Below are 144,179 nucleotides of genomic sequence, written 5' to 3' on the forward strand. Positions count from 1 at the left end.
GGTCGTTTATGATTCCATATAAATTTTTGAAGTGTTTGTTCTATGTCTGTGAAATATGCCATTGGTACTTTAATAGGAATTGCATTGAATGTGTAAATTGCTTTGGGTAGTATGGACATTTTGATGATATTAATTCTTCCAATCCATGAACACGGTATATGTTTCCATTTGTTTGTGTCTTCCTTGATTTCTCTCCTGAGTGTTATGTAGTTTTCTGAATACAGGTCTTTTACCTCTTTGGTTAGGTTTATTCCTAGGTATTTTATTTTTCTTTTTGCTATTTCAAATGGGATTTTTTCCTTGATCTCTGCTTCTGCTGTTTCATTGTTGGTGTACAGAAATGCCTTTGATTTCTGGATATTGACTTTGTATCCCGCTGTTTTGCCAAATTCGTTTACTAGGTCAAGCAGTTTTTTGGTGGAGTCTATAGGATGTTCTATGTACACTATCATGTCATCTGCAAACAGTGACAGTTCTGTTTCCTCCTTTCCGATTTGGATGCCTTTTATTTCTTTTTCTTGTCTGATTGCTGTGGCTAAAACTTCCAGTACTATATTGAACAGAAGTGGTGAAAGTGGACATCCTTGTCTTCTTCCTGATCTTAGTGGAAAAGATTTTAATTTTTGCCCATTGAGTATGATGTTGGCTGTAGGTCTCTCATATATGGCCTTTATTATGTTGAGGAATGCTCCCTCTATTCCCACTTTGCCGAGTGTTTTTATCATGAATGGGTGCTGTACCTTATCAAATGCTTTTTCTGCATCTGTTAATATGATCATGTGGTTTTTGTCTTTGCTTTTGTTTATGTGATGTATTACATTTACTGATTTGCGAATATTGTACCATCCTTGCATCCCTGGAATGAATCCCACTTGGTCATGGTGTATGATCTTCTTAATGTATTGTTGGATGCGGTTTGCCAGTATTTTGTTGAGGATTTTAGCGTCAATGTTCATCAGTGATATTGGCCTGAAGTTTTCTTTCTTTGTTGTGTCTTTATCTGGTTTTGGAATTAGGATGATGTTGGCCTCATAAAAAGAGTTTGGGAGTCTCCCATGTTTTTGGATTTTTTGGAATAGCCTGTGAAGGATAGGGGTTAGCTCTTCCTTAAACGCTTTGTAGAATTCTCCTGTGAAACCATCTGGTCCAGGGCTTTTGTGTGTTGGGAGTTTTTTGATTACTGCTTCCATTTCTTTTGTTGTTATTGGTTTGTTCAGGCTTTCTGCTTCTTTTTCATTGAGTTTTGGAAGATTATATTTTTCTAGAAATTTGTCCATTTCACCTAGGTTTTCAAATTTCTTGGCATACAGTTCTTTGTAGTAATTTCTTACAATCCTTTGTATTTCTGTGGTATCTGTTGTAATCTCTCCTCCTTCATTTCTGATTGTGTTTATTTGGGTCTTCTCTCTTTTTTCTTGATGAGTCTGCTTAAAGGCTTGTCGATTTTGTTTATCTTTTCAAAGAACCGGCTCTTGGATTCATTGATCCTTAGAATTGTGCTTTTAGTCTCTATGTCATTTAATTCTGCTCTGATCTTGGTTATTTCCTTCCTTCTGCTTGCTCTGGGCTGTCTTTGTTGTTGTTCCTAGAGTTCTTGTAGACGTAGGGTTAGGTTGTTTGTTTGGAATGTTTCTAACTTTTTTAGGTGGGCCTGTATCGCTATGAACTTCCCTCTCAGGACTGCCTTGGCTGTGTCCCATAAGTTTTGGGTTGTTGTGAGTTCGTTTTCATTTGTTTCCAGAAACCTTTTGATTTCTTCCCTAATATCATTCTTGACCCATTCATTGTTTAATAGCATGCTATTTAATCTCCATGATTTTGAGTGTTTTGGGTTTTTTTTCCTTCGGGTTGGTTTCGAGCTTCAGTCCCTCGTGGTCCGAGAAAATGCTTGGTATGATTTCAATTTTCTTGAAATTCTTGAGGCTTGTTTTGTGTCCTATCATGTGGTCTATCTTTGAAAATGTTCCGTGTACATTTGAAAAGAATTTATATTTAGCTTCTTTGGATGGAGGGCTCTGTGTATATCAGTAAAGTCCATTTCATCAAGGGTACTGTTCAATGCCACAATATCTTTGTTGATGTTTTGTTTGGAAGATATGTCCATTTTTGATAGTGGGGTGTTAAAATCCCCCACTATAATTGTGTTGCTGTCCACATCTTTCTTGAAGTCCTCTAAGATTTTCTTTATGTATTTGGGTGCTCCTATGTTGGGTGCATATATATTTACAATATTTATGTCTTCTTGGTGGATTCTTCCCTTGAGTATTATGAAGTGACCTTCTGGGTCTCTCTTTATGGACCTTTTTTGGAAGTCTATTTTGTCTGATATGAGTATTGCTACCCTGGCTTTTCTTTTTCCCTGTCCATTTGCTTGGAAGATTTGTCTCCAGCCCTTCACTTTCAGCCCGTGCAGGTCTTTTATCCTGAGGTGGGTCTCTTGTAGACAGCATATATGTGGGTCATTTTTTTCTTATCCATTCAGCCATTCTATGTCTTTTAATTGGAGCATTTAATCCATTTATGTTTAAGGTTATTATTGATAGGTCCTTATTCATTGTGTTTTATGTACGTGTGTTCCTCTCTCTCTCTCTCTTTTCCTTCCCTTCCTTAAAGCAGTCCCTTTAGAATCTCTTGCAGAGCTGGTTTGGTGGAGGTGTATTCTTTTAGACTTCTTTTGTCTGGGAAGCTTCTTATTTGGCCTTCTGTCTTGATTGAGAGCCTTGCTGGATAAAGTAGCCTTGGTTGCAGACCTCTGGTTCTCATTACTTGGAGTATTTCTTGCCATTCTCTTCTGGCTTGAAGTGTTTCCATTGAGGAGTCAGCTGTTAGCCTTATTGGGGCTCCCTTGTATGTTACTTCTTTTTTCTCCCTTGCTGCCTTTAAGATTCTTTCTTTGTCTTGAAATTTTGCCATTTTAATTATGATGTGCCTTGAGGTGGGCCTCTTTGGGTTCCTCTTGATTGGGACTCTCTGTGCTTCCTGGATTTGTGTGACTTTTTCTCTCATCAAATTAGGGAAGTTTTCCTTCATTACTTTTTCAACTAGGTTTTCTATCCCTTGCTCTTTTTCTTCTCCTTCTGGTATCCCTATTATATGGATATTATTACGTTTCACATTGTCTTGCATTTCTCTTAATCTCTCTTCATTCCTTCTGAGCCTCTTTTCCTTTTCTTGCTCTTTCTGGATGTTGTTTTCTACTTTGTCCTCTAGCTTGCTAATCCGATCTTCTGCTTCATCAATCCTGGTTTTCTTTCCTTCTACTGTGTTCTTCAGTTCAGAAATTGTATTCTTCATTTCCTCTTGGCCTTTGTTGAGAGTTTCCATTTCCTTTTTCATGTTTATATAGTTTGCAGTGAGATTGTTGTAGTTTCCCTCTAATTTCTGATAGCTCATTGTGAGTTCATTGAACTTCCTGATAATCATTGTTTTGAACTCACTATCTGATAGTTGAGTTGCCTCTATTTCATTTAGCATTTTTCCTGAGGCTTCCTCCTTTCCCCTCAATCGGGGGTTGTTTCTTTGTTTTCTCGTTGTTCGTGGGTTTCTTCTTGTTAGCCTCTGTTTCTTAAATCGATCTGTTCTGGTTCCCTGTAATTATGGTGTGAACTTCTGTGGTAGAATACTTGTGAGATTCAGTGGTGCAATCTCCTTCGTGTATCCTGGTGTTCAAAGCTTCCCCCTACTCTTTTTTTTTGTGATCAGTTGGAGGAGTAAGGCAAAATGTTTTAAGACAGCAAGACAGTATACTATGATATTTACATTAGCAGCCAGTAGAGAAGAGATGGGTTATCCTTTGGCTCCTTAGTGTTAACCATGATCCTCCACCCCACTATCCATGTTTTAGAAAGGATGGCAAGAAGGTAAGACTCTTATTGGGACGAGAGGATTGTTAGTTGGACCTAGAAAGCTGTGAGGCTGTGGGAGGTCAGATTCAAAGGTAGAGTTGGATTAAAGATTAGTAAATAGGAGTAGTGTGTAAAAGAATAGAGACAGCCCCCACAATAGTATAGTTCAGGAAATTGCAAAGTGGGCTGAGATCAGGTAGGGGTATTGAGTAGTATTTACAATTGTATGGACTAGGTCTTATTAACAGTAATAGTAAAGTGACAGTCTTGTGGCAGAATCAATGAGATTTAGATGACAAGAATAAAGAGTATAGAACCTTGAGAGGTGTATTAATGGAACACAGATGAAGGATAGTAAATTATGAACACACTGTGACTGAGATACCAGGGGGAATCTATCAAATGACAGTATAACCAGCCAAGCAAAGAAGATTATACAGAAAGAAAAAGAATACCAAAATACTATTAAACCAAAAAATGTCGAAAAAGTGAGAAAAAGATAATACACATTTACAGTAACTTGCAAGATAAAAAAAGGAAAGAAAAGAAGATGGAGTGCAGGAGAGATAAATTTGGAGTGGGAAGAATAATATTAGGATGAATGGAAGAGAAACATAAGGGATTGCAAGATATAAAAATAAGAATTGAAAAATAAAATGTCACTTAAAACACAAGATAAAATCAATCAACCAACAACAGCCACAAAAACCAAACCAAACCAAACACACACAAAAAAACCTCTTGTTGGTTTCTAACTGGCCAGACCAGTTTTTCTGATCTTGATGGCTTCAGCTGGCTGAGGGACCTTTGAAATGCTTCTCTCTCTTCCCAGCCAAATCTCAGCAAGTCTCTCAGGTACCCTGGGTGCTCCCAAGCACACTCGCTCTCTGGAGCTCACTGCCACGTTCTTCTGGACTCCGGGGTCCCTGCAGGGTTCCAGCTCTATGATCTCAGGAGGCACCCTCGACGTTTTGGGATTCACTGTGCCCTCCCTGGGAGTCATAAAAGGGCGAGCCCCTCCACCAAATTTTTGAGATTCGGGCTCTAGGAATGCCCTAAGCGCCGCGACCCTTCCGGGGTCACAGCACGAGAGTCAGGATTCCCGATGGGACATGCGCTTCCAAAGTTCATCACCGCAGGCTCCCGAAACCTGAGAACACCCAAGCCCTTTTCTGGCTCTGGGTTCTCCACTGATCCGCACTCCCACGGGGCCAGGAGTGCGGGCGCTCTTCCAGGTCGCCCCTGGTCATGCCGGCTGGAGGCCCTCACTTCTCCCAGGTCTCTGGGTTGGTATTCATAGTCCCTGGGTGATTTTTTTTCCCAGTCCAATTGGCCTCTCTGCGCCTTCAAGCAACAAGTTCTCCCCTGGAGTTGCTCAACCCCTGTATTCGGGGGAGGGAGCAGTGGCTCCCCTCTCCCGGGAGCCCTGAGGCAGACCCGGGAGCACCGGGCCTGGGGACTGCACACCCCTGGTCCCCGCGCTGATCCCTGGGTCCCTTTTGTCCTGAAGCAGTCTCCTTACGGTCTGGTTTTTCAATTATCGCAATAATTTTTGTTGTCCTGCTTTCAAAAGTGATTCGGTAACCTAGTCCACTTGCTCTGTTTCTCCACCGATCTGCGAGTTTCCCTCCTCCTCACAGAAGCCGAGAAACACGCTGCCTAGAGTAAAGCCGCCATCTCGAATCCTCCCTATTTTTCTATTTTAACTGTTGTTCAAGTGCAGTTTTCGGCCCTTTACCCCCATCCCAGCCCACCCCCCCTCAGCCCCCCCCATCTCCCTCCCGTCTCCACCTCCACCCCTTGTTATTGTCCTTCTGTCCTTTATACTAGTTCCTTCAAACCCTTCTCCCCTTCCACTAAAGTTCCCTCCCCTGTCCCCTCTGGTCACTGTCAGCCTGTTGTCAATTTCAGTGTCTTTGGTTATATTTTGCTCGTTTGTTTGTTTTGTTGATTAGATTCCTGTTAAAGGTGAGATCATGTGGTATTTGCCTTTCTTTAAATATTGACTATATTTGAATCGCATTGTTTAAGAAAACCTTACAGGTTTTAAAGTAGGGTAAAGTAAAGTAAAGAGTAAAATAAAATAAAATAAAATAGTAAAATAAAAAATAATCCTTGTTTGGAACTCCTAAAAACAAAAATCCATAAAGGTTTTTTAACTACTATCACACTTTCTCCAAGCTTTACTCTTTTTCTTTTCTTTTCTTTCGTTTTTTTCTTTTTTTGGTTTATACACAAAAAGGGAGGATAAGACTAAGCTATTCTATTCTATAAGTTTCTGTACAACTTGTTGCCTCCAGAATAAAACTTTTTATTTCAGAAACAGGGCCCTCTCTTCTTTTCATAATGTCCTCAAAGGGAGAACATTTACCACAGTGAGTCAATCTTACCAATCCATTGGAACTCAACATGTTTCAACTCAGTTAGCTCTTATGACATGTTACTCTTTGTCTCACTAGATTCATTCAGAAATGGGGCTACTGATAGAAAGATATGCATGAGAAATATTTGTATATTTTGTAGCTGCAGCCTGACTTCAACCTCAACAGGCTATAGCTGTGACATTGTCATTAGCCCTCTCTAATGGTAGCTGCATTCTTGCAAATAGCCTAACTTTTAATTTATCATGCTATTAAATTTAAATGACCCTTGCATGCAGGTCATCCAATGCTATCAAGGTATTCATTGATGAGCACTTATTTTAGCGATACTTTGAGTCACCTGTTGAATGTCTACCACCAAAACTGATTTCTTCCTTCCTGAGTCATCATACAGATTCTTTCCTTGAAATGGCTTATGTCTCTTCCTGAAGTCATCAAGTATTTGCCACATTTATAGATTTGGAAACATAGTGAGAGTATCAAAATTCAATTTAAAACAACAAAAAAAATCAGTGTCTTTATTTGAGATCAAGAAGGTTCTCAATGTGTGTGTGTTGTTCCTGCATGCTTTGTCCAAATTGGGAAGGAAACACATTCTCTCAATATTTTGCCTCCATGTTACAGGTAGATGAAGGCTCAGAGCTTAAACAAAATGTGATTCATCCAGACTTGACAGGGTTTTCAGTTCTGGGCTGTATGCCCTTGAGAAACAATTTGAAAACTTTAGGCCTCATTTTTCTTTATTTCTTTTTATTAATCTCTAAGCCTTTCTTTTCTTATTTCTGTAATCAGGTTGTTGGTTTTAGACCCTGAGACAATGCTCTTAATACAGACTACCCATAAAGGAGGGGGGGGGCAGTTTGTTCTTCAGCTAACAAAATGCTTTGAAAACAATAATTAAATAATTTTGCCCCATCACCAAACTCAAATTATACGTTTATAGCTTAGATTTTTTTCATCTTGTGTACAAATGTCCCCTCAAACACATCTCTAAAGGGCTGAGTATTCCCAGGTGAGCTCCAGATGTTTATTCTTCTGGTTGTTCATTGTGATGTCACTTAGATTATGTCCCTTTCTGTTTCACTTATTATAAAGAGGACATCAGATTCTTCCTGGATGAGGCTTGCACACTGAGGGCTCTCCAGGAGGCATAATGCAGAAGTGCCCGTAGTGTCTATGTTACCAACCTTCATGTGCAGAAACATAATTTACCTTACTACTTACCTTTTCATCTTTCTGACATTCAGCAGCACCCAAATATTTTGGATCAGTTTTTCCCTAGGTGAGCACAGGCCAGCCTGTTCTCACACGGTGACTCTACCCACCACGGGTGTGTCTTGCAGTTAACCCACCTTCTGTTTGACACTCAGTTTGCTTCTCTCATATTTTGGTGGTAGAAAATATATTTTATATGGGTGTGCATGGATTGTTTGCATCAGCCATAGCAGGTGCTTACCTGGTTACAGGTTCCTGCAGGCTCTACTGCTGGAGCTGCTGTGTTTGTTCAGCTTTACAAATTTCTGCTCACTCATGAAAAGCCTTCTGCCTCCATCTTCACTTGTCTGTGGCCATTCAAAGTTTAAAAACACCTGGGGAGCAAACTGCCAAGGAGTTTGAAATGCCATTACCTAGTGTGGATTCTTTTTTTGGGGGGGGGGGCGGGGAGAGGTGGCTTATTTAAGGATTCCTGGGGATAGCAGATATGCCCCAGGTGATTCAGATATTTGGTGTGATTTTAGATATGATTCACTATTTCAACTTTATGTATGATACACCTCATTCATGCAGACCCTCCCTGAAATACTTACCATAACTCAGTTTAAAAAAGCAGACACAACTATTGATCTTCACTTTTGGTCAGAGAATCAGGTAGTCAAACTACACATCTTTTGAGGTCTCTTTCACATATGTCACATATGGTATTTTCTTAGCATTCTTTGCATCTGGGGGCATTTTCCAAATGTGGACTTGAGTGAAGGATCACAAGACAATCAATATTGGTTAGTGATCCTTGAGTCCAGAGAGAGGACCTCCTTTTCTTACAGTACATGTGTCGGGGAAAAGAGAATGGCATTATGAGTGAGAAGGGCCTGGTGAAGTACCCTGGATTTCTAAAATTGTTGCCACTCCATTGTTTTTCCACTTCAACTTGTGGTGTTTCCCTCATGCCTTTTCACCATCACCTTTGCTGTCTTCATCCTGTGCCACACAGAGGACCTGCGGCTAGACTCTCTGAAGATGAGACCCACAGAGTCAAACACTGCTAAGAGCCACTTGCTGAAAGCCTTATAATTCTCTTTTCCACTTTTCTTCTTAACCTTTTAAAATTCCTTCTCTTTATTATTAGATGTTATGCATGGCTGGTGAAACAGACAATTCCAGGTTGAAAAATTGGAAATGTTATGGATAGTGTTGTGACTTTAAAGTAGCTAAAATGCCTTTTGTTTTCCTCGTCTGTAATGCTGAGGTAAAAAAGCATTTATTTCAAAGGCTATTTTTGAGAGTTCAATGTAGTATGAAGTGATTAAAGAAACATAATCTTTTACTTTAGCCCTGGGGTGGTGTGGATCAGTGGATTGAGTGCTGGCCTGCAAACCAAAGGGTCACTGGTTTGATTCCCACTGAAGGCTCATGCCTGCATTGTGGGTCAGGTCCCCAGTATGGGGCACATGAGAGGCAACCACACATTGATGTTTCTCTCCCCCTCTTTCTCCTTCCCTTCCCCCTCTCTAAAAATAAGTGAATAAAATAGTTTAAAAAATAATAATACTCTTATTTTAAAATACTGTGTTTTAGACAATAGAAAAATAAAAATAGATTTAACTACAAACCAGGTTTAATTGGTAGATATTTATAGAGCATTGCTTTTAAAACTTCAGGGTGCACATTTTTTCTCAAATTTACATGAAAATTTTTCCTAGAGAGATCTCATGCTAGGAGAAATACAATCCTCAAGAAATTAAACTTTTTCAAGTTATTTTAACCATGTTTTCTGACCACAATGATAAGAAACTGCAAATCAAATATAGGGAAAACAACATAGATAAATGTTGGGAACTGCCCTGCCTGGTATCAGAAGCTGTAACCCCTGCCAAGGCTAAGGCTGAGGGAATGACCTTGGAACCCTAAGCCAGCAAGGAGACAAAAGCATATCTCCCTGGCAGGAGCGCTGCTTCTGCTGCTTCATTCATAACTGACCCCCAATGCTTGGTCGGTTAGCCAATGACGGGTAAGATTCCCCAAGAGGGGAATGATCTAAGACGGGCACAATCACGTGGGAGGCCCCCAAGGAAGGACTTTGGGGGCTAGAGCAAAAGGGGGTGATGGACCCTCACCCCTCGGCTTTGACATAGCCCGAGTCCTCAGCGTCTGGGAGAAAATCTTGGTTGCCTTAGTTCCCTTGCTCCACCTAAGCCTGAAACAATGACAGAGGGTGGTGCAGCTCTGTGCTGGAAAGAGTGGGTTCCCCGGGTGATCAGGCCTAAGAAAAAATATGTAAAATCCTGTGAAACCTGCTTCGTTTAGAATGCTCTCAGTTGAATGATAAGGGTCCAAGGAAGAAGTAAGTTTGTTCCTCAAAGTTTTACAGCTCTCTGACCCTGACTCAAAATAGGCCCTCAGACTTCCTTGTTATCTATTGTTTGATCCTTACTTCCTAGCAATGAGTAATGAGCTCTACCTGAATTCTTACGCAAATGAAACCAATAAAAAGCCTCTCTGGTGGGGAAATGGCGCGCTCCCCACTAGAGAGAGTGGCCATTCCGTTCCTACTTCCCCACAGGACCTGGTTGTCTCTGTGTATGTTTTCCTCGTGTGTCGACGAGCCCTCCGCAGCGTTCCACGGTCACTGCCGGCTGGTGATCGCGACAGATAAACACAAATATTTGGAGATTAAACATGTGACCAAACACCCAATAAATCAAGAATAAAAACAATCAGAAAACCAACAACTACATTGAGACAAATAAAAATACAAACGCAGTCTTAGGAAACCTGGATTTAGAAAAACTACTGTAAAAGGAAACTTTACAACTACACAGTTTTAACTAAAGAGCAGAACATTTTCAAGAAAAACATTTGAATTTATTTCTAAATGCATTAAGAAAAGAAGTAACTTGAAGTATAATAAAACAAAGATCAATGCCATATTAAACAAAATAGAAAAAAATATAATAAACTAATAAAACGAATGGTCCCTTCTTTGAAATGATAAATAAATTTCCCTCTAGTAAGACCCATCAAGCAGTAAAGAAAGAAAATACAAATAAATACAATCAGAAAAAAAGAGAAACTAAAATGGACAGGACAAAAACAAAGAATTATTGAAGAATACCATCAGCAATTACATGCTACACATTTGACAATTTATTAAATGGAAATTTTTTAAAAGACACACTCTTTGAAGGGTAAACCAGGAAGAATCACATAACCTGGACAGATCAACTACTAGCTGCAAATTTGAAGCAGTAATCAAAACACCCAGCAAATAAGAGGCCAGAACCAGACGGATTTACAGGGTAATTCTAACAAATATTTTAAAAAATAATTCTTACATACCCTTCCCAACAAATCCATAAATTGATGATGTTCACTTCTAAACTTATTTTGTGAGACCAGCATTGTTTTGATACCAAAACTAAAGAAACTGCAAAGAAAAAGAATTTCTGACTTTATTCTTGATGAATATAATTGCTGAAACTCTCAACAAATTAGTAGCAAACCAAATTTAACAATATATTGAAATGAATATACACTCTGTTGAAGTGTGAATTATACCAGTGATGTGAGAATGGCTCAACGTCCAGAAAAAAAAAATTAATGTGATTCATCACATCAGAGAACAAAAAATAAAAATTCTATGACTTTTTGAGAGATACAGAAAAAGTTTAGAAGGATTCAAACATGCAATGCTGATAAAAATATTTTAAAGAAAGCTTATAGAAGGAAACAATATCACCTTGAAAAGGGATTATATGAAAACCTAATAGCGAACTATAGTTCAATTGTGAAATAATGAAAACTTTCTATTTAAATCAAATGGAATGTCCACTCTCATTACTATTATTCAAAATAGTAATGGAATATTTAGATGTAGTGATCAGAGGATAAAAACAAGTAAAATACACCTCAATTAAAAAGAAAAATTAATGCCCCGGCTGGTATGGCTCAGCAGATTGAGCACTGGCCTGCAAAGCAAAGGGTCACTGGTTTGATTCCCAATCAGGGCAATATCTAGGTTGTGGGCCAGGTCCCCAGTAGGGGGCACACGAGAGGCAACCTGGTGGATGGTTCTCTCCCTTTCTTTCTCCCTCCCTTCCCCGTCTCTAAAAATAAATGAATAAAATCTTTAAAAAAAGAGAAAGAATTAAAACTGTAACTCTTTGGAGATGATATGATATCCCATACAGAATTTCTTAAATAATTCAACAAGGGTAATAGAATTAATAAAATAATTCATTAAGAAAAAAATACAAATCGAATACAGAAATCTGCCACATTCATATGCACCAATAAGCAGAAAAAGAAGAAAAATTATCCCATTTACAATTGTGTGAAAAAGAAATAAATGCCTGTGAAGTAAAGTAACCAAAGAGGTGAAAGACCTGTCATCTCAAAATTGGACACTGAAGAAAGAAATTGAAAAAAAAAATGGAAAGATAAACCATTCCTAAATATGGGGTAGATTAAATTTTTATAATTACAATATTTCCCAAAGCAATTAAAGTTCAAGTCAAACCCTATCAAGCTACTATTCACATTCTTCTCTGAAGTGAAGAAAACAATCTTAAAATTTATATGGAACACCAAATACCTTAAATAGCCAAATAAATTTAGAGAAGAAAGAAGAAAGTGGAGATATCACTCTCCATGTTCTCAAACTATACTATAAAGCTATAGTAATCAAAACAGAAGTGTATTAGGACAAAAACAGACACCTTAATCAATGGAACAGTAGAGAGAACCCAGAATACAGCTCTCACTTATATGAACAACCAATCTATGAAAGAGAATGTAGACATATACCCTGAAGAGTTGACAGAGTTTTCAAAAACTGGTCCTGGAAAAATAAAATAGACACATTCACAAAAACCTGGACCATACTCTTACAGCATATACAAAAAAATAAACTTAAACTGATGCCATCCCTGCCCACCTCTTCCATATTTTCAACTGACTCCAGCCTGCTTCTCCCTTACCCACATCTCCCTGCCTTCCAGTTAGTCAGCACCCCATTGTTTCTTACTTCACCAATATTTCTAGACCCACCCACTCTCTTTGCCTTCCAACTGAGACCATTGCTGCCTAGATTCTGGGCTTTCCAACTGTCAGACACAACTAAATCTCCTTGTTTTTAATTTATGCCAGATGTGGCATATATAGTTGAAGAATCAACTTCATCCAAAATAGTACCAGTTCTCTCAGTAGGCGTGATACTTCTCTACTGCCCCCAAAATCTTTATTTTATCCACAGAAAGGACAAAAATCGAGACCAGATGGAAACCATCTCAAATTCCTTGAAAAATTGCATTCCACATGTTTTTCAAACTCACAAGGTCCACAAGCCAGTGAGGAAGAAGACAGCTTTTCATGGCTGAGTGACAATTTAGATGTTTTTGACAGAACTGCTGACATGGCAACTCAGTGGAATCAAGTCATGGTCATTAGACCACGGGCATTTTTAGATTGCAACCCTGTGAGAAATGGTCTCCCTAGTGGGAACTCATAAAAATAAGTGAGATCCCAGCTTCTGACCTTGAGGGTCGGTCCTGGTTTGTGATGTGACAAGTTGCACAAAAACCGCTAGAATAGCTTAATCACATCTGCCATTTTGTGTATAAATGATCTTATTAAGTGTGGTAGTGGATAAGTGTCTGAGAAGTTCTGAAGGGACGATGGAGCCGACTGCTACACAAACACCTAAGGAAGATGCTTCCGTGAAAACAGTAGCCGAATGCAAGATGCTTATGGGTTACTGTGAAATCAAACAACATACTCTTTTCTCCAATATTTTCACAAATATGTGAGGACTGACTTTCTACACCTTTATTCAGTGGCTGGTGGTTAGAATGGAGGCTCATATTCCACTGGGAGTGGGACAGAGTGACGTCTAGTGTGAGACTCTGGGAGGGTCCCAAGGATTCCATACACTGGAGTCTGGGATGTAGACTTGCCTTTGTCATTTTAAGGTTTTAGCTGTACAGACTCTCTGTGCCCTCTCTCACTATGACAGGTTCTGACTGTCCCTGGTCTGGTGTATCTGCCAGCTCTCCAAGGTGACAGAGAAGTTGTACCTGTCTTAACTGCCCTTCCAAGACTTTCTGTGTGGAACTTTGTAAAGTCACTGTGTGGTATTCAGTCAGGTAACATCAGGGGGCTGCCTGGGAATCACCATAGAATGAAAACCCACCATAATCTTTTCAATTTATTCTGATCAGGTACAGAGGAAATGCTACATATACCTTCAACCTTAAAACAAACAAAAGGACCACCCCATGGCTCAGGATTATAAGAAGGTAGAGTAGCTTGTTCCCAAGCACTCAGTTCTTATTCTGCAAGACATGACCTGAACTACACAGCTGATAGACCCAGCGGGATTCCAAAACCTAAAAAAACTGCTTCTGACCAGGAAAGCCAGCCTCTTCTGACATTTTCCCCACAGCACAACACGAACAGTTGGCAATGGCTTCAATGCTGCTCATGTGGGATCACAGTAATGGCCTAAGTTACCTGAGAATACTCACAGCTGCATGAACAAAGTTGTTACAGGGAAAGCCAGATTCACTGTTTACAGTGAGTGAAACAGTTTTACTATAACCTTTCCAAAAGACACATCCTGAGGAGCTCTCAAGACCATGGGCAAATGTTTTGTTCTCTCAACAGTCTTCAGTAAAGTAAGCTTGATAGGAACCTATCTCTTAGAATATGAGTGTCTAATTACCAGATTCCTTACTTCTGTTTTCTTCTCTAAATGAGGAAATGAGTTAACTTTTTCAAAGTTGCAATACCTGGGTGCTTTTCTCTAATTAGACTTACCTGATGGGTTCTCAGGGCTGTTGACTGTTCACCCATGACACCTCCATTAATATACAAATGTATCGGGCACAGCATTTCCCACAAAGTCCTCGGAATGTAACAAGGGTCCCAGGTTTCAGAAGGAAGAGCGTAGGTCAAACATTTGTTTTCTGATCACTTTAATGCCACTTGTTTCTTTGGACTCTCCAGTGACCCAACTGGCTCACTGGAGGTGAGGGCTAGAACTACTTTTCAGAGACATTGTCACAGGTGCATGACATACAACCAAAAACACCGTGGGCTGGTGTTACATGCATCTGGTGAAAACCCCAGAGTTGGAAAAATTACCAAAAATAAAAATGTAGCTTTATATGCTGATTAAATAAGATTTTAGATCCATCAACATGAGTTTGGGAAAATCTCACCATTCTGGGCAACATTTTTAGGTATTCACCTTTAAGGGTTAACATAAAGAAAACTAAGATATCATTTTTTTGCCATATAACCTTCCATGGTCTTCTGTTTTACTTAGAATCAGATGTTGTGCTTATGTGGGCTAACTTGGTGGGAAGCTTCAGCAATGTTTTCCCATGTATCCTGCCTGCTGATATGCAAAACTTGGTGTCAACTCTAATGGTTTTAACTAGCTTCTCCACAATATGCAAAGCCAAGGTGATGTGAAGTTACATACACTTTCAATTAAAAATTATGTCCTCCTGGCCAAGTGGCTCAGTTGGTTTGAGCATCACCCCATTCACCAAAATTTTGCTGGTCTGGTCCCTGGTCAAGGTGAGGAGGGAGCATAGAAAAAGCAACCAATCAATGTTTCTCTTTCTCACTGATGTCTCTGTCTCTCTGTCTCTCTCTCCCCCCTCCCTCCCTCCCTCCCTGCCTCCCTCTCTGAAAAATAAATAAAATATATTGTTGTGTGAATATTTTTTACAATTATTTTTAAAATTTCACTTTCCTCTTATTCTATGAATATTATATTTCTATAACTTTGCTTCAACCTCTGTTTCATTTTCTAACCCTCTCTATTTCTCTTTTATATATATTTTAGGAAGTTGGGGTACTATAGGCATGTATTGGGTTGTGGCTAAGATGCTACCAAATATTCTATCATGTATCAGGCATCCACCCAAAGCACAAATGATTTGGCCTAAACATCAATGGTTAACATATGATAAGAGCCCAACACTGATGTACACAGAGTGTAGGGGAGCTTTGTCCAGCAGAACCCGCCTCCCCCCCACATCTGTCACAGATGAGAATAATCTACCAAAACATGATCTGCTTGGGGAAGAAAGGTGGCCAGTCTCTCAGAGGAGAAGGGCCTTGAGCCTGTTCCTCAATGGGTTTTTATTGGGTTCAATTTGCACAGGAATACAGGTAACGCCCATCAGTCATTGTCAGGCAGTAATGATCAAGCAATAGATAACATTCAAAGAACTGGGAGGGCTTATTCTGAGTCAGGGTCAGATAGCTAAAGGGCCATAAAACTTTGGGAAACAAACTCATTTTATGCTTGGGCCCTTATCAGAAAATTGAGGGCATTCTTAGCAAAGCAGGTTTCACAACTTATTATGTATTCTTTCTTAGGCCTGATTGCCCCAGGGAACTGCCCATTCCTGCCCAGGGCTGCACCACCCTCCGGCTTTGTTTCAGGCTTAAATCAAGCAGGGGAAGTAAGGCAGGCAAGAGGTTAGGAGACTTCTTACAGACAGAATGAGGACTCAGGTTATGTCAAAGCTGAGAGGTGAGGGTCCATCACCCCTCTTTCTGTCATCCCCCAAGTCCTTCCCTGATAGCCCCGTTGCAACCATGCCTGTCTTAGGTCATCCCTCCCTTGAGGAATCTTACCTGCCATTGTCTAACCAGTCATCTGCCCAGGGCCAAGCATGGTGAAGTAAAGTGGGCAGAGGCACCCCTGCTGGGAAGATAAGCTTTGTCTCCTTAGTGGCCTAGGGTCCCAAGGTCTTTTACTCAGCCTTAGCCATGGTGGGTTACAACTTCTGAAACCAGGCACGGCAGTTCCCAACAGCAGAGTACTTACTGTGTGATGCTTTTCAGGTTCTTTATATGTGGTGTGTGGTTGGAAGCATTGAAAGATTTTGGTGTGGTTTCTGTGTTGGGTCAAATGCGTGTCCTTTATGAGTTATTTGAGGAAAGCTTTGAGGTGCCAATCTTTCAGGTTACTTCTAGTAAATGTCACATGGGAAGGTCAAAAGAAACAAAATGTTCAGAGCAGGGCCTGGGGCCCAGTGACCTGAGAGATAGTGGCTGTGCCAGTTGTAAAGCTGCAAAACCACCTAAGGAGGTGTCACCTGAGCAAGGTCAGTCTTCAGCCACAATGAAAGTCTGCAGACACAGGTGTTCTATACTGTGTCAAGGGATTGAGTCCTAGTTTGTTGATAAGTGCATTCCCAAACACAGGACAGTGCTCCCCTATGGCACAGACTTCTATGTCCAATGACAGATATGCAAACATTCTCATCACACACCTGAGAAATAAATATATTTGACTCTGCCTTACCAAAGAGGAAATAAACACCCAGGGGACTGGAAGACCTCCATGAGTCCTCACAGAGTGGGGTTTCTGAGAGGACCGGTGCTACTGTTCTCACTTAGGGGCAGCTGTGGCTGATCAGAAGTGAGAGTCTGAGAAGCCCAGTGTGGGATGAAAGGGATCTTCCTCTTCTCAAAGCCAGCAGAATTGTGGGAATTAACCTTGGAGATTTCTGATTTCAATTCACTGATGAGGACACTGAGTCCCAAGAGTTCAAGAGTTCTGTTTGGAAACACAAAGTATCTTCAGCGGTAGCTATTTTACTTCTGGTTTTTGGTTTTTGAATTCCAGAACGTGTGGACGAGTTATTATTTATTTATTTTGTATTGAATTTATAGGACTGACATTGGGAAATAAATTTATGTAGGTTTCCATTTTACAATATTATCACACACTGTCTACATTATTGTGTTTTTATTCAAGTCATATTTATCAACAATTATTTTTTCCTTTTGTATATCAACGCACTCCCTTCCCATCTTTTTTTTTGAAGTATATTTTACTGATGATGCTATTACAGTAGTCCCATATTTTTCTCCCTTTTATTTTCCTCTGCCCAGTAACCCCGCCACCATCATTCCTTCATCTTAATTCATGTCCGTGGGCATACACATAGATTATTTGGCTTCTCCAGTTTCTATACGATCCTTAATTCTTTCCTGTCTATTTTGTACCTACCAATTATGCTTCTCATTCCCTGTACCTTTTCCCCCATTCCCTTCCTCCAACAACCCTCCATGTGACCTCCATTTCTGTGATTCTGTTCCTGTTCTAGTTGTTTTTTTTTTAGTTTGTTTGTTTTTGTTCCGTTGTTGATAGTTGTGAGCTTATTGTCATTTTACTGTTCATAGTTTTGATCTTCTTTTTCTTAGGTAACTCCCTTTAACATTTCATATAATAAGGGCTGGGTGATGATGAACTCCTTTAACTTGACCTTATCTGGGAAGTACTTTATCTGCCCTTCCATTCTAAATGATAGCTTTGCTGTATAGTCATCTTGGATGTAGGTCCTTGCTCTTCATGACTTTGAGTATTGCTCGCCAGGCCCTTCTTGCCAGTAAGGTTTCTTTGGAGAAAACAGTTGATAGTCTTATGGGAACTCCTTGGTAGGTAACTGTCTCCTGTTCTCTTGCTGCTTTTAAGATTCTCTTTATCTTTAATGTTGGGTAAATTAGTTATGATGTGCCTTGTTGTGTGCTTCCTTCAGTCCAACTTCTTTGGGACTCTCTGAGCTTCCTGGACTTCCTGGAAGTCAATTCTTTCACCAGATTGAGGAAGTTCTCCTTCATTATTTTTACAAATAAGTTTTCAATTTCTTGCTCTTCCTCTTATCCTTCTGGCACCCCTATGATTTGGATGTTGCAACATTTAAAATTGTCCTGGAGGTTCCTAAACCTCTCCTCACTTTTTGGGATTCTTGTGTCCTCATTCTGTTCTAGCTGAATGTTTATTTCTTCCTTCAGTTCCAAATCATTGACTTGAGTCCCATTTTCTTTCCCTTCAGGCTTGGTTCCCTGTATGTTATCCATGATCTCACTTTGCACAGAATTCACTTCTTCCTGTATTTTGCATCTGTACTCAATCATTTCTGTGAGCATCCTGATTTCCAGTGTTTTGAACTCTGCATCTGATAGGTTGGCCATCTCCTTGCCACTTAGTTCTGTTTCTGGAGCTTTAATCTCTTCTTTCATTTGGGCCATATTTCTTTGTTTCTGCACTTGTTATGTAGTAAGGGGTGGAGCCTTTGGTATTCACCAGAGTGGGGCAACCCATTTCACTGCTGTTGTGATGCTGTATGTGGTGGGGCGGTCAGAGAGGGAACAATGCTGCTTGCTTGGTTCTCACCCCACATTCAGCCACTTCCCTTGCTACCCAGAAGAAAATTGGGCCTTTCTGGTGCTGATTCCTGGGTGGGTGGGGTTATGTACATTCTATGACCATGGGTCTCTCCAACGAACTCTTCTGTGAGCCTGGGAGTTTTCTTCCTCCACCACAATTCCCACAAGTTTTTACAGCAGAGGTTCTGAGGCTTTAGTTTCCCATGCTGGAACCCTGGTTTGTGTTGTCTGTTTCTCTCCCAAGTTTTTCCTCCTGGCTATTCTGCATGTGAATGTGGGACCCCCTCATCCATCTGCTGCCACCTTACCCCCATCATGGTCTGTCAACCTGCGGTGAGTCCTTTTTGCCCAAGCTGCCTGTCTCCGTCTCTCCTACCAGTCTGGATGAATGTTTGTTCTTTAACTCCTTGGTTGTTGGACTTCCATACAGTTTGACTTTCTGGCAGTTCTGGTTGTTTTTTGTTTTTAAATTTGTTTTTGTCCTGTTGTTGTTGTTGTTGTTGTTGTGTCAGGAAGCAGAGCATATCTACCTAATCTCCATCTTGGCCAGAAGTTCAAACACAGGTGTTCTTACACACTCCCATTCTTGGGTTCTGAGTTGTTAAAGGAAAAGGAGCTGAGTGAAAGATAATTAAAGGGTTAGGGTCAAGACTGAGATATGATGAGCAAAACTGGCATAAGTTATCCCTGGCTGGTTATAGGAGACCATTCTGTGTGGCATGGGCCCGAACAGCCAGTGGAAAGTGAGGCCTGGTGCACAGGACCCCCACCCACACATAGGTTCTCCCATGAGGAATCAGGCCTGCATTGTACCCAGGCCACTATGAGACTTGCTTTTTGCTAAAACTCCCTCTCCCTAAATCGAGGCAGCAAACATTTACTGCATATCTTTAAAGTGACTTCCTAAAAATCTATGCTAAGCCTTCCAAGGACAAGTGTAACCAGTTTAACCACTTTTCCCTTTGCATTTGTAAATATCCTTCTTCTGTGATGTGACTAGCAGCATCCTCTCCTTTGTTTTCTGTAAAAGGTAAACACGTAAAGCAAACCTGTGCTTAGTAAATGAGGGCCATCCTCAATGTAATGTGCCCAGAAAAGCAATAAAAGTCTGTCAGGCAAGGGTCGGCGCGCTCTCCCGTTGACAGAGTGGCTGTGCCAACTCTTTTCCTCCACAGTACTTGGCAGTCTGTGTAAATTTGTCTTATCTCAGCCACAACACTGCGGATCCCACGAGCCAGGGTCCGCATGAGCTGGTGTAGCTCGTGGATTGAGTGCCGGCCTGCAAACCAAAAGGTCACTGGTTTAATTCCTAGTTGGGGCACATGCCTAGATTGTGGGCCAGGCTCCCTGGTGTGGGGGTGCATGAGTTGCAACCACACATTGATGTTTCTGTCCCTCTTTTTCTCTTTCTCTTCCCCTCTTTCTAAAAATAAACAAAATATTTTAAAAAATAAAACCAAACTGGCATAAGTTAAAAAAAACAAGGAGACTTAACCATAACTGACATCAGTTGGAAAGCCCAGAATATAGGCAGTAATGGAGTTAGTTGGAAGGCAAAGAATAGAGGGTGGATATAGAATTATCTGTGAGGCAGGGAATGGTGGAGTGCTGACCTCAATGGGAAAGCAGGGAGATGTGGGTAAGAGAGAAACAAGGCTGGATTCAATGGAAAATATGGAAGAGGTGGTTGGGGCTGGTATCAGCTCAAGTTTCTTTTTCTATATGATTGAAAAGTGTAGTCCAGGGTTTTGGGGGGGTGTGGGGCAGGTACATATTTTGTTTTTCCAAGATGAGGTGTTTAAAAGTCTGTCAACCCTGCAATGTATACATCTACATTCTCTGTCATAGATTAGTTTTTCATATAAGCGAGGGTTTAATTCTGGGCTCTCTTTACTGTTCCATTGATTTAGGTATCTGTTTTGTGCCAATTCCTTTCTGTTTTATTATAGCTTTATAATATAGCTTGAGAACATGGAGAGTGATATCTCCAAATTTCTTCTCTAAATTTATTTGGCTACTTAATGTATTTGTGTTTCCATGTAAATTTGAAGACTGAATTCTTCATTTCTGAGTAGTTTGATAGGGTTTGACTTGGATGAATTAATTGCTTTGGGAAATACCATGATTATAACAATTTAATCTTTATGATATACAGGAATGTTTTATCCTTCCTTTTTAAAAAATATATTTTATAGATTATGCTATTACAGTTGTCCCATTTTCTCCCCTTTATTCCCTTCTGCCCTGCACACCCCCTCCCACCTGCATTCCCCCCCACCCCCCCCACTTTAGTTCATGTCCATGGATCACATATATCAGTTCTTTGGCTTCTCCATTTCCTATACAATTCTTAACCTCCCCTCTCCCGTGTATTTTCTACTTACCATTTATGCTAACTTATTCTCTGTACCTTTTCCCCCTCTCTCCCCATCCCACTCCCCCACTGATAACCCATCCATGTGATCTCCATTTCTGTGATTCTGTTCCTGTTCTAGTTGTTTGCTTAGTTTGTTTTTATTTTTATTTTTTTAGGTTTGGTTGTTAATAGCTGTGAGTTTGTTGTCATTTTATTATTCATATTTTTATCTTCTTTTTCTTAGATTAAGTCCCTTTAACATTTCATATAATAAGGGCATGGTGATGATGATCTCCTTTAACTTGACCTTATCTGGGAAGCACTTTATCTGCCCTTCCATTCTAAATGAAAACTTTGCTTGATAGAGTCATCTTGGATGTAGGTCCTTACCTTTCATGACGTTGAATACTTCTTTCTAGCCCATTCTTGCCTGTAAGGTTTCTTTGGAGAAAACAACTGATAGTCTTATGGGAACTCGTTTGTAGGTAACTGTCTCCTTTTCTCCTGCTGCTTTTAAGATTCTGTCCTTATCTTTAAGGTTGGGTAAATTAATTATGATGTGCCTTGGTGTGTTCCTCCTTGGGTCCAACTTCTTTGGGACACTCTGAGCTTCCTGGACTTCCGGAAACTCTATTTTCTTTGCCAGGTTGGGGAAGTTCTCCTTCATTATTTGTTCAAATAAGAAGGACAAAGGACTTGCCCAGACTACACACCAAGTAGCTTTAGATGTGTATTTCATCCAAACTCAGAATGGCAACAGGCCTGTGAAGGAAAAACAGAGAGATTTTCATGAGTGAGTGGACATTCACAAACCCGTATCACCACAGCAGGCCCAGCAGTCTATTCTGCAGAACCAGGTACCGGGTAAGCACCCGCGAAGGCTGGTGTGGTGCTAGATTTATTGACTGACACCCTCTTTTCCCACAAGCAAACTGAAGCCCACGGAGGTGAGAGGATCTTCCCAACACACCACCTGGAGGTGGACAGAGTCACTTCTGGTTAAGAAGGCCGCCGGCGTTCGCCTAGGGATACTGGGATTCGTTGGATGGTGATGATTCTCTACAGGTGATTGGATAGCTGGCCGTGTAAACGACAGTTCTGCATGGAAACTCAGTGCCTGCTGTAGACAGCATGGGACACTTCTGGCGGACCCCAGAGGCAACAGCCTCCTTTGGGGACAAGCTGGTGTGACCCTCACGCTAAGTGAAACGGGAAGCCGCATCGCTGTGAACTACCCGAAACACCGGCCCCTTCGGCCCACCCCCAAACTCTCAGCCTTTCGGAAACATGTACGGAGGGAATGGGATGCACGAGCTGGAGGAAGATTTTGAGCATTACGTGTCCTTTTCTATCGCGTGGTGGGGTGGGGGGAGAATGATGTGATTGTGTTTCTCGAGGGATTTTTGTGAGAAGTATTCATAGCCTGCTGTGAGAGGATCACTCCCAGAGTGCACAACCGAGGACCCCAGTTTTCTGAAACGTCGTTTCCTTCCCCTCTCTCTCTACCTTTCGAGAATTTGCCTAGCGATGCGATCGCCCGTCACGGCGGTGAAGCCTTCCTGTGTGTGTCTGTCGTGACAAGCCTGTGAGTGTCGTCATTCAGAACTTAGAGAGATGGACAAAGGACTTGCCCAGATGCTTGTCCAAGGAGGACGCGGAGACAGCCCAGAGGCCTATGAAAAGATGTTCGGCATCACGAGCCATCGGAGAGACGCAGATCCTCAAGCCGCCACCACGAGATTCCACCTCGCACTGGTGAGAAGGGCCATTGTGAGCAAACCAACCAACCCACCAGCGACAAGTGTGGGAGAGGATGTGGAGAGAAGGAAGCCCTGGCGCGCTGTGGGTGGGAATGCAGACTGGTGCGGCCCCTGGGGAGAGCGCCGTGCGATTTCCTCAGGGAACTGAAAGTGGAACTGCCTTTTGACCTGGCGATGCCACTGCTGGGATTGGATTCCGAGAACCCCAAAACACCACCGCGTCCACAAGAACCTCTTTCTGACTAGGATACCCGCTTGACAGACCCGGTGGTCTCTTCCCACTGAGCAAACCGCTGCTGTCCGGGAAGGCTCCCCTTTCCTCCCGCCGTTCCGTCCACCCCGACACACACGGCATCGGAAAGGGCTCATGCGCTGCCCACGTGAGACCTTTCTTCAGAAGAGTGACCTTACCTCGACGGTCTCGCACTGGTCTGCCCTGTTACCTGTGGCTACGCTCTCTTGTCGTACGGAATGCTGCAGGTGGCCGCGGTGTACAGTAAGCGGAATGGGTTTCCGATAGGCTCTTCCACACTCGCGGCCTACGAGAGTGCCCGAGACCCGGGAGAACATCTTGTTCTCTCCACTCTCTCTACGGTTCGGGGAGCTAGATAAGGGCCCGTCTCAGGACTGTGGATGCCTGGTCACGAGAGTCCCAACCTCTCTATTGTTCTGTCCTCGAGAGAGGTAACTTTTTAAAGGTTCCATGACCTGGTCCTTTGAAAAAAAGCAGACTTGCCCAAAAACTCCACAGGGATGTTGACCCTCACCCAGAGCCCCTCTCTAAATGTCACGAGGTATTCACCATTCACCAGGGGCCTCCCGTCACCTCGTGTGGTGGTGGTGGTGGTTCAGGTGGAGGGACGCTGAAATCCACAACTCACTATCTCCAGGGGGCACTGATGTTCCCCACATGCACCTCTTCTCGTCTCTGGGCTTTGCTGTGATCTACTCAGAGGCGGATTTCTCTTACACCTCACTGTGCTCACTGTTACTGCTTATTGTCCACAGGGCTGCCGGGCTCTGTTTTTCAGTTTTGGATACACCCACTCCCGGTGCTGGAAGTGATAGATTGGGGTGGGTGGGGGCAGAAGGGCCCAAAAGGACAGAAAAGAGGACTTGGGGTGGGGAGGGGGGCGTTGAGGATAAGCAGGGACAAAGAGAGACTTGATACTTTGGGCGGGGAGTGCTGGATGCAGATAATGTTTTGTGGAGTGGTACACTTAGAAATGACTGGTGTGGGTTTCTTCCTTTCTCTCTCCTCTCCCCTGCCTCCCACTCTTTTTCTTCAAGGAGTCCCATCCGGTCTCCCTGATGTCATTTCATTTTCAGTCCCGTGTGCTTGTGTGAACTGATGTGACCCCTGACAGAGTCAATGTGTGTGAAACTACCTAAAAGGAAATAAGGAGGGGAAAATGATTTTTAAAAAGAAAAAAAAAAAAGCCCTGGCTGGCATAGCTCAGTGGATTTAGCGCGGTCTGGGAACCAAAGTGTCCCAGGTTTGATTCCCAGCCAGGGCACACGCCTGGGTTGCAGGCCATAACCCCCAGCAACCGCACATTGATGTTTCTCTCCCTCTGTCTCTCTCTGTCTCTCTCTGTCTCTCTCTCTGTCTCTCTCTCTCTCTCTGTCTCTCTGTCTCTCTCTCCCCCTCCCTCCCTCCCTTCCTTCTCTAAAAATAAATAAATAAAATCTAAAAAAAAAGAACCAAAAGAAAAGAAAAGAGCACAGTGGCCTCGCTTGGGTTGGACGGTCCTGGGCCGGCTGCCAGGATCTTCTCTGAGCCCTCTCGGGAGTCGGCGCACGGGAGGAGTGGGGGACGGCGGAGGGAGGGTGAGGGGTGGGGAAAGCTCGGTGGGGCCCAGTCCGGTCCTTCCGGTCTCACCCGCCAGCAACTCCGGGGAAGTTCTGTCTTGTGCCAGTCGCTTGGCCGCAGCGACCCGGAGCCGGAGGTGGTCCTCCGGAGTCCCTCTGCCGCTGCCGCAGTCGCGCCGTGGCGGCCGGGAGCTCCCCGGCGGACGTGGTGTGCCGGGATGAGATGGGTCCTCTGGCGGGCAGCAGGGCGCCCGCTTTTATATCGTCTGTCCCTTCCGGAGCCACGGAGCCACGAGGGAGGCGATCTGACGGCATCCCCCGCAGTTGACTTCCAGCAGGCGGCAGCGCTGGCGGGATAGTGCTGGGGGTGCGGGTGTGTCCGCGCCCGACCTCCGGGCCGGAGACTGTACCTGCAGGATTATGAGCCGGTTGTAGTAGCCCGCAACGGTGGACCAGCACGCGCCGGCGCCGCGCCCCTGCCCCACAGAAGCCAATGTCTAGCCTCCGTGACGGACCGACCGAATGACCGGCCTGGTCGCTCCACGGGGAACGCTTGAGGTGGGTGCCTCGGGGCTGCGGAGGTGATGGCAGGGGCAGGCCGCATCGGGTGACCGGATGGGGCGCCACGGACTCGGTTAGCGCTCGCTCCTGGCATCGGTGCGGTCTTCCGCAGTGCCTCTGCGGAATTTTTCAAAGTCCAGAGGCTACCCGGGAGACGAGGGGACAGGCGCCCCGCCCCCACCCGGGTGGCGGCCCAGGGTCTTCCCCTGCCCATGTGCCTGCCCACCCGTGTCCCGCTTGCAGCGCGCTGCTGTGTCGCTGCCCAAACTTTCTGTGTCCCGTTCCGGAGGTGGGCGGGCACAGGCACAGGCCACCCGTGGAGGCCCGCGGAGGGCGAGGTGGGCCCGCAAGCGGGCACACGTGGGTCCCGGGCATCGTACTCGGGTCCTCTCCGCGGTTTTCTTCTCCAGAGTCCCAATACGGAGGCAAGGAGCGCCGCTGAGCTGTCCTGAGCTGTCCAGCGCGTGGCCTGTGGCCGGGGGCATTCCCTCCTCCCAAGGAGGCCGGTTCACTATGGGCGCCTTCCCGGTGTTATCTGCAAGTTCCGGGGCGGAAGCGCGTTCTGGGCTGGCCTCCCGCTCCTCAGGCTCCTGCGTGTGCCCACGCCCCGGGGTCCGCTCTTGTACGGGGCTATTTTGAGGGGGTGGGGGCCATGTGGTCGACCAGATGGTCTGTGGAGCATTTGGTGACCCCCTCCACCACGCTTCTTTAGGGTTGAAAGCGTCATGGCAGGTGGCCTGTGGCCGCGCCTCCTTTGCTGTTCGGGAACATCCATGATAACCTCTGAGAACTCAATCATTCCCTGGCTGTTTCCTAGAAACCCTGCCAAGTCTAGCCTCACCAGACTTCCCGGGCCAAGTCTCGCCTCAGGAGATTTCCCATTCCCGCACCTTGAGGGTGATCCTCCCTGATTCTATCACTCACTCTCCAATTTATATCTCCATGTCACCTTCTCCTGTTGTGTAACACCCCCTTCCCACTTCTGGAGTTTGATCCTCTGTGATTCAATCAATCACTTTCACCCTTGTATCTCCTTGTCACCATCTCCTCCAGCAAGACATAACCTGGACCTGTGACCGGAGGGTCCATGAGTGTGTCTCCTTGGCTGATTAAGTGAGGGAGGGCTCCCACTGGAGCCATGGCAAGGGGAAGTCTCGAGAGAGAAGATGACCCTGACCAGTGAGAGGAGGAGCTGGGAGTGAGCCTGCCTGAGTGATTGAGTGAGGAAGGGCTACCGCTGTAGCTGTGGCAACGAGATGTCTCCTGGGAGTGGAAGGTGACACGGACCCGTACAGGGAGGGGCAGTGAGTGAGACTGAGTGAGGGAGGCCTTCCCGCTCCAGCGGCCAAGAACAAGAGGTCTCCCTAGACAAGAACATGATCCGGAATTGTGAGGGGAGGGTCCGTGAGTATGGTTACCGGACTAATTGAATGAGGGAGGACTTCTGCTCAAGCTGCCGGGAAGAAGAAGTCTAGTGGGTACTGAACAGGACCCGGACCTGTGAAAGGAGAAGCCTTGAGGGTGGTTGTCAGACCGATTGTGTGAGGGAGGCCAAACGTTCGATCCACAGGATGGCGAAGTCTCTCAAGACGAGAACTTGACCCGGACCTGTGAAGGGAGGGGCCCTGAGTGTGGCTGCCTGACTGACTGAGTGAGGGAGGACTCCCGCTCAGGCCGTGGCAATGGGAAGCCAAGCAAGACTGGAAGAAGGCCCGGAACTATGAAGGGAGGGCCCTAAGAGTGGCTGCCTGGCTGACTGAGTGAGGGAGGGCTCCCACTCGAGGCGCCAACATTAGGAAGTCTCAGGAGACCTGAACAGGACGTGGACCTGAGAAGGGAGGAGCCCTGGGTGTGCTGCCTGGCTGAGTGAGTGTGGGAGGACTCGCAACGAGGGGACGGCATCGTGAAGTCTCGCTAGACCTGAACATCACTCGGATCTGTGAAGGAAGGGGCCCTAGGTTTGGGAGGCCTCCGGCTCGAGCCGCCTGGAACTGGAAGTCTCGCAAGATGAGATCATACCCGGACTTGTGAAGGGAGGGGCCCTGAGGGTGGCTGCCTCACTGACTGAGTGATGGAGGACTCCCTCTTAAGCCGCGGGGAATGGGATGTCTCGCGAGATGCGAACAGGATACAGACCTGTGAAGGGAGGGGCCCTGAGTGTGGGAGGCCTACCACGGGAGGAGAAGGTGACATGCATATACTAGAGGGAGAGTGAGTGTTTCAATCACAGAGGATCACAGTCCAGCCACGAGAACGGGAAGTATCTTCCAAGGAGAAGGTGACACAAGCAAATAACTGGGAAAGTGAATGATTTAATCACAGAGGATCCGCCTTGAGCTGCGGGAATGGGAAGTCTCATGAGATGAGACTTGTCCCGGGAAGTCTCCTGAGAGGAGAGGTGGCCGGTTGCTAGGATATGGCCAGGGCCCGATTGGGTCTCGGTGATTAACATGCGGATGCCCAAATGGCAAGCTTCCCGAGATGAGACTTGGCTCCGGGCTATCAGAGGGCCAGTGAGTGATTGAATCACGAAGGATCACAATCGAGCCACTGGAATGGGAAGTATCATGCCAGGAGAAGGTGATACGGAGATATAAGTGGGAGAGCGAGTGAATCAATCACTGAGGATCACCCTCGAGCTGCGGGAATGGGAAGTCTCGTGAGATGAGACTTGGGCTGGGAAGTTTCATGAGACAAGAGTTGGCTCGGTTGCTAGGAGATAGCCAGGGACTGATTGAGTCTTGGTGGTTATCATGGAGCTGCTCGAACTGAAAGTCTCCTGAGGCGAGACTTGGCTCCTGGCTCGCAGAGGGCCAGTGAGTGATTGAATCATGAAGGATGACCCTCAAGCCACGGAAACGTGGAGTGTCTTGCAAGGAAAAGGTGACATGGAAATATAAGAGGGACAGTGAGTTATTCAACCAAGAAAGATAACACTCGAACCATGGGAATGCAAAGTAATTTGTGAGGAGATGGTGACAGGGAGATATAAGTGGGAAAGTGAGTGATTCAATCAGCGAGGCTCGTCCTCGAACTGAGGGAATGAGAAGCCACCTGAGACTAGGCTAGGCCTGGGAGGTCTTGTGAGACGAGAGGTGGCCCGGTTGCTAGGAAATGGCCAGGGACTGATTTGAGTCTTGGCGGTTCCCAGGAGATCCCCCAACTGGAAGAGATGTCTGGGGAGAAGAGACTTGGCCCGGTTTCTAGGAGATGGCCAGGGCCTCACTGAGTCTTGACGATTACCATGCAGACACCCAAACCGGAAGTCTCATAAGAGGAGACTTGGCCAGGTTTCTAGGAGACAGCCAGGGACTGATTGAGTCTTGACAGTTCCCATGGAGATGCCCGAACCAGAAGTCTGGGGATTAGAGACTTGGCTAGATTGCTAGGAGAGAGCCAGTGACTGATGGAGTCTCAATGATTAACATGGAAATGCCAAAACAGGAAGTCTGGAGAGACGAGACTTGGCTCTGAGCTGTCAGAGGCCGGTGAGTGACTGAATGAGGAAGGATCACACTCGAGCATGACAACAGGAAGTACCGTGCGAGAACATGACACAGAGATATAAGTAGTTCAGTCAGGGATTCAAACACAGAGGATCACACTTGAGCCATGGGAATTAGAACTACTGAGCAAAGAGAAGGTGACATGGAGATATAAGAGGCAGAGTGAGTTATTCAATCACAAGGGTAACACTCAAGCCACGGGAACCTGAAGTATCGTGGCAGGAGAAGGCAACACAGAGATATAAGAGGGACAGTGAGTGATTCAACCATGGAGGATCACACTCCTACTGCGGGAACGGGAAGTATCATGCAAAGAGAAGGTAACACGGAGATATAGGAGGGAGAGTGAGGAGTTCGATCATGTAGGATCACACTCGAGCCTCGGTAGTGGGAAGTATCATGTGAGGAGACAGCGACATGGAGATTTAAGTGGGAGACTGAGTGAGTGAATCACAGAGGATAACCCCCCAGCTACAAGAACAGGAATTATCATGGAAGGAGGAGGTGACATGAAGATATAACAGGGAGAGTGAGGAGAGGGTCACACTCAAGCTGCAGCAATGGGAAGTCCCACAAGAGTAGAATTAGCTGGGGAAGTCTATTGAGATGAGAGTTGACTCAGTTGCTAGGATATGGCCAGGGACTGACTGAGTCTCGGTGGTTTCCATGGAGATTCCCGAACCGGAAGTTACCCAAGAAGAGATTGGCCTCAGCAATCAGATGGCCAGCGAATGACTGAATCATGGAGGATCACACTCAAGCCATGGGAACAGGGAGTATCACATGAAGAGAAGGTGACACGCAGATATAAGAAGGAGAGAGAGTGATTCAATCATAGAGGATCACACTCCAGCCACGAGAACGTGAAGTCATGCATGAGGAGAAGGTGACATGCAGATATTAAGTGTGAGTGAGTGATTCAATCACGGAGGAACACACTCCAGCCACAGAAACAGGATGTCTCTGGCTAAGAGATGGTGACACAGAGATATTAGATGGATAGTGAGTGACTCAATAATGGAGTATCATTCTCAAGCTGAGGGAATTGGAATTCATGCACGAGGAGAAGGTGACACAGAGATATAATGGAGAGAGTGAGTGATTCAATCACGGAGGATCACACTTGAACCATTGGAATGGGAAGTCTTGCCTGAGGGGAAGGTGCCACACAGATTTTAGAGGGAGAATTGAGTGATTCAGTCGCGGAGAATCACACTCCAGCCACAGGAATGGGAATTGTTGGGTAAGGGGAAGGTGACAGAGATAAAGAAAGAGTGAGTGATTCAATCACTGAAGATCACACTCGAGCCACAGGAAAGGGAAGTCTCACGAGATGAGTTGGGCCTGTTAGTAGGAGACGGCCAGGTACTGATTGAGTCATGGTGTTCCCCATGGACACACTGGAACCAGAAGTGTTGTGAGAAGAGGCTTGGCCCGGGGCTATCAAGGGGCCAGTCAGTGATTGAATCACAGAGGATCACACTTGAGCCAGGGGGACGGTAAGATTCTGGAGAGGAGAAGGAGACATGCAGATATTAGAGGAAGAGTGAGGCATTCAATCACAAAGGATCACACTCCAGCCGTGGGAATGGGATGTATCTATCATGTGAGGAGAAGGTGACAGGCAGATATAAGAGAGAGAGTGATTGATTCAATCACAGAAGGTCACACTGGAGCCACAGCAATGGGGAGTCTCATGAGCAGAGAAGTTGACACACAGATATAAGTGATGCAGACCCCAGCTCGTGGGGTCCACCACATTGTGAATGAGGCATGAGACATTCACACGGACTACCAAGTCCAGTGGAAGAAAAGGGACAGCATGGCTTTTCTCTCAAGGGGAGCAAAAGCCTTGGCCCTTGCCGTGACGGGTCTTTGCTGGGTTTCTCAGCACATTACATTATGGTCTTCATTTACTATGTACAAGTTTGCTTTATGTTGTTACCTTTTACAGACAACAAAGGAGATGATGCCACTAATCACATCACAGAAGAAGGATATTTGCAAATGAAAAGGGAAAAGTGGTTGGACTGGTTACACTGGTCCTTGCAAGGTTTAGCACGGATTTTAGGAAGTTACAGTAAGCACTTGCTGTCTCAATTCAGGGTAAGGGAGTTTTAGCAAAAGCAAGTCTCACAGCAGTCCAGGCAGAGTGCAGGCCTGATTCCCCACGGAGAACCTATTCATGGGCATGGGTCCTGTGCATCTCTGAGTGGGAGCTAGGCCCACACCATGCAGAATGGTCTCCTACAATAAGTGGGAGAGGTAGCGATTGAATCACAGATGATAACACTGGAGACACGGGAAACAGGAAGTCTCGTGCGAGGAGAAGTTGACACAGATATTAGAAGGACAGTGAGTCATTGAATCACCGAGGATCACACTGGAGCTGCAGGAACTTGAAGTCTCCCAAAAGGAGGTGACACGCAGATATTAGAGAGGGAGTGATTCAATCAGTGATGATCACGAGTGAGCCAAGGAAACGGGAAGCCTCTTGGGAGGAGTAGGTGATACGGAGATATAAGATAAGATAGAGAGTGAGTTACGCAATCACAGAGGTTTACACTTCAGCCAAGGGAACGGGATGTCTCATGTGAAGAGAAGGTGACACACAGATATTAGAGGGACAGTGAGTGATTCAATCTCAGAAGATCACACTAGAGCTGTGGGAAAGGGAATTCTCTTGAGACGAGTGTTGGACCTGTTGGTAGGAGATGGCCAGAGACTGACTGAGTCACAGCGGTCTCCATGGAGATGCCCAAACCAGATATCCCCAGAGATGAAACTTGTCCCAGGAAGTCTTGCTAGGTGAGAGTAGGCCAGGATGCTAGGAGACAGCCAGGAACAGATTAAATCAAGGTGCTTCCCATGGACTTATCCGAACCAGCAGTGTCACGAGGCGAGACTTGGCCCGGGGCTATCGGGGGCCAGTGAGTGATTGAATCACGGAGGATCACACTCGAGCCAGGGGAACGGGAAGCTTCACACGAGGAGAAGGCGACATGCAAATATTACAGGGAGAGCGAGGGATTCAATCACAAAGGATCACACTCCAGCTGCAGGAATGGGAAGTATCACTCGAGAAGATAACATGCAGATATAAGAAAGAGTGAGTGATTCAATCATGGAAGATCACACTCGAGCTGAAGGAACGGGGAGTCTCACGCCAGGATAGGTTGACACGCAGATATAAGTGGGAGAGTGAGTGATTGAATCATGGAGAATAACACTCAAGGGACTGGAACTGGAATCCTCACGTGTGGAAAAGGTGGCATGCAGATGTTAAAGGGAGAGTGATGGATCCATTCAGGGAGGATCACACTCCAGCCGCAGGAATGGAAAGTCTCATGCAAGGAGAGGGTGACACGGAGACTTAAGAAGGAGAGAGAGTGATTCAATCACAGAGGATCACACCCGAGCTGCGGGAATGGGAAGTCTTGCAGGACAAGAGTTGGACGGGTTGCTAGGAAACAGCCAGGAACTGATTGAGACATGGTGGATCCCATGGTGATGACCAAACCAGAACTCTCGAGAGATGAATCTTGGCTCAGGGCTATCAGAGGGACAGTGAATGACTGAATAATTGCCGATGAAAGTCAAGCCGTGGGAATGGGAAGTCTCGAGTGAAGAACAGGTGAAACACAGATACAAGGACAGTGAGTGATTCAGTCATGGAGGATCACACTCAAGTCATGGGAATGGGGAGTCTTGTGAGGAGAAGGTGACATGGAGATATAAATGGGGGAGTGAGTGATTGAGTCACGGAAGATCACACTCATTCCACGGTGATGGGAAGTCTCCTGTAAAGAGAAGGTGACATGCAGATATGAGGGGAAGAGGGAGTGATTCAATCATGGAGCATCACACTCAAGCCGTGGGAATGGGAAGTCTCAAGCAAGAAGTAGGTGAAACGCAGATATAAGGAGAGTGAGTGATTCAATCACGAAGGATGATCACACTCAAGTCACAGGAATGCAGAGTCTCACGCAAGGAGAAGATGACACAGAGATATAAGTGGGAAAGTGACTGATTGAATCATGGAGGATCACACTTGAGCACAATGGCATCATGGTTTTCTTCCACTGCCCTCTGCCACCTTCATGCAATTTCACCATTCCATCATCCCAAGCATTGTTCTCTTTCAAAGCAGAGAACTCTTCTAGTGTCTTCTGCAGTCTTCCAGGGAATGGAAATTTTTCTCCATAAAGAAAAATTCAGAGAGATGAGCTAAATGGCTGTGGGAAGGAGCAAGGTCTTCTGAATGCTGTGGAGGAATCTGGACTGTGCAGCTCAGCTGCAACCGTTTTTCCTGGTCACCAAAGAGAAATGTGTTCTCTCACCTAATCCTAACCTTCCACATCTTCTGCTGGCAAATTCTGGGCTCTTTCCCTTGGGCAAAGCTTTCAGTTAGTATGATGGGGAGCAAAACTTATTGCCAGTAACCTGCTAGCTTTCCAAAACAAGCTCCTACTGCAGGACTCCCTCCCAAATTCACCACAAGGGCATCATCACCTCCTTTAGATGAAGACCGCCCTTTGGAGAGGCAAGTGCTGGTTCCTGTTTGCCCACAATCTCTCCCATTCCACATTGCAGGAGACTGTTCTGTGTGGCATGGGCCTAGCTCCCACTCAGAGATGCACAGGACCCATGCCCATGAATAGGTTCTCCGTGGGGAATCAGGCCTGCACTCTGCCTGGACTGCTGTGAGACTTGCTTTTGCTAAAACTCCCTTACCCTGAATTGAGACAGCAAGTGCTTACTGTAACTTCCTAAAATCCGTGCTAAACCTTGCAAGGACCAGTGTAACCAGTCCAACCACTTTTCCCTTTTCATTTGCAAATATCCTTCTTCTGTGATGTGATTAGTGGCATCATCTCCTTTGTTGTCTGTAAAAGGTAACAACATAAAGCAAACTTGTACATAGTAAATGAAGACCATAATGTAATGTGCTGAGAAACCCAGCAAAGACCCGTCACGGCAAGGGCCAAGGCTTTTGCTCCCCTTGAGAGAAACGCCATGCTGTCCCTTTTCTTCCACCAGTAGCCTGTGTGAATGTCTCATTTCATCCATAATGATGTGGACACTGTGGGCTGGTGTCTGTATCACAACATTATTCTCAAATAGCAAAGATTCATTCTCCCCCCCCACACACAATCTTCACGAAAATGGAACATTTTCCTTATATTTCAGTGGAGAACCACTTGTGGAAATCCACTCATGAAGGATCCCCCACCATCCCACTTACCTCCAGTGAAGCCCAAATGGCAAACCGATTAATGTAACCAAAGTGGTGCAAATGATTTTTGAAGCCCGGTTAGGGCACTTTGAACATGTTGCCTGTCTCTTGCCTGCTATGACATGATATGTCCTCAGTGAACATCTGCAGTTGAGGGCTCTCCACTGCACCTGGTCTGCTTATGCACAGGAGAAATCTCCAGCATGAAACTTCGCAATCCATTTCTGACATGTTCCATCAGTCACAGCATCTTCTCCATTTCTGACATGTTCCATCAGTCACAGCATCTTCTCCATGCATACCACAGATCTGTTCTTGCCTTACAGTTGCCCTTGTACCTTTCTTGAAATGACAAAGCCAAAGGGATGGAAAATGTTGCTTGTGTTCATGCATCTTCAGTGTGAAAATGGCCAACCATACATTCACCACTTGTGGTGAGATTTTTTTATCACATGGTAATAAACACGGACACCTGTCACAATATGGTCTAACATGATGGTTTCGAATGAAGCTAAAGACAAGTCATGATATCAATCACAACCCCAACCCCTAATCCTAACCCCAAACCATGCCACTCACCAGACACCAGACCAGGAGTCCAAAGCCTGTCCCTGACTCCAGATGCCTGACTCTGGACATCATTCCACAGAGAAGAGTGTGTCCTCCTACTTAAACCAGTAAACCCTTGAAATGTAATCACCTCCTGTCTAAAACCATAAAGCAGGTTTCCATGAGACAAGTTATATTAAATCAAGCAAATTAAATAATGCAATGATAATGCACTTAAGACCTGAAGTGCATGAGGCTACTGCTGGCATATCAAGGCATACCCTTCCAAAGCAAAATTGATTCAAGTAAATGAGTAAATGTGATGTCTTCCTGATTAAAAAAAAATCTGGGTAGCAGGAGAAGCTATTCACAGAGTAAGAAGACCATCCATGGAATTTAAGAAAATGGTTGCACATTATACTTTCAATCAGACTCTTTCTTCCACAACAAAGAACTTTATGACTCCTCAATGAAAAGACACCTATATTATTTTAAACATTTTATGTATTTATTTTTAGAGAGGGGGAGGGAGGGAGAAAGAGAGGGAGAGAAACATCAATGTGTGGTTGCCTCTCATGCACCCCCTACTGGGGTCCTGGCCTGCAACCTAGGCATGTGCCCTGACTGGGAATGGAACTAGAGACCCCTTTGGTTTGAGACCACTTTGAGACCCCTACAGGCCGGTGCTCAATCCACTGAACCATACTACCCAGGCAGACATCTATATTCTTAAAAAATTTGAATAGTCCCTTCAAATGAGAAGACATTCGTAGAAGTGGTAAAAAAAAAAAATACCAGAGAAGGTGTTCAATGGCCACATCACAGCACAATACCCCTTCCCAGACACTACAAAGAGTATAATGAGAAAGCAAACCCAAGAAATATTTATGATCACAAACAAAAATTAGAACAATTGACCATTTCTTTTGTAAATGTAAAATATTGCAGACCTGCTATAAAATGGTTTGACATTTTCTCAAAATATTATCCTATTGTGTTCAATAACTCTACTTCGAAATATATAGCTGAGAAATTGAAAACATGTTATAGCAAACTTATACATGATTTTTCATAACAGCTGTTACCAAGGAATGAGAGGTAGAAAGTATTAAAATGCCCACCCCCAAGTAAATGAATACACAAAATTTGGTTATTCTGTCACCGAAAAAGGACGGGACCCAAAGGGGGCTTTCCCTGGCAAGGTCTCATAAATGTAGGTTCTTGACTTCCTGCAGCAAAATTTCACAACACAAAGCTAGGGAATTTTTTGAGAGTTTGTATATTAAATCTAAGGAAAGTGAAAGAAAAGGCTTCACGGAGAAGAGGCACAATCACAGCAACAAGAGTGAGCATAGGCAGAACTGCTTCTTGGGAAACAGAAAAGTTAGACACAAAGAAGGTCCTTGGGGACAAGATCAGAGAGTCATCCCGGGACAAGCTGCCACTGCCCACTGCTCTCCTGGCTTCAAGTCCCAGGAACTTTGGAGATAAGGAGAAACAAAGCGAAGATATGCAGCAAAGAAGAGGAGGGAAGGTGCACATGTGCTCAACAAACAGTGCATACTGGGTCCTTTTTTGAGGGTTTTACCTGTTTTTCTAATGTTGAGGACTTTAGAGGAGGTCTTAGAGAGTAATCTGCACAGAATACTCAGCTTTCCAGGGGTACCTTTGATGTGCTGATGCAACAAAATGAGCAAATGGAGCCATCAGGGTCCTTCTCTGGGCAATTTCTTCAGAAAAGTCACCAGAGAAGGGGTGGGACTGAGGTGAGTCTTCCCCTGCATGGTCTGAAATGTGTAAACCATTTGCTCTCCAATGTCCTTGGTTGGGGAAGATAAGATCCTCAGATTTATTACCCTGGCTATAAATCATTGTCGACAGTGAGCTATCGAACTCACTTTTCCCATTCCACTTCCCAAGGAATTTTCCTACCTTTTTTAATAATCTGCCTCAACTCCATACACTTGGGGACTCATATTGGCATTGAATTTAACACAATGTTCATCTGTTGACAGACACCAAACACCACAGCCAAACTCAGGATCCAGGACACAGACCTCTGACTCCAAAACCTGGACCCTGGAGCGAACCCAAATCAAACCCAGGACTCCAGGCCCAAAGCTCCAAACCCAAGCCATGTGCCCACACCTGAGCCAGACCATGAGGTCCAAAGGCCAAACACCAGATGCCAGGGACTGACATCGGACTCTTGTAATGCCAGATTCCATGCACCAAAACCTAAATCTTCATCTGCACATGGACTTCACAGGCAAACCCAGGACACAAAGCCACATCCTAAGAGGTGCAAGACTGCAGACACACAACCGAACACATTTTGACTCTGAAGCACAGGCTCTGGACATAGGACACAGATCTGTAACCAGGATGCCATTGCCAGAATTTGGAGTTGGGGCCAGACGCCGGGCCCCCATTGCCATAGGCCAGAGGCGGGAGCTGAACCAGATCCTCCCATTGTAAACAAAACTGTGATTCAATAAGATAAAACCCTTGTCTCTCCAAATGCAAACTTCAGAATTTTACCAAACCCAGCAGCAATAGGCCCAAAGACAGAGTGGACAAAGAGGATGCTGACCTTGGATGGCAGACGACCATGATCTCTCAATTGCAACAGGCTCAGGAGTTAGCACTGTCTCACCATTCATTCCACACTGCCAGCTTTTCAAACTGCAGGGGGATTAAAAAGGGATTATTTTCCACAAACCTTGTCAGCTCTAACACCTGTGGGATAATAATCAAAATATCATAATCAGATCAACACAAGATATTCAACATTTAATAAATGCATGAGTACAAATGAATACCAGACAATGAGGTGATATCAGGTATATAGGACCTTTGGGAATATGGGGAAACTGGGTCTTATAGAGGTAAAATGGGTGACAGGTAATTTATGAAAAGTGCAGCCTTTGTGGAATGTTACTTTTTGGTAGGCAATCCCACAAACTATAGGACACAGCTAAACTAATAAACTCTTCCAAATTTCATTAACATAATCATTCAGTTGATAATAGGTTGCTTTGCTAAAATTTTTAAATCTTGTGGCAACAGCAGCAGACACAGCCCGAGAGTGCAACCAGCTGCCAGGAGGGCCTTGCATCACCCGCAGGGGGTCAAAGGACTGAGCATCTCTGTCCAGTGCAGTACGGACTGTCCTCCTCTGCCTGCAGCCAGTGGAGTGCAGTGGAGCCCATGAGTGCAAGTCAGGTGAACGTGAAACCACAACCAGGAGCTGAGCCATGGCCACACAGGTGGGACAATGACACAGTCAGGACCTCAAAGCTGTCTGTACATCGGGCAGCCGGGATGTGGGCACGTTTGAAACATTGATTCAGTTGGGACATCAATGAGCTGGAACATCGATGCAGGAGGACAAAGGCACAGCCAGGACACTGACACAGGCAGGACATTGACACGGCCAAGACATCTACACAGAAAGGACAGCAGCGCAGCTCACATATTGACTTAGTTGAGGAATGAACACAGTCGGTACAGAAGTGTGGCTGGGATAACAGGGGAACCTGGACATTGACAAAGATAGGAAAGTGGCACAGCCAAGAAATCTATGCAGGTGGGGCAGTGGCGCAGCCGGGACATCAAGGCAAATGGGACACTGAAATACAGGCAACACAGTAGCATGACCTCTACATCAACACAGACAAGACAGTGCTGTGGAAGGGACACAAACACAGACAGGATAGCAGCACGGCCAAGACATCAAGGCTGAGGGGACCTAGACACAATCACGATTTTGGTGAGGCTGGGACATTAGCATGGTGGGGATGTGGACATGGGAGGGACATCGATACTGTCAGGATGCTGACACACACAGGACATTGGACCACAAAGATGTGGACACGGTTGAAACATGAACACAGCCCACAGGAGGCACCTAGTTACCTGACATAAAGACACTGCTGTTGTACATGGGGGAGAGAAGGAAAAATGGAATACAAAGCCCATTTATATGAAAGTAATAACATGCATGACTAAATACCATGCCACTCAACATTCGTAGATCATTCACTACAGCTGACAACCTTTCCTGCTGGCCTGCACTAAGGTGTTGTTCCCAAGATGAACTTGAGACGAGAAGAGAGCCACACTAAGGACATTTTCTTAAGTAACCATAATCAGCTATAAAGCAAGGTTTAACAAATTGCAAAGAACTGAAATTATATAGAGTACAAGTCTTACTCTCATTGCTGTGAGTGTATAAATCAGGAACAAAAGGTCATTAATATATCCTTACATTTAAAAGTTATGAAATACACTTCTAAACTACATTGCAATCAACAGTGGTTGATATTCCACTGCAATCAACCACGTTTCCTGCGGACCTGCACTAAGGTGTCATTACTCAGAACTCCCACCAGATGGCCAAGTATGCACACTTAGAACACTTTGGAAATGACCACACTGTACCATCCATCAGTTTTCAACCAACTTCCAAAGACTGGAATTATTAAAAAAAAAATACATGTGTCGTCCTCATGGCTGCTAAGGTAGAAGTCAGAAACAGAAGGTAACTAGAAAGTCCTTTTATTTAAATGCAATGAAAGACACTTCTCAAATAACATTCCATTAACCCTTAGTAGATAATTCACTATAGCCAATTGAGTTCTCCTGCTGGCCCGCACAAAGCTGTTATTCCCAAGTTACACACGAGATGGCAGCAGAGAGCCACACTTGGGACATTTTTCAAAGGGACCGTCCTGCGCTAAGGCAAGTTTTAACAAATTTCAAAGGAATGAAATGACACACAGTATGTTTCTTACTGTCACTGCTGTTAATATAGAAATCAGGAACAAAAGTAGCTAGTAAGTCCTGATATTTAAAAGTTGCTAAATACACGTCTAAATAACATTGCAATCAATGTTCATTGATATTCTCCTACAGTCAACCATTTTTTCCTGCTCACGGGCTACTAACATGTTATTCCCAAAAATGCCCAGGAGATGGAAGCAGAGATGCACACTTGGAAAACTACTGTTTGCTTGGCCAACAGGTTCATTCGGTTTTTAGGTAGAAACACAATGAAAGAGACATTTTTCATTTTCACGAATAATTTCACTGAACAATGTATTCTCTGTTTTTTTTCCCACTGCTTTCTGCAGTGTTTCGGGCCTCTTCAAAATTCCATCTTCCCGAAAGTTTCTCTCTTTGGCCAAGTCCATAAAAAGCCAGTTTCAACAAGCATCACAGCATTGAAGTTATATACAATATGTTTCTTAAGTGTTCCTATTGCACTTAAGCTAGACTTCACTAAAAGTGAATGACTGGAAAGTCCTCATACTTGGTAGTTATGCAATACACTTCTAAATAACCTCAAAAATAAAGCAATTTGAATTACAAATATAAACTGAATGGTGATAATGGTACTGTAACCGGAAAAGACACCGGCGTTCGGGCTGCCTGTCACTACCAAATCCAATAAGCAATGACAGTGATTGAATCTTTTATAGGCGCTTTATTCAGATGGCCGGCGATCCGAGAAGATGGCGGGTTCATACCCTAACAAACCATCTTGCTCTCTCTTTCCCAGCCAGATCTTTTATAAGGGGGTTGGGGGAGGGCAAACAGGAGTTAGTGAGAGTCTTTGAAATTCCAAGGGGAGGGGTAGTCGCCTGGTAGGGATGTCTCCAGGTGGTGGTATCTTTAGCCAGCACTCCAGAAGGTCAGTTTTTTTTTCCTCAGGTGCCAGATGGGCCTTATCTGTAGTCTCTGAAACAAAAAGCTTAACATACACATTACTTGCTAGATTTATGGCTATTTACCTTAAGCTAAAATTTTCCAAGTTTGAGTCCCCTATCAGTACTACATACCAAAACTTATGAAAAACATCTTCACCCTTAAATGCACAGTATCAAAAATAAAAGCTGAAAATATACAAGTTTTGCACCCATACTTATAACCTAAAATAATAAATGAAATCCAGAGAAAGTGGACAGAAACGTGCGCATCAACAGATCTGCAAGTGTATATACATAAAATGATAGCAGTTCTTTTTAACTCCTGGGGTAGAATTTTTAATAAATATTTTCTCATTGTTTAAGCAAGCAGCAACAAAGTAAATTAAAAATGCTTTTCAAGCACACTTAGAACTTTTTTAAAAATGACTATATTTAGCTATAAAGCAGGTTTCAACAAATGTCTCACAAACTATGTTTCTTGCTCTCTTTGCCATTAATCTGGAAACCAGTCACAAGGTAACTAGAAAGTCCCTACATTTAAATGCTTCAAAATACACTTCTAAATACCTTCCCAAAATAAATCACAGTCAGAGTGGAAAATAATTTACATAGCAAAATAATAAAAATACTGCATACCAGACCAAGATTTTTCTGGTTTCAAAAATGATCAAAGCTTCAAACTGTTTCTCAACCAAAGGTGATTTTTGCCCCCAAGAGGACTTTAGGCAAGGTACTGAGCCATTTTAGATTGTCCTGATGGGAAGGGAAGTGAGGGTGTTGGCAATGAATAGAGGTATTGGATGCTAATAAACACCTACGATGCAGAGGACAATCCCCCAGGAGAATGAATTCTCTGTCTCAAAAGGTCCATAGTGTTGAGAATAAGAAACCCTATTCTGTGTCATGAAGACTCCATTAGAATACAAACAGTATGTCCCTTTGCATCCTAGATCTGACAGGCTGCCTTTCTTGGAAGAGGAAGCATGGAAGCTAAAACTTAAAAGAACGAAAAATGCTAGCCATCTTGCAAATGTCGGGAGAAGTGTCCCTAGGCAATAGGCCAGGAGGCAATATCTGTCCACTTAGGAGACCAGATCACACTGTGATTAAACAGAGCAGTCATCTGAGGACCCCTGCTTCTTTCCATTGCTCATACCTCACTTTAATAACTGATGGATAATCTCACTTAGAACAAAGAGGGGGAAGGGGTGAGGACACCTAATATGTCTTTCTAATATCTCCTAGACACCTTGAGTTCTGGACCCCATTCCAAATCCCTATTTTTTGGGGCCCCCGATAGGGGGCTTAAGACTTGGAAAATTTTAGCTTCAGGTAAATAGCCATAAATCTAGCAAGCAATGTGTATGTTAAGCTTTTGTTTCAGAAACTACAGATAAGGCCCATCTGGCACCTTAGAAAAAGCGGCTGACCTTCAGGGGTGCTAATGTTGGGAACAAGGAAATTAAAAACTAAATGTGACCTTAGTAAACAGGAACCACATTGTAGCTAAAAGGAACTAACAAGGGAGACAGAGTGCAGGATGTAGTTGAGCAAACATCCTGTGTCGTGCAGATGTTCTTCCCTGGGTATGCTAGATAAACAATGCTTTGTTTAGTTTTAAAAATTTGAATTTTACCCTGTTCCTGCACGAGGTCTCTGTAAACCAATAGCTAACTGCCACATCAGTTTCTGTGAAACATTTGCTTGCTCGCGCCAAAACCCCTATATAAGGACTTAGCCGTAAGCGCTCGGCGCGACTCTCGTCTGCAGCCCTTGTGGGTACCGTGTCTCCGGACACTTTGAGAGTTCGCCTCTGCGCAGGTTAAACTTGGCCAATAAAGCAACATCTTTGATACCCTGAAAGTCTCCGATATTTGTTCTCGCGTTTGCTGGATGCAACACTGGCTAGAGATTACTACCTAGAGACATCCGTATCAGGAAGAAGCAGGCAACTACCCCTCCCCCTTGGAATTTCAAGGCTTTCACCGACCTGTTTGTCCTCCCCCAACCCCCTTATAAAAGATCTGGCCAGGAAGGAAATGGGAAGATGGTTTGTTAGGGTATGAACCCGCCATCTTCTCAGATCACCAGCCATCTGAATAAAGCGGCTATAAAAGATTCAATCACTGTCATTGCTTATTGGATTTGGTAGTGACAGGCAGCCCGAATGCTGGTGTCTTTTCCGGTTACACCCCCTCTTGGTTGCACCCTGTATCAAATAGGTAAAAAAAAAAAAAAAAAAAAAAAGGCGAACGAAAAAAACAACAACAAAAACCTGGGAATAAACTTAATAACAATGTACAGGATCTGTATGAATGAAATTGGAAATTGCTACACAATAACAGAAACTTGAACAAATGAAAAATATCATCTTGTTTTGAAGTTCAAAATGGCTATTTTTGTATATCCATTTCCAAAGTTATCCATAACTAAAGTATCTAAATAAATAAAGAAAAGTGGTCCCACAGGAAGTAGTCAGTTAAATTGGGACCCAAGACATGTACCCCAGAAACAGTCTGGCCCCCCCCTTTCCTGCTCCCCACAGGGTGGCTGTATCTGCCCCCCAACTTCCTTACCTCATAGCCCCCATGCAGCTCACCTCCTGCCGCTGGACTGCATTGCTTGCATCATGTTAGGCTGTGAGCATCACCTCGAGACCACAGAGACTGGCAGCCAGCAGCGCCTAACCTCCAGTCCTCGTGGTTGCTCATCTCCCCACCAGAACTGCCTGCCCCTCACACCTGCCAGCCTAAATATGCCTCCCACCCAGCCCCACCCACATCTGTGGCCCCCTCTCACCTCCAGCCCAGTCCCGACTCTGACCTTAGACAGACCCCATCCCTTATCTGTAGGCTTGATTTTTAGTGGTCCATTTAAACAAAAAATAGCCAAGAATCAAGGATACTGGTGAACATGCAGTGTAATGAAGAAATACATTAATAATATATACTTTATAAAATTAAAGACAACTCTGAAAAAGAACTTGTTCAGACAATAAAAAGAGAAGACACAAACTGGGAGAAAATATGAATTACCTAAAACACAGGGTGAAAAAATATTGAAAGTAAAAGAATGGGAAAAGATATACAGGATGGTGCAGGAGCAGCTTTACAGTTGTTCACATGGAAAATAATGTCATAATTATTAAGTAATAAGACAACAATAAACTTTGTTTCTCATCCTCACATCTCTAAACCTACTTTTGCCGCACCCTATCTTATGCAAACATAAACCACGTGAAAATTACATAATAACGTGCAGTAGACTTCAAGGTAAAAAGCATTACTAGAGATGAAGAGCACTTCATATCAAAAGTTTAATTTACCCGGAAGATCCAAATTCACCATATACTTAATGTCATAAACTTAAAGTATATAGAATAGAGACACGAACAAAAATTCATAATCATATACATATAACAAACCTCTCTCATCAGTAACACAGCATTCCTCTTTCAGAAACAAGAGACCACCTCAAAAAATTCAGTAAGGGTATAATAAAACCATGAGCAGCAAGTTGGATTCAGCATTCACAGATAACCGACTCTACACAACTTTTCCTGCTGAACTACCCTAAGGTGTTATTCCCAAAGTGACCTCGAGATGACAGCAGAGATGCATGCTTAGAACATTTTTTACATTGACCATATTGTAATGAAGATTCAAAAAAAAAAAATGCAAAGGATTGAAATTACATGATGTTTCTCTCTCTCATTGTAGATAATCTAGAAATCAGTTGTAAAAGTCACCAGAAAATTCTTACATTTAGAAGTTATGAAATAGACTTCTAAATATCCCTCGAAATGAATTGCCATTGGAGTTTAAAAATCATTTCAACTGAATAATATTTAAAATAATACATTTAAAAACCTATGGGAAAACATAGTGATAAATCCTCTCATTAGAGGGAAACAGTGGAAAATTCACATGTTTTGCATCCATATTACAAACCCAGAAAAATAAATTAAATCCAGAGAAAGTAGAAGAATGGAAATAGGCAAGTAGAGATGTCTGGAAGGGTATATACTTAAAATAATAACAGCTATTACCTGTTTGGGTAGGATTTTGAATTAATTTTTATTTTTCTATATAATTTAAGTAAGTTACCACAAAAAAGGCAGTCTTACTTTGGGAAGCAGAAGAAGAAAGAAGAAAGAAGAAGGTACAAGAGGAAAACTTGGCATAATTTAAGAGTAAAAATAACCTAGACTGCTGTGGTGACAACACCAGAGGCCTTTTCTCTGCTCAGCCAGCCTGATCTCCTCACTCAGAGAGGTCCCTTTTCCAAAGTGCCCTTCTTTGTGTGCAAATACAGCCAAGTAGAGAGGAAATGACAGGACCAGGCCAGAATGAATAGAGAAGCTCTGAGCAGCACAGCCTGAGGTGGAACTTGCCCCGGGGCTGCTTCACTTCAAGATCCCCTCACAGCCAAAACACTTTACAACTAAGCAGCTGCACTATTGGGCTGACCCACAGAGGTGCTGCTTCATGATTCACCTGTAACAACACTGAGCTTCCTAACAGACATGCTGCGCTGACAGCCATTAGTATCAAAACACAGCTGTTTGCACTAAATACAGTTTCCTTCTTCCCCACACCCCAACTCTGGAACTCCTGCTGACATTGAATTGGAGCCAATGACCATCACTTCACAGATGCCAGATACCACAGACAGAGTCAGGACTGAACACAGGCCCTGGATTCCAGAACGTGGACCCCAGAGCAGATCCAGAACCAAATGCTGAACTCCAGACCCCAGCTCCAATCCCAAAATTGTCCCCACAACCCAGGCCAGACCATCAACCCTGAATGCCAGACATTCGAAACCAGAGACTGATAGAGAACCCTGGACAACACGTTCCATACATCAGACCATAGGGCCAGAGCTGCACATCGACCCCACACACCCACCCAAGACACAAACCCACACCTGAAGAGACTCCAGATCCCAGACACACAGACACATTCAACCCCAGGACACAGACCCAGGAGACAGAACCCAGATCTATAACCAGGAGCCCACAGCCAGACTCCAGAGCTGAAGCTGGACAATGGAGCCCAGTTGCCGGATGCAGGACTGGGACCGAGTCCTTACAGTGTAAACAGAGCCAGGAGCCGATAAAGAGCATTCCTGACTCTCTAAGTCCAAGCAGCTGGCCTCAGAAATAGTTTTTCATGCCAACGTAAGTGTACAAGGGAAGAAAATAACTCCAGGCACTACTAAATTACGCCAAGGCCCGCAGAAATAGACCAAAAAGGCTGGCAGAGCAAAAAATAATATTAATGCTTACTTTTGCCAGATGTCCACGATCTCTCATAAGCTGCACTTTCCTGAAGTTAGTGTCCCAGCCATGAATGTCACACGGCTGGCTCACAAAACCTGTGGGGGAATAAAAAATTATTTTTGTCATACCTTCTAAGTTATGACAGCTGGGATAACAATCAAATTAACATAATCTGATTAATGAGAGGTATTTAACGTCTAATACGTGGCCAAGGGGAGTTCATGTTCAAATGAATACCAGGACATTCGGCCAAGATGGAGGTGTAGGTAGACACACTCTGCCTTCTCACACAACCAAAAGAAGGACAACAACAATTTAAAAACAACCAGAACTGACAGAAAATCAAACTGTATGGAAGTCCGACAACCACGGAGTTAAAGAAGAAACTCTCATCCAGACTAGTAGGAGGGGCGGAGATGGGCAGCCGGATGGAGAGGGTTCGCAGCAAGGCGGCAGCTGGTGGAGTGAGAGGTCCCACATTCACACACAGATAAACCTGGAGTAACACCTAAGGAGTGAGACAGCACTTGCAAACCCAAATCTCTGATTCAAAACACCTGTGGAGGTTGAGAGGGTGGCAGGAGAAACTCCCAGCCTCACAGGATAGTTCGTTGGAGAGACCCATGGGGTCCTAGAATGTACACAAGCTCACTCACCCGGAAATCAGCACCAGAAGGGCCCACTTTGCTTGTGGGTAGTAGAAGTGACTGAAATCCAGCAGAGAGCAGAGCAAGCACCATTGTTCCCTCTTGGACCCCTGCCCCACCTACAGCATCACAACCCAGCTACATGGGTTACCCTGCTTGGGTGAACACGTAAGGATCCACCCCTCACTCCATCATAGATGCTTCAAGACAAAAAAAATGGTCAAAACGAAAATAACAGATCAAAACTCCAGAAAAAAATACAACTAAGCGATGAAGAGATAGCCAACCTATCAGATGCACAGTTCAAAGCACTGGTGATCAGGAAGCTCACAGAATCCGTTGATTTTGGTCGCAAATTAGATCAAAATATGAAGGCTACGCTAAGTGAAGTGAAGGAAAATGCACAGGGAACCAATAGTGATGGGAAGGAAACTGGGACTCAAATCAATGGAATGGACCAGAAGGAAGAAAGAAACAACCAAACAGAAAAGAATGAAGAAACACGAATTCAAAAAAATGAAGAGAGGCTTAGGAACCTCCAGGACATCTTTAAATGTTCCAACATCTGAATTATAGGGGTACCAGAAGGGGAAGAGGTACAGCAGCAAGTGGAAAAGTTATTTGAAGAAATAATAAAGCAGAACTTCCCCGATCTGGCAAAGGAAATAGACTTCCAGGAAGCCCAGGAAGCTCAGAGTCACAAAGAAGTTGGACTCCAGGAGAAACACATCAAGGCACATCGTAATTACATTAGCCAAGATTAAAATGAAGGAGACAATCCTAGAAGCAGCAAGAGATAAGGAGACAGTTACCTACAAAAGAGTTCCCATCAGACTGTCAACTGATTTCTCAAAAAAGACCTTACAGGCAAGAAGGGGCTAGAAAGAAGTATTCCAAGTCATGAAAGGCAAGGGCCTACATCCAAGATTGCTCTATCCAGCAAAACTTTCATTTAGAATGGAAGGTCAGACAAAGTGCTTCTCAGACAAGGTCAAGTTAAAGGAGTTCATCATCACCAAGCCCTTGTTATATGAAATGTTAAAGGGACTTATCTAAGAAGAAGGCAAAAAATATGAACAGTAAAATGACAGCAAACTCACAATTATTAACAACCACACCTAAAACAAAAACAAAAGCAAACTAAGCAAACAACTAGGACAGGAACAGAACCCCAGAAATGAAGATCACCTGGAGAGTTATCAATAGGGGAGTGGGAGCGGGAGAGGGGGCGGAAAGGTGCAGAGGATAAGTAGCATAGATGGTAGGTAGAAAATAGACAGGGGGAGGTTAAGAATAGTATAGGAAATGTGGAAGCCAAAGAACTTATATGTATGACCCATGGACATGAACTAAAGAGGGGGAAATGTGGGTGGGAAGGGGTGTGCAGGGTGGAGGGGAATAAAGGGGGGTAAAATGGGACAAGTGTAATAGCACAATCAATAAAATATATTTTAAAAATGAATACCAAACATAATAAGGTAATATTGGGTATAGAGGGTATTTTGGAAAATGGAAGAACAGAGTCTTAGATTTCAAAGGTGAAATGTGAGACATGCAGGTAATTTAGAAAAAAAGGCAGCATACCTGCCAGGTTAATTTCTGTTGGAGAACTCCCACAACTTTAAGACACAAGGAGTATAAGAGGGTCGACAAGCTCTTGCTAGGAGTCTTACTGTCTGAAGCTAAGGTGATTGTGCTGAAGCTCTCTTCCTAAACCAAATTGTGGCAATTAAACCTCTTAGGAAGAAATGAGAGGACAATCCTAAGTAATTTCTCAGTCTTCCCTTTCTTAACAACCAGTTTAACATCAACATGCCAAGTGCAAAATGTTGGCCCTCTTCATTGCCACCTTTGAAACTTTAAATAGAAGTTCTATATCCACAAGCTACATTTGTACATTGTTCCATATTTCACCGACACAATCAGTCAGTTTTGACAATAACTTACTTTACTTAAATTGTTAAATCTTACCTAAATAAATGGTGGTGTACATGTACTCCCCAAATTCTCCTCGTATTAAACACCTGACTGCTTGCCTATGTGATGGGGAAACAACCTTTCCTGTAACCTCAAGAATCTTTGGCTTGGTCTAATAATCCAACAGGCATGGCACAGATTAGCAAATGAAAATGACCAAATGTCAGACATACATAGGCAGGAGAACCTCACTCACAGGAGAGAGTCAGAAACCCCACATGCAGAAGAGCATGAATGAGGCAACCATGATGTGAGGGACCACAGGGCTTCACAGTGTCCTTTCAAAACAGTAATAGCAGCTGCTGAGTAAGTAGTTGCCATCCTCAGGATGTGCACTAGATGGAAGCAGAGAAGAGCATTTCGGGGCAGTGGGCATCTGAGAGTGGGTGGGGTCCCCTCTGCCTGCACAGAGGGTCCTGTCCCATCAGCTCTGCATTCTCTGACTGCCAGGAGGGGTCTTACCACAGAGAGTATGGGGCCCTGACACATCAGAGCATTAATGGATGTATACCACCAACAAAATTTTTTCTAACTCCTCACGTTACCTCCTATCTTCATATTTCCTTTCAAGCATTATCTATTTTTACATGTTGCTACATAACTAAAGTAATGCAATTTTATTATTGTATGGTAGCTTCTTTACCTTGATGAATCATGAAAAGCAACATAATGATCACAAATAATAGAATTTATTACCATGAGGGGAATAACACACAGAAATAAATATCTTTTATATGTATATAGAAACACTAAGTTAAAGATAGAATTGAAAAGATCCAATAGCAACAAAACAGATACAATACCTAACATTAACCTTAGGGAGAATGTGCATGATCTGCATGAACAAAATGTTAATGTGATGCCCAATAAAAGACACTTGAACAACTGGAAAGTAACATCGTGTTCCTCTCTCTCTCCCTCTCTCTCTCTCTCTCTCTCTCTCTCTCTCTCTCTCTATATATATATATATATATATGTGTGTGTGTGTGTGTGTGTGTGTGTGTGTATATATATAATAAAAGAATGTCAACATCCCAAAGATGCTTATAAATTGAATGTGATACAATTTAAAATATTAACATTTTATAAAACTAAAACAAACTCATTTTCAGTTCACTTATTAAAATGAGGAAAGAAAAGAGAATTCTGGAAAAGCAAATTAAAAAATAGATCCTAGTCCAACCAAGCATAACTATGCAGTGTGTTACAAACCTACATTAATCTAAACAGTAGGGTAATAGCCTTTGAATAGACAAATTGATGGGACGGAATACAATGTCCAATAATAAGTGCTAAATCAGATGGAAATTTTCTATGATAAAGCTATCTCCTTAGATATGTGGGAAAATGTTTGTGATATAATAAAAGGTGTTGGAACAACTGAATGGGAAAAATATTAGGCCCCCTGCAATACATCCTCTACCAAAACCAATTCTTTGATTGAATTTAATAGCCACTCATAACTAATATAAAACACTGAGAGCTATGTGAAACATGCAAACAGATCTAAAGTGAAAGAATGGGGAAAATATACTATACAAACATTAACAAAATGAAAATTATATAATAACATAGTAGACTTGAAGAAAAAAAACACTACTACAAATAAAAGGAGTACTTCATATCAGACAGTTCAATGTACCAGTTTGTTCCAAATTTTTTTTAAAGATTTTATTTATTTCTTTACCACACATCAATGTGTGGTTGCCTCTCATGCCCCACTACTGGGGACCTGGCCCGTAACCCAGGCATGTGCCCTGACTGGGAATTGAACCAGTGACGCTTTGGTTCACAGGCCCACGCTCAATCTACTGAGCTACAGCAGCCAGGGCTAGTTCCAAATTTTTATTCACTTAATAACATAAACTCAAAATTACACAGAACAGAGCTGAATGGAAAAATATACAAAACAATAATCATAATAGATTATTTAACAAACCTCTATCATTCGGGTTCTGTTTCAGAACCAATAAAGCCCACAAAAAATAGTAAAACGTTTTAAAAAAAACATGACAAGAAAATGGCATTCAGTGTGCATAAGTACTTCACTACACCCCAAAACTGCAAATTACAGATGCTTTCCAAGCACCCTGGAAACTTTTTAAACACTGACCATATTGTGATACAAAGCAAGTTCCAACAAATTTCAAATGACTGAGATTTACATATATATTTCTTGCTCTCACTGCCATTAATCAAGAAATCAGTAACAACAGATAACTGGAAAATACTTATATTTACAAATTATGAAATACACTTCTAAATAACCACCCCAAAATAAATCACAATTGGAATTAGAAAATAATTTGCATGGAATGATAGTAAAAATACTGCATATCAAGGCCAGATCACTCAGGTTCCAAAGATGATCAAAGCTTCAAGATCAGTGGTTTCCACCCTGGCTGGTATGCCTCAGTGGATTGAGCACAGGCTGTGAACCAAAGAATTGACAGTTGATTCCCAGTCAGCGCACATGCCTGAATTGCAGGCCAGGTCCCCAGTGGGGGCCACGTGAGAGGCAACCACATATTGATGTTTCTTTCCCTCTCTTTCTCCCTCCCTTCCCCTCTCTCTAAAAATAAATCAATAAAATGTTTTTAAAAGATCAGTGGTTTTCAACCTAAGGTTGACTTTGCCCCCAAGGGGACATTTGGCACACTGTATGGAGACCTTTCAGGTTGTCATTAGGGAGGTTAAGGTGGAAGTTACCGTCATGCACTGAATGAGATAATAATTGCTAATAAGCACCTACAATACGGAGAAAAATCCCCCAATCTCATAGCAATGAAATTACTGCTCTATATGGAGCAGGATGAAGAGTCAAATAGAATACAAACGACGTGTGACTTTGCACCCTAGATCTGAAATCATGCCTCTGTCTGGACAGGCAACCTGGAGGCTGAGAGCTAAAGAACAACAACAAAAATAAATAAATAAAAATGCCAGCCATGTTGCAAAGACTGGGGAAGAATGTCCTTGGCTAAGAAGACACCCACCAAAGCTCAGAAGCCAGGAAGATATGACATCTTAAGAGACTGAACCACACTGTGAAAAACCACAGCACTGAGGGTCACTGTCTCCTTTCATTGCCCATAAATCACTCTGCAATAATTGTTTCTTAAAATTACTTAGAATCTATAATCTTACTCTTTACATTCCAGAATTCACCATCTAACATTCTCCGCTTTGAAAATGTAGACATTTACCATATTGTTGAGTTCTTCAGATAACCTACAAGGGGCACAATTTTACTTACAAAATACTTCTGATTTCTAAAACACCACTGCTCCAGGTCCTGAACTCATTTACAATGCTAAGAATCATGTTACTATCTTATTTAATTATTAATGAACGTATAACTTACACATTTCAACTCTTCTTGTCTTCATGTTTTATTCCAAGCTTTAACTATTTTTTTCATGCTTTATCAGCTAAACTAACACAATTTTATTATTGCATGATATCTCATTTACCTTGACAACACATGAATATCAACTTAAAGTTATTATAAATAATACAACTTAATAAAATTGTGTGGTAAATAACATGCAGAAATAAATATCTTTTATATACACAGAGAGTAATTTAAAGATATAAGAAAAGAACCAATGGTGCACCCCCAAATCTGGCGTCTGCTTTAGATGATGTGCTCATATAAAGTGGTCCCAAGGAACTGATCACCGACATTGGGACCTGAGACTTGTACCTCGAAACAGTCTTTAAAAAAAATCAAGTCACTGATATTCCACTATCTCAACCACTTTTCCTGATCTGTCCAAAGATGTTATTCCCCAAAATTCCCATGACATGGCAGCAGAGATGCACACTTGGGACATACATGTATTAGTGACTTGGCCTTGGATCCAAGACATAAATATAAAATTCATTGTTTTGCTAATAAATGGTTTTCATCTCTCAAACAGTAACTGTGTAACACAGTATATTTTGCACTATGGAAATGTGCCTGCTGGAACAGGGCTTTGGATGCAAATTGGACACTTTGGGTGGAAAAGGTGCTATTTGAATAAGGAAGGCAGCATGAGCCACTGGATATAATGAGGTTGTGCAGAATTTTTGTTGAGTCATTTTTAAATGCATACATATATAACCATCTACTTCTCATCCATCCTTTTATCTACAAAAAATATTTATAGATAGGTTTATGTAAAGGAGAAAACAAATGACACAACATCCAAATGACATGAAGGAAAAGCAAGTTTTCCCCCGCACGTTGCCCAGGCCCTGATCCGGGTGACTAGTCCCTGTGTCTGCTCTTAGCACATCCTCTGCCTGTTTTGTTTTGTTTTTTAAACACAATTTGTTTTGCAAAATACTTTTCTCACATAATGACATTATTCAGAAGTTATTCTCTGTTAAAATCCATTACAAGCACCTTACTAGGTTTTATTTCTTTAACGAAATATCATGTATTCCACCCATTTTTAATTTTCTATAGTATTTCACAGTGTGAGCAAACCATAATTTAACAAATTCTCTTCTACTGAAAACTTCAAAATTATATCTGTTATTACATAAGTGTTGGATAAAATACATTAAACATACTTCATTTCATACCCAGGGAAGCATAACTGGGGGGAATTTTTAATGTTTTTCTTTTAACTTCATTTATTAATTTGAAAGAGAGAGTTGCTCCACTTATGTGTTCATTTATTGGTTGCTTCTTGTATGTGCCCTGATTGGAGAATGAACTGACCACCTTGGCATATAGGCAGGACACTCTAACCAACTGAGCCACCAGGCCAGGGCTACTAGGGGAAATTTTTGAAAAGTGGAACTTCTGGATCAGAGGGTATGATGATGTTATTTCTGGATGGCTATTCTCAAAATGATCACCAGAGAGTCTGCACCAAAGGACCCTTCCCTGAGTCTTTCAGAACAAGGACACTGCACCTGCTTGCTCATCAGCCTCAGAGATATCAGGAGTCCTCTGGATCCCCAGATGGGCCATCAAATTATGTTGACCTAAAAAATACAGCAGTCAGTTATTTTACCTGCAAATAAGAGGGTTATTCAGGAACAGTAAAAAAAAATGCAATTTAGGATGAGCAAGCTGTTGCAAAAGTCATAGGCAAGCTCCACAAGTAAAAGAGAGGAATGTTGTTTTACAGATTATACATCATCTATATGGTGGCTTTCACATTACGATGGCAGAGTTGGGTATTTGCAACAGAGACTGGCCACAAAGCCCAACATATTTACTAGCTGGCCCTTTACCACTGCCAAACCCTGGATAGACTTGGGTTTGGATCCTGACTCTATTCTTATGGCTTCGGACACAACTTAAATTCTAGAAGCCTTAGTACAAAGCTCACTGAGTTATTCTGAGCATTTACTGCACTCTAGCAGATCCAAGGGGCATATCATCTTCACATTTTGACATTTCTAGAATTGGAACACATCTTAGAGGGAACACCACCTCACAGTTAGAGGTGGCAGTATCTTTTTTTGTTTCTTAGTGGTCCATAACAATAACATGGCCTGTAATCACAACTCAGGTGTGATTAAATACAATAAATGAGACACTGCATGTAAGGACCTCAGCGTGTGCAGGGCACACAGTGAGCCCTCAGGGTGGCTTGGCTGCTTTCTGTTCTTAGGTCCCCTGTCATGTACATCTTAGCACTCACCCTTCACCGTACAGTGTCTGGTGGGAAAGACAGGCACCCAACAAAAAGTCACTTATTATGGTTTTTAGTGATGTATTTACAGACTCATATAATCCTCTAAAATGAGATGAGTCTGCTGTCATGCCAGGAAGGACAAGCGCAGGCAGCCAGCATTCAACTTGTAGGGCAGACCTGAAAAGCAACATGAGAAACTACTGAACAGAGTTTGTGGACTGGCATTTCTGCCCCACCTCCATGGAAAGTTACGTATCAAGGCTTTGAGTCCTAACAGGGAAGCATCTAACAAGAGAAGTGTTTGGGCCAGAAGTTAAGGAAAGGGAGGAGATACCAACGGCAGCCTTGTGGGCTCACATCCAGGTGTCAAGGGTCTTACCTCATCGCTGTGTCTCCTGTAACTCACTTCATATAGCATGATCAGACCGTTGGGCTGCTTGGGCTCCTGCCACATCAAATGAACGCCATTGCTCTCGATTTCATGGGTCACGGGGCCAACAATGTCATCTGCCTTGGCTATAAGGTGCAGTGGTTGTTAGAGGCAGGGACTTGACCTGGGATTGAACCCCACCTCCACCACATACCAACCGTCGAGCTTGAGTTGGTTATATAAGTCTCCTATATCCTGTTTCCCTTGTTGGAGAATGAACATGTGAGACTCACCTCATAGGACTGTCCACATACCTATGTCTGTCTGTCTATCTTACGTCCCACTGGTTCTATGTCTCTGGAGAACCCACTACATGTATGTATTTCATATTTTTAATTTTTTCTTATGGCTCGTGTGCATTTTTTCATGTTTATATGCCAGCTCTGTATGACCAGTGTAACTAAAAATAAAATAGGCACCATGGATGGACCTTGAGAGTATTATGCTACGTGAAATAGATCACGCAGAGAGACAAGCTCTGTGTGATCTCACACGTAGAATCTGGAAAAGCTGAACACAGAAAGCACACTGGTGGATCCGAGGGGCTGGGTGGTGGGAAAATGGGGAGAGGGTGGTCAAGCATAAAACTCCCAGTTGTGAGATGAATGATGTGTGGCACGGTGATTATAGTTAACAGTACTGTATTGTGTACTGAGAGTGTAGAACTTAAATGTTCTCACTGCAAAAAAGAAAAAAAAACCAACACAACAAAAACAAAAACAAAAACCGGTAACAATGTGATCTGATGGCGGCGTCTGCTGCCAGTGTCGTAGCACACACACTGCGATCAGAGAGCACGTGCGAGGGGGCGGATCAGCACTCTGTGCACTGTGTTAGGGGAACTTACATGACATTACATGTCAACTGTACCTCCATGAGGCTGGGGAAAACTAATAGTAAATGACAAGTGATAAACAAGCAAATAAGTTAAGGCGGGGAGGGGGCTTCTGCTTGGTTGGCGTGGGTGCCTGGCCCTGTGAGGTGCCACCCACCTTCGGGCATAGTCCTGGCACTGACGTAGGCTGCCACGCTGCATCTTTCCTCGGGGGCATCTTGGTTGCAAGCCTGCAGCTCGATGTGATAGCCAGTGAAGTGGCGCAGGCCGGAGATGACCAGTGACTCTTTGTTCACCACCTTCTCAAAGGACCGGTGCTCCTCCGAGTTTGTGGGCGCACTGGTAGAGGAGGTATTGGGGAAACTGGGAGCTGTGGGCACGGCCGTCGTCACATTGCCCTCATCACCAAGGGCCCTGCGTTTCCTTGATGGCCTGTCACGACAACAGGACACACAAGCACCACCTGTAAGTACATGCCCCTGGAGAATGCCAGGCTTAAAGCAAAGACTGTGGAGCCTGGGATGCAAGGGAGCGGGTGAATTAAAATGTAAATTGCCGAGAATTACAACTCAGAACAGCTTTCAAGATGTCCTTAGAAGCATCGGAAGTATGGGGAGGCCCACCCAGATAGGGCTGGGGACGCCAGGACCACCGTCCTGACACACAAGGAGCCTGCCTTCAGCGGGTGTGATTCAGGTTTCCATTTTGCAGAGTAACAGACCAGCCAAGGTCAGCGTTAAAAATAAGAAGCCAAAAGCCTGTAAGGGTCCAGCTTTTCAGGAAGCCCTGACGAATGGCATTTGCCCAACACTCTGAGCTACTGACCATCAGTTTAAAAAGGAGAAACGTGTCTTCCAATTCTTACAACCTGCTAAGGTGCCTGCAAATTTGAGTGACTTGTCCTCAGTTGTGAGCAAAAGAACCTCACCAAGGAGGCTGGTCCAGTAACTCCAAAGAAACGCCATGCAACTGATACATCCTTCCCTCTTAAAACGCTATATTGAAAAATAAATGCCAGTAGCCTGAAAGTTTAGAAATAAACACACACACACACACACACACACATATACACACACCCTACTTTCCAGGAAGTCCCACTGCTTCCCTCTTTCTGCTGCTATGCCGTCTGTCCCCTGAGGCACAGCCCTCACCAAGCATGCCGAGCATGCCGAGCATGCCGAGTGCCTCGTTCTGTGTGCCAGTGAGCTTTCTTTAAATGCCCTGAAACAGCCTTTCCCACTTATCTGTAACATTTTCTATATCAGTAAACTGGCTAGAGAGGGCCTAAGCAGGGAAAGTTGGGAAAACTGGAACAGCATAAACCATAAAATATAATTTAAAATAAAAATTTTCACAGGTAATTGTACGTGGGGTTACTTAGGTTTTCTGGCAATTATGAAAGCAATCTTTTCCCCTGTTTTACATACTAATTATTGCTTGTATATCCATGGGCTTTTGTTTATTTATATTGTCTCTACTTTTCCAAACTCTCATGCTAAGAGTTTCACAGTTGACCTTGGGTTTTCAAGGAATACACCAGAAGAAACCAGGCCAGCACACTTTTACCATAAGTGTTACAGGGTAAATATTTTGGTTTTGTGGGACATGTGGCTTTTGTGACAACCACTCCACCTTCGATGGTTTTCAAGCCACTGCAGCATGAGCACGGTGCAGCCACAGACACAATGGGAAATGGTGGGCGAGGCTCGAGTCTCTGTTGTGAACACAGGGGAGCGGCCAGCAGGCAGCCGGCTGGCAGAGGGGTGCCCAGTGTCTGTCCAGCCTGGTGACAGTGCATCTGCAAATACCCATGATTTCATTTCCCACAGTCTGCTCTTTTAAATTCTAATTTCTGCTCTGTGTCTAACCGCACTAGCTGGGTGCCCAGAAACAGGTCAGCAACCGCGGCATGGGGGTCTTCCTGACTCTGACAGGAACAGTTTAAGACGGGGGTCAGCTCAGCTGTTGGTTTCATCTAGATAATATTGACCTTGTTGCCTTTTTCCCTTCCTTTCTCTAAATTTGAATTTCTTAACATTATCAAATGAACTGCATGCTTTTCCTTACGGGGCCCCCCGATGAGTCAGGCCGCATTCTCGGGTCTCCGGACCTTGCCACTGTGGGACACACAGCACGTGTATCTCAGCACGAGTTCTCCTTGTGACACTGGCATCTAATGCTGCCTGTGTGCTGGTTCTGAGGTTTTCTTTCAACGTACCATCTTTGTCAGGTTCTGCTGGGAGGTATTATTTTAGTTTCATAAAAAGAAAGCAAAAACTCGGTAAATTTCCATAGAGTCTATGCTCTGGAAAAGTTTCCATTATTATAGGAAGAAAACTGCTTTTCAAGTCTGAACAAACTTCTCAATAACACCCTCTAGGCCAACGGTCTTTTTTTTTTTTTTAAAGAAACTTAACATCTTTTCTTAGCCTTTTTTCAAGGTTATAAGAATATTTAATTTTTGTACTTCTTCTTGAATCAGGTCTGACAAGTTAAATTTTTCCACCTCACTGAAACTGCGTATTCAAATTACACCACACAAGAGAATTTAATGTGTTAAAATCTTCCTTCGACCCTAGTTTTGTCACCTTTGTAACTCCTAGTTATTTGTGATTTTTCCTCTTTGATTTTATTTACAAGTTTAGCTATATTGATTTTCCCCTTGCTCCCTGATACATTTATATTTTTACATTTTAATTTCTTTCCTAACTCAAGAAACCATACAAGTCTACTGATTTGCCTCAAAGCCCAGCTTTGTGATATCCTAGAAGTTAAGGTATGTGACTTGCATCTCCATTATTTTTCAAACAGACATTCATGAAAGTTTCCATTTCTGCTTTGACTAAAAGATATCTAAGTAATTGGCTTTTAATTACCAGGAAGTAGAGTTTTCTGTTCACACATTTAAAGTCAACTTTCAGTGTTTATTGCCCTGTAGTCAGAAGGTGTGTTGCCAGAGAACAGCCCCTGCTCTGAGGCTTACTCATCAAGATTCTCACTGTGGTCTGTTTGCATGGAAAGACCAGTGACACTCTCAGATGGAAACCAAAGACATATCCGCAACAGCGAGATCCAAACATCCCTATAAGTCACAGTGGGCCATGAAATTACCAAGGCGCCAGTGTGGAATTGACACCTCAACAACCGAGACATAAAATGATCTCATCAAACAGGCAAAATACGTATAGGCCACAAGGATTATCTCCAAGGAGACCACAAGTCAGTCACAAAAGACCCCCATGACCAAATGTCAGTTGGTCCTTCCACTCTCCACAAACACAGTGTTTTATTGTCCTACACCTGTGCGCTAGACCTCTGTGCTCAACCAGGGTACTCTGTGCCCCATCCCAGACACGGGGGGCACGAGGCCTGTCTGGAGACATTTTCGGTTGTCACTGCATGCAGGAGAGGTTGTGCTGCTGGAATCAAGGGAGGGGAGACCAGGGAAGTCCCCATAAATGATAACAATCTAATCCTAAGTGTGAACAGAGCTGAGGTCAAGAAACTCAGGTGTGGACCAAGGTCTCACATTTCTAGACCCCTTCTCTGCAAGATGATATCGCAAGTGGACACTGGAGAGCAGATCAGGACCACACTGAAGCCTAAGTATAAACAAACAAACTCTGCTTAAAGGATAAAATCACCAGGGTGAACAAAGGGGATGAGGTGGATAGAAAGGTACAACTTCCAGTTATAAAGTACATCCTGGGGATGTCAGTGCACAGTAGGGACACAGTTAATATGCTGTAGTACATATTTGAAAGTTGCTAAGAGAGTAGATCTTAGAAGTTCTTATCAAAAGAACTTTTGTGACTATGAACTTTTTGTGACTAAAGAAATGTGTGACTATGTGAAGTGACAGATGTTCACTAGACTTATTGTGATCATCATTTTGCAGTAGGTGCAAATATTAAATCTTTACATTGTACACCTGAAAATAATATAATATTACCTCAGTAAAAATAAAATTGAAAATCCTTTGCCTGGCCCCAGTCTGCCTCTCCAGCCTTGCCTTTGATTCCTCCCAAAAGCCCACGGTTTGCTCCACCGCCTTACCACCCCTCTGGCTCTATCCTGCCCATCATCCTCACCTCCAGGACAATGCTGCATCTGAAGCGAACAAATGAAGTTCATTCAAAGGGTGGCATGGCATACTGTCTTCAGTGGAGCTTGGCGACATGGAACACCTGGTCACACCTGGAGTCCCACACTTGTTACCCAATAAAAATGTTTTATTTCCAGGCCCTACTACCAGTTACACATGATTTAGACTCTGGGCACAGAAAGAGTGCCATGCCAACAGTAGGCACTGATCAATGGTCAGTGAGTGAATACAGGGAGGAACATGTGGCATTGAGGAGAAGTGTTAGTACAGACTTTTTCCTGAGTTCATGCCCAGATCCCACTTCAGGATAAAGGCAGTAAAGGCAGCGAAGGTGTGAATTTGTGAAGCACCCAGTCCTAGCAGAACTGCCCTTCAAGTGCATCAAGCCATAGAAGCCCCTGGGTCTCAAAGGGGCACAGCATGCTTTCTGCCCTGCCTAGTCCACCAGCTCTGTGCTGAGCAGACCCCAGGGGCCACATGCACGTCCCACAGGTGAGTCATACCTACTGTCCTCGGCATCAGACCCTGAAGAGGATTTTCTGTGAAAACAAAACCAGCTACTTTGAGTACAGACAGAACTTCAGACAGGCCTCTTGCTTCTAACACCCTGGAAGCCACCTTCTGTCCAAGCAGCGTAAAGGTGCCCTGCCATTCACCATGGACCAGTTTTTCCCATCACTTGAACCACATCTTCCCCCACAGGTGTGGAGAACTTAGCAAGAGGGAGAAAACATAGAGAAAATACTCCCAGAGACCTGCCACCTGGGGTTCCCCTTGGGTGTCAAACTTGACTTCATTTAAACTCAGCCATAATCACAACCAACTCAGCCATTTCCCCAAGTCTGGCAGCATTTTGTTTTTAGCAAGTAAACTGGTAACTGCCTCAATGCCTGCTGTGTAAAGGAAGGAAGGGAGGGAGGAAGGGAGGGAGGGAAGCAGGGAGGGAGGAGGGTACGTGTTGATGGATCTAAGGAAACATCTAATATACTTTGATGACAAGCGAGGGTGGAGGTTCAAAGAGACACATTTTAGAATCTTGTTTTATCCCAATGTAAACCTTTTGGGGTTTCGATCTGCTTTGGAAATGGCCAATTATATCATACATTTCTGGATAGCCGTCTGCTAAAGTCTTTAAGGGTGAAGAGGAGAGGTCAAGGGTGAAAAGGCCGAAGCCCATTCAAAGCACACACTTGCTAAGATAACTGGGAGCAAGTTCTTATCTACTCAGAAACATAGGCTTGACCCAAGTGAGTGAGGGAGGTGGTACCTGCTTCAGTGGGTGGTAATAAAAATAAACAAACCAAAGTGATGCAGATGGTGCTGCAGGCCTCAAGGCAGAGAGGCCAGGGATGTTGCTCCACAGCCCACAATTCCTGGGGCAGTCCCACCACCAAGAGCTATCTGGCTGCAAACACCAACAGTGTCAAGGCCAGGACTCCCGGTATGACTCATGGAATCTCAGAATCCTAAAGGATAGGGATTATTATTACCTTCATTTTACAGATGAGTAAACAGGCACTGAGACCGGTGAAAAAACCTGAGATTCTGCACCACCACTCCCCACCACCCCGCAAAACTTGCCTTTTACCTAAGGGTACTTGCTTGTACAAGTAAAAATGCTTGAAAAGTCTGGAGTCATTTGTACTGCAAACTCTCTCAGTAGATCAAATGTACATTAGCAGAGTTCTAAGATGGTGTTGGAGTAGGAAGGAGCAGATTCTGCTTCCCTCTGCACAGGGGAGAAAATCCTGGCCAATCTACAGAGTAGAGGAGAAAGCAACCAACATACTTCATATGTGAAAATAGGGAACCAAGGATAGTGGCAGAACCAAAAAACCAGACCCTAAGAGGAATGCTGCAACACAGTAGGGTCCCAGGGACCAGCGCGGAGTCCGGGGGCTACAGCCCCAGGCCCAGCACCCGCTGCTGGGTTTGCCACAGAGTCCTTGGGAGAGAGCTGGGATGACTGCTCTTTCCCCAGCCAAACAAGGTCTGAGTGGCATTGGGAGGAATTTAGTTGCTAGCAAACACACAAGGGCTGTGAGCACCTTTGGAGGCTGTGGACACCAGCAGGGTTGGGTAGCGCAGTGGGCCCTGATCCCCGAGGTCACTGGTCTGGCTGTAGAGTTGGGCTATGGGAGAAGCCAGGCCATTGTGTGGATTGGCAGGCTTGAATAGGAGGAGTTTCTCAAGAGGGAGGAGTCAAAAGACAAACACTGTCTGGGGAATTCTCCTAAAGTGATCAATCGCTCCAGCCTCCCTGCCACCCAGCCCCCCCCCCCCCCCCCCGGTTGCACAGAAGGTGTGCTTCTGTGGAGGACCCTGCACACTCCCATAGCACTGGGAAGGGTGAGGCAGTCTGGACGAAGGTGCACGTGTGGGAGAGCATCCCCACACCCCAGTCCACAGCACTAACCCTGGGGAAAGTCCTGATTCCCACACCCAGGGCACAGGGCTGAGGAGCCACAATAGCTTCCCAGATAGTGCGTGCTGCTGAACGAGGAAGAAAAGCCATACCAATCACCCCTTAGCCTTCTGCAGCCAGCAAGACCAGAAAAAATGGTTTGGCCACTTCGAAACCAAGAGACTTTTTAATTTTATTCTATCTTTTTAAACAATTCTTAATTTTTAAATTTTTATTATTTTTATTCTCTTTTAATTTCTTTTTCCTCTCTTTCCTGCTTTCTTGTTTTATTCCTTCCTCCTTTCTTTCCTCCAATTTTATCTCTTCTTCCTTCATCTGCCTTTTTAATTTTTAATTTTTTAAAAATATCTACAAGTGAGACAAAATCCTGGATCTGTGAAAAGACCAGAGTTGAACCCAAAGAAGGGGCATCACAATAGCTGAGACAGTGAGACAAATTTCACTCTGCTATTACAGAGAATCTGCAAGTTATTGCATATTTGTATTATTATTATTATTCCAGTATTCTTACATCTTTTTTAAATAGTATTTTTGCATCCCTCTTCTTTTTGTATAGTCTGCTTTGTTAGGCTGGTTATATTGTATGACCAGACAGCTTTCCCCTAATATCTCCTTCATAGTGTATTGCTAATCTACTGTCCTTTAACTCACCTGTGTCCCATTAGCACACTACTCAAGGTTCTGTACTCCCTATTCTTGTTACCTAGATCTGATAGATTCTGTCATATGATTGTAGCCCTAATATTATTGTAAATAATTGCTGTTCCATGCAATGGTAATTACTTCACAATACTCCTCCCAGATCTTAGCCCATTTCAAAGTTTCCTGAACTCTATTACTGTAGTCATTAACTCTATTCTCTCATACACTACACCAATTTACTATCCTTTACTCTCACCTTACCTCAGAATCTGACCTCCCACAACCTCACTGCTTCCTGGATCCAACTCATAATCCTTCCTTCCCCAACAAGAGTCTTATCTTCTTTCCATCCTTTCTAAAAATCAGCTAGCTGGGTTGAAGATCACAGTTAACACTATACATAATCAAAGGATCTCCAATCTCTTCTCTCCTGGCTGCTAATGTAAATATCATAGGATACTCTCTTGCTGTCTTAAACTATTTTGCCTTCCCCCTCCAACAGATCACAAAAAAAGAGTAGGTGGAAGTGATGAACACCAGAATACCCCTGGAAGAGGAAACCCAACAACAAAGGAACCAATAACAGATAAAAACAGAAGAAGGTGAAGAAGGTAGTGGAAACCACACACCACACAAACCTCAATCCAGGATCTATCTGGAGATACAACTAAACAGTAGAGACAGTAACCAATACAAACAACTGAACAAGAGCAAGAGAAAATCCTTAAAACCTTATACACACAGAAGAACAAGCTTCTACACAACCTGCCCTCACCAGCAAAACAAAATACAAGAGGTGATGGAGAGAGTGACCCTCATTTAACCAGCGGGTGGGAAGGAACCACCAAAGAAAGACCCAACAACAATCAAAACCCAAAGACAAACATAAAGCCAACTTAAATGACAGCCTAAGACGAGTGAGCTCAGGACAACAAGGAAACTGCACCACTAAAACTCACTGCTATTCTATTACAGAAGTTCACACCATAAACCCAGGGAGCCAGGATAGATCAACTTAAGAAGCTGAGGCTAACAAGAAGAGTCTCACAAACAGTGGGAAGACAAAGAAACAATCCCCAAATGAAAGGAAAGGAGGAAGCCTCAGAAAGAATGCTAAATGAAAAAGAGGCCATTCAACTATCAGATACTGAGTTCAAAGCAATGATTGTCAGTAAGCTTAATGAGCTCATAATGAGCTACCAGAAACTACAGGGAAGCTACAATGAACTCACTGAAAACTATATCAACATGAAAAAGGAAATAGAAACTCTCAAACAAGAGCCAAGAGGAAATGAAGAGTACAATTTCTGAACTGAAGAACACAGTAGAAGGAATGAAAAGCAGGATCGATGAAGCAGAAGATCAGATCAGTGAGCTAGAGGACAAAGTAGAAGAAAACATCCAGAAAGAGCAAGAAAAGGAAAAGAGGCTCAGAAAGAATGAAGAGGGATTAAGAGAAATGCAAGACAATGTGAAACGTAATAATATCCAAATAATAGGGATACCAGAAGGAGAAGAAGAAGAGCAAGGGATAGAAAACCTATTTGAAAAAGTAATGATGGAAAGCTTCCCTAATTTGATGAGAGAAAGAGTCACACAAATCCAGGAAACACAGAGAGTCCCAATCAAGAGGAACCCAAAGAGGCCCACCTCAAGACACATCATAATTAAAATGGCAAAATACCAAGACAAAGAGAGAATCTTAAAGTCAGCAAGGGAGAAACAAGAAGTAACATACAATGGAGCCCGAATAAGGCGAGCAGTTGATTTCATTTTTTATTTATTTTTTATTTTTTAATTTTTTTTATTTTAATCATTGTTCAAGTACAGTTTTCTCCCCCGACTCCCATTCCAGCCCACCCACCCAACCCTCCCCCCTTCCCCCCATTACCCCCCACCCCCAGTTTTTGTCTATGTGTCCTCCAAATTTGTTCTTGTAAACCCTACCCATTCCCCCCTGAAATTCCCTATTCTCTCCCCTCTGGCCACTGTCATACTATCCCCTATTTCAGTGTCTTTGGTTATATTTTGCTAGTTTTTTTTCTGTTTTGTTGTTTAGATTCCTGCTAAAGGTGATATCATGTGGTATTTGTCTTTCACTGCCTGGCTTGTTTCGCTTAGCATAATGCTTTCCAGGTCCACCCATGCTGCTGCAAAGGGTATGAGCTCCTTCTTTCTTTCTGCTGCATAGAATTCCATTGTGTAAATGTACCATAGTTTTCCGATCCATTCATTTACTGATGGGCATCTAGGTTGCTTCCAGCATCTAGCTATTGTAAATTGTGCTGCTATGAACATTGGGATGCATAGGTTCTTTTGGATAGGTGTTTTAGTATTCTTAGGATAGAGTCCCAGCAGTGGAATTGCTGGGTCAAAAGGCAGATCCATTTTTAGTTTTCTGAGGAAGTTCAAACGGCTTTCCATAGTGGTTGTACCAGTCTGCAGTCCCACCAGCAGTGCACTAGGGACCCCCTTTCTCCACATCCTCTCCAACACTTGTTGTTTGTTGCTTTGTTTATGATGGCCATTCTGACTGGTGTGAAGTGGTATCTCATTGTGGTTTTAATCTGCATCTCTCTGATGGCTAGGGATACTGAGCATCGCTTCATGTGTCTTTGGATTTTCTGTATGTCCTCCTTGGAGAAGTGTCTGTTCAAGTCCTTTGCCCATTTTTTAATTGGATTCCTTGTCTTCTTAGAGTGCAGTCGTGTAAGTTCTTTATATATTTTGGAGATGAAACCCTTGTCTGAGGTATCATTGGCAAATGTGTTTTCCCATACAGTTGGTTCTCTTTTAATTTTGATACTGTTTTCCTTAGCTGTGCAAAAGCTTTTAATTTTGATGAGGTCCCATTTGTTTATTCTTTCCTTTATGTCCCTTGCTCTAGGAGACAAGTCAGTAAAAAAGTTTCTGCGTGAAATATCTGATATTTTCCTACCTACGTTCTCTTCTAGGACTTTAATGGTGTCACGCTTTATATTTAAGTCTTTTATCCACCTTGAATCTATTTTTGTATAAGGTTTAAGTTGGTGCTCGAGTTTCATTTTTTTGCACGTAGCTGTCCAGTTCTCCCAACACCATTTGTTGAAGAGGCTATTTTTATTCCATTTTATGTTGCTGCTTCCTTTGTCAAATATTAATTGACCGTAGATGGTTGCGTTTATTTCTGGGCTCTCTGTTCTGTTCCATTGGTCCATGTGCCTGTTTTTATGCCAGTACCAGGCTGTTTTGATTACAGTGGCCTTGTAGTATAGTTTAGTGTCAGGTATTGTGATCCCTCCGACTTTACTCTTCTTTCTCAAAATTGCAGCAGCTATTCGGGGTCGTTTATGGTTCCATATAAATTGTTGAAGTGTTTGTTCTATGTCTGTGAAATATGCCATTGGTACTTTAATAGGTATTGCATTGAATGTGTAAATTACTTTGGGTAGTATGGACATTTTGATGATATTAATTCTTCCAATCCATGAACACGGTATATGTTTCCATTTGTTTGTGTCTTCCTTGATTTCTCTCCTCAGTGTTATGTAGTTTTCTGAATACAGGTCTTTTACCTCTTTGGTTAGGTTTATTCCTAGGTATTTTATTTTGCTTTTTGCTATTTCAAATGGGATTTTTTTCTTGATTTCTGCTTCTGCTGTTTCATTGTTGGTGTACAGAAATGCCTTTGATTTTTGGATATTGACTTTGTATCCCGCTGTTTTACCAAATTCATTTATTAGGTCAAGCAGTTTTTTGGTGGAGTCTAAGGATTTTCTATGTACACTATCATGTCATCTGCAAACAGTGACAGTTTTGTTTCCTCCTTTCCGATCTGGATTCCTTTTATTTCTTTTTCTTGTCTGATTGCTGTGGCTAAAACTTCCAGTACTATATTGAATAGAAGTGGTGAAAGTGGACAGCCTTGTCTTGTTCCTGTTCTTAGTGGAAAAGATTTTAATTTTTGCCCATTGAGTATAATGTTGGCTGTAGGTTTCTCGTATATGGCCTTTATTATGTTGAGGAATGCTCCTTCTATTCCCACTTTACTGAATGTTTTTATCATGAATGTGTTCTGTACCTTATCAAATGCTTTTTCTGCATCTATTGATATGATCATGTGGTTTTTGTCTTTACTTTTGTTTATGTGATGTATTACATTTACTGATTTGTGAATATTGTACCATCCTTGCATCCCTGGAATGAATCCCACTTGGTCATGGTATATGATCTTCTTAATGTACTGCTGGATGCGGTTTGCCAGTATCTTGTTGAGGATTTTAGTGTCAATGTTCATCAGTGATATTGGCCTGTAGTTTTCTTTGTTGTGTCTTTATCTGGTTGTGGAATTAAGATGATGTTGGCCTCATAAAAAGAGTTTGGGAGCCTTCCATCTTTTTGGATTTTTTGGAATAGCCTGTGAAGGATAGGGGTTAGCTCTTCCTTAAATGCTTTGTATAATTCTCCTGTGAAACCATCTGGTCCCGGGTTTTTGTGTGTTGGGAGTTTTTTGATTACTGCTTCAATTTCTTTTGCTGTTATTGGTTTGTTCAGGCTTTCTGCTTCCATTTTATTGAGTTTTGGAAGATTATATTTTTCTAGAAATTTGTCCATTTCATCTAGGTTTTCAAATTTCTTGGCATACAGCTCTTTGTAGTAATTTCTTACAATCCTTCGTATTTCTGTGGTATCTGTTGTAATCTCTCCTCTTTCATTTCTGATTGTGTTTATTTGGGAGAACTCTTTTTTTCTTGATGAGTCTGCTTAAAGGCTTCTCGATTTCTGTTTGTCTTTTCAAAGAACCAACTCTTGGATTCATTGATCTTTAGAATTGTGCTTTTAGTCTCTATTTCATTTAATTCTACTCTGATCTTGGTTATTTCCTTCCTTCTGCTTGCTCTGGGCTGTCTGTGTTGTTGTTCGTAGAGTTCTTGTAGACGTAGGGTTAGGTTGTTTGTTTGAAATGTTTCTAACTTTTTTAGGTGGGCGTGTATCGCCCTGAACTTCTCTCTCAGGACTGCCTTGGCTGTGTCCCATAAATTTTGGGTTGTTGTGAGTTCGTTTTCATTTGTTTCCAAAAACCATTTGATTTCTTCCCTAATATCATTCTTGACCCATTCATTGTTTAATAGCATGCTATTTAATCTCCATGAATTTGAGTGTTTTGGGTTTTTTTCCTTGGGGTTGGTTTCTAGTTTCAGTCCCTTGTGATCCAAGAAATTGCTTGGTATGATTTCAATTTTCTTGAAATTGTTGAGGCTTGTTTTGTGTCCTATCATGTGGTCAGTCTTTGAGAATGTTCCATGTACATTTGAAAAAAATGTGTATTTAGCTTCTTTGGGATGGAGGGTTCTGTAAGTATCGGTAAAGCCCAGTTCGTCTAGGGTATTGTTCAATGCCACAATATCTTTGTTGATACTTTGTTTAGAAGATCTGTCCATTTTTGATAGTGGGGTGTTAAAATCTCCCACTATAATTGTGTTGCTGTCCATTTCTTTCTTGAGGTTCTCTAAGACTTTCTTTATGTATTTGGGTGCTCCTATGTTGGGTGCATATATATTTACAATATTTATGTCTTCTTGGTGAATTCTTCCCTTGAGTATTATGAAATGACCTTCTGGGTCTCTCTTTATTGGCCTTCTTTGGAAGTCTATTTTGTCAGATATGAGTATTGCTACCCCAGGTTTTTTTCCCTGTCCATTTGCTTGGAAAATTTGTTTCCAGCCCTTCACTTTCAACCTGTGCAGATCTTTTATCCTGAGGTGGGTCTCTTGTAGACAGCATATGTGTGGGTCATGTTTTCTTATCCAATCAGCTATTCTATGTCTTTTGATTGGAGTGTTTAATCCATTTACGTTTAAGGTTATTATTGACAGGTACTTATTCATTGCCTTTTATGTACGTGTGATCCTCTCTCACTCTCTCTTTTCCTTTCTTTCCTTAAAGTAGTCCCTTTAGCATCTCTTGCAGAGCTGGTTTAGTTGAGGTGTATTCTTTTAGACTTCCTTTGTCTGAGAAGCTTCTTATTTGGCCTTCTATTTTAATTGAGAGCCTTGCTGGGTAAAGTAGTCATGGTTGCAGGCCTCTGCTTCTCATTACTTGGATTATTTCTTGCCATTCTCTTCTGGCTTGAAGCGTTTCCATTGAGAAGTCAGCTGTTAGCCTTATTGGGGCTCCCTTGTACGCTACCTCCTGTTTCTCCCTTGCTGCCTTTAAGATTCTCTCTTTGACTTGAAATTTTGCCATTTTAATTATGATGTGCGTTGGGGTGGGTCTCTTTGGCTTCCTCTTGATTGGGACTCTCTGTGTTTCCTGGATTTGTGTGACTTTTTGTCTCATCAAATTAGGGAAGTTCTCCTTCATTACTTGTTCAACTAGGTTTTCTATCCCTTGTTCTTCTTCTTCTCCTTCTGGTATCCCTATTATACGGATATTATTATGTTTCATATTGTCTTGCATTTCTCTTAATCCTTCTTCATTCTTTCTGAGCCTCTTTTCCTTTTCTTGCTCTTTCTGGGTGTTTTCTTCTACTTTGTCCTCTAGCTCGCTGATCCGATCTTCTGCTTCATTGATCCTGCTTTTCATTCCTTCTACTGTGTTCTTCATTTCAGAAATGGTATTCTTCATTTGCTCTTGGCCCTTGTTGAGAGTTTCTATTTCCTTTTTTATGCTGATGTAGTTTTCATTGAGTTCATTGTAGCTTCCCTGTAGTTTCTCATAGCTCATTGTGAGCTCATTGAGCTTCCTGATAATCACTGCTTTGAATTCAATATCTGATAGTTGAATTGCCTCTATTTCATTTAGCATTCTTTTTGAGGCTTCCTCCTTTCCTTTCATTTGGGGATTATTTCTTTGTCTTCCCATTGTTTGTGAGACTCTTCTTGTTAGCCTCAGCTTCTTAAGTTGATCTGCTCTGGCTCCCTGGGTTTATGTTGTGAACTTCTTTAGTAGAGTAGCAGTGAGTTTCAGTGGTGCTGTTTCCTTGATCCCCCAAGCTCACTGGTCTTGGGCTGTCGTTTAAGTTGGCTTTGTGTTTGCCTTTGGGTGTTGATTGTTGTTGAGTCTTTCTTTGGTGGTTCCTTCCCACCCGCTGGTTAAATGTGGGTCACTCTCTCCACCACCTTCTGTATTTTGTTGTGCTGGTGAAGGCAGGTTGTGTTGAAACTTGTTCTTCTGTGTGTACAAGGTTTAAAGAAATCTTGTTCAGTTGTTTGTATTGGGTACTGTCTCTACTGTTTAGTTGTATTTTCAGATAAGTCCCGGATTGAGGTTTGTGTGGTTACTACTCCCTCCTTCACCTTCTCCTGCTGTTACCTGTTAGTGGTTTCTTTGTTGTTGGGTTTCCTCTTCCAGTGGGTATCCTGGTGTTCACCTCCTCCACCTATTCTTTTTTGTCATCAGTTGGAGGGGGAAGGCAAAATGGTTCAAGACAGCAACAGAGAATTCTATGCTATTTACAGTAGTAACAAGTAGGGAAGATATAGGAGATCCTTTCACTATGTATAGTGTTAACCGTGGTCTTCCACCCAGCTAGCTGATTTTTAGAAAGGATGGAAAGAAGATAAGGCTCTTGTTGGGGGAGGAAGGATTGTGAGTTGGATCTATAAAGCAGGGAGGTTGTGGGCGGTCAGATTCTGGGGTAAGGTGAGAGTAAAGGATAGTAAATAGGTATAATGTGTGAGAGAATAGAGTTAACCACTACAGTAATAGAGTTCAGGAAACTTTGAAATGGGCTAAGATCTGGGGGGGAGGTGTTGTGAAGTAATTACAACTGCATGGAACAGCAGTTATTTATAATAATATTATGGCAACATTCACATGGCAGAGTCTATGAGATCTGGGTAACAAGAATAGGGAGTACAGAACATCGAGTAGTGTGCTGATGGGACACAGGTGAGTTAAAGGACAGTAGATTAGTAATACAGTATAGAAAGAGATATCAGGGGAAAGCGGTCAGGTCATACAATATATCCAGCCTAGCAAAGCAGGCTATACAAAAAGAAGAGGGATATAAAAATACTGTTAAAAAAACATGTAGGAACACTGGAAAAATAATAATAATACAAATATGCAATAACTTGCAGATTCTCTGTAATAGCAGAGTGACATTTATCTCACTGCCCCAGCTGTTGTGATGCCCCTTCTTTGGGTTCAACTTTGGTCTTTTCACAGATCCAGGATTTTGTCTCACTTGTAGGTATTTAGGAAAAAATTTTAAAAAGTAAAAAATAGAAAAGGCAGACGAAGGAAGGAAGAAGAGATAAAATTGGAGGACAGGAAGGAGGAAGGAATAAAACAAGAAATCAGGTAAGAGAGGAAAAAGAAATCAAAAGAGAATAAAAACAATAAAACTTAAAAAATTAAAAATTGTTAAAAAAATAGAATCAAATTAAAAAGTCTCTTGATTTCAAAGTGGCCAAACCGGTTTTTCTGCTCTTGCTGGTTGAGGCAGGCTGAAGGATGATTTGTTTGGCTTTTCTTCCTTGGCCCGTGGAGTTCGCACTGGCTCCTCAGCTTTGGGACCTGGGTGTGGGAATCAGGTCTTTCCCCAGGGTTACTGCTGTGGGCTGGTGTGCGGGGATGCTCTCCTTGCAGGTGCGCCCCTGCGCCGGTGCTCCCGTGCGTGGGTTGGGCCCATCCGCTGGTGGGCTGTTGTGCGGGTGGGCCGGTGCGACTGTGCCTGGTGCCAGTGCCTGCGCGCTCACAGCTGGGGAGCAGACAGGCTAGAGCCACTGATCACTTTAGGAGAATTCCCCAAACAGTGTCTGTGTCTATTCACTCCTTCCTCTTGAGAAATTCCTCCCGTTGGAGCCCGCCGCTCCCCACAGTGGCCTGGCTTCTCTCACTGCCAAAGCTCCAGCCAGACCAGTGACCGTGGGAGTCCGGGTCCGCTGTGCGACTCAGCTCCTCTGGTGTCCACCGCCTCCAAAGCTGCTCACCACCCCCATGTGTTTGCCAGCACCTGGATTCCTCCTGGAGCCGCTCAGACCTTCCTCCGCTGGGGAGGGAGCAGTTGACCTGGCTCTCTCCCAAGAACCCTATGGTAAACCCAGCAGCGGCCCCGGGCCTGGGGCTGCAGCCCCGGGACCACACGCTTGTCCTGGGACCCTACCTTGCTGCAGCACTCCCCTTAGGATCCGTTCTTTGTTCTTTCAGTTCTGCCACAATCCTTGGTCCTCTGTTTTCAAAAATGCTGAAATATGTTGGTTGCTTGCCTTTCTACTCCATAGATCGGTCAGGATTTTCTCCCCTGAGCAGAGGAAAGCCAAATCTGCTCCTTCCTACTCCAACGCCATCTTAGATCCCCAGCAGTTGACTTCTCAATGGAAACAGTCCAAGCCAGAGGAGATTGGCAAGAAATATTCCAAATAGTGAGAACCAGAGGTCTGCAACCAAGGCTACTTTACCCAGCAAGGCTCTCAATCAAGATAGAAGGCCAAATAAGAAGCTTCCCAACAAAAGAAGTCTAAAAGAATACACCTCCACCAAATCTGCACTGCAAGAGATGCTAAAGGGCCTGCTTTAAGGAAAAGAAGGAAGAGAGAGAGAGAGAGAGGGAGGAAGGGAGGGAGAGAGAGGGGAACACATGTACATAAATGGCAATGAATAAGTACCTATCAGTAATAACCTTAAACGTAAATGGATTAAATACTCCAATCAAAATACATAGAATAACTGAATGGATAAGAAAGCATGACCTACACATATGTTGCCTACAAGAGACCCAGCTCAGGACAAAAGATCTACACAGACTAAAAGTGCAGGGTTGGGAACAAGTTTTCCAAGCAAATGGGCAGGAGAAAAAAAGCCTGGGTAGCAATACTCATATCAGACAAAATAGACTAAAAAAAAAAAGGGCCATAAAAAGAGACCCAGAAGGGCACTTCATAATACTCAAGGGAAGAAACCACCAAGAAGACATAAATATTGTAAATATATATGCAGCCAACATAGGAGCACCCAAATACATAAAGGAAATCTTAGGGGACTTTAAGAAGGACATTGACAGCAACACAATTATAGCAGGGGATTTTAACACCCCACTGTCAAAAATGGACAGATCCTCCAAACAGAATATCAACTAAGATATTGTGGCATTAAACAATGCCCTAGAGGAAATGGACTTAACTGATATATATTGAGCCCTTCATCTAAAACAAGCAAAATACACATTTTCTCAAACATACATGGAACATTTTCAAAGATAGACCACGTGATAGGACACAAGACAGGACACAAAGCAAGCCTCAACAAATTTAAGAAAATTGAAATTATACCAAGCATTTTCTCTGACCTGAAGGGACTGAAACTAGAAACCAACCCCAACGGAAGAAACCTGAAACACTAAAAATCATGGAGATTGAACAGCATGCTACTAAACCATGAATGGGTCAAGAATGAAATAAGGGATGAAATCAAAAAGTTTCTGGAAACAAATGAAAATGAACTCACAACAATCCAAAATTTATGGGACACAGCAAAGGCAGTCCTGAGAGGGAAGTTCATAGCAATACAGGCCCACCTAAAAAAGAGAAAATTTTCAAACAAACAACCTAACCCTATGTGTACAAGAACTTGAGGAAAAACAATGAAGACAGCCCAGAGCAAGCAGAGGGAAGGAAATAACCAAGATCAGAGCAGAATTAAATGACATAGAGACTAAAAGCACAATTCTAAGGATCAATGAGTCCAGGAGCTGGTTCTTTGAAAAGATAAAGAAAATTGACAAGTCTTTAAGCAGGCTCATCAAGAAAAAAAGAGAAAGGATCACAGTGAGAAATGAAAGAGGAGAGATTACAACAGACACCACAGAAATAAAAAGGAGTGTACGAAATTACTATGAAGAACTGTATGCCAAGAAATTTGAAAACCTAGGTGAAATGGACAACTTTCTAGAAAAATATAATCTTCTAAAACTCAATGAAAAAGAAGCAGAAAGCCTGAACAGACCAATAACAACAAAAGAAATGGAAGCAGTAATCACAAAACTGACACACAAAAGTCTGGGTCCAGATGGTTGCACAGGAGAATTTTACAAAGCATTTAAGGAAGAGCTAATCCCTATCCTTCACAGACTATTCCAAAAATTCCAGAATGATGAAAGACTCCCAAACTCCTTTTATGAAGCCAGCATCATCCTAATCCCAAAACCAGATAAGGACACAACAAAGAAGGAAAACTTCAGGCCAATATAACTGATGAACATAGATGCTAAAATCCTCAACAAAATATTGGCAAACTGCATCCAACAATACATTAGAAAGATCATACACCATGACCAAGTGGGATTCATTCCAGGGATGCAAGGATGGTACAATATTCACAAATCAGTAAATGTAATACATCACATAAACAAAAGCAAAGACAAAAACCACATGATCATATCAATAGATGCAGAAAAATCATTTGATAAGGTACAGCACCCATTTTTTTTACAAAAACACTCAGCAAAGTGGAAATAGAGGGAGCATTCCTCAACATAATAAAGGCCATATATGATAGACCTACAGCCAACATCATACTCAATGGGCAAAAACTAAAATCTTTTCCACTAAGATCAGGAACAAAACAAGGTTGTCTACTTTCACCACTTTTATTCAATATGGTATTGGAAGTTTTAGCCACAGCAGTCAGACAAGGAAAGGAAATAAAAGGCATCCAAATCAGAAAGGAGGAAACAAAACTGTCATTGCTTGCAGATGACATGATAGTGTACCTAGAAAATCCTATAGACTCTGCTAAAAAACTGCTTGACCTAATAAATGAATTTGGCAAAACTGTGGGATACAAAGTCAATATCCAGAAATCAAAGGCATTTTTGTATATCAACAATGAAACAGCAGAAACAGAAATAAGGAAAAAAATCCCATTTGAAATAACAAAAAGAAAAATAAAATACCCAGGAATAAATCTAACCAAGGAAGTAAAAGACCTGTATAAAGAAAACCACACCACACTGAAGAAAGAAATTAAGGAAGACACAAACAAATAGAAACATATACCATGTTCATGGATTGGAAGAATTAACATTATCAAAATGTCCATACTACCCAAAGCAATTTACAGATTCAATGCAATGCCTATTAAAGTACCAATGGCATATTTTACAGACATAGGACAAACACTTCAAAAATGTATATGCAACTATAAACAACCCTGAGTATCTGCTGCAATTTTGAGAAGGAAGAACAAAGTAGGAAGGATCACAGTACCTGATATCAAGCTGTATTACAAGGCTACTGTAATCAAAACATCCTGGAACTGGCATAAAAACAGGCACATAGACCAATGGAACAGAACAGAGAGCCCAGAAATAAGCCCAAGTCTCTACGGTCAATTAGTATTTGACAAAGGAGGCAGCAACATAAAATGGAGTACAAACAGTATCTTCAACAAATGATGTTGGGAAAACTGGACAGCTATGTGCAAAAAAATGAAACTCAAGGACCAACTTACATCATACACAAAAATAAATTCAAGGTGGATAAAAGACTTAAATATAAGCCATGTCACCATTAAAGTCGTAGAGGAAAACACAGGCAGGAAAATATCAGGTATTTCACGTAGCAACTTTTTTACTGATATGTCCCCCAGAACAAGGGACATAAAGGAAAGAATAAACAAATGGGATCTCATCAAAATAAAAAGCTTCTGCACAGCTAAAGAAAACTATTAAAATAAAAAGAGAACCAACTGTATGGGAAACATATTTTCCAATGATACCTCAGACAAGGGTTTCATCTCCAAAATATATAAAGAACTTACATGACTCCACTCTAAGAAGACAAGCAATCCAATTCAAAAATGGGCAAAGGATTTGAACAGACACTTCTCTAAGGAGGACATACAGAGGATCCAGAAACACATGAAAAGATGCTCAATATAACTAGCTATCAGAGAGATGCAAATTAAAACCACAATGAGATACCACTTCACACCTGTAAGAATGGCCATCATAAACAAAGCAACAAACAACAAGTGTTGGAGAGGTTGTGGTGAAAAGGTGTCCCTAGTGCACTGTTGGTGGGATTGCAGACTGGTACAGCTACTGAGGAAAGTAGTATGGAATTTCCTCAGAAAACTAAAAATGGATCTGCCTTTTGACCCAGCAATTCCACTGCTAAGATTATATCTTAATAGCCCTGAAACACCAATCCAAAAGAACCTATGCATCCCAATGTTCATAGCAGCACAATTTACAATAGCCAAGTGTTGGAAGCAACCTAAGTGCCCATCAGTAAATGAATGGATCAAAAAACTGTGGTACATTTACACAATGGAATTCTATGCAGCAGAAAGAAAGAAGGAGCTCCTACCCTTTGTCACAGCATGGATGCAACTGGAAATATTATGCTAAGCGAAATTAGCCAGGTAGTGAAAAACAAATACCATATGATCTCACCTTTAACAGGAACCTAAACAGCAAAACAAAGTAACAAGCAAAATATAACCAAAGACACTTTAATATAGAACAGACTGACAGAGTTCAGAGGGGAGAGGAGAGGGAATTTCAGGGGAATTTCAGGGGAAAAGGGGAAAGTTTTCCATAAGCAAGTATAAAGGACATATGGATAAAAACTAGGTGTGGGTGGAAATGGGAAGGAGGAGGGGAGGGCTGGGAGGGTGGGCTGGGATGAGAGTAAAAGATAGAAAATTGTACTGTAACAACAATTAAAATAAATTTTAAAAATATACATTAGTAAATCCCTCCACGAACTAATGGGAAATGCAACATATTTAAATAGAAGAAGTCTCTGGGTCTGAAGATGCTGTAGAAAGTTCCAGAAGGATGAGAAGCTGACATAGATTTTAAAAAGAGAATGCTCTCAGCTTGAGACTTGGTGACAAATCAAGCCTAGGCAATTTCTCAAGACTGACGTTAGTAACCTTACAAAGTTTGCCTAAGAACTTAGATAGATACTGGAGGCTAGGTATCTATGCTGGAGAGTTGAAAAGCAAAGGTTAAGTTTTCTAAACTCTCCCCCTCTTTGATGAATATTTGGTCTTGACAGTAAGGGTCCTGTTGAAATCATGGGCTCTCTTCCTCCGTGCAGGGAAGGGACTCAGCACAGACTCTCTGGGTCCCTGCCTCATCTTGTTCCCTAGGTCATGACCCCCGACCTCCAACCCCAAATCAGTGAAAGCCCCTTACCTGGGGACAAAAAACACATTGTGCAGGTAATCCTCAAATGTCTTCCAGAAGGAGGACTCCTCCAGCTCCTTCAGAATTTGAGCATTGGTCTTCGGGCAGGAGCAGCACTCCCCAGCAGACTCCTCATACTCATTCTGGTTGTGCTTCTGGGAGCCCTCTGACTCAAACGGTCGGGACCAGGTCCGCAAGGGCAGCTTCAGCCCTGCAGAAGGGCAGAACAGATGGACTCAAATCTCCCAGAAATACACACAAGCAGAACAAAGGGGACCTGCTCAGAGCAGCTGGGCACACAGGACAGAGCTCGGAGCCAGGGTCTGGGTTCAAGTTCTACTGCAAAACGCCTTGCACGGGAGAGTCCAAACAATGCCAACTGAGAAGGGGCATGTTCCAGACATTACCAGACACTACCAAATCACCACAGGGCTGGAGATTTTTTTGGACAGCCAGGCTTGCCCCTTTCCTCATGGAACTTTCTAGTGCACGGGTGCTGCTGAGAAGAATAGGGAACACACAATAAACTAATAAATCAATCTTCCATGGGTCTGATGGCAGGGTCAAAGGAGAGGATAAGGAAGGGAGTGTTCTTTATCATGAGGTTTCAGAAAGAGTGGCTGCTGAACAGTCCTGCATGAAGTACAGGAAGGAGCTGTGCATGCATTGCAGCATCAGGCCATTTAGACAGAGCACAGAGCATGTGCAGAGGCCCTGAGGTAGGAACTTCCTGGCATGTTGAAAGACACCAAGGACCCAATATAGCAAAAAGAGGATGTGGGAGAGAAGAGCGGGAGGAAGGGTTAGAAAAGAGCAGGGGTGCCAAGTCACAGTGGAATGAATGAATCAAGCCAATCAATCAACCACATAGCTATGGAGTCCAGAAGACAGAGCAGAATTCTACCAGGACTTTTAAGGGGTTTGGCTCAGAGACCCGATGATCACACTGAGCCACCAAACTGTGAAGCACAAATACCACAATTTACAGCTCCTTCAGGAATTCCTAAGTCAGATCAGAGCAGTGGTTCTCACCAGGGGATGATTCTGCACCACTGGACACTGGGCAAGATCTGGAGGTAGTGCTGGTAGTTGGGATGTGTGGGGTGAGACGGGACTACTGGCCTCCAAAGGGCAGAGGCTGGGCTGCTGCTGGTTGGCCTGTACTTCACAGGATGGCCTCACCCCAGGGGTCCCAGGCCTGGAAAGCCCATACTGCTGAGCAGAGGAACCCTGGACTAAAGACATGAAAGGAGAGTGGAGAGTGGTGAGGGAGGAATTGTTTGAATCAGCTTAGGAAAGGGAATTAACAAAACAAAAACAACCTCTCCAGATAGCAGTTGTGCAAACACAAAGCTGCTGAGTGACACAGCTGGCTGTGTCTTGACCCTTGCAGTCAAACTGCACAGCCACACTTCTGGTGCAGCCCCAAGAATGCACACTACTCCTTAGGGGCAAAGTCCATGACAGCCCTTTGGAGTCTGCTTTTCTGCCACCAGCCTTTGCTGTCTGGTGCCTACTAGTGTCTGCTGAGAAAAGGCACTTCCAGCCTTCCTCTCCCCTTGAATGGGTCCCTTAGACAATGAGCCCTAAGTATCTTTCTATGAATGGTGAGTATCTATTTAGAAGCCCAAGTACTTACACAGCTTTCAGGGCTACAAGGGACTCTTAAAAGTACTTCTTACACTTATTAGTCGACATGGAATAACCTGGCTGGGTAACTGTTAAAAGGCCAGTCATGGCATTATGGATAGAAAAAACTTGGGTTTCCTTCATGGCAGGGTAGAGGTTTGGAGGGGGGCATGTTCTGACAATTTTCTGGAGAGAAGGGACTTCTGATCGGGTGCAAGCATAGCTCCTGATACCTGTTACCCTTTGTGGTACCCAATCATGACACTTGGTGTCCCATGGTATTCTATGACTATAAAGCATAATGACATCCCTAGGATGCTCAAATAGAGACAAAGAGTAGATGGTGGGAGAAAGGCTGGGGGAGGGGATGGGAAGTTAATGTTTAATGGGACAGAGTTTCAGTTTGGGAGGATGAGAAGGTTCTGGAGATGGTGGTGGTGATGGCTTCACAACAGTGCAAATGTCCTTAATGCCACTGAACTGACACTTAAAATGATTAAAATGATAAATTTTATGTCACATGTATTTTATCACAATAAAAAGCCATACAGTTGATAAAACTGTACTGTATAATTTAAATATGCTGAGTTAACATGCATTCTAAATGTTCTCACAAAACAAGAAAAGGTGGATGTGTGTCATGATGGATGGATATTAAGTAACTACCCTATTTTTTCAGACTATGAGACGAATTCCCCAGCAGCAGTGGAACGGGGTCATAGGTTATTACATATTTTATCAGAATTTTTGCTTCAAAAATTTTTTTCCTATTTTCCTCCTCTAAAACCTAGGTGCGTCTAATAGTCCTAAAAATATGGTAGATGGGAGGGGTTTTTTCACAATGTACATGAACATATGTCAGATCATCACAATGTATGCTTTAGATATCTTAGAATTTTAATTTGTACGATATTTAAAAGTTAAATATCAGATAATTAATATCAAATATTAAATAAATACTTACAAATATCTTACAATTTTAATTTGTAAGCAACCTCAATAAAGCTAAACAAAAACTAATATTGGACACTAATAAGAAGCCAGTACTAGTCATGATTAGTATATTCAATTATTTTGAGTGTGTTAGTAGGTTTATAGAGTTGTGTGTGCACTGGGTTTTTAAAAAAATTATAGTAAAATATGCGTCACATAAAACTCACCATCTTATTCATTTTTAAGCTCACAGTCCAGTGACATTAAGTCCATTCATGTTATTGTGCAGCCATCCCCGCCATCCATCTGCAGGACTTTCTCACCCTCCCAAACTAAAACTCTATCCCCATTACACACTAACCTCCTCCCCCTCCCCCAATCCCTGCCCCACCATCTACTCACTGTCTGTGGATCTGAGTCCTCTAGGGATCTCCTGTGGGTCACACAGTATCCAGCTTCAGAAGGTTTCTTTTTTAATTACACAAACTTTGGGATCATCAGAAATCAAGCCATGTTTAAACAGTCACACTGCAATGATAGATTTAGAATTCCAGAATAAAAAGTAATAAATAAAAATTTTTTATTATATTTTAATCATTGTTCAAATTGAGTTTTCTCCTTTTTAATCCCAATCCATTCCCCCCTCCAACCCTCCCCACTTCCCTCTCATTACCACCCTCCCCTTAGTTTATGACCATGTGCCCTTTAAGTTTGTTCCTGTGAGCCCTTCCCACTGACCCCTTAAATTCCCTCTTCTCTCCCCTCCAGTCACCGTGAGTCTGTCCTCTATTTCAGTGTCTTTGGTTATATTTTGCTTGCTTCTTTGTTTTGTTGTTTAGGTTCCTGTCAAAGGTGAAATCATATGGTATTTGTCTTTCACTGCCTGGCTTGTTTCGCTAACCATAATGTTTTCCAGCTCCATCCACACTGTTGCAAAGGGTAGGAGCTCATTCTTTCTTTCTGCTGCATAGAATTCCATTGTGTAAATGTACCATAGTTTTTTGATCCATTCATTTACCGATGGGCATCTTGGTTGCTTCCAGCATCTAGCTACTGTAAATTGTGCTGCTATGAGTATTGGGATGCATAGGTTCTTTTGGATTGGTGTTTTAGTATTCTTAGGATAGAGTCCCAGCAGTGGAATTGCTGGGTCAAAAGGCAGATCCATATTTAGTTTTCTGAGGAAGTTCTATACTACTTTCCATAGTGGTTGTACCAGTCTGCAGTCCCACCAACAGTGCACTAGGGTCCCCTTTTTCCCACAACCTCTCCAACACTTGTTGTTTGTTGCTTTGTTTATGATGGCCATTCTGACTGGTGTGAAGTGGTATCTCATTGTGGTTTTCATTTGCATCTCTCTGATGGCTAGCGATATTGAACATCTTTTCATGTGACTTTGGATCCTCTGTATGTCCTCCTTGGAGAAGTGTCTGTTCAAGTTCTTTGCCCATTTTTTAATTGGATTCCTTGTCTTCTTAGAGTGCAGTCGTGTAAGTTCTTTATATATTTTGGAGATGAAACCCTTGTCTGAGGTATCATTGGCAAATATGTTTTCCCATACAGTTGGTTCTCTTTTAATTTTGATACTGTTTTCCTTAGCTGTGTAGAAGCTTTTAATTTTGATGAGGTCCCATTTGTTTATTCTTTCCTTTATGTCCCTTGCTCTAGGGGACAAGTCAGTAAAAAAGTTTCTGCGTGAAATATCTGAGACTTTCCTACCTACGTTCTCCTCTAGGACCTTAATGGTGTCATGTTTTATATTTAAGTCTTTTATCCACCTTGAATTTATTTTTGTATATGGTGTTAGTTGGTGCTCAAGTTTCATTTTTTTGCACGTGGCTGTCAGTTCTCCCAACACCATTTGTTGAAGAGGCTATTTTTATTCCAATTTATGTTGCTGCCTCCTTTGTCAAATATTAAGTGACCATAGAGACTTGGGCTTATTTCTGGGCTCTCTGTTCTGTTCCATTGGTCTATGTGCCTGTTTTTATGCCAGTACCAGGCTGTTTTGATTACACTGGCCTTGTAGTATAGTTTAGTGTCGGGTATTGTGATCCCTCCTACTTTACTCTTCTTTCTCAAAATTGCAGCAGCTATTTGGGGTCGTTTATAATTCCATATACATTTTTCAAGTGTTTGTTCTATGTCTGTGAAATATCCCATTGGTACTTTAATAGGAATTGCATTAAATGTGTAAATTGCTTTGGGTAGTATGGACATATTAATGATATTAATTCTTCCAATCCATGAACACGGTACATGTTTCCATTTCTTTGTGTCTTCCTTGATTTCTTTCTTCAGTGTTGTGTAGTTTTCTGAATACAGGTCTTTTACCTCTTTGGTTAGGTTTATTCCTAGATATTTTATTTTTTTTTTGCTATTTCGAATGGGATTTTTTCCTTGATCTCTGTTTCTGCTGTTTCATTGTTGGTGTACAGAAATGCCTTTGATTTCTGGATATTGACTTTGTATCCCGCTGTTTTGCCAAATTCGTTTACTAGGTCAAGCAGTTTTTTGGCAGCATCTATAGGATTTTCTATGTATACTGTCATGTAATCTGCAAACAGTGACAGTTTTGTTTCCTCCTTTCCAATTCGAATGCCTTTATTTCTTTTTCTTGTCTGATTGCTGTGGCTAAAACTTCCAGTACTATATTGAACAGAAGTGGTGAAAGTGGACAGCCTTGTCTTGTTCCTGATCTTAGTAGAAAAGATTTTAATTTTTGCCCATTGAGTATGATGTTGGCTGTAGGTCTCTCATATATGCCCTTTATTATGTTGAGGAATGCTCCCTCTATTCCCACTTTGCCGAGTGTTTTTATCATGAATGTGTTCTGTACCTTATCAAATGCTTTTTCTGCATCAATTGATATGATCATGTGGTTTTTGTCTTTACTTTTGTTTATGTGATGTATTACATTTACTGACTTGTGAATATTGAACCATCCTTGCATCCCTGGAATGAATCCCACTTGGTCATGGTATATTATCTTCTTAATGTATTGTTGGATGCGGTTTGCCAGTATTTTGTTGAGGATTTTAGCGTCAATGTTCATCAGTGATATTGGCCTGAAGTTTTCTTTCTTTGTTGTGTCTTTATCTGGTTTTGGAGTTAGGATGATGTTGGCCTCATAAAAAGAGGTTGGGAGACTCCCATCTTTTTGGATTTTTTGGAATAGTCTCTGAAGGATAGGGGTTAGCTCTTCCTTAAATGCTTTGTAGAATTCTCCTGTGAAACCATCTGGTCCCGTGGCTTTTGTGTGTTGGGAGTTTTGTGATTACTGCTTCAATTTCTTTTGTTGTTATTGGTCTGTTCAGGCTTTCTGCTTCTTTTTCATTGAGTTTTGGAAGATTATATTTTTCTAGAAAGTTGTCCATTTCACCTAGGTTTTCAAATTTCTTGGCATACAGCTCTTTGTAGTAATTTCTTACAATCCTTCGTATTTCTGTGGTATCTGTTGTAATCTCTCCTCTTTCATTTCTGATTGTGTTTATTTGTGTCTTCTCTCTTTTTTTCTTGATGAGTCTGCTTAAAGGCTTGTCGATTTTGTTTATCTTTTCAAAGAACCAGCTCTTGGATTCATTGATTCTTAGAATTGTGCTTTTAGTCTCTATGTCATTTAATTCTGCTCTGATCTTGGTTATTTCCTTCCTTCTGCTTGCTCTGGGCTGCCTTTGTTGTTGTTCCTTGAGTTCTTGTAGATGTAGGGTAGGTTGTTTGTTTGGAATGTTTCTAACCTTTTTAGGTGGGCCTGTATTGCTATGAACTTCCCTCTCAGGACTGCCTTGGCTGTGTCCCATAAGTTTTGTATTGTTGTGAGTTCTTTTTCATTTGTTTCCAGAAACCTTTTGATTTCTTCCCTAATATCATTCTTGACCCATTCATTGTTTAATAGCATGCTATGTAATCTCCATGATTTTGAGTGTTTTTGGTTTTTTTCCTTTGGATTGGTTTCTAGCTTCGGTCCCTTGTGGTCTGAGAAAATGCTTGGTATGATTTCAATTTTCTTGAAATTCCCTAGGCTTGTTTTGTGACCTATCATGTGGTCTATCTTTGAGAATGTTCCGTGTATATTTGAAAAGAATGTATATTTATCTTCTTTTGGATGGAGGGCTCTGTATATATCAGTAAAGTCCATTTCATCAAGGGTATTGTTCAATGCCACAATATCTTTGTTAATATTTTGTTTAGAAGATCTGTCCATTTTTGATAGTGGGGTGTTAAAATCTCCCACTATAATTGTGTTGCTGTCCATTTCTTTCTTGAGGTTCTCTAAGATTTTCTTTATGTATTTTGGCGCTCCTATGTTGGGTGTATATATATTTACAATATTTATGTCTTCTTGGTGAATTCTTCCCTTGAGTATTATGAAGTGCCCTTCTGGGTCTCTCTTTATGTACCTTCTTTGGAAATCTATTTTGTCTGATATGAGTATTGCTACCCCGGCTTTTTTTCCCTGTCCATTTGCTTGGAAGATTTGTTTCCAGCCCTTCACTTTCAGCCTGTGTATGTCTTTTATCCTGAGGTGGGTCTCTTGTAGACAGCAGATATGTGGGTCATTTTTTCTTATCCAATCAGCTATTCTATGTCTGTTGGTTGGAGCATTTAATCCATTTACATTTAAGGTTATTATTGATAGGTACTTATTCATTGTCTTTTATGTACGTGTTTCTCTCTCTCTCTCTCTCTCTCCCCCTCTCTCTTTCTCCCCTCCCTTCCTTAAAGCAGTCCTTTTAGAATTTCTTTCAGAGCTGGTTTGGTTGAGGTGTATTTTTTTAGACTTCTTTTGTCTGGGAAGCTTCTTATTTGGCCTTCTATCTTGATTGAGAGACTTGCTGGATATAGTAGCCTTGGTTGCAGCCCTCTGGTTCTCATTACCTGGAGTATTTCTTGCCATTCTCTTCTGGCTTGAAGTGTTTCCATTGAGAAGTCAGCTGTTAGCCTTATTGGGGCTCCCTTGTATGTTACTTCTTTTTTCTCCCTTGCTGCCTTTAAGATTCTCTCTTTGTCTTGAAATTTGTCATTTTAATTATGATGTGCCTTGGGGTGGGTCTCTTTGGGTTCCTCTTGATTGGGACTCTCTGTGTTTCCTGGATTTGTGTGACTCTTTCTCTCATCAAATTAGGGAAGTTCTCCTTCATTACTTGTTCAACTAGGTTTCGATCCCTTGTTTTTCTTCTTCTCCTTCTGGTATCCCTATTATACGGATATTATTATGTTTCATATTGTCTTGCATTTCTCTTAATCCCTCTTCATTCTTTCTGAGCCTCTTTTCCTTTTCTTGCTCTTTCTGGATGCTGTTTTCTACTTTGTCCTCCAGCTCGCTAATCTGATCTTCTGCTTCATCAAGCCTGCTTTTCATTCCTTCTACTGTGTTCTTCAGTTCAGAAATTGTATTCTTCATTTCCTCTTGGCCTTTGTTGAGAGTTTCTATTTCCTTTTTCATGTTTATATAGTTTGCAGTGAGATTGATGTAGTTTCCCTCTAATTCTGAAAGCTCATTGTGAGTTCATTGAACTTCCTGGTAATCATTGTTTTGAACTCACTATCTGATAGTTGAGTTGCCTCTATTTCATTTAGCATTTTTCCTGAGGCTTCCTCCTTTCCCTTCTATTGGGGGTTGTTTCTTTGTTTTCTCATTGTTCGTGGGTTTCTTCTTTTTTCTTCTTGTTTGTTAATTTGATCTGTTCTAATTCCCTTTAATTATGGTGTGAACTTCTGTGGTAGAATATTAGCGAGATTCAGTGGTGCAATCTCCTTCATGTATCCTGGTGCTCACAGCTTCCCCCTATTCTTTTTTGTGATCAGTTGGAGGAGTAAGGCAAAATGGTTTAAAACAGCAAGACAGTATACTATGATATTTACATTAGCAGCCAGTAGAGAAGAGATGGGTTATCCTTTGGCTCCTTATAGTGTTAACTGTGATCCTCCACTCCACTATCCATGTTTTAGAAAGGATGGAAAGAAGGTAAGACTCTTGTTGGGGAGGAGAGGATTGTTCGTTGGATCTAGAAAACTGTGAGGCTGTGGGAAGTCAGATTCTATGGTAGAATTGGACTAAAGATTAGTATATAGGAGTCGTGAGTAAAAGAATAGAGACAACCCCCACAATAGTATAGTTCAAAAAATTGCAAAGTGGGCTGAGATCAGGTAGGGGTATTGAGAAGCAATTACAATTGTATAGACTAGGTCTTATTAACAGTAATAGTAAAGTGACAGTCTTGTGGCAGAATCGATGAGGTCTAGATAACAAGAATAAAGAGTATAGAACCTTGCGAGGTGTATTAAAGGAACACAGATGAAGGATAGTAACTTCTCAACACCTTGTGCCTGAGATACCAGGGGGAACCTATCAAATGACAGTATAACCAGCCAAGCAAAGAAAATTATACAGAAAGAAAAAGAATACCAAAATATTATTAAAATAAAAAATGTTGGAAGAGTGAGAAAAAGATAATACAAATTTTCAGTAACTTGCAAGATTAAAAAAAAAAAGAAAGAAAAGCAGAAGATGTAGTGCAGGAGAGATAAATTTGGAGTGGAAAGAATAATATTAGGATGAATGGAAGAGAAACATAAGGGATTGCGAGAAAAAAATAATAAGAATTGAAAAATAAAATGTCATATAAAACACAAGATAAAATCTATCAACCAACAACATCCAGAGAAACCAAACAAAACCAAACAAAACCAAAAACAAACAAAAACAAAAAGCAAAACAAAACAAAGAAAAAAAACAAAAAAGAAAAGGGTAAAAACAAACAAACAAACAAACAAAACAAACAAACAAACAAAACCCCTCTTGTTGGTTTCTAACTGGCCAGACCAGTTTTTCTGATCTTGCTGGCTTCAGCTGGCTGAGGGACCATTGAAATGCTTTTCTATCTCCTAGCCAGACCTCAGGTGGTGTTACAGGTAGCGTGGGCGCTCCCGAACACACTGGCTCTTTGGGTGTCACTCCCACGTTCTTCCGGACTCCGGGGTCCTGCAGGTTTCCAGGTCTATGCTCTCAGGAGACACCTGTGAGGTTTTGGGATTCACTGCACCCTCCCTGGGGATTGTAAAAGAGCGCACCCCTCCCCCAAACTTTTGAGATTCTGGGTCTAGGATCGCCCTAAGTGCCTCACCGTGACCCTTCTGAGATCAAAGCGCGCGAGAGTCAGCCATCCTGACAGTGCACACGCCAAGCTGTTTCCAGCTCCGTGTTTCCCGCCGAACCACACTCAACCGGGTGTTGGCGCCTTTCCCGGCTCCCCTGGTCGGGCTGGCTGGAAATCTCTGAGCCACCACTGTAGGAACGCACCAAGTGCCACTTCCCTCCCGGGATTGCAGCGCGCAATTCAGGCCTCCCTATGGGGTGCGAGCCGAGTGCGGCCGGTTCTGTCCACAGATCTGCACTTCCACTAAGCTAGGGGTGCAGGCGTCCTTTCAGGCTCCCCCTGGTCTTGTTGGCTAGAGTCCCTCACTCCTCCCAGGTCTCTGGGCGGGCGATCATAGTCCCTGGGCGATTTTTTCCCAGTCCAACTGGCCAATCTGTTCCTTTTAGCAACACGTTGTCCCCTGGAGTTGCTCACCCCCGTATTCGGGGGAGGGAGCAGTGACTTCCCTCTCCCGGGTTCCCTGGTGCAGAACCCCGAGCACCGGGCAGGCCTGGGGTCTGTACACCCTTAGACTCCGCGCTGATCCCTGGGCCCCTTTTGTCGTGTAGCCATCTCCTTACCGTCTGGTTTTCTGGCGAGTGCAATAATTTTTGATGTCCTGCTTTAAAAAATGATTCAGTAACCTGGCCCACTTGCTCTGTTTCTCCACCGATCCGTGAGTTTCCCCCCTCTTCACAGAAGCTGAGAAAAACGCTGCCTAGAGTAAAGCCGCCATCTTCTCTCCACCTGATTGTGTGGTTTTTATCTTTTGTTTTATTTTCATGGTGTATCATATCCCTTGATTTGCAAATATTGTACCAAGCTTGCATCTCTGAAATAAATCCCACTTGATCATAGTGTATGATCTTTTTAATGTATTGTTGAATCCAGTTTGGTAATATTTTGTTAGGGATTTTAGCATCTATGTTCATCAGATATATTGGCCTGTAATCTTGCTTTCTCTGAAGACTCTGTATCAAGTTTTAAAATTAGAATAATGCTGGCCTCAAAAAATGAGCTTGGGAGTGCTGTCCTCTTGAATTTTTTTGGAGTAATTAGAGAAGGAGAGTTGTTTGTTCTCCTTTCTTTTTTAAATCCTCACATTATGACATTTTTAAAAATATATTTTGATTATGCTATTACAGTTGTCCCATTTCCCCCTTCACTCCCCTCCACCCTGTATACCCTCTCCCACCCACATCTCCCCCTTTAGTCATGTCCATGTGTCATACTTAAGTTCTTTAGCTTCTACATTTCCCATACAATTTTTACCCTCCCCCTATCTATTTTCAACCTACAATCTATGCTACTTATTCTCTGTACCTTTTCCCCCTCTCTCCTCCTCTCACTCCCCTGTTGCTAACCCTCCATGTGATTCTCCATTTCTGTGGTTCTGTTCCTGTTCTAGTTGTTTGCTTAGTTTCTTTTGGTTTTGCTTTAGGTGTGGTTGTTGATATTTGTGAGTTTGCTGTCGTTTTACTATACATGTCTTTTCTTTATCTTCTTTTCTTAGATAAGTCCCTTTAACATTTCATAAAATAAGGGCTTGGTGATGATGAACTCCTTTAACTTGACCTTGTCTGAGAAGCACTTTGCTCTTCCATTCTAAATGAAAGCTTTGCTGGTTAGAGTAATCTCGGATATAGGTCCTTGCCTTTCATGACTTGGAATACTTCTTTCTAGACCCTTCTTGTCTGTAAGGTCTCTTTTGAGAAATCAGCTGACAGTCTGATGGGAACTCCTTTGTAGGTTACTGTCCCCTTATCTCTTGCTGCTTCTAGGATTCTCTCCTTCATTTTTACCTTGGCTAATGTAATTATGATGTGCCATGGTGTGTTTCTTCTTGGGTCCAACTTCTCTGGGACTCTCCGAGCTTCCTGGATTTCCTGGAAGTCTATTTCCTTTACTAGAATGGGGAAGTTCTCCTTTATTATTTGTTCAAATACCTGCTCAATCTGTTGCTTTTCCTCTTCTCCTTCTGGTACCCCTATAATTCTGATGTTGGAACATTTAAAGATGTCCTGGAGGTTCCTAAGCTTCTCCTCATTTTTTTTTTGAATTCTTATTTCTCCATTCTTTCCTGTTTGGTTGTTTTTTTCTTCCTTCTGGTCCATTCTATTGTTTTGAGTCCCAGTTTCCTTCCCATCACTATTGGTTCTCCGTAAATTTTCCTTCATCTCTTTTATGATAACCTGCATTTTTTCATCTAATTTGCTCCCAAAATCAATCAATTCTGTGAGCTTCCTGATCACCAGTGTTTTGAACTGTGCATCTGATAGACTGGCTATCTCTCGGTCACTTAAAATGATGAGTCCTGGGACATTTATCTGTTCTTCTGTTTGAGACATATCTCTCTCTTTTTTTGGGGGGGGGGGTCTGGTCACTCCTGTTACCGGGAGGGGCAGAGCCTTATGTGTTCACCAAGGCTGGGCACCCCAGTCACTAGATTGTGACATTGTATGTGAGGGCGGGGGCAGGGGTGGGGGCAGGGGCGGGAGGGAACAATGGCAGTAGCTCCATTCTCTGTGGGACCTCAGTCCCTTCTCTGGGATCCTGGGTTGTGTTCTCTGCCCTGCTCCACATACACCGCCTCACTGGGTCTGCCAGCTGCCGCTTGCATACTCAGGGTCTACCCGCTGCAATCTTGCAGGCCCGAGATGCCTTATACTCTCCCGGTTGCCTTATGTACCTATCTGTCTCAGCTCTCCTTGCTGTGGCCTGTGCTGCGCCCCGCGCCTGGCTGCTCCTCTCAGCCCCTCCTACTGGTCTTGATGAACGGGTCTATGGGTCTACTTCGACTTCTTGGCTGTCCGACTTCCATTCAGATAAATTCTCTGTCAGTTCTGGGTGTTATTCTGCCTCTAAATTGTTGTTGTTCTAATCTTGGTTGTGCGTGGAGGTATGGTACGTCCACCTATGCCTCCATCTTGGCTGGAAGTCACATTATGACATTTTGTTCATTGCTTTTAGAGACAGAGGAAGGGAGGGGGGAAGAGAGAGACAGACATACAGACAGACATGGATGTGAGAGAAAACACTGATGGATTTGATTAGTGGCCTCACACACATGCCCTGATCCGGATCAAACCTATAACCTAAGTATGTACCCTGACCAGGAATTGAACCCACAACCTTCAGTATACAGTATGATGCTCCAACTAACCAAGCCACACCAGTCAGGGCTTGCATTTGTTCTCCCATGAAGCCATCTAGTCTCAGACTTTTTCTTTGTTTGGAGTTTTTTGATTACTGCTTCAATTAATTGTAACTACCTATTCAGATTTTCTGATTCTTCTTGATTCAGTTTTGGAAGATTGTATGTTTCTAGGAATTCATCCATTTTATCTGGATTGTCCAATTTGTTGGTATATAGTTGTTCATAGTCCCTTCTTAGAAATTTCTATATTATCAGTTGTTACTTTTCCTGTTTTCTGATTTTTTTTCTGATTTTATTTCTTTGTGTCCTTTCTCTTTTTATGCTTGATGAGGATGATTAAATGTTTGTCAATCTTGGTTATCTTTTCAAAGAACCACATTTTAGTTTCACTGATCTTTTGTATTTTTTAGACTCACTTATTTCTACTCTGATCTTTATTATTTCCTTTCTTCTACTCACTTTGGGCTTTGTCTGTTGTTTGTTTGAGTTTTTTCTTGTTTTATTGAGGTAGGCCTGTAATGCTATGAATTTTCTCCTTAGGATTGTTTTCATTATGTCCCATAGATTTTGTGTTGTTGTGTTCTTATTTTCATTTGTTTCAAGATATTGTTTGATTTCTTCCTTGATCTCTTATTACTAACCCACTCATTGTTTATTAACATGTTATTTAGCCTCCAAGTCTTTTTTGTGTTTTTCAGTTTTTTAATTGTGATTGATTCTAGCCTCATGCCATTATGGTCAGGGAAGATGCATGACATATCAATCTTCTTAAATATACTGAGCCTTGTTTTGTGTCCTATCATATAGTCTATCCTATGAATGTTCCATGTGCACTTGAAATGAATATGTATTAGTTCTGCTTCTTTGGGGCAAAATACTCTGAAGATAACAATTAAATCCATCTGATCTAGTGTGTCATTTAAGGCTGCTATCTCTTTGTTGACTTTCTGTCTGTAAGATCAATCCACTGATGTCAAATGTGTGTTATGTGATGTCAAATGGGTGTTAAAATCCCCTCCTATGTCTATATTACCTTTGTTCCCTCCTTTATATTCATCAGTATTTCCTTCCCATAAATACTTAGGTGCTCATGTGTGGGGAGCATAAATGTTTACAAAGATTACATCCTCTTTTTGGTTTTCTCCCTCTATTGTTATGTAGTGTCTTTCTTTGTCTCTTACTATAACTTTGGTTTTAAAGTCTATTTCATTAGATGTTAAGAATTGCTGGCTTGGTTTTTTTCATTTACATATGCATGAAGTCTCTTTTACCATTTCCTCACTTTTAGTCTGTGTGTATCTTGTGTTCTGAGGTGAGTCTCTTGTAGCCAGAATATATGTGGGTTTTGTTATCTTACATGTTCAGCTACTATGTCTTTTGACTGGAGCATTTAAGCCATCTACATTTAAAGTGACTATGGATAGGTATGTATTTATTGTCACTTTATTGTTTTAACTTTGCTAGTTTTCTTCTTTTCCTCCTCCTCCTCCCTCTCCTACTTCTCCTTCCCCCACTTCCTCTTGAAGATCTTTAACATTACTGGTTTGGTGGTAACAAACTCCTTTGGATTTCTCTTATCTGGGAAGCTATTATTTCGCCTTCAACTTCAAATGATAGCCTTGTTGGGCAATGTAGCTTTTGTTGTAGGTCCTTGCTTCTTATCAATTTGAATATTTCATGCCAATCCCTTCAGGCCTGAAGTGTTTCTGTTGAGAAATCAGCTGACAGTCTTATGGAAGCTCCCATGTAGGTAACTAACTGCCTTTCTCTCAATGCTTTTAAGATTCTCTTTTGGTTTTTAACCTTTGCCATTTTAATTATGTTTTGTCTTGGTGCAAGCCTCTTAGGGTTCATCTTATTTGGGACTCTGCACTTTCTGAACTTGTGTGTCTTTTTCCTTCACCAGGTTAGGGAAATGTTCAGTCATTATTTCTTGAAATGGATTCTTGATCCCTTTCTCTCTCTCTTGTCCTTCTCATATCCCTATGATGCAGATCCTATTACTCTTCATGTTGTCCCAAAAGTCCCTTAAACTATCCACATTTTTTAAAAATGTTTTTTCTTTTTGCTGCTCTGATTAGATATTTTCTGCTACCTTGTCTTCCAATCACTGATTCAATCCTCTGCTTCATCCAACCTACAGTTTATTCCTTCTAGTGTAGTCTTCATTTCAGATATTGTATTCTTCATTTCTGATTGGCCCCTTTTTATGGTTTCTATGTCCTTCTTCATGCTGTTGTAATTCTCACTAAGTTCCTTCGGCATCCCTTCAACCTTTTTTTTTTTTTAATTCCATATCTGATCCATAGTTTGACTCCATTTAATTAAGCTCTTTTTTTTTCTGACAATTTCTCCTTTCATTTGAGGCATGTTTCTTTGTCTCCCCATTTTGCCTGCCTCTTGGTGTTTGTTTCTATGTATTAGGTAGATCTGCTATGACTCCCAGTCTTCATGGGGTAGACTTATACTGTAGGTGTCCTGAGAGACCCAGTGGCACAGTCTCCTTGATCACCTTGGCTGGATTTCTCAGGAATACCCTTTGTGTAGGTAATATGGGCCCTCCTGTTGGAACTGAATTTTGGTGCTATTGGCCCATGCTGGTTGTGAGGATCAATCCCAACCAGTGTACAAGCTACAGTTCAGGTGCTGACCACATGAAGCAGAATTTGCCTCTGTAGGGTCCTGTGCCTACTGAGGTCCCCCTTTGGATATGTCTCTCATGAAGGTAAATGGATCTTGCTCTGATGTGGTCTGAAGCTAGCCACTGTGTGTGTTGGTTCTGCAACCTCTTGGGGTGGGCTCTGGAGCGGTCCAATGTCAGACACTGCCTGTTACTGGCCCTGGGCAACCTTTCTGATGCTACAAAGCTATCTGCAGCTGTTACTGTTTCTGTTAGGCCTCAATATGTGCAGGTAGGACCAAACCACACACCAAGGGCACTTTTACCAGCACTGGGTCCAGAGGCAAGTCCGCAAAAGTCCTAATGCACCCTAAGATCCACCTCTTCCTGTCTCTGCCTGCCAGCTGACTGTTACACTCAGTCACTGGCTGTTGTCAAGTTGTCTAAGACAAGCGAGTCACCAGAGAGGGCTGAGTAGTGTTCACCAGACTGAAACATGTTTGAACTTGGTGCCAATGCTGGGTGTGAGGTCACTCAGCAAATGTCCCAGGGTCCACCAAGTCTAGCTGCCATGTGCTGGGTGCTTAAACACCTTTGTGGTGTGGACGAGTTTAAGAAATCATCAGAGTGAGGCCAGTAGAGTTTATCCAGGCCAAACAGACCAAGATTTGGCCTTGTGATGGGAGGTCTCTACACAGGTTGGGCATGTGAGGAAAAAAAATGGCCCCCATACTAGACCCATACAACTCAGTCTGTCCAGAGTTTTCCCAAGCTCAGCTGAGGAGATTTGAGAGGATAGGGCCAGTAGATCCCCCATGAGATGGAAACGTTGGTCAGGCTTTGGAGAAGTTGAGGGTCATGGCTTTTACCCCAGAGCCACACAACTCAGGCTTTCCCAGATTCTGCCAAGACCTCAGCAGGGTGGAGTCACCAAGACTTGGGAGGGTGGGACTGGTGAATCTCCCACAGAGGGGACACATCTCAGGTCAAGTTCACAGGAAATGGCCCCACCCCAAAGCCACACAATTCAGTCACTGACACCCCCTGAGTCTGTTTGGACCTCTATACCCTGGCCCAGGCAGCGGACTCCTCAGCAGGGGTGGATTACAGGGAGCCAGAGAATGAGGCTATTGCATTTCCCCAGGCTGATGCTACACGGAAGGGGGTGTTCCACCCAAGAAAGATGACATCTGTGGTGTGGGAGAGGGCTCAGCACAGGGATCTTGGCAGCTATATCTTTAGCTTTCTCCCCCGAGCCATAAACTTCCATCTCTCCTCAAGCAGCTCTATTCTACTCTACCCTCCCTTTGACAGAGCCCAGGGTCAGTGGCCGTCAATGAGATTTTTTGTGTTGCCCTTTAAAAAGGTACTTGTGTCTCTAGCACCATGCTGTCAGGCCGAATCCCCACTTATTTTCAAAGTCAGGTATCCTGTGGGCATCTTTTCCTAGTTCTGGTGCTCTGGCTTGGGAAGCCCAGCTTGGAGTTGAGACCCCATGCTTCTCAGGGGGAACCTTTACAGCTGAAATATCCCTCCAGAATCTCAGTTGCCAGCCATGGGAGTGGGGCCAGCCCTTTTCTCATCTCTGCCCATCCACCTGTCTTGATGTGGTTTCTTTTGTAAATCCTTGGCTAGGATGGGGGAGCCAAGGGGTTGGTGGTGGCACAGAGGATGGCAGTGCCTGAGGCCCCTTACACAGGAGGGCTGCGGGTTGTGGCGCACATGTCTAGGGGTCGTATGTTTACCTCATTCTCCCATTCCTTTTTTTTTCCCTCTGCCTCGGTGGAGGTTGATCAGGACTCCTGCTCCATCCACGGGGCATGCAGGATGGAGGAAAACATTCTTCTGGCTGCTTGGTTTGACACGCTGGCCCAGCAGGACTTAGTCTCTGGGTCCAGGTTGCCTAGGTCAACCAGCTGGCCTGGTGGGACTTAAGTGTCTGTGCCTCGGCTTCCAGGGTCGACCAGGCGGCTTGGCGGGACATAGTCTCCAGGCCTGGGCTGCGGGAGATGACCAGCTGGTGTGGCAGGACTTAGTCTCTTGGTCAGGGCTAGGGGAGTCGACCAGTTGGCCTGATGAGACGTAGTCTTTGGGCCTGGTCTGCCCGGGTCAACCAGATGGTGTGCCAGTACTTAGTATCTAGGCCAGAGTTGTGGTGGTCAACCAGCTGGCCGGGTGGGACTTCCTCTCTTGGCCTGGGCTGCGAGGGTTGATGAGCTGGCGTGGTGGGACTTACTCTTTTGGTCCGGTGGGACTTAGTCTCTGGGCCCAGGTGGCAGGGATTGACCACCTGGACCACATGACCTGGTTTCTGGGCCTGCTCAGCTAGGGTCAACCAGCTGGCCCATTGGGTCTTAGTCTCTGGGTCCGAGGTGCCCGGTTCAACCAGCTGGCCTGGCAGGACTTAGTTTCTGGGCCCGGGCCACCCAGGTTGAACAGCTGGACTTGTGGGACTTAGTGTCTAGGCTAGGGCTGTGTGGGTCAATAAGCTGGACTGGCAGGACTTACTCTCTGGCCCTGGCTGCCTGGGTCAATTAGCTGGCCCAGCAAAACTTAGTCTCTGGGCCAGGGACTAAAGGTCCCTGGTCGACCGGCTGGCCAGGTGAGACTTGAGTCTGTGGGCCTGGGCTTCAGGGGTAGACAAGCTGGCTCAGTGCAACTTAGTCTCTGGGACAGGTCTGCCTGGGTCATCCAGCTGGCAAGGCAGGACTTAATCTCTGGGCCTGGGTTGCCCAGGTAGACCAGCTGTCCTGGCGGGACTTAAGTCTCTGTGCCTCAGCTGCCAGGGTTGACTAGCTGGCCTGGTGGGACGTAGTCTCCAGGTGCTGGTCTCTGGGAGAGGTGCCTGGGTAGACCAGCTGGCCCGGCAGAATTAGTCTTGGCCCATGCTGCCTGAGTTGACCAGTTGGCCAAGTTGGACATAGTCCACACATCGGGCCTGCGGAGGTTGACAAGCTTGCCCTGCTTGGCTTAGTCTCTGGGCCCGGTCTACCTGGGTTGACCAGTTGGTGTGGTGGGACTTACTCTCTGGGCCCTGGCTGCAGGGGTCAACCAGCTGGCCGGGCAGGACTTAGTCTCTGGGCCTGGGCTGTGTGTGTTGACCAGCTGGCATAATGGGACTTGGTGTCTGGGCCCAGTTTCCAGGCGTTGAGCAGCTGGCTCGGCAGGACTTAGTCTATGGGCCAGGCCTGCCCAGGTCAACCAGTTGGCCCAGTGTGACTTATTCTCTCGGCCTGGGCTGCTCAGGTTGACCACCTGGCCAGGCAGGACTTAGTCTCCGGACCAAGGTTGTGGGGGTCAACCAACTGGCCCAGCAGCAATGTAGTCTCTGGGCCTGGGCTGCCTGAGTCCACCAGCTGGTTGGTGGGACTTAGTTTTTGGGCCTGGGTGGCAGGGGTCGACCAGCTGGCCCAGCATGACTTATTCTGTGGGCCATGGCTGTGGGGGGTGACCAGCTAGCCCTCTGGGACTTAATCTCTTGGCCCGGGTGGCTGTCATTGGCCAGATGGCCAGGCTGACTTAATCTCTGGGCCCGGGATGCACGTGTTGACCAGCTGGCACAAAGGGACTTAGTGCCTGGGCCCAGTTACAGGGCATCTACCAGCTGGCTCAGCAGGACTTAGTCTCTGGGCCAGGGCTGCCTGGGTAGAACTACTGGCCTAGCAGGACTTTGTCTCTAGTCCTGGGCTATGGGGCTTGATGACCTGGCTTCTAGGGACTTAGTCTCTGGGCCCAGGCTGCCTGGGTTGACCACCTGGCCTGGTGGGACTTAGTCTCTGGGCCTGGGTTGCCTAGGTTGACCAGCTGGACTGGAAGGACTTAGTGTCTAGGTTGGGGCTGCGAGGTTCGACCAGCTGGCCCAGTGGGACTTAGTCTCTGGGCCTGGGCTGCATGGTTGGACCAATTGGCCTGGTGGGACATAACTGTCTGAGATCAGGCTGCCTGGGTGCACCGGCTGGCCTGGTGTGACAATCTCTGGGCCCAGGCAGCCTGGGTCGACCAGCTGGCCTGGCGGGACTTAGTCTCTGGGCTTGGGCTGCCTGGGTCGACCAGCTGGCCCAGTGGGACTTAGCCTGTTGGCCATGGCTGTGGGAGTCAACAAGCTGGCCCTGTGGAAGTTAATCTCTTGGCCTGGGCGGCCGTCGTCAGCCAGCTGGCCTGGCTGGACTTAGTCTCTGGGCCCAGGATGTACGTGTTGAACATCTGGCATGAAGGGACTTAGTCTCTTGGCTCAGTTTGTGGGCATGGATCAGTTTGTTCAGCAGGACTTAGTCTCTGGGCCAGAGCTGCCCAAATAGAACAGCTGGCATGGCGGGACTTTGTCTCCGGGCTGGGGCTGCGGGACTTGACTAGCTGGCTCCCCAGGACTTAGTTTCTGGGCCCAGGCTGTCTGGGTTGACCAGCTGGCCCTGTGGGACTTAGTCTCTGGGCCTGGGCTGCACAGTTCGACCAGCTGGTCATGCAGGACTTAATCTCTGGGCCTGGGTTGCCTGGGTCAACTGGCAGGCCTGGCGAGACTTAGTTTCTGGATCTGGGCTGTGGGGTTGACAAGCTAGTCTGGCACGACACCGTCTCTGGGCCAGGACTGCATGGGTCAACCAGCTGACCTGGCGAACTCAGTCTCTGGACCCGGGCTGTGGGGGTGGACAAGCTGGTCCTGAGGGACTTAGTCTCTTGGCCTGGGCAGCCGTTGTTGGCCAGCTGGCCCAGCTGGACTTAGTCTCTGGGCCTGGTCTACCCAGGTCGACCTGCTGGCATGGTGGTACTTACTGTTTTGGCCCTGGCTGTGGGGGTCTACCAGCTGGCCTGGGGGGCTTTGTCTCTTGGCCTGGGCTGCGAGTGTCGGCCAGCTGTCCCAGATGGACTTAATCTGTGCCAGGGTTCCGGCAGTCGACCAGGTGTCCAGGTGGGACTTAGTCTATGGGCCAGGGCTGTGGGGTTCGACCTGCTGGCCCAGCAGGACTTCGTGTTTGGGTCCGGGCTGCCCAGGTGGAGCAGATGGCCAGGAAATACTTAGTTTCTGGGCCCGGGTTTCGGGGGTTGACCAGCTGGCCTGGCAGGACTCACTGTCTGGGCCTGGGCTTCGGCCCACTGGTCACGGTTTACCCGGCTCTGCCCTATGGCTGTGGTTCTCCCGACTTGACCCTCCAACCACCCTTCTCCAGTCTTGGCTGAACTGCCGCATTTCTTCTGGCTCAGCTGTTGGCCGGGCATCTCCCGCCTTCACCTACCAGCCACATCTTTCCTAGTTTGGCCCTGCTGCTGCTGTACTCCCAACTCTGCCTTCTAGCCACCCGTCTCCCATCTCAGTGGACTGGCCGTGGCTCTCATGGATTGGTCCTCCAGAGGCACATCTCCCACCTTTCCCCACCAGCCACGGGTATTCCGGATGGGCCCTCCAGCCGTGGTTCTCCTGTCTCCTCCTTCTGAATGTGGTTCTCCTGGCTTGCCCCTATAGGCACGATTCTCCCCGCTCAGCTAATCGAACCCGGTTCTCCTAGCTCAGCTCTCTGGCTGCGGTTCTCCTGACTTGGCTCTCTGGCTGCAGTTCTCTTGACTTGGACCTTTGGCCACGATTCTGCCATCTCAGCCCTCCTGGCACAGTTCTCTCAGCTCAGCTCTCTGGCTGTGTTTCTCCAGGCTCAGCCCTCTGGCCCCAGTTCTCCCAGCTTGGCCCTCTGACCATCCTTCTCAGGCTCAGCCCTCTGGCCGTGGGTCTCCCAGCTCAGTTCTCCAGCTGCAGTTCTCCCCACTTGGCCCTCTGGCAGTGGGTCTCCTGGTTCACAACTCTGGCTGCGATTCTCCCATCTCAGGCCTCTGACCGAAATTGTCCCAGCTCGGTCCTTCGGCTTAGGTTCTCTGGGCTCAGCCCTCTGGCCACCCTTCTTTCATCTTGGCCAACTGGCCACAGTTATCTGGGCTCAACTCTCCGTGGTTTTCCTGGCTCTGCTCTCTGGCTGCAGTTCTCCCGACTTGGACCTCCAGCCATGATTCTCCCATCTCGGACTTTCAGACACGGTTCTCCCATCTTGGCCCTCCTGATGTGGTTCTCCTGATCAGCCCTCTGGATGTGGTTCTCCCTGCTTGTTCCTCCAGCTGCTCTCCTCCCAGCTCAGCCCTCCTGTAGTGGTCCTCTCAACTTGGCCCTTGGGCCACAGTTCTCCTGGCTAGGCCCTCTGGCTGCAGTTCTTGTGGCTCGGCCCTTCGGCTGCCCTTCTCCTAGCTAGGCCAAATGGCTGTGATTCTCATGTTTTGGCCCTCCTGCCATGGTTCTCCCGGCTTGGTCCTCTGGCCACAGTTCTCCTGGCTTGGCCCTCCGGCCACTGTTCTTGCAATTTTCTGTCAGCATGAGAGTGGATGGTAGCATATCATGCTGGAATCCTTGAGTGACAATGAATTACTAGAGTATAGATGTCCCCGATAAATTTTTTCAGCAGAAACGTCCAGTCTCCCTAAGATGTGCTGGTAAAGCCTACTACTTGAGGTGAACAACACAGTTTTGTGAATGTAAAAATGAATACAAACTAAATGTCCCCTTTGCTCACCACAGGCATTTCTCTCAGGAAAAAACAGTACTCAATTGTTTGAGTTCTTGCACATTCCCCGGGGAAGGACAAAGGCTATGTGATGCATGTTTGAAGAAAACACTTTCTGCAGTGCTCATAACCCCAACTCAAAGGACTCATTCCATGACAAGACAAAATGCATGCTGCCTGCAGTCATGTGTACTATTTTTCACACCTCTATTGAAGTATCTTTGTGAAATTTCACTTTCCTGCAAAGTCAGGGCAAGGGCTTCCAAAATCTATTTTCCAGCGTCACATATGTGAATGAGAGTGTAGAAGTGTATCGTCTGTGAAATACCATTAATTCCTATATCACAGTTCTCTCCAATGTATTTTCTCTACAAGACAAGTGTAACCTAAGACATGCATACAGACATTAGTGGGTAACTTTTACACTACACATGTTTGTGAAGCTAGAAGTGAATATCAAGCTAAATGTGCACTTTCAATGCTCCACATAAATTCCATTCTGACAATGCAGTGGTGAAGGGTTGGCACTCCTCTAAATAACATAGGAATGAGAGTTGTCAAGGTCAGTTGTCCACCAGAGCATGTTCACTGTGGAACACGTTATCACTGTAGTCATTGCCGTTGAAAATGGAATAAGTGGAGTGTCAGTACGCACTGTTCTCAGCCTTCTGTTGAAGTATGTCTCTGAAATATGAATTCCGTGGTGTGTTTGACAGCGAGGAGCTAGTGAAAGGATTTTCCGTCAGCACAAGAATGAATGGTAGCATAATACAATGGAATCCTTGAGTGACAATGAATTTCTAGAGTATGGATGTCCCTGATGGATTCTTTCAGCAGAAACATCTAGTCTCACTAAGATGTGGAGTGGATAAGTGAATTGGTGACTGACTGAGTGGGTGAATGAGTGGTGAGTGACTGAGGGGATGAGTGGGAGACTGGGTGAGTGGGCAAGTGGTTGAGTGGGTAGTGGGTGAGTGGGTGAGTGGGAGACTGAATGAGTAGATGAGTGAGAAGGTGAGTGGTTGAGTGAGTGAGTGGATGGGTGGATGAGTGAGTCGGTGAGTGGCTGAGTGGGTGAGTGGGTCACCCATTCACCTTCCCACCAACTCACTCCCCCCCTCACTTACCCACCTACCCACTTTCCCACTAAGCCACTCACCTACTCAATCACCCAGTCACTCATCCACTCACTGGCTCACACACACTCACCCATGCACCCATTAACCCACTCACTCACCCACTCACCCACTTCCTCACCCACTCAGTCACTCATCTACTCTGTCTCTCACTCACCCACCCACTCACTCAACCACTTACCCACTCACCCACTCATCCTCTCCTCACCCACTCACTCACCCACTCACACACCCACTAACCCAATCACCCACTCAACCAGTCACTCCCCAAACTCACTCTCACCCACTCACTCAACCACTCACCCAATCACCCACTCATCCACTCACCTACTCACCCACTCACCCAATCGCCCACTCATCCACTCACCTACTCACCCACTCAGTCACCCACTCACCCACTCACTCACTCACCCATTAATGCATTCACCCACTAACCCATTTACTCATCAAATCAGTCAGTCACTCACTCCCTCACCGACTCTCCCATTCACACACTCACCAACTAACCCACTCATTCACCTTCTCACCCACTCACTCACCCACTCACCCACTCACTAACCCATACATGCATCCCCTCACCCACTCACTCATCCTATCAGTTAGTCTCCCACTCACCCAGTCACTCAGTCACCAACTCACCCACTGACACACTCACTAATCCACTCATCCGCTCACCTACTCACCCACTCACTCACCCACTCACCAGTTCCCCCACTCACTCACATACTCACTCATCCACTGAGTCAGTCACCCACTCACCCCCTCACTCACCTACTCATGCACTCACCCACTACCTCACCCACTCACTCATCCATTCACCCACCTACTCACCCATTCACCAACTCACCTACCCACTCACCCACTCATACACTCACCCACTCTACCACCCACCCACTCAACCACCTACTCACTCACCCCCTTATTCATCCACTCACCCACTCACTCACCCATTCACCGAAATACTCACCCACTCAACCACTCAGCTACTCACTCACCAACTTAGTCACCCACTCCCACACTCACCCACTCGCTGAGCTACTTACTCACCCGCTCACCACACACCCCCTCACCCACACACTCACCCAATCAATGGTTCACCCACTCACTGACACACTCACCCACTCATTCACCCACTCATCCAGTCAGTCACCCATCCACCCACTCACCTACTCACTCAATCATCCACTCACCCACCCACTGACCAACTCACCCACTCACTCATCTACTCAACCACTCACCCACTCACCTATACACCCAGTCACTCACTCATCCACTCAACCACCCACTCATTCACCCACTCATCCACCCACTCACCCACTCAACTACAAACACACACAGTCCACTCACGCACCCATGCACAGTCCACCCATGCACACATGTTCACCCATGCACACAGTCCACACACACCCACACACAGTCCATACATGTGCAACCACAAACATGCACCCATGCACAGCCCATACGCACCCATGCACAGTGCACACACACGCACCCATACAGTCCACACATGTGCACCCATGAACACCCATGCACACAGTCCACACATGCACCCATGCACAGTCCACACGTGCACCCACACACACAGTCCACAGGTCTCCTCCCTCTTCCTGCGTGATGCTGTGTGTCTTCCTGCAAGGACAAGCTTAAGACCGCATCCTTTCTCAGCTCTTCCCTGCATCCCTGAAAGTTAAAACTATCCCTGCCAGGGATGGCTCAGCCCCAGCCAGCATGTTAATGTGCCAGCTTTGCTGGCTTGAGAAAGCAGCTTTTACACCTTCCTAACTGGACTGAGCATTCCAGCTGCACCTGGACCACATGCCACATCCACACCTCCATTCCTCCCTTTCCCGAGTCACAATGCTGCCTTCAGGAGGGCATTTCCGAGGCACCTGCCACCTGCATTTCAAGAGACCCATCATGGCTTATCCATACATGTAGTCACCTGGAAGGGATTTTGAACCTGACAATGTCTGAATGTTTCCAAACTACATTAAAGCTGGCATCCAGTCCATGCACACATGTGTACCCATGCACCTATGCGCAGTCCACATGCGTGCACCCACACACAGTCCACACGTGCACCCACACACAGTCTACATACGTGCACCCACACACATGTGGTCACATGCACACAGTCAACACACACATCCACACACTATTCATGGACGTGAACCAATGCACACACATACACCCATGCACACAGCCCACACACACCCATGCAAAGTCCACACATTTGCACCCCCCACACAGCCCACACATGTACACCCATGCACAGCCCACACATGTGCATCCATACACAAGAATGCAATAATTAACATGGTCCACATGTACCCACACACAGTCTACACATGTGCACCCCCACACACATGTGAACCCACACACAGTCCACACATGCACTGATGCGATCCACACGAGTGCTCCCACAGAGTCCACATGTATGCACCCAAGGACAGTCCACACATGTCACCCATACACACACACATGCACCCACATACACAGTCCAAACACACCAACACAGTCCACACATGTGCACCCACAAATACATGTGCACCCATGAACACAAGCACACACACACACAACCACAGTCCACATGCATCCATGCACACTGCACACACGTGTCCCCAGGCACACACATTCACCCATGCACACACATGCACCCAGGCACACAGTCCACACATATCTATGCACACTACACACATGCACACACACAGTCCACACCCACACACTCTACACATGTGTACCTGCGCCCACACATGTACCCACACACAAACAGTCCACATGTACCCATGCACAGTACACACATGTGCACCCACACAGCCCCCCCACACACTGATACACAGGAGCATCAGGTGCATGCACACAGTCCACAAATGCACCCACATAGCCTACACAGGCACCCAACAACAGTTCACAAATGTGTACCCATGCACACGTGTGCACCCAGGAACACACATGCACCCATGCACACATTCCACACATACACCTTCACAAAGTTCACACATGTGCACCAATGCACACATGTTCACCAACACACACAGTACACATGGACCCACACACAGACCACACAGGTGCACCATCACAGACATGCACCCACACACAGAGTCCACAAATGCCCACGCACAGTCCACACACATGTACCAACACACAGTGCACATACATGCACCCACACACTCACACACAGTCCACATGTGTACACCCACACAGAGTCAAAGCACATACTCACACACAGTTCACACATGTGGGCCCAAGCACACAGTACACCTATGCACCCACACAGAGTGCACATATGTGCACATATACACACATGCACACCCATACACACAGTCCACACTCATACCCACACACAGTCCACACACGTGCACCCACACACACTCCACACACGCACCCATGCACAGTCCACACAAATGCACCCAGGCACACACATACATCTATACAAGATAGTTGATCTTACAAAGTCTTTCCTTATCAAAATTTTCACAAAAGTGGCATTTCAGAGCACTAGTTCTACAGAAATCTTAAAAGAGTATGTATTACTGGAGTTACCATTCATTTCAACTCCTACTGAAAGGAGTACACTGACTGTTACGAACAATGTACAAGGTGTTTTCTTAAACCTGTTTTGTTCAAAACAGTCTCATTTCTGAGTGATTTGTAAGTGTTGAAACAGATCATTACAGTTCAATATGATTGAAATGCACTTGGTTACAGAAAAATGGGCTGTTAGATTTGTACTCAGTTGCACATTCACAAAACCGTGTTCTCCAACATTGGACATGACACAATACGCACATTTTTTCTCTTCCCTATTTTTTTTACAGGAAAGAATACTTTGGATGAATCTGTAATAAAGAGGTTTATTCTACTTAGATATGACTTAGAGTTATGCGTCTGTTCACTCAATTGTAACAGAAGGTTGGTCTTGAAAGTCCTTTCACTATCAAAATTACCAGAAAAGTGGCATTTCAAGGCAATACTTCTAGAAAAGTTTTCCTTGAGACACCATTCACTTCAACTTCTCCTGAAAGAAGTACCTTGACTGAGCTCTACAAACACTGAAGAAGTTACTTTTTAAACCTGTTTTTTTTCTAAGAGTGTCATTTTTAAGTGATTTGTAAGTGTTGAAATAGGCCATTACTGTTCAATCAGAGAGAAATGCATTTGTTTACAGAAAGTGGACTGTTAGATTCATACTCAATTTCACACTTACAAAACCATTTTCAGCAGGTTGGCTACTACACAATGCACACATGTCTTATCTCCCCAAATTTTTCTATATGAAGGAATACTTTAGAGGATTCTGTACTGTAGAGGTTTATGCTACTTAAAGATGACAGAGTGTTAGGAGTCTGGTCACTCAATGTTACAGAAAATTTAACTTAGAAACTGTTTTGCTATCAAAATTACCAGAAAAGTGGCTTTTCAGAGCATTACTTCTACAGAAGTGTTAAAACAGTATGTATTACTGGAGACACCATTCATTTCAACTTCTACTCAAAGGAGTACATTGAATAATGTTATGAACAGTGTACAAGGTATTTCCTTACATGTGTTTTGCTCAAAAGAGTCTCATTTCTGTGTGATTTGTAAGCATTGAAAGAGCTGATTACTGTTTGATCTGAGAGAAATGCACTTGGTTACAGAAAATGGGCTGTTAGATTCATCCTCTGTTTCATATTCACAAAACATTCTTCACTGAGTCAGATTTTGCACTGTACATACATGTCTTGTCTTCCCAATTCTTTTTGCAGGAAAGAGTATTTTGGATGAATCTGTACTCAAGAGGTTTATTCTATGCTCCCCAATGTTCATAGCAGCACCAAGTGCTGGAAGCAACCTAGGTACCCATTGGTAAATGAATGGATCAAAAGGTGTGGTACATATATACACAATGGAATTCTACACAGCAGAAAGAAAGAAGGAGCGCCTACCCTTTGCATCAGCATGGATGAAGCTGGAAAGCATTATGCTAAGTGAAAGAAGCCAGGCAGTGAAAGACAAATACCATATGATCTCACCTTTAAAAGGAACCTAAACAACAAAGCAAACAAATAAGCAAAATATAGACAAAGACACTGAAATAGAGAACAGGCTGACAGTGACCAGAGGGGAGAGGGGAGGGAATTTCAAGGGAATTTCAGGAGAGATTGAGAAGGGTTTAAAGGAACAAATACAAAAGACACATGGACAAAAATTAGAAAGGGTGGAAAAGAGAGGGAAGTGGGGAAAGATGAATGGGTGGGATGGAATGGGATGAAAGAACAGAAAACTGTACTTAAACAATGATTCAAATAAAATTAGAAAAAAAGAGGTTTATTCTACTCAAATATGACTTAGTGTTATGCATCTGTTCTCTCAATTGTAACAGAAAGAGGGTGTTAGAAGCCCTTTCATTAACAAAATTACCAGAAAATTGGCATTTCAAAGCAATACTTCTAGAGAAGTGTTAAACATTATATATTACTTGAGACACCATTCATTTAAACTTCTACTGAAAGGAGTATATTGACTGAGCTCTATAAACATGGAGTAACTTTCTTTAACCTGTTTTTTTTTCCAAAGAGTGTCATTTCCAAATGATTTTGAACCACTGAAATAGGTCATTAAAGTAAGCCAGAGAGAAATGCACTTGTTTACAGAAAGCAGACTATTAGATTTATACTCAGTTTCACACATAAGTTTCTGCTGAAAATCATTTTTGGCAGGACAGCTACTACACAGTACATGCATATCTTTTCTCCCCAATTCATTTTACATGAAGGAATGCTTTGGAGGAATCTCTACTGTAGCAGTTTATGCTACATGAAGGTGACATAGGTTTAGGTGTGTGGTCACTCAATGTTACAGAAAATTTATCTTAGAAGCTTTTTCTCTATCAAAATTACCACAAAAGTGGCATTTCAGAGCACTACTTCTACAGAAGTGTTAAAATAGTATGTATTACTGGAGACACCATTCATTTCAACTTGTACTGAAAGGAGTACATTGACTAATGTTATGAATACTGTACAACGTGTCTTCTTAAACCTGATTTGTACAAAAGAGTCTTATTTCTAAGTGATTTGTAAGCATTGAAAGAGTTGATTATTGTTCAATCTGAGAGAAATGCATTTGTTTACAGAAAATGGACTGCTAGATTCTACTCAGTTTCACATTCACAAAACCACATTCTATGAGATCAGATGCTACACAATACACACATGTGTTGTCTTCCTTACTCTTTTTACAGGAAAGAATACTTTGGATGAATCTGTACTAAAGAGGCTTACTCTACTTAAACATCACTTAGTGTCATGCATCCATTCAATCAGTTGTAACAGAAAGTTGGTCTTTCATGTCCTTTCACTATCAAAATTACCAGAAAAGTGGCTTTTCAGAGCAATACTTCTACAGAAATTTTAAACAGTATATATTACTGGAGACATCATTCATTTCAACATCTATAGCAAGAAGTAACTTCATTGAGCTCTATAAATACTAAAGAAGTTCCTTTCTTAAACCTGGTTTTTCTAAAGAGTGACATTTCCAAGTGATTTGGAAGTGTTGAAATAGGCCATTACTGTTCAATCAGAGAGAAATGGACTTGTTTACAGAAAGGAGACTGTTAGCTTCATATCCAGATTCACACTTATGAAACCGTTTTTGGCAGATCAGGTACTGCACAGAAAATGCATGCCTTTTCTCCACAAATCTTTTTGTGTAAAGGAATTCTTTAGAGGAATCTGTATTGCAGAGGTTTATGGTACTTTAAGATGACATAGTGTTAGGCATCTGGTCACTTAATGTTTCAGAAAATTGATCTTAGAAGCTCTTTCGCTATCAAAATTACCAGAAAAGTGGCATTTCCAAGCAGCACTTCTACAGAAGTCATAAAACAGTATGTATTACTGGAGACACCATTCATTTCAACTTTACAGAAAGGAATACATTGACTAATGTTTTAGACACTGTACAAGCTGTTTTCTTAACCCTGTTTTGTTCAACAGAGTATCATTGCCAAGTGATTTGTTAGCATTGAAACAGTTTATGACCATTCAATCAGAGAGAAATGCACTTGTTTACAGAAATTGGACTCTTAGATTCATACTCAGTTTTACATTTGCAAAATGGTTTTCTCCATGTCAGATACTACACTGTACACACATGTCTGATATTCCCTATTTTTTTCTGCAGGAAAGAGTACTTTGGATGAATCTGTACTAAAGAGGTTTATTCTACTTAAACATGACTTAGTATTACGTGTCTATGCTCTCACTTGTAACAGAAAGTTGATCTTAGAAGCTCTTTTTTTTTCTGGGAAAATTACCACAAAACAGGCATTTCAGAACAGTATTTCTATGGAAGTGTTAAAACAGTATGTATTACTGGAGACACCATTCATTCCAACTTCTACTGAAAGGAATACATTGATTGAGCTCTGTAAACACTGAAGAAGTTACTTCCTTGAACCTGTTATTTTTCTCATAAGTGTCATTTCCAAGTGATTTTGAAGCATTGACATAGGTTCTTACCATTGAATTAGAGAGTAATGCAATTGTTTACAGAAAGGAGACTGTTAGATTCATACTCAGTTTCACACAGAACCATTTTCAGCAGGTCAGGTACTACACAATGCACATATGTCTTATATCCCCAAATATTCTTACATGAAGGGATGTTTTGGAGGACTCTGTACTGGAGGGGTTTATGCTACTTGGCGATGACATAGTGTTAGGCGTCTGGTCACTCAATGTTACAGAAAATTGATCTTAGAAGCTCTTTCGCTATCAAAATTACCAGAAAAGTGGCATTTCCGAGCAGTACTTCTACAGAAGTGATAAAACAGTATGTATTACTGGAGACACCACTCATTTCATATTCTACTGAAAGGAATATATTAACTAATGTTATAAACACTAGAACATGATTTCTTAAACCTGTTTTGTTCAACAGATTATCATTTCCAAGTGTTTTGTTAGAGTAGAAACAGTTTATGATCATTCAATCAGAGAGAAGTGCACTTATTTACAGAAATTGGACTCTTGGATTCATAATCATTTTCACATTCACAAAAGTGGTTTCTCCAAGGCAAGTACTACACTGTACATGCATGTCTTATCTTCACCATTGTGTCTATATAAAAACATACCCTGGGGTATTCTGTACTGCAGAGTTGTATTCTACTTAAAGACGACATTGAGTTAGGCCTCTGTTCACACAATTGTAACAGAGAGTTGATCTTACAAGCTCTTTCTTTATCAAAATTTCCACAAAAGTGGCAATTCAGAGAGGAACTTCTACAGTAGTGTTGAAACAGTATGTACTACTGATGTACTACTGGAGACACCGTTTATTTCAACTTCTACTAAAAGGCGTACATTGACTAATGTTATAAACATAGTACAACTTGTTTTCTTAAACCTGTTTTGCTTGCAACAGTCTCATTTCCATGTGATTTGTAAGCATTGAAACAGTTCATTACTGTTAAATCTGAGAGAAATGCACTTGGTTACATAAAATGGGCTGTTAGATTCATAGTCAGTTTCATGTTCACAAAATCATCTTCTCGCGGTCGGATTCTGCTCTGTGCACTCATGTCTTATCTTCCCTTTTCTTTTAACAAGAAAGAGTACTTTGGATCAATCTGTCCTAAAAATGTTTATTCCACTTAGACATGAGTTAGTATTGTGTCTCTACTGTCAATTGTAACAGAAAGTCCATCTTAGAAGCTTTTTTTCCAGGAAAATTACTAAAAAAGAGGCATTTCAGAAAAATATTTCTACAGAAGCGTTTAAACAGTATGTATTACTGCCGACACCATTCATTTCACTTCACCTGAAAGGAGTACATTGACTAGACACCATAACACTGAAAAAGCTACTTTCTTAAACCTGTTTTTTTCTAACCCTATCCCTAACCTTAACCCTAACTCTAAAGTTAAACCTAACCCTAACCTTAACCACAAACTTAAACCTAAACCTAACCCTAACACTAACTGAAACCTAAACTTAACACTAACCCAAATGTTAAACCTAACCCTAACCCTAACAGTAACCTTAAACATAACCGTAACCCCAACTCTAACCTTAACCCTAACCCTGGTTATAGAAAATGGAGTGTTAGATTAATACTCAATTTCACATTGACAAAACTGTCTTCTTCAAGTAACACACTGCTACATACACATGTCTTAACTTTCCTATTCTTTTCACAGGAAAGAATGCTTTGGATGAATCTGTACTAAAGAGATTTATTCTGTTTAAGCATAACTTAGTGTTAGGCATCTTGGTGAATCAATGTTACAAAATATTTATCTTAGTTGCTCCTTCACTATCAAAATTACCACAAAAGTGGCATTTCAGAGAAGCACTTCTTTATAAGTTTTAAAACAGTATGTATTACTGGAGACAACACTCATTTCAGCTACTACTAAAAGGACTATATTGAGGAATGTTACATAATGTTATAAACACTGTAGAAGTTGTTTTCTTAAAACTGTTCAGAAGTCTCTCATTTTCAAGTGATTAGTAAGTGATTAAACAGTTTATTTCTGTACAATATGATTGAAACACGTGGTTACAGAAAATGGGCTGTTGGATTCATACTCAGTTTGACTTTCACAAAAATGACTCCTCCAGGTCAGATACCACTCTGTAATCTCATGTCTTAACTTCCCTATTGTTTTTACGGGTAAGAGTACTTAGGGTGTATCTGTACTGAAGATGTTTATTCTACTTAAAGATGACTTAGTATTATGTGTCTGCGCTTTGAATTGTAAGAGAAAATTGACCTTGGAAGCTCTTTTTAAATAAAATTATCACAAAAGAGGCATTTCAGAGCAATACTTCTACAGAAGTGTTAAAATATTATGTATTACTGGAGACACCATTCATTTCACTTCTACTGAAAGGAGTAGTTTAACTCAGCTATATAAGCACTAAAGAATTTACTTTCTTAAATCTGTTTCTTTTCTGAAGAGCGACATTTGCAAGTGAGTTGAATGCTTTAAAATAGGTAACTACTGTTAAATGAGAGAAATACACTTGTTTATAGAAATTAGACTCTTAGATTCATACTCCGTGTCACACTCGCAAAACCATTTTCTTCAGATTGAGTGCTACACAGCATACGCATGGGTTATATTCTGTATTCTTTTTCCATCAAAAATACTTTAGAGCTGACTTTTACAATGTTTTTCTGTACATAAAGAAGACACTGAGGTAGGCCTCTGTTAACTCAATTGTAAGAGAAAGTTGACCTTGGAGGATCTTTATCTATCAAAGTTACCACAAAAGAGGCATTTGGAAGCAATACAAGCAAAGAAGTGATAAACCAGTATATATTACTGGAGACACCATTCATTTCACTTCTACTGAAATGAGTACATTGACTGAGCTCAATAAACACTGAAGAAGTTGCATTTTAAACCTGTTTTTTAAAACCTTAACCCACCCTAACACTAGTCTTAACCCTAACTGTAACCTTAAACCTAACCCTAAGTCTAACCCTGGTTACAGAAAATGGATTGTTAGATTCATACTCAATCTCACATTAACAAAACCGTCTTATCAAAGTCACATACTGCTACATAAACATACTTCCCAACTTCCCTATTTTTTTTCCACAGGAAAGAATACTTTGGAAGAATGTGTACTAAAGAGATTTATTCTATTTATTCATATCTTAGTGTTAAGCATCATGGTCAATCAATGTTACAGAATATTTATCTTAGTTGTTCTTTTGCTATGAAAATTACCACAAAAGTAGAATTTTAGAAAATTACTTTGACAGAAGTGTTAAAGTATGTATTCATGGGGACAATATTCACTTCAGTTCTACTGAAAGGAATATATTGACTGAGTTCATAAACACTGAAGAAGTTACATTCTTAAACCTGTTTTTCTCTAATGTAACCCTAAACCTAACACTAACCCTAACCTTAACCTTAAATAGGGTTCTTGAAAAAGGGCTATTAGATTCATACTCAGTTTCATATTCAAAAAACCATCTTCTCAAGGTCAGATACTGCTCTGTACACAAATGTCTTAGGTTCCCTATGCTGTTGACAGGAAAGAGTACCTTGGATGAATCTGTAGTCAAGATGTTTAGTATACTTAAATATGATTTAGTATGATGTGTCTGTGCTCTCAATTGTAAGAGAAAGTTGACCTTCAAAGCTCTTTTTTACAAAAATTGCCACAAAACAGGCATTTCAGAGTAATACTTCCACAGAAGTGTTTAAAGAGTATGTATTACTGGAGACACAATTTATTTCCCTTGTACTGAAAGGAGTACATTGACTGAGCTCTATAAACACTGAAGAATTTACTTTCTTAAATCTGTTTTTTAACCCTAACCCTAATCTTAAACCAAACCCTAACCCTAACACTAAATTTAAAACTTACCCTAAACCTAACCTTAAACCTAAACCTAAACCAAAACTTAACCCTAACAGTAACTCTAACATTAAATGTAATCCAAACCCTAACCTTAAACCTAATCCAAACCCTAACCCAGCCCTAAACCTAATTTTATACCTAACCTTAACCCTATTTCTATACGTAACTCCTTACACGAAGTGCACCATGAGATTCATACTCAATTTCACATTAACAAAATTGTCTTCTCCAAGTTACACAGTGCTATATACATACATAACTTTACTTCCCTCTTATTTTCACAGGAAAGGATACTTTGGATGAATCTGTACTAAAGAGATTTATTATATTTAATTATAACTTAGAGGTAGTAATCTTGGTTAATAAATGTTACAGAAAATTTATCTTAGTTGCACTTTTGTTATCAAAATTACCACAAAAGTGGCATTTCAGAAAAGTACTTCCACAGAGGTGTTCCAACAGTATGTATTACTGGATCACCATACATTTCAACTACTACTAAAAGGAGTCCATTGAGTAATGTTATAAACTCTGTACAAGTTGTTTTCTTAAACCTGATTTTTTCAAAAGCCTCTCACTTCCCAGTTATTTGTAAGCATTGAAACAGTTCATTACTGTTCAATGTGATTGAAATGCACTTGGTTACAGAAAATAGGCTGTTATATTCATAGTCAGGTTCACATTCACAAAGTCATCTTCTCCAGGTAAGATACTGCTCTGTACACTCATGTCTTAACTTCCCTATTTAAGTGACAGGAATGAGTACCTTGGATGAATCTTTAGTAAAGTTGTTTATTTATTTATTTTATTTTAATCTATGTTCAAGTACAGTTTTCTCCCTTTTACTCCCATTCCAGCCCACCCACCCAACCCTCCGCTCTTCCCTTCCATTCCACCCTCCCCCTAGTTTTTGTCCATGTGTCTTTTAAATTTGTTCCTGTAAACCCTTCCCATTGTCCCTTGAAATTCCCTCTTCTCCCCACTGTGGTCACTGTGAGCCTGTCCTCTATTTCAGTGTCTTTGGTTACATTTTGCTTGTTTCTTTGTTTTGTTGTTTAGGTTTCTGTTAAAGGTGATATCATATGGTATTTGTCTTTCACTGCCTGGCTTATTTCGCTTAGCATAATGCTTTCCAGCTCCATCCAAACTGTTGCAAAGGGTAAGAGCTCTTTCTTTCTTTCTTCTGCATAGAATTCCATTGTGTAAATGTACCATAGTTTTTTGATCCATTCATTTACTGATGGGCATCTTGGTTGCTTCCAGCATCCAGCTATTGTAAATTGTGCTGCTATGACCATTGGGATGCATAGGTTCTTTTGGATAGGTGTTTTAGTATTCTTAGGATAGAGTCCCAGCAGTGGAATCACAGGGTCAAAAGGCAGATCCATTTTTAGTTTTCTGAGGAAGTTCCATACTGCTTTCCATAGTGGTTGTACCAGTCTGCAGTCCCACCAACAGTGCACTAGGGTCCCCTTTTCTCCACAACCTCTCCAACACTTGTTGTTTGTTGCTTTGTTTATGATGGCCATTCTGACTGGTGTGAAGTGGTATCTCATTGTGGTTTTCATTTGCATTTCTCTGATAGCTAGCTATATTGAACATCATTTCCTGTGTCTTTGGATTTGATGTATGTCCTCCTTGGAGAAGTGTCTGTTCATGTCCTTTGCCACTTTTTAATTGGATTCCTTGTCTTCTTAGAGAGCAGTCATGTAAGTTCTTTATATATTTTGGAGATGAAACCCTTGTCTGAGGTATCATTGGCAAATATGTTTTCCCATACAGTTGGTTCTCTTTTAGTTTTGATACTGTTTTCTTTAGCTGTGCAGAAGCTTTTAATTTTGATGAGGTCCCATTTGTTTATTCTTTCCTTTATATCCCTTGCTCTAGGGGACAAGTCAGTAAAAAAGTTTCTTCGTGAAACATCTGAGATTTTCCTACCTACGTTCTCCTCTAGGACTTTAATGGTGTCACATTTTATATTTAAGTCTTTTATCCACCTTGAACTTATTTTTGTATATGGTGTTAGTTGGTGCTCAAGTTTCATTTTTTTGCACGTGGCTGTCCAGTTCTCCCAACACCCTTTGTTGAAGAGGCTATTTTTACTCCATTTTATGTTGCTGCCTCCTTTGTCAAATACTAATTGACCATAGAGACTTGGGTTTATTTCTGGGCTCTCTGTTCTGTTCCATTGGTCTATGTGCCTGTTTTTATGCCAGTACCAGGCTGTTTTGATTACAGTGATCTTGTAGTATAGTTTAGTGTCGGGTATTGTGATCCCTCCTACTTTACTCTTCTTTCTCAAAATTGTAGCAGCTATTCGGGGTCGTTTATGATTCCATATAAATTTTTGAAGTGTTTGTTCTATGTCTGTGAAATATGCCATTGGTACTTTAATAGGAATTGCATTGAATGTGTAAATTGCTTTGGGTAGTATGGACATTTTGATGATATTAATTCTTTCAATCCATGAACACGGTATATGTTTCCATTTGTTTGTGTCTTCCTTGATTTCTTTCCTGAGTGTTATATAGTTTTCTGAATATAGGTCTTTTACCTCTTTGGTTATATTTATTCCTAGATATATTATTTTCCTTTTGCTATTTCAAATGGGATTTTTTCCTTGATCTCTGTTTCTGCTGTTTCATTGTTGGTGTACAGAAATGCCTTTGATTTCTGGATATTGACTTTCTATCCTGCTGTTTTGCCAAATTCATTTATTCGGTCAAGCAGTTTTTTTGGTAGAGTCTATAGGATTTTCTGTGTACACTATCATGTCATCTGCAAACAGTGACAGTTCTGTTTCCTCCTTTCTGATTTGGATGACTTTTATTTCTTTTTCTTGTCTGATTGCTGTGGCTAAAACTTCCAGTACTATATTGAATAGAAGTGGTGAAAGTGGACAGCCTTGTCTTGTTCCTGATCTTAGTGGAAAAGATTTTAATTTTTGGCCATTGAGTATGATGTTGGCTTAGGTCTCTCATATATGGCCTTTATTATGTTGAGGAATGCTCCCTCTATTCCCACTTTGCCGAGTGTTTTTATCATGAATGGGTGCTGTACCTTATCAAATGCTTTTTCCGCATCAATTGATATAATCATGTGGCTTTTGTCTTTACTTTTGTTTATGTGATGTATTACATTTACTGACTTGGAAGTCGGGCAGCCAAGAAGTTGAAGTAGACACGTTCATCCAGACTGGTAGGAGAAGACGAGCTGGCGGGCGCGGGGCTGGCTGGGGTCAGCGGCCCGCGGAGGTCGGGGGTAGGTTTGGCGCGAAATCGGCGCAAAAGCCATCTGGCGCGCAAGAAGGCAGCGGTGATCCCTGAGTACGCAAGCTGCGGCTGGCAGACCCAGAGGGGCAGCGATTGTGGACCAGGGCAGAACTCGCGGCCCGGAAGCCCAGACAAGGGTCTGAGTCCAGGGGAACGGAACTACCGCCATTGTTTTCTCCCGCCCCGCTCCCGCCCCGTCCCCACATATAACATCACAATCTAGTGACCGGGGTGCCCAGCCCCGGTGAGCACCTAAGGCTCCGCCCCCCACCGTAACAAGAGCAACCAGACCGGAAAAAAAAAATAAAAAAGGAGAGATGGGGGAAAAAAAAAACCCCATGTTTTCAACAGAGCAAATCAGTCCCCCAGGACTCATCCTTTTGAGCGACCAAGAATTAGCCAATCTATCAGATGCACAGTTCAAAACACTGGTGATCAGAAAGCTCATGGAACTGGTGGATTTGGACGCAAATTAGATGAAAGAATACAGAGTTACCATAAAACAGATGCAGGAAGACTCGCGGAGGAGAGCCAATAGTGAAAGGAAGGAATCTGAGTCTCAAAACAATACAGTGGACCAGAAGGAAGATAGAATCAACCAAGCAGGAAAGCATGATGAAATAAGAATTCAAAAAATTGAGGAAAAGATTAAGAGCATCCAAGACACCTTTAAACGTTCCAATATCCAAATTATAGGGGTACCAGAATCGGAAGGGGAAAAGCAACAAATTGAGCACATATTTGAACAAATAATAAAGGAGAACTTCCCCAATCTGGCAAAGGCAACAGTCTTCCAAGAAATCCAAGAAGCTCAGAGAGCCCCAAAGAAGTTGGACCCAAGAAGAAACACACCAAGGCACATCATAATTACATTAGCCAAGGTAAAAACGAAGGAGAGAATCCTAGAAGCAGCAAGAGATAAGGGGACAGTAACCTACAAAGGAGTTCCCATCAGACTGCCAGCAGATTTCTCCAAAGAGACCTTACAGGCAAGAAGGGGCTGGAAAGAAATATTCCAAGTCATGAAGGACAAGCACCTACATCCCAGATTGCTCTATCCAGCAAAGCTCTCATTTAGAATGGAAGGGCAGATAAAGTGCTTCTCAGATAAGGTCAAGTTAAAGGAGTTCATCATCACCAAGCCCTTATTTTATGAAATGCTAAAGGGACTTATCTAAGAAAAGAAGATAAAGAAAATACATGTATAGTAAAAGGACAGCAAACTCACAAATATCAACAACCACACCTAAAGCAAAACCAAAAGAAACTAAGTAAACAATTACAACAGGAACAGAACCACAGAAATGGAGGGCACATGGAGGGTTAGCAGCAGGAGGGTGGGAGGAGGAGAGAGGGGGAAAAGGTATAGAGAATAAGTAGCATAGAATGTAGGTTGAAAATAGATAGGGGGAGGGCAAGAATAGTACGGGAAATATAGAAACTAAAGAACTCATAAGTATGACACATGGACATGAACTAAAGGGGGAAATGTGGGTGGGAGGGGGTACAGGGTGGAGAGGAGAGAAGGGGGGAAATTGGACAACTGTAATAGCATAATCAATAAAATATATTTAAAAAAAAGAAAGAAATGCAGGGTGTCTCTAGTAATACATACAGTTGAAACACTTCTATAGAAGTACTTTTCTGAAATGCCTCTATTTTGGTAATTTTGAGAGCCAAAGAGCACCTAAGATAAATTTTCTGTAACATTGATTAACAAAGATGCCTACCACTTAGTTATGATTAAATAGAATAAATCTCTTTAGTATAGATTCATGGAAAGTATCCTTTTCTGTGAAAAGAAGACAGAAGTTACATCTTGTACATATAAAGCACTGTGTGACTTGGAGAAGACAATTTTGTAATGAGAAATTCATTATGAATCTCAAAGTCCATTTTGTGTAATGAGGGTTATGTATTGGGATAAGGTCAAGTTGGGTATAAGTTTAGGGTTAGGGTTAGGGGGTAGGTTAGGTTTAAGTTAGGGTTAGGGTTATATTAAGGTCAAGATTGCTGTTAGAGTTAGGGTTAGATGTAGGTTTAAGGTTAGGAATAAAGTTAGGGTTAGGGTAAGTTTTAACTTTCGGTTTAGAGTTAGGGTTACTGTGTGGGTTAATGTTACGGTTAGGGTTAAAAAAACAGATTTAAGGAAGTAACTTCTTCATTGCTTATAGAGCTCAGTAAAGGTACTCCTTTCAGTACAAGTGAAATAAATGGTGTCTCCAGTAATGTGTACTGCTTAAAACTTCTGTAGAAGTACTACTCTGAAATGCCTCTTTTGTGTAATTTTTTTTTAAAAAGACCTTCTAAGATCAATTTTCTCCTACAATTGAGAGCACAGACACATAATAGTAGGTCACCTTTAAATAGAATCTACATCTTTACTACAGATTCATCCTAGATACTCTTTCCTGTAAATAGATAAGGGAAGTTAAGACATGAGTGTATAGAGCAGTATCTGACCTTTAGAAGACAATTTTGTCAATGTTAACCTGACTATGAATCTAACAGCCCATTTTCTGTAACCAAGTGCATTTCATTTGTATTGAACAGTAATGAAGTGTTTCAATGTTTATGAAACACTTGCAAAGGAGAGGCTTTTGAAGGAAACAACTTCTACAGAGTTCATAACGTTACTCAATTGATGCGCGTGGGTCACCGGCCAGCAGTGACCACAGAACGCTGTGAATGGCTCGTCGAAAAGCACGCGAGAAAAAACACATGCATAGAGACAAACTAGTTTCTGTGGGAAGTAGGGATGAAATGCCCCCCTAGTGGGGGGCGTGCCGATTTACCATCCATACCTTTTATTGGGCTCATTTTGCATAATAATTCAGGTAAAGTACAGTACTCATTAGGGGGAAGTAAGGAACCATAGAAAACAAGGAAATCTGCCCGTCTATTGAGTCGGGGTCAAAGAGCTGTAAGACTTTGAGGAACAAACTAACTTCCTCCTTGGACCCTTCTCATTCAACTGAGAGCATTCTAAACAAAGAAGGTTTCACAGTAATTTACATATTCTTTCTTAGGCCAGATCACCCAGGAATCCGCCCTTTTCAGCACAGAGCTGCACCACCCTGTCATTGTTTCAGGCTTAGCTGGAGCAAGGGAACTAAGGCAATAAGGAGATTTTCTCCCAGACGATGAGAACTCAGGCTATGTCAAAGCCAAGGAGCGAGGGTCCATCACCCCCTTTTGCTGCAGCCCCCCAAGTCCTTCTTTTGGGGGGCCTCCCAAAGTGATCATGCCTATCTTAGGTCATTCCCCCCATGGGGAATCTTACCCGTCTTTGGCTAACTGACCAAGCTTTTGGGGGTTCAGTTATGAATAAAGCAGCAGAAGCAGCATTCCTGCCAGGGAGATAAGCTTTTGTCTCCTTGCTAGCTTACAGTTCCAAGGGCGTTCCCTTACCCTTAGCCTAGGCGGGGGCTTCAGCTTCTGATACCAGTGAGGGCGGTTCCCAACATCTCCCCCTTTTTTAGTTTTTAAAATCAATTGTGGTTGTTAAGCCTGTGAAACCTACTCTTGCTGTTTTCCAATGCAAATCAGAAGAAAAGCAACATCTACATACATCATAAGGCAATAATAGAAATTAAAGCAGAAACTAAATTCTATGGGTTGTGAATACCTAAATTTCTAAATTCAGTGCAAGAAAACATATTAAGGGAAAAACAAAAGTATTAGGTCTGATTACATTTCAATCTTTGGGTGAAATTACATAGATATCAGGAAAGGCAAATCACAAGGCAGTTTGAGCATAATGCAAGCCTGACTTTTTACAATAGGATTTCCTAACAGGTGCAGTTCTGCGCACCGACTCATCACCCACTTTCTTACGTGGGCATTGAGTTTTAATTTTATGTCTGCCAGAATGGTTTTTCATACCTTCTTCCCTGTTTTCAGTTAGGACTGCTAAGGGTTCCATAAAGGTGGCTACTTGCTGGTCTCTGATACGACCCTGGGAAAACAATTTGCAAATACATCGAAGCACACAAATCAATATTACAATCAGTAAACAACCAGTAGCTCCAAAAACCCAAATTCTCAAATTAATTCCATCAAACCATGTTTTAGGATTCAGCCAACTAATATTTTCATTAAGGGCTCGAAAAATGTCCTGTTTGGTTAAACGTTGAATGTCCTGCAGCTGCTGATGTAACTCCAACTGCAATATATCAATTTGTCCTTTTAAATTAGTGGAGAAAGCTCCCCTCAAGCAATGTTGTATATCAGTCCAAGTATGTTGGCTGGAATTCCATTGTAGCGGTGTGACACACAGTCTGGAGAAACCAGGGTCACAAGTTAGGTGCTGACGAGTCACCAGTGCGTGCTGACATTCGCCAATCCAGTCCAGTGCTGATTCAACTGCAGAAAGGCGGGTCAGGATCTCCTGATCTATTTGAGGCTGTTGGACTAATTCTAAAGTAGTATTGATTAAACAATAAGTGCAACCAGGTGTTAACAAACTGTCGGACTCATAAGGAGGGCAGTGCATTGTTAAATGCTATAATGCCATTTGGATTCATTCATTTTCTGGTCATATTCTGGAGATGACAGATTTGGAAAGAGTTGGAAGGCACAATTAAATCATAACCACTATTAACGACTGGTCTTGTTAGATGTATGCAAAGAAACCTTATGTCATCATTCACTCCTTCAGAATGCCAAATTCTGGAGGGATCGGGTAGGGAGAAAAATATAAAGTATGAAGGAAAATCCTTTTCCTTCTGATATCTACCAGGTTTCTGAAAACTTTCACTTCCACAGACCTTCTGCAACATTCACAAACTCTCTATTCTTTCTTTCATACACCTTCTGATATCCACCAAGATTGCATCTCCATGCCTTATACATTCCATTACTAACACACACCACATAATTCTTTCTTAAAACATTTACTTCCACAGACTTTCTGCAACATTCACAAACCTTCTATTCCTTCTTCCATACTTTCTGATATTCACCAAGATTATATCTCCATGCCTCATACCTTCATCACATAACATCTTTCTTAAAACTTTTACTTTTCTATTTATCTTTACAGTTTCCCATTTACATTCCTAGAGTGTGAAGTTTCAACCTTCCCTGGAATCCTCAATTTCCTTTTCAGAGCAGATACAGAGCAAAATCCATCCTTCTCTGTGGGGGTGAAGGCAGGGCCTCCGTGATCTGCTCACTCAATTTGCACACCGTTTCACTGTCAGAATCAGATTCCTCCTTGTCTAGCTCTGTTTTCTTTACCCAAATAAACTCGAGAGAATCTCTGACAAGCCTCCAGGTTACAAAGGTGTGTACACCAATAGATATACCACTGTTTTGCAAAGATTTCAACCTTTCACCCACCTTTTCCCAAACATCAATGTCTAACATACCTCTATCAGGAAATGAAGGACAATATTTTCTTATAGATTGCAAAAGCTGAATCAGATGCTTTTCTTTCACCTTATACTTTGCTACTTTAAGAACTTGTTGTAATATACGCAGAAAACCTTTCTGCCCTTTAGATAAGTTACAACCCATGTTTACCCCTTTTTCTTCTTATTTTTTAAAGAAAAAGCTTACTTTTATTTTTAATTGGCCAAAATAAATCACCTGATTACTTTTTTTTTTCAAGGCAAATCGTTTGTTCCCCCAAACTTGAGAAATAAATTACCATTTACCCAATTATAGGCTGTCTCGAAGAGAGAAAAGACCTAGAAAAGAAAGACCTACTTCCCTGAAAATTCAATGCATCCTATGACATGCCCTAGAAAGAGTACGGGGTCGTCGGCCCTTACCTGGGCTGTTAGCGTGCAAATCCACCCGAAGTTGATGCATTGTCCACAGCGACAGCTCGTAGCCGCTGGTTCCAAGTGGTCTCAAACAGGGTCCCACCTCTGTGGTCCTGAATCGAAGCCCCACATTGGGCGCCAGCTGATGCTTGGGTCACCGGCCAGCAGTGACCACAGAACGCTGTGAATGGCTCATCGAAAAACACTCGAGAAAAAACACATGCACAGAGACAAACTAGTTTCTGTGGGGAAGTAGGGACGAAATGGCCACCCCCCCTAGTGGGGGACGTGCCGATTTACCATCCATACCTTTTATTGGGCTCATTTTGCATAATAATTCAGGTAAAGTACAGTACTCATTAGGGGGAAGTAAGGAACCATAGAAAACAAGGAAATCTGCCCGTCTATTGAGTCGGGGTCAAAGAGCTGTAAGACTTTGAGGAACAAACTAACTTCCTCCTTGGACCCTTCTCATTCAACTGAGAGCATTCTAAACAAAGAAGGTTTCACAGTAATTTACATATTCTTTCTTAGGCCAGATCACCCAGGAATCCGCCCTTTTCAGCACAGAGCTGCACCACCCTGTCATTGTTTCAGGCTTAGCTGGAGCAAGGGAACTAAGGCAATAAGGAGATTTTCTCCCAGACGATGAGAACTCAGGCTATGTCAAAGCCAAGGAGCGAGGGTCCATCACCCCCTTTTGCTGCAGCCCCCCAAGTCCTTCTTTTGGGGGGCCTCCCAAAGTGATCATGCCTATCTTAGGTCATTCCCCCCATGGGGAATCTTACCCGTCTTTGGCTAACTGACCAAGCTTTTGGGGGTTCAGTTATGAATAAAGCAGCAGAAGCAGCATTCCTGCCAGGGAGATAAGCTTTTGTCTCCTTGCTAGCTTACAGTTCCAAGGGCGTTCCCTTACCCTTAGCCTAGGCGGGGGTTTCAGTTTCTGATACCAGTCAGGGCGGTTCCCAACACTCAATGGACTCCTTTTAGTAATAGTTGAAATGCATGGTGTCTTGAGTAATACTTACTGTTGAAAGACATCTATGGAAGTACTTCTCTGAAATGCCACTTTTGTGGTAAATTGAAAATGAAAGAGCACCTAAGATAAATTTTCTATAACATAGATTAACCAAGATGCCTGCCACTAAGTTATGATTAAGTAGAATAAATCTCTTTAGTACAGATTCAGGTAAAGTGTCCTTTCTTGTGGAAAAAAGAGGGAAGTTAAGACATGTGTGTACGTAGCACTGTGTGACTTTGAGAACACAACTTTGTTAATGTGAAATTGAGTACTAAGCTCACACTCCAGTTTCTGTAAATAGGGTTATGTTTAGGGATATGGTTAAACTTAGGTAAAATATTAGGGTTAGTGTTAGGGTTAGGGTTTGGGTTAGGTTTCAGGCTATGGTTTGGGTAATGTTTAAGGATAGGGTTAGTGTTAGGGTTAGGCTTAGGTTTAAGTTTAAGGTTATGGTGTAGGGTAAGTTTTAAGTTTGGGGTTAGGGTTAGTTTTAGGGTTTGGTTTAAAGGTCAGGGTTTGGGTTAGGATAGGTTTAACAGAAACAGATTTAAGAAAGTAACTTCTTGAGTGTTTATAGAGTTCAGTCAATGTACTCCTTTTAGTATAAGTGAAATAAATGGCATCTCCAGTAATACATACTCTTTAAACCCTTCTGTAGAAGTATTACTCTGAAATACCTCTTTTGTGAATTTTTTTAAAAAGAGCTAAGATCATCTTTCTCTTACAATTGAGAGCACAGACACATAATACTAAGTCATCTTTAAGCAGAATAAACATCTTTACTACAGATTCATCCAGAGTACTTTTTTCTGTAAATAGAATAGGGAAGTTAAAGCATGAGTGTACAGACCAGTTTCTGAACTGGCAAAGACAGTTTTGTGAATGTGAAAGTGACTATGAATCTAACAGCACATTTTCTGTAACCACGGTTATGCATAGGTTTGGGTTAATCTTATGTGCAAGGTTAGGGTTATGGTTAGGGTTAGGCGTTGAGTTAGGTTTAAGGTTTGGATTAGGTTTAAGTTTAATGTTAGGGTTATGTTTTCATTTAAGGTTAGGTTTTGTGTTAGGATAAGTTTTCATTTTATGGTTAGGGTTAGGGTTTGGTTTAATGTTAGTTTTAGGCTTAAAACAGATGTCAGAAAGCAACTTTTTCAGTGTTGTACAGCTTAGTCAGTGTACTCCTTTCAGTATAATTGAAATAAATGGTGTCACCAGTAATAAATACTCTTTAAACTGTTCAATAGAAGTATTACTCTGAAGTACTTTTTTTGTGGAAATTTTCTTATAAAAGAGCTCCTAAGATCAACTTTCTCTTACATGTGAGAGCACAGACACATAATACTAAGTCATCTTTAGGTAGAATAAACATCTGGTGAAAGATGGTGTCTTTGCTCCAGGCAGCATGATTCTCGGCTTCTGTGAAGAGGAGGGAAACTCGCAGATCATTTGTGGAGGAACAGAGCAAGTGGCTTAGGTTACCGAAACATTTTTGAAAACAGGACATCAAAAATTATAGCGATCATTGAAAAACCAGATGGTAAAGAGACTGCTTCAGGACAAAAGGGACCCAGGGATCAGTGTGGAGACCAGAGGGGTACTCCCGGGTCTGCCTCAGGGCACCCAGGAGAGCAGAGTTGCTGCTCCCTCCCAGGACTATGGGGGTTGAGCAACACCAGGGGAGACCTTGTGGCTTGAAGGCACAGAGAGGGCAGTTGGACCAGGAGACAATCGTCCAGGGGCTGCGAGCACCCACCCATAGCTTTGAGAGAAGTGAGTGCCTCCAGCCAGCATGACCAGGGGTGGCCTGGAAGGGCGCCCATACCCCCAGCCTGGTGGGAGTGTTAATCAGTGGAAAACCCAGACCTTGCAGTCCTGATCAAGGAAAGGGCACGGTCATTCTCAGGTTTCTGGAGCCTGCGGTGCTGAACTGTGGAAGCGCACGTCCCCTCGGGAATCCTGACTTTCGCACTGTGAACCCAGAAGGGACGCAGCACTTAGTGCGTTCCTAGAGCCCGAAACTCAAAAATTTAGTGAATGGGTGCACCCTTTTACGATCCCCAGAGATTGCACCATGAATCCAGAAAAGTAGCGGGTGCTTCCTGAGAACATTGCGCCCACAGTGGTGGAATGTGGGGGAAGGGCACATCTCCTTGCAATCCCCAGAGCTTGCATTGTGAAACTGAAAAGATGTAGGAGCCCTGTGGGGCCCTGGAGCCCAGGAGACCAAGGCAGTGAGCCCCACACAGCATGCTTGGGAGAGCCCAGGGTCCTGTAGGGGAAAGTCAGATTGGCTCTGGGGAGAGCGTCTTGCTGGCCCTGGGGATAGTACCTGAGAGACTTACTGAGATTTGACTGGGAAGAGTGATAAGCATTTCAAACGCCCCTCAGCCTCCTGAAGCCAGCAAGACCAGAAAAACTGGTTTGGCCAGTTAGAAAGCAACAAGAGGTTTTTTGGTTTGGTTTGGTTTCGTTTGGTTTGGCTGTTGTTGGTTGATTGATATAATCTTGTGTTTTAAGTGATTTTCATTTTTCAATTCTTATTATTTTTATATTTCTTAATCCCTTATGTTTCTCTTCAATTCATCCTAGTATTATTCCTTCCACTCCAAATTTATCTCTCCTGCACTCCATCTTTTGCTTGCCCCTCACCTTTTTTTGGAGCTTGCAAGTTACTGCTAATTTGTATTATCTTTTTCTCACTTTTTTGACATTTTTTATTTTAATAGTATTTTGGTATTCTTTTTCTTTCTGTATAATCTTCTTGCTTGCTGGTTATACTGTTATTTGATAGGTTCCCCCTGTTATCTCAGTCACAGTGTGTTGATAATTTAGTGTCCCTCATTTGTGTTCCATTAGTATACCTCCCAAGGTTCTATACTTCTTCTTCTTGTTTTCTAGATCTCATAGATTCTGCCACATGATCGTTGCTTTAATATTACTGTAAATAAGGCCTAGTTCATACAATTGTAAATACTACTCAACACCCCTCCCTGATCTCAGCCCACTTCGCAATTTCCTGAAATATATTATTGTGGGGCTTGTCTCTATTCTTTTACACACTACTCCTATTTACTAATCTTTATTCCCACCCTACCTCAGAATCTGACCTCCCACAGGCTCACAGCTTTCTCGATCCAACTAACAATCCTTCCGTCCCCAGTAAGAGTCTTATCTTCTTTCCATCCTTTCTAAAATGTGGCTAGTGAGGTGGAAGATCACAGTTAACACTATACATAGCCAAAGGACATCCCATCTCTTCTCTACTGGCTGCTACTGAAATATCATAGAATACTGTCTTGCCGTCTTAAATCATTTTGCCTTACTCCTCCAAATGATCACAGAAAAGAGTAGGGGAAAATTCTGAACACCAGGATACATGAAGGAGAATGCACCACTGAATCTCACAGGTATTCTACCACAGAAGTTCACACCATAATCACAGGGAAACGGAATAGATCAATTTAAGAAACATAGGCTAACAAGAAGAGTGTCATGAACAATGAGAAGACAAAGAAACAATCCCCAAATGAAGGGAAAGGAGGAAGCCTCAGAAAAAAATGCTAAATGAAATAGAGGGAACTCAACTATCAGATATAGAGTTCAAAACAATGATTATCAGGAAGCTCAATGAACTCACAATGAGCTACCAGAAACTACAGGGAAGCTACTGAATGATCTCACTGAAAACTATATAAACATGAAAAAGGACACAGAAACTATCAGCAAGAGCCAAGAGGAAACAAAGTATGCCATTTCTGAACTGAAGAGCACAGTAGAAGGAATGAAAAGCAGGACCGATGAAGCAGAGGATTGGATTAGCAAATTGGAGGACAAAGTAAAAGAAAACACCCAGAAAGAGCAAGAAAAGGAAAAGAGGCTCAGTAAGAATAAAGAGGGATTAAGAGAATAGCAAGGCAATATGAAATGTTATAATATCCGTAAAATAGGCATACCAGAAGGAGAAGAAGAAGAGCAAGGGATAGAAAACCTATTTGAAAAAGTAATGATGGAAAACTTCCCTAATTTGATGAGAGAAAAAGTCACACAAATCCAGGAAATGCAGAGAGTCCCAATCAAGAGGAACCCAAAGAGGCCCACCTCAAGACACATCATAATTAAAATGGCAAAATTTCAAGACAAAGAGAGAATATTGAAGGCAGCAAAGGAGAAACAGGAGGTAACATACAAGGAATCCCCAATAAGGCTAACAGCTGACTTCTCAATGGAAATACTCCAAACCAGAAGAGAATGGCAAGAAATATTCCAAGTAATGAGAACCAGAAGTCTTCACCCAAGGCCACTTTACCCATTAAGGCTCTCAATCAAGATAGAAGGCCAAATAAGAAGCTTCCCAGACAAAAGAAGTCTAAAAGAATACACCTCCAACAAACCAGCTCTGCAAGAGATGCTGAAGGGACTGCTTTAAGGAAAGGAAGGAAAAAAGAGAGAGAGAGAGGAACACACCTACATAAATGGCAATGAATAAGTACCTATCAATAATACCCTTAAACGTAAATGGATTAAATGCTCCAATCAAAAGACATAGAATAACTGAATGGATAAGAAAACATGACCCACACATATGCTACCTACAAGAGACCCAGCTCAGGATAAAAGACCTGCACCCGCTAAAAGTGAAGGACTGGAAACAAATTTTCCAAGCAAGTGGACAGGAAAAAATAGCCGGGGTAGCAATACTCATATCAGACAAAATAGACTTCCAAAAAAGGTCCATAAAGAGAGACCCAGAAGGTCATTTCATAATACTCAAGGGAAGAATCCACCAGGAAGACATAAATATTGTAAATATATATGCACCCAACATAGGAGCACCCAAATACATAAAGAAAATCTTAGAGGACTTCAAGAAAGATATGGACAGCAACACAATTATAGTGGGGGATTTTAACACCCCACTGTCAAAAATGGACAGATCTTCCAAACAAAATATCAACAAAGATATAGTGGCATTGAACAATACTCTAGATGAAATGGATTTAAGTGATATATACAGAGCCCTCCATCCCAAAGAAGCTAAATACATATTCTTTTCAAATGTACACGAAACATTTTCAAAGATAGACCACATGATAGGATATAAAGCAAGTGTGAACAATTTCAAGAAAATGGAAATCATACCAAGCATTTTCTTAGATCAAGGGACTGAAGCTAGAAACCAAGCCCAAGGAAAAAAACCCAAAACACTCAACATCATGGAGATTAAGTGGCATGCTATTAAACGATGAATGGGTCAAGAATAAAATTAGGGAAGAAATGAAAAGGTTTCTGGAAACAAATGAAAACGAACTCACAACAACCCAAAACTAATGGGACACAACCACGGCAGTCCTGAGAGGGAAGTTCATAGCAATACAGGCCCACCTAAAAAAGAGAAAATTTTCAAACAAACAACCTAACCCTATGTCTACAAGAACTAGAGGAACAACACCAAAGGCAGCCCAGAGCAAGCAGAAGGAAGGAAATAACCAAGATCAGAGCAGAATTAAATGACATAGAGACTAAAAGCACAATTCTAAGGATCAGTGAATCCAAGAGCTGGTTCTTTGAAAAGATAAACAAAATCGACAAGCCTTTAAGCAGACTCATCAAGAAAAAAAGAGAGAAGACACAAATAAACACAATCAGAAATGAAAGAGGAGAGATTACAACAGATACCACAGAAATACAAAGGACTGTAAGAAACTGCTACAAAGAGCTGAATGCCGAGAAATTTGAAAACCTAGATGAAATGGACAACTTTCTAGAAAAATATAATCTTCCAAAACTCAATGAAAAAGAAGCAGAAAGCCTGAACAGACCAATAACAACAAAAGAAATTGAAGCAGTAATCACAAAACTCCCAACACACAAAAGCCACGGGACCAGATGGTTTCACAGGAGAATTCTACAAAGCATTTAAGGAAGAGCTAACCCCTATCCTTCAGAGACTATTCCAAAAAATCCAAAAAGATGGGAGTCTCCCAACCTCTTTTTATGAGGCCAACATCATCCTAATTCCAAAACCAGATAAAGACACAACAAAGAAAGAAAACTTCAGGCCAATATCACTGATGAACACTGACGCTAAAATCCTCAACAAAATACTGGCAAACCGCATCCGACAATACATTGAAAAGATCATACACCATGACCAAGTGGGATTCATTCCAGGGATGCAAGGATGGTTCAATATTCGCAAGTCAGTAAATGTAATACATCACATAAACAAAAGTAAAGACAAAAGCCACATGATTATATCAATTGATGCGGAAAAAGCATTTGATAAGGTACAGCACCCATTCATGATAAAAACACTCGGCAAAGTGGGAATAGAGGGAGCATTCCTCAACATAATAAAGGCCATATATGAGAGACCTAAGCCAACATCATACTCAATGGCCAAAAATTAAAATCTTTTCCACTAAGATCAGGAACAAGACAAGGCTGTCTACTTTCACCACTTCTATTCAATATAGTCCTGGAAGTTTTAGCCACAGCAATCAGACAAGAAAAAGAAATAAAAGTCATCCAAATCAGAAAGGAGGAAACAGAACTGTCACTGTTTGCAGATGACATGATAGTGTACACAGAAAATCCTATAGACTCTACCAAAAAAACTGCTTGACCGAATAAATGAATTTGGCAAAACAGCAGGATAGAAAGTCAATATCCAGAAATCAAAGGCATTTCTGTACACCAACAATGAAACAGCAGAAACAGAGATCAAGGAAAAAATCCCATTTGAAATAGCAAAAGGAAAATAATATATCTAGGAATAAATATAACCAAAGAGGTAAAAGACCTATATTCAGAAAACTATATAACACTCAGGAAAGAAATCAAGGAAGACACAAACAAATGGAAACATATACCGTGTTCATGGATTGGAAGAATTAATATCATCAAAATGTCCATACTACCCAAAGCAATTTACACATTCAATGCAATTCCTATTAAAGTACCAATGGCATATTTCACAGACATAGAACAAACACTTCAAAAATTTATATGGAATCATAAACGACCCCGAATAGCTGCTACAATTTTGAGAAAGAAGAGTAAAGTAGGAGGGATCACAATACCCGACACTAAACTATACTACAAGGCCAGTGTAATCAAAACAGCCTGGTACTGGCATAAAAACAGGCACATGGACCAATGGAACAGAACAGAGAGCCCAGAAAGAAACCCAAGTCTCTATGGTCAATTAATACTTGACAATGTTAGGTAGCAACGTAAAATGGAGTAAAAATAGCCTCTTCAACAAATGGTGTTGGGAGAACTGGACAGCCACGTGCAAAAAAATGAAACTTGAGCACCAACTAACACCATATACAAAAATAAGTTCAAGGTGGATAAAAGACTTAAATATAAAATGTGACACCATTAAAGTCCTAGAGGAGAACGTAGGTAGGAAAATCTCAGATATTTCACACAGAAACTTTTTTACTGACTTGTCCCCTAGAGCAAGGGACATAAAGGAAAGAATAAACAAATGGGACCTCATCAAAATTAAAAGCTTCTGCACAGCTAAAGAAAACAGTATCAAAATTAAAAGATAACCAACTATGGGAAAACATATTTGCCAATGACAGCTCAGACAAGGGTTTAATATCCAAAATTATATATAAAGAACTTACACGACTGCACTCTAAGAAGACAAGAATCCAATTAAAAAGTGGGCAAACGACTTGAACAGACACTTCTCCAAGGAAGACATACATCAAATCCAAAGACACATGAAATGATGTTCAATATCGCTAGCTATCAGAGAGATGCAAATGAAAACCACAATGAGATACCACTTCACACCAGTCAGAATGGCCATCATGAACAAAGCAACAAACAACAAGTGTTGGAGAGGCTGTGGAGAAAAGGGGTCCCTAGTGCACTGTTGGTGGGACTGCAGACTGGTACAACCACTATGGAAAGCAGTATGGAACTTCCTCAGAAAACTAAAAATGGATCTGCCTTTTGACCCAGCAATTCCACTCCTGGGACTCTATCCTAATACTAAAACACCAGTTCAAAGAACCTATGCATGCCAATATTCATAGCAGCACAATTTACAATAGCTAGATGCTGGAAGCAACCTAGATGCCCATCAGTAAATGAATGGATCAAAAAACTATGGTACATTTACACAATGGAATTCTATGCAGCAGAAAGAAAGGAGGAGTGCCTACCCTTTGCAACAGCGTGGATGGAGCTGGAAAACATTATGCTAATCGAAACAAGCCAGGCAGTGAAAGACAAATACCATATGATCTCACCTTTGACAGGAACCTAAACAACAAAACAGAGAAAAAAGCAAAATATAACCAAAGACACTGAAATAGAGGACAGGTTGACAGTGACCACAGGGGAGAGAAGAGGGAATTTAAGGGGACAGTGGGAAGGGTTCATAGGAACAAACTTAAAGGGCACATGGTCATAAACTAAGGGAAGGGTGGCAATGGGAGGGAAGTGGGGAGGGTTGGGAGGGGTGCTTGGATTGGGAGTAAAAAGGAGAAAACTGTATTTGAACAATGATTAAAATAAAATAAAAAAGAAAAAAATAAAATTACTCTAAGTCAGAAAATAATGCAAAGTATTCTTTCATGTATGAAGTATAGAAAAGTTAAGTCATCTGAGTGCTGAGCAGTACAGACTGGCAGAAGACATTTTTGTGAATATGAAACTGAGTGTGAATCTAAATGTCCATTTTCTATACAGAGTGAGTTTTTCTCATAATGAACAGTAATGAACTCTTTCAATGCTACTAAATCACACTGAGGTACAAGTCCCTGCAACAAAACAGGTTTTACTAAACATCTTGTACAGAGTTTATAACAGTACTTTATGTATTTCTCTCACTAGAAGTAGAAATGTTAGGCATCTATAGTAATACATACTGTTTTAACACTTCTGTAATAATATTCCTCTGACATCCCACTTTTCTAGTAATTTTCATAGAAAAAAAGCTTGTAATATGAAGTTTCTGTTTCAACTGCATGAACAGAGGCCTAACTCACTGAATTACTTAAGTAGAAAGTTACTCTAAGGTAGAAAATGCTGCAAAGTATTCTTTCATGTAAAAAGTATAGGGAAAGTAAGACATCGATGTACTGAGTAGTATAGACAGGCAGAAGACATTTTTGTGAACATGAAAGTGATTATGATTCTAAATGTCCATTTTCTGTACAAAGTGCATTTCTCTCAGAATGAACAGTAATGAACTCTTTCAATGCTAGTAAATCACCCTGAAATGTGAGTCCCTTGAAGAAGGCAGGTTTAACTAAACATCTTTTACAGAGTTTATAACATTACTCTATGTATTTCTCTCAGTAGAAGTGGAAAGGTTAGGCGTCTACAGTATATATAATGTTTTAACACTTCTGTAGTAATGTTGTGCTGAAATGCCACTTTTGTAGTAATCTTCATAGAGAAATAGCTTCTAATATCAAGTTTCTGTTACAACTGTGTGAACAGAGGCCTAAGTCCTAGAATTCCTTAAGTAGAAAATAACTCTAAGTCAGAAAATAATGCAAAGTATTCTTTCATGTATAAAGTATAGAAAAGTTAAGTCATCTGAGTGCTGAGTAGTACAGACTGGCAGAAGACATTTTCGTGAATATGAAACTGAGTAAGAATCTAAATGTCCATTTTCTATACAGAGTGCATTTCTCTCAGAATGAACAGTAATGAACTCTTTCAATGCTACTAAATCACACTGAGATGCACGTCCCTTGAACAAAACATGTTTATTTAAACATCTTGTACAGAGTTTATAACATTACTATATGTATTTCTCTCACTAGAAGTAGACATGTTAGGCATCTATAGGAATACATACTGTTTTAACAGTTCTGTAATAATGTTCCTTGACATCCCACTTTTGTAGTAATTTTCATAGAGAAAAAACTTGTAATATGAAGTTTCTCTTACAACTGTGTGAACATTGGCCTAACTGATTGAATTCTTTCAGCAGATAGAAACTTTAAGGTAGAAAATGCTGCAAAGTATTCTTTCATGTAAAAAGTATAGGGAAGTTAAGAAATGTGTGTACTGGGTAGTACAGACTGGTAGAAGACGTTTTTGTGAATATGAAACTCATGATGAATGTAAATGTCCATTTTCTGTAAAAGTGCGTTTCTCTCAGAAGGAACAGTAAAGAAGGCTTTCAATGCTACTAAATCCCTCTGAAAAAGGATTCTCTTGATCAAAACAGGTTTAAGTAAACATCTTGTACAGAGTTTATCACATTATTCTAAGTATTTATTTCAGTAGAAATTGAAATGTTATGCATCTACAGTAATACATACTGTTTTATCACTTCTATAATAATGTTGCTCTGAAATGCCAGTTTTGTAGTAATTTCCTAGAGAAATAGGTTCTAATATGAAGTTTCTGTTACAACTGTGTAAAGAGGGGCCTGATTGTATTCTTTCAGTAGATAGAAACCTTAAGATAGAAAATGCTGCAAAGTATTCTTTCATATAAAAAGTACAGGGAAGTTAAGACATCGATGTACTGAGTAGTACAGACTGGCAGAAGAGGTTTCTGTTATATGAATCTGACTTGAATCCAAATGTCCATTTTCTGGAAAATGTGCATTTCTCTAAGAATCAACAGTAAAGAACACTTTCAGTATTACTAAAACATGTTGAAATGTAGCCCCGTCAAGAAAACAGGTTTAACTAACCATCTTTTATAGAGTTTATACCATTACTCTATGTATTTATCTCAGTAGAAGTAGAAATGTTAGGTGTCTACAGTAATACATGCTGTTTTAACACTTCTGTAGTAATGTTGCTCTGAAATGACACTCTTATAGTAATTTTCCAATAGAAAAATCTTGTAATGTGAAGTTTGTTACAACTGTGTGAACAGAGGCCTAACTCATTGAATTACTTAAGTAGTAAAACCTCTAAAGTAGAAAATGCTGCAAAGTCTTCTTTCATGTAAAAAGTATAGGGAAGTTAAGACATCTGTGTACTGAGTAGGAGATACTAGCAGAAGACATTTTTGTGGGTATGAAACAGTATGAATCTAAATGTCCATATTGTGTACAAAGTTCATTTATCTAAGAATCAACAGTTAACAACACTTTCAATGCTACTAAATAAAGCTGAAATGAGAGTCCCTTGAAAGAAAACAGGTTTAACTAAACATGTTGTACAGAGTTTATAACATTTGTGTTTATTTCTCTCAGTAGAAGTAAAAATGTTGGGTTTCTATGGTAATCCATACTGTTTAACACTTCTGTAGTATTGTTGCTCTGCAATACCAGTTTTGTTGTAATTTTCATATAGAAATAGATTGTAATATATAGTTTTTGTTACAAATGCATGAACTGAGGTCTAACTCATTGAATTCCTTAAGTAGAAAGAAAATCTAAGGTAGAAAATGCTGCAAAGCATTCTTTCCTGTAAAAAGTATATGGAAGTTTAGACATCTGAGTACTGAGTAGTACAGACAGGCAGAAGTAGTTTTGTTTTTTTTTTTAATATGAATCTGACTATGAATGTAAAAGTCCTTTTCTATACAAAGTGCATATCTCTCAGAATGAACAGTAAAAAAGACTTTCAATGCTAATAAATAACATTATAAATGTAGTCCCACGAAGAAAACAGGTTTAACTAAACACCTTTTACAGAGTTTAGAACCTTAATCTATGTATTTCTCTCAGTAGAAGTAAAAATGTTAAGTGTATACAGTAATACATACTGTTTTAACACTTAGTGGTAATGTTCTTCTGAAATGACACTTTTGTAGTAATTTTCATAGAGAAATAGCTTCTAACATGATGTTTCTGTTAAAACTGCTAAAACAGATGCCTAAGTCCTAGAATTTCTTAAGTAGAAAGAAACTCTAAGGTAGAAAATACTGCAAAGTATTCTTTCATGTAAAAAACACAGGGAAGTAAATACATCTGAGTATTGAGTAGTAGAGACTGGCAGAAGACGTTTTTGTGAATATGAAACTGAGTATGAATCTCAATGTCCATTTTCTGCATGGAGTGCATTTCTCTCATAATGAACAGTAATGAACTTTTCAATGCTACTAAATCAACCTGAGATGCAGGTCCCTTGAACAAAACGGGTTTAACTTAATATCTTGTAGAGAGTTTATCAAATTACTCTATTCACTTCTCTCAGTAGAAATAGAAATGTTTGCTGTCCACAGATATAAATACTTTTTAAAAACACTTCTGTAGTAATGTTGCTCTGAAATGCCACTTTTGTTGTAATTTTCATAGAGAAAAAGCTTGTAATATGAAGTTTCTGTTACAACAGCATGAACAAAGGTCTAACTCATTGAATTCTTCAAGTAGAAAGAAGCTCTAAGGTAGAAAATGCTTCAAAGTATTCTTTTATGTAAAAAGAATAGAGAAGTTTAGACATCTGTGTACTGAGTAGTACGACGGGCAGAAGACATCATGAATGTGAATCTAAATGACCATTTTTGTACAAAGTGAACTTCTCTCGGAATGAACAGTAATGAACTGTTTCAATGCTACTAAATTACCCTGAACTGTGAGTCCCTTGAAGAGAGCAGATTTAACTAATTATCTTGTACAGAGTTTATAATATTACTCTATGTATTTCTCTCAGTAGAAGTAGAAATGTTAGGTGTTTACAGTAACACATACTGTTTTAGCACTTCTGTAGCAATGTTGCTCTGAAATGACACTTTTGTTGTAACTTTCATATAGAAATAGCTTGTAATATGAAGTTTCTGTTACAAATGCATGAACAGAGGCCTAACTCATTAAATTCCTTAAATAGAAAGAAAATAAGGTAGAAAATGCTGCAAAGTATTTTTCCATGTAAAAAATATAGGGAAGTTTAGACATCTGTGTAATGAGTAGTAAAGACTGTCAGAAGATGTTTTTGTTAATATGAATCTGACTATGAATCTAAATGTCCATTTTCCCTAAAATGTGCATTCCTCTAAGAATCAACATAAAAGAACACTTTCAATGCTACTAAATCATGCTAAATTGTAGTTGGCGAAGAAAACAGGTTTAATTAAACATATTGTACAGAGTTTATGACATTAATCTATGTATTCGTCTCAGTAGGAGTGGAAATGTTAGTCTTCTACAGTATACATACTCTTTTAACAGTATGTAAAAATCTTCCCCTGAAATGGCACTTTTGCAGTAACTTTCAAGAAGAAATAGCTTCTAGTATGAAGTTTGTGTTACAATTACAAAGTCAGAGCATAACTCATTGAATTTCTTAAGTAGAAAGAAACTCTAACATACAAATGCTGCAATGTATTGTTTTATGTAAAAAGCACAGGGGAGTGAAGACATTTGTGTACTGAGTAGTACAGAGTGGCAGAAGACATTTTGGAGAATATGAAACTGAGCATGAATCTTAATGTCCATTTTCAGTAAAAAGTGAACTTCTCTCAGAATGAACACTAATGAAATCTTTCAACAGTAATAAGTCACTATGAAAGGCAAGTTTCTTGAACAAAACAGGTTTAACTAAACATCTTGTACAGAGTTTATCACATTACTCTAAGTATTTCTCTCAGTAGAAGTAGAAATGTTACGCGTCTACAGTAATACATACTGTTTTAACATTTCTGTAGTAATAGTGCTCTGAAATGCCACTTTTGTAGTAATTTTCATAGAGAAATAGTTTCTAATATGAAGTTTTTGTTACAACTGCATGAACAGAGGCCTAAGTCCTAAAATTCCTAAAGAAGAAACTCTAAGGTAGCAAACGCTGCAAACTATTCTTTCATGTAAAAAGTACAGGGAAGTAAAGATATATGTGTACTGAGTAGTACGGAATGGCAGATGACATTTTTGGGAATATGAAACTGAGCATGAATCAAAATGTCCCATTTCTATAAAAAAGTGCATTTCTCTAAGAATGAACTCTAAGAACTCTTTCAACACTACTAAATTGCACTGAAATTGGAATCCCTTGAACAAAACAGTTTTAAATAAACATGTTGTACAGAGTTTATCACATTACTCTGTGTGTTTCTTTCAGTAGAATTAGAAATGTTAGGCATTTACAGTAATATATACTGTTTTAATACTTCCGTGGTAGTGTTGCCCTGAAATGACACCTTTGTAGTAATTTTCCTGTAGAAAGAGATTTTAATATGAAGTTTCTGTTACAACTGTGTGAACAGAGGCCTAACTCACTGAATTCCTTAAGTAGATGGAATCTCTAAAAGGAAAATGCTGCAAAGTATTCTTTCATGTAAAAACTGTCAAGACGTTAAGACATCTGTGCGCTGAGTAGTACAAACTGGTAGAAGATGTTTTTGTGTATATGAAACTGACTATAAATGTAAATCTCAATTTTCTGTAAAATGTGCATTTCTCTAAGAAGGAACAGTAATGAAGGGTTTAAATGCTACTCAATCACGCTGAAATGCGAAACCCTTAGAGAAAACAAGTTTAACTAAACATCTTGTAAAGAGTTTATAATTTTTTTCTGTATATTTCTCTAGGTTGAAGTTGAAAAGTTACTCGTCTACAATAATACATACTGTTTTAACACTTCTATAGTAATGATGCTCTGCAATGCCATTTTTGTAGTAATTTTCATAAAAATAGCTTCTAATATGAAGTTTCTGTTACATCTGTGTTGTTTCCTTAAACATGTTTTGTTCCAAAGCCTCTTATTTCCAAGTGATTTGTAAGAATTCATACAGTTCATTACTGTTCAATACAATTGAAATGCACTTGGTTACAATAAATGGGCTGTTGGATTCATAGTCAGATTCACATTCACAAAACAGTCTTCTCCAGGTCAGATACTGCTCTGTACACTCATATCTTAATTTCCCTATTCTATTGACAAGAAAGAATACCTTGGATGAATCTGTAATAAGATGTTCATTCTACCTAAAGATGACTTAGTATTATGTGTTTGTATTCTTAATTGTAAGAGAATGTTGATCTTAGAAGCTCTTTTTAAAAAGATTTCCACAAATGAGGCATTTCAGAATAATACATCTATAGAAGACTTTAAAGAGTATATCTTACTGCAGACATGAATTATTTCACATATATTGAAAGAAATACATTGACGGAGCTCCATAAACACTAAAGGAGTTACTTTCAAAATCTGGGTTTCAATCCTAACTGTAACCCTAACCCTAAATTTAAACCTAAACCTAACAGAAACCATAGCTCTAACACTAACCCTAACACTAAACCCATTCCAACCCCTAAACCTAATACTGAACCTAACCTCATACCTAACCTTAACCCTATCCTGAAACATAACCCTTGTTATAGAAATTGGACTGTTACATCTGTGTTGTAATTCAGATTCATACTGAATTTCGCAGTAACAAAATTCTCATCACCAAGTCACACAGTGGAATATACACACACGTCTTAACTTCCCTCATCTTTTCACAGGAAAGAAGGCTTTGGATGAATCTGCACTGCAGAGATTTATTGTATTTACTCCTAACTTAGAAGCAGGCATCTCGGTTAATCAATGTTACAGAAAATTTATCTTAAGTGCTGTTTCACTCTCAAAATTACCACAGAAGTGCCATTTCAGAGAGGCCCTTCCAAAGAAGTGTTTAAGCGATATGTATTATTGGAGACACCATTCGTTTAAACTACTACGGAAAGGAGCCCATTGAGTAATGTTATAAAATCTGTACAAGTTGCTTTGTAAACTTGTTTTGTTGGTAAGTGTGTCATTTCCAAGTGATCTGTGTTGATAGAGTTCATTACTGTTCAATGCAATTGAAATGCACTTGGGTACAGAAAATGGGCTGTTAGATCGTTGCCAGTTTCACACTCACAAAACCATCTTCTCCAGGTCAGATACTGCTCGGTACACTCATGTCTTAACTTTCCTTTTCTAATGATAGGAGACAGTATCTCGGATGAATCTGTGGTAAAGATGTTCATTCTACTTAAAGATGACTTAGTGTTATGTGTTTGTGCCCTTCATTGTAAGAGAGAGTTGATCTTAGAAACTCTTTTTCAAGAAAATGTGACAAACGAGGCACTTCAGAGTAATACATCTACAGAAGTCTTTAAAGAGTATGTATTATTGCAGACACCATTTATCTCACTCGTACTTGAAGGAGTACATTGATTGAGCTCCATAAATGCAGAAGAAGTTAGTTTCTTAAATCTGGCTTTTTCAACCCCAACACTAACCCAACCCTAACCCTAAGCCTAACTCTACCCCTAACTCTAACCCTAACACTAACCCTACATTTAAACCTAACCCAACTTCTAACCATAACACTAACCCTAACTTAACGCTAACCTTATAGCTCACATCAACCCTAAACTGATACATAACCCTGGTTACAGAAATTGGACTGTGAAATCCATATGCAATTTCACATTAACACAATTCTCTTCTCCAAGTCACACAGTGCTATCTATATAAGTACATGTCTTAACTTCCCGTTCACAGGAAAGAATAGTTTTGATGAATCTATACTAAAGAGATTTATTCTATTTCATCATATCTTAGTGGCTAGCCTATCGGTTAATCAATGTTAGAGAAAATTTATCTTAGGTGCTCTTTCACTCTCAAAATTACCACAGAAGAGGCATATCAGAGAAGTACTTGCATTGAAGTGTTTAAATGCTATGTATTAATTCAGACACCATGCATTTCAACTACTGCTGAAAGCAGTCCATTGAGAAATGTCATAAACTCTGTACAAGTTGTTTTCTTTAACCTGTGTAGTTGCAAGGACTTTCCATTCCAAGGGATTTGTAAGTGTTGATACAGTTCATTTCTTTTCAATATGGCTGAAATGCACTTGGTTACAGAAAATGGGCTGTTTGATTTATATTTAGTTTCACATTCAGAAAATGGTCTTCTTCAGGTCAGATACTGCTCTGTACACTCATGTGTTAACTTACGTATTTTATTTATACGAAAGAGTACCTTCTATGAGTTTGTAGTAAAGATACTGATTCTACTTAAAGATGACTAATATTATGTATCTGTGCTCTCATTGTAAGAAGAAATTTGATGTTAAAACTGTTTTTGAAGGAATTTACCACAAACAACGCATTTCAGTATAATACTTCCACATATGTTATTAAGGTGTATGTATTAGTGGAGACAACCTTTATTCCTCTTATATTGAAAGGACTACATTGACTGAGCTGTAGTAACATTGATGAGGTCAATTTTTATAAAGATTTTATTTATTTATTTTTTACAGAGGGACAGGAGGGAGAAAGAGAGAGAGAGAGAAACATCAATGTGCAGTTGCTGGGGGTTTTAGCCAGCAACCCAGGCATGTACCCTGGCTGGAATTCGAACCTGTGACACTTTGGTTCACAGCCCACACTCAATCCACTGAGCTACACCAGCCAGGGATGAGGTTAGTTTTTTAAATCTCTTTTTCTTAATCTGAACCCTTTTCCTAACCTTAGACCAATTCCACTTTTGCAGTAATTTGTGTATAGAAAAAATTTCTAGTATCAAATTTCTGTTATAATTGCATCAACAGAGGACTGATTGAATTCCCTAAGTAGAAAGAAACTCTAATGTAGAAAATGCTGCAAAGCATTCTTTCACATAAAAAGTATAGGGAATTTAAGACATTTGGTTACTGAGTAGTACAGAATGGCAGAAGACGTTTTTATTAATATGAATCTGACTATGAATCTAAATGTCCATTTTCTGTAAAATGTGAATTGTTTGAAGAATCAATTCTAAAGAACACCTTCAATGCTACTAAGTCACACTTAAGTGTAGTCCTGTGAAGACAACAGGTTTAACTAAACATCTATATATAGTTTATAAAATTACTCTATGTATTTGCCTCAGTAGAAGTAGAAATGTTAAGTGTCTATTGTAATACATACTGTTTTAACACTTCTGTAGTAATGTTGCTCTGACATGCCACTTTTGTAGTAATATCCTATAGAAAAAGCTTGTAATATAAAGTTTCCATTACAACTGCATGAACAGAGGCCTGACTCCTTAAATTCCTTGAGTAGAAAGAAACTGTAATGTACAAAATGTTGCAAAGTATTTTTTTTTATTTAAAAAGTACAGGGAAGTTAACACATTAATGCACTGATTACTACAGACTGGTAGAATCCATTTTTGTGAATATGAAACTGAGTATGAATCTAAATGTCTATTTTCTGAACAAAGTGCTTTTTTTCTGAGAATGAACACTAATGAACTTTTTCAATGCTACTAAATCACGCTGAAATGCAAGTCCCTTGAACAAAAAAGTTTTAACTAAACATCTTGTACAGAGTTTATACATTACTTTATGTATTTCTCTCAGTAGAAGTAGAAATGTTAGGCTTGTATAGTAATACACAGTGTTTTAACACTTCTGTAATAATGTTGCTCCAAAATGATACTTTGTAGTAATTTTCTCATAGAAAAAGCTTGTAATATGAAGTTTCTGTTACAACTGCATAAGCAGCGGCCTAACTGATTGAATTCTTGAAGTAGAAAGAAACTCTAAGGCAGAAAAGGCTGCAAAGTATTCCTTCATGTAAAAAAGTATAGGGAAGTTAAGACATGTGTGTACTGAGTAGTACAGAGCGGAAAAAGAAGTTTTTGTTCATATGAATCTGATTATGAATCTAAATGTCCATTTTCTGTAAAATGTGCATTTCTCTGAGAATCAACAGAAAAGAACACTTTCAATGCTAGTAAATCATGCTGAAATGTAGTTCTGTGAAGAAAACTGATTTAACTAAACATCTTGTATGGAGTTTATAACATTACTCTATGTATTTGTCTCAGTAGAAGTAGAAATGTTAGGCGTCTATTGTAATACATACTGTTTTAACACTTCTGTAGTAATGTTGCTCTGAAATGCCACTTTTGTAGTAATTTTCATTGAGAAAGAGTTTCTAATATTAAGTTTCTGTTACAACTGCATGAACGGAGGCCTAAGTCCTAGAATTCCTCAAGTAGAAACAAACTCTAAGGTAGAAAATGCTGCAAAATGTTCTTTCATGTAAAAAGGGCAGGGACTTTGAGATGTATGTGTATTGAGTAGTACAAACTGGTAGATAATGTTTTTGTAAATATGAATCTGAGCAGGAATCAAAATTTCCAATTTTTGTAAAAAGTGCATTTCTCTAAGAATGAACTCTAAGAACTCTTTGAATACTACTAAATCATGCTGAAATGCGATTCCCTTGAACAAAACAAATTTAACTAAACATCTTGTACAGAGTTTATTAAATTACTCTATGGGTTTCACTCAGTAAAAATATAAATGTTAGGCCTTTACAGTAATATATACTGTTTTAATACTTCTTCAGTAATTATGCTCTGAAATGCATTTTTGTAGTAATTTTCCTATAGAAGAAGCTTCTAATATGAAGTTTCTGTTACAACTGCGTGAACAGAGGCCTAACTCATTGAATTCCTTAAGTAGAAAAAAACTCTAAGGAAGAAAATGCTGCAAAGTATTCTTTCATATAAAAAGTATAGGGAATTTAAGACATTTGTATACTGAGTAGTACAGACTGGCAGAAGACGTTTTTGTTAATATGAATATGACTATGAATCTAAATGTCCATTTTCTGGAAAATGCACATTTTTCAAAGAATCAACAGTAAAGAACACTTTCACTGCAACTAAATCTTTCTGATGTAGTCCCGTGAAGGAAACAGGTTTAACTACGCATCTTGTACAGAGTTTATAACATTTCTTTATGTATTTCTTTCAGTAGAAGTAGAAATGTTAGACATCTTTAGTAATATATAGTGTTTTAATACTTCTGTAATAATGTTGTTCTCAAATGTCACTTTTGTAGTAATTTTCATAAAGAAAGAGCTTCTGGTGTCAAGTTGGTTTTACAATTGCAAAAAGAGAGCATAACACATTGAATTAGATAAGTACAAAAAAACTGTCACGTAGAAATGCTGCAACGTATTGTTTTATGTAAAATGTACAGGGGAGTGAAGGTATCTGTGTACTGAGTAGTACAGACTGGCAGAAGACGGTTTTGTGAATATGAAACTGAATATGAATCTAACCATCCATTTTTGGTACAAAGTGCATTTCTCTCAGAATGAACAGTCATGAAGTCTTTCAACATAGTCATTTACAATGAAATGGGAATCCCTTGAACAAAACAGGTTTAATTAAAAATGTTGCACAGAGTTTACAACATTCTCTATATGTTTCTTTCAGTAGAAGTTGAAGTGTCTGGCATCTTTAGTAATACATACTGTTTTAACCCTTAAGTACTAATCTTGCTCTGAAATGCCACTTTTGCTGTTACTTTCATAAAGATATATCTTCCAGTAACAAGTTTGTGTTACAGTTGTAAGAACAGAGCATAACTCATTGAATTCCTTAAGATGAAGAAAATTTAATGTACAAATGCTGCAAGGTATTGTTTTATGTAAAAAGGACAGGAGAGAAGACATTCGTGTACTAAGCAGTATAGAGTGGCACAAGACAGTTTTGTTAATATGAAACTGAATATGAATCTAACTATCCATTCTTTGTAAAAACTGCATTTCTCTCAGAATGAACAGTAATGAAGCCTTTCAACACTAGTAATTCACAATAAAATGTGAATCCCTTGAACAAAACAGGTTTAATTAAACATGTTGTACAGAGTTTACATTACTCTACGTATTTGTTTCAGTAGAAGTTGAAATGTCTGGAATCTCTGGTAATACATAGTGTTTTAACACTACTGTAGTAATGTTGCTCTGAAATGCCACTTTTGCAGAAACTTTCATAAAGAAATAGCTTCTAGTATCAAGTTTGTGTTACAATTGCAAGAACAGAGCATAACTCATTGAATTCCCTCAGTAGAAAAATTCTAATGTACAAATGCTGCAATATACTGTTCTATGTAAAACATACAGGGGAGTGAAGACATTTGTGTACTGCGTAGTACAGACTGGTGGAAGTGGTTTTGTGAATATTGAACTGAGTATGAATCTAACTGTTTATTTTAAGTAAGAAGTGCATTTCTCTCGAATGAACGGTAATGAACTCTTTCAACAGTAGTCATTCACAATGAAATGGGAATCCCTTGAACAAAACAGGTTTAATTAAACATGTCACACAGAGTTGACAACATTACTCTTTGTATTTCTTTCAGTAGAATTTGAAATATGTGGTTTCTACAGTAACACATACTGTTTTAACACTTTGGCAGTAATAATGCACAGAAATGCTACATTTGCAGTAATTTTCATAGGAAATAACTTCTAGTATCAAGTTTGTGTTACAATTGCGTGAACAGACAACTAACTCATTGAATTCCTTAAGTGGAAAGAAACTCTAAGGTACAAAATTCTACAAAGTACTCTTTCATGTATAATTTATCGGGATGTTAAGATATCTGTGCACTGTCTAGTACAGACTGGCAGAAGAGAGTTTTGTGAATGTGAAACTTGGTATGAATCTAACTGCATATTTTGGGAAAAAATGCATTTCTCTAAGAATGAAAAGTAATGAACTCTCTAAACACTGGTAAATCACACTGAAATGTGAGTTTCTTTGAGAAAACACGTTTACTTAAACATGTTGTAAAGAGTTTATAACATTACTCTATTTAATATGGTGAGTAAAGTTGAAATATGTGGTTTCTAACGAAAACCATGCTGTTTTAAAACAACTGTGGTAATTGTGCAGAGATATGCTATATTTGCAGGAATTTTCTTAGGAAATAACTGTTAAGAAAAAGTTTGTGTTACAATTGCAAGAACACAGAACTAACTCATTGAATTCCTTAAGTAGAAAGAAACACTAAGAAAAAAAATGCTACCCAGTCCACTTCATGTAAAAAGAATAGGGCTGTTAAGATATTGTGCACTGTCTAGTACAGACTGGGAGAATATTGTTTTGTGAATATGAAACGTGGTATGAAATTAACTGGGTATTTTGGGGAAACACTGCGTTTCTCTAAGAATGAACAGTAATGAACTGATTCAACACTAGTAATTCTCTGTGAATTGTTACATATTTGGAGAACACACGGTTACTCCAACATTTTGTAGTAGTTCATAACATTACTACATGTATCTCTTCTAGTACAAGTAGAAATATGTTGTTTTTACAGTAATGCATTCAGTTTTCACAGTTGTGTAACAGGGATATACAGAAATGCTGGATTTGCTCTAGTTTTCATGTGAACTAACTTGTAAGAACAAGTATGAATTTTGGGTAAAAACTGAATTTCTTTAAGAATGAACAGTAATGAACTGCTTCAACATTAGTAATTCCCTGTGAATTGTTACATATTAGGAGTACACATGGTTACCTCAACATTTTGTAGAAGTTCATAACACTACCACATGTATCTCTTTCAGTACAAGTTGAAATACCTTGTTTTTACAGTAATGCGTTCAGTTTTCACAGTTGTGTAACAGGGATTCAGAGAAATGCTGCATTTGCCTCTACTTTTCATGTGAACTAACTTGTAAGAACAAGTATGAATTTTGAGTAAAAACTGAATTTCTCTAAGAATGACCAGTAATGAACTGCTTCAACATTAGTAATTCTCTGTGAAATGTTACATATTTGGAGAACACATTGTTCCTTCAACATTTTGTAGTAGTTCATAACATTACTACATGTATCTCTTTCAGTACAAGTTGAAATATGTTGTTTTTACAGTAATGCGTTCAGTTTTCACAGTTGTGTAACAGTGACACAGAGAAATGCTGGATTTGCTCTAGTTTTCATGTGAACTAACTTGTAAGAACAAGTATGAATTTTGGGTAAAAACTGAATTTCTCTAAGAATGAACAGTAATGAACTGCTTCAACATTAGTAATTCCCTGTGAAATGTTACATATTTGGAGTACACATGGTTACCTCAACATTTTGTAGAAGTTCATAACACTACCACATGTATCTCTTTCAGTACAAGTTGAAATATCTTGTTTTTACAGTAATGCGTTTGTTTTCACAGTTGTGTAACAGGGATTCAGAGAAATGCTGCATTTGCTCTACTTTTCATGTGAACTAACTTGTAAGAACAAGTATGAATTTTGGGTAAAAACTGAATTTCTCTAAGAATGACCAGTAATGAACTGCTTCAACATTAGTAATTCTCTGTGAAATGTTACATATTTGGAGAACACAGTGTTACTTCAACATTTTGTAGTAGTTCATAACATTACTACATGTATCTCTTTCAGTACAAGTTGAAATATCTTGTTTTTACAGTAATGCGTTCAGTTTTCACAGTTGTGTAACAGTGATTCTGAGAAATGCTGCATTTGCTCTAGTTTTCATGTGAACTAACTTGTAAGAACAAGTATGAATTTTGGGTAAAAACTGAATTTCTCTAAGAATGACCAGTAATGAACTGCTTCAACATTAGTAATTCTCTGTGAAATGTTACATATTTGGAGAACACAGTGTTACTTCAA

General features: G+C 41.6%; 1 protein-coding gene and 1 long non-coding RNA gene across 2 annotated transcripts; both read right to left on the bottom strand.

Annotated features, from left to right (window-relative positions):
• Positions 1–37,016: 37,016 nt before the first annotated feature.
• On the bottom strand, positions 37,017–43,117 carry LOC118498623. Its single transcript, XR_004901107.1, has 2 exons — positions 42,734–43,117; positions 37,017–37,162 (listed from the first exon to the last, which is right to left on the bottom strand). It is a non-coding gene; the product is annotated as an uncharacterized LOC118498623 (long non-coding RNA).
• A 10,703-nt stretch (positions 43,118–53,820) lies between these two features.
• On the bottom strand, positions 53,821–96,935 carry LOC118498624 (insulin receptor-like). Its single transcript, XM_036017269.1, has 6 exons — positions 96,789–96,935; positions 96,492–96,591; positions 76,253–76,454; positions 59,558–59,593; positions 55,107–55,381; positions 53,821–54,200 (listed from the first exon to the last, which is right to left on the bottom strand). The coding sequence occupies exons 1-6, from the start codon at positions 96,933–96,935 to the stop codon at positions 53,998–54,000; spliced, it is 963 nt and encodes a 320-aa protein (XP_035873162.1). The 3' UTR covers positions 53,821–53,997.
• Between the last annotated feature and the right edge of the window lie 47,244 nt (positions 96,936–144,179).

This window comes from Phyllostomus discolor (genome assembly GCF_004126475.2).
Source record: "Phyllostomus discolor isolate MPI-MPIP mPhyDis1 chromosome 15 unlocalized genomic scaffold, mPhyDis1.pri.v3 mPhyDis1_scaffold_2, whole genome shotgun sequence".
Classification (NCBI taxonomy): domain Eukaryota; kingdom Metazoa; phylum Chordata; class Mammalia; order Chiroptera; family Phyllostomidae; genus Phyllostomus; species Phyllostomus discolor.

Bases quoted from the DNA above. Each gene is read 5' to 3' on its own strand.
- LOC118498624 (XM_036017269.1), bottom strand. From the start codon at position 96,935: ATGCCCGGCCAACAGCTGAGCCAGAAGAAATGCGGCAGTTCAGCCAAG. The intron at 96,592-96,788 runs GTGAGTCCTGCC...ACCCTGGCACAG, and splicing joins CCGAAGCCCAGGCCCAGACA to ATTAAGTCCATCTGGGACAG. The intron at 59,594-76,252 runs GTAAGGGGCTTT...TTGTTTTCACAG, and splicing joins AATGTGTTTTTTGTCCCCAG to AAAATCCTCTTCAGGGTCTG.